The sequence below is a fragment of the Thamnophis elegans genome, chromosome 7 (assembly GCF_009769535.1).
Source record: "Thamnophis elegans isolate rThaEle1 chromosome 7, rThaEle1.pri, whole genome shotgun sequence".
Classification (NCBI taxonomy): Eukaryota; Metazoa; Chordata; class Lepidosauria; order Squamata; family Colubridae; genus Thamnophis; species Thamnophis elegans.
The window spans coordinates 1-111,191 of NC_045547.1; the positions used below are offsets into that span (position 1 = coordinate 1).

General features: G+C 49.5%; 4 protein-coding genes and 2 long non-coding RNA genes across 11 annotated transcripts; 3 read left to right on the forward strand and 3 right to left on the reverse strand.

The window, feature by feature from the left end:
* The first annotated feature begins 30,481 nt into the window (after window positions 1–30,481).
* Window positions 30,482–32,424, forward strand: LOC116511907 (coiled-coil domain-containing protein 166-like). The gene has a single exon (XM_032222189.1). It carries the CDS (start codon window positions 30,860–30,862, stop codon window positions 31,847–31,849), a length of 990 nt encoding a protein of 329 aa, XP_032078080.1. The 5' UTR covers window positions 30,482–30,859; the 3' UTR covers window positions 31,850–32,424.
* On the reverse strand, window positions 31,325–47,441 carry LOC116511906 (acidic repeat-containing protein-like). Of its 5 annotated transcripts, none has more exons than XR_004255783.1 (11): window positions 46,750–47,441; window positions 46,367–46,404; window positions 45,235–45,298; window positions 42,881–42,936; window positions 41,089–41,442; window positions 40,217–40,391; window positions 38,574–38,715; window positions 37,847–37,985; window positions 35,170–35,374; window positions 32,641–33,979; window positions 31,325–31,402 (listed from the first exon to the last, which is right to left on the reverse strand). XR_004255783.1 is itself a non-coding variant. In XM_032222186.1 (10 exons), exons 1-10 carry the CDS (start codon window positions 46,764–46,766, stop codon window positions 33,745–33,747), a joined length of 1,425 nt encoding a protein of 474 aa, XP_032078077.1. In that variant the 5' UTR covers window positions 46,767–47,441; the 3' UTR covers window positions 32,549–33,744. The 5 variants fall into 5 exon arrangements, 3 of the variants coding, with proteins under 3 accessions (XP_032078077.1, XP_032078078.1, XP_032078079.1); XR_004255784.1 differs by lacking the exon at window positions 31,325–31,402 and having other exon boundaries at window positions 32,557–32,917; window positions 33,626–33,979; XM_032222186.1 differs by lacking the exon at window positions 31,325–31,402 and having other exon boundaries at window positions 32,549–33,979.
* Window positions 47,442–49,584: 2,143 nt separating this feature from the next.
* ADM2 (adrenomedullin 2) lies at window positions 49,585–57,399 on the reverse strand. Its single transcript, XM_032222039.1, has 2 exons — window positions 56,623–57,399; window positions 49,585–50,881 (listed from the first exon to the last, which is right to left on the reverse strand). Exons 1-2 carry the CDS (start codon window positions 57,390–57,392, stop codon window positions 50,527–50,529), a joined length of 1,125 nt encoding a protein of 374 aa, XP_032077930.1. The 5' UTR covers window positions 57,393–57,399; the 3' UTR covers window positions 49,585–50,526.
* Window positions 57,400–57,597: 198 nt separating this feature from the next.
* Window positions 57,598–59,669, forward strand: LOC116511818. The gene is made up of 3 exons (XR_004255776.1): window positions 57,598–57,688; window positions 57,880–58,001; window positions 58,290–59,669. It is a non-coding gene; the product is annotated as an uncharacterized LOC116511818 (long non-coding RNA).
* On the reverse strand, window positions 58,340–62,217 carry LOC116511817. Its single transcript, XR_004255775.1, has 3 exons — window positions 61,476–62,217; window positions 60,880–60,985; window positions 58,340–58,928 (listed from the first exon to the last, which is right to left on the reverse strand). It is a non-coding gene; the product is annotated as an uncharacterized LOC116511817 (long non-coding RNA).
* Window positions 62,218–62,379: 162 nt separating this feature from the next.
* On the forward strand, window positions 62,380–110,786 carry SBF1 (SET binding factor 1). Of its 2 annotated transcripts, none has more exons than XM_032222022.1 (42): window positions 62,380–62,572; window positions 76,732–76,817; window positions 79,032–79,169; window positions 79,309–79,437; window positions 81,940–82,050; window positions 83,207–83,312; window positions 83,537–83,669; window positions 83,795–83,903; window positions 85,068–85,181; window positions 87,958–88,035; window positions 88,219–88,332; window positions 88,678–88,806; window positions 88,928–89,026; window positions 89,480–89,684; window positions 90,551–90,663; window positions 91,080–91,229; window positions 91,318–91,386; window positions 91,492–91,650; window positions 91,742–91,986; window positions 92,083–92,255; window positions 92,345–92,418; window positions 92,540–92,735; window positions 94,762–94,898; window positions 95,020–95,195; window positions 95,532–95,674; window positions 95,780–95,987; window positions 101,171–101,367; window positions 101,453–101,593; window positions 102,111–102,203; window positions 102,503–102,580; window positions 102,819–102,988; window positions 103,108–103,284; window positions 106,278–106,379; window positions 106,458–106,643; window positions 106,748–106,874; window positions 106,951–107,081; window positions 107,179–107,412; window positions 108,310–108,420; window positions 108,510–108,727; window positions 108,820–108,907; window positions 109,079–109,210; window positions 109,335–110,786. In XM_032222022.1, exons 1-42 carry the CDS (start codon window positions 62,518–62,520, stop codon window positions 109,431–109,433), a joined length of 5,733 nt encoding a protein of 1,910 aa, XP_032077913.1. In that variant the 5' UTR covers window positions 62,380–62,517; the 3' UTR covers window positions 109,434–110,786. The 2 variants fall into 2 exon arrangements, with proteins under 2 accessions (XP_032077913.1, XP_032077912.1); XM_032222021.1 differs by having other exon boundaries at window positions 62,381–62,572; window positions 79,306–79,437.
* Window positions 110,787–111,191: the final 405 nt, after the last annotated feature.

Sequence of the window (111,191 nt, forward strand, 5' to 3'; positions counted from 1 at the left end):
CCTAACCCTAACCCTAACCCTAACCCTAACCCTAACCCTAACCCTAACCCTAACCCTAACCCTAACCCTAACCCTAACCCTAACCCTAACCCTAACCCTAACCCTAACCCTAACCCTAACCCTAACCCTAACCCTAACCCTAACCCTAACCCTAACCCTAACCCTAACCCTAACCCTAACCCTAACCCTAACCCTAACCCTAACCCTAACCCTAACCCTAACCCTAACCCTAACCCTAACCCTAACCCTAACCCTAACCCTAACCCTAACCCTAACCCTAACCCTAACCCTAACCCTAACCCTAACCCTAACCCTAACCCTAACCCTAACCCTAACCCTAACCCTAACCCTAACCCTAACCCTAACCCTAACCCTAACCCTAACCCTAACCCTAACCCTAACCCTAACCCTAACCCTAACCCTAACCCTAACCCTAACCCTAACCCTAACCCTAACCCTAACCCTAACCCTAACCCTAACCCTAACCCTAACCCTAACCCTAACCCTAACCCTAACCCTAACCCTAACCCTAACCCTAACCCTAACCCTAACCCTAACCCTAACCCTAACCCTAACCCTAACCCTAACCCTAACCCTAACCCTAACCCTAACCCTAACCCTAACCCTAACCCTAACCCTAACCCTAACCCTAACCCTAACCCTAACCCTAACCCTAACCCTAACCCTAACCCTAACCCTAACCCTAACCCTAACCCTAACCCTAACCCTAACCCTAACCCTAACCCTAACCCTAACCCTAACCCTAACCCTAACCCTAACCCTAACCCTAACCCTAACCCTAACCCTAACCCTAACCCTAACCCTAACCCTAACCCTAACCCTAACCCTAACCCTAACCCTAACCCTAACCCTAACCCTAACCCTAACCCTAACCCTAACCCTAACCCTAACCCTAACCCTAACCCTAACCCTAACCCTAACCCTAACCCTAACCCTAACCCTAACCCTAACCCTAACCCTAACCCTAACCCTAACCCTAACCCTAACCCTAACCCTAACCCTAACCCTAACCCTAACCCTAACCCTAACCCTAACCCTAACCCTAACCCTAACCCTAACCCTAACCCTAACCCTAACCCTAACCCTAACCCTAACCCTAACCCTAACCCTAACCCTAACCCTAACCCTAACCCTAACCCTAACCCTAACCCTAACCCTAACCCTAACCCTAACCCTAACCCTAACCCTAACCCTAACCCTAACCCTAACCCTAACCCTAACCCTAACCCTAACCCTAACCCTAACCCTAACCCTAACCCTAACCCTAACCCTAACCCTAACCCTAACCCTAACCCTAACCCTAACCCTAACCCTAACCCTAACCCTAACCCTAACCCTAACCCTAACCCTAACCCTAACCCTAACCCTAACCCTAACCCTAACCCTAACCCTAACCCTAACCCTAACCCTAACCCTAACCCTAACCCTAACCCTAACCCTAACCCTAACCCTAACCCTAACCCTAACCCTAACCCTAACCCTAACCCTAACCCTAACCCTAACCCTAACCCTAACCCTAACCCTAACCCTAACACGCACCTAAACACGCACCCTAACCGCACCCTAAACCCTAACACGCACCCTAACCCTAACCCTAACCCTAACCTAACACGCACCTAACTAACCCTAACCCTAAACACGCACCTAACACGCACCCTAACACGCACCCTAACCCTAACCCTAACCCTAAACACGCACCTAACACGCACCTAACACGCACCTAACCCTAAACACGCACCCTAACCTAAACCTAACAGCCACCCTAACCCTAACCCTAACCCTAACACGCACCCTAACCCTAACCCTAACCCTAACACGCCCCACCCTAACCCTAACCCTAACACGCACCCTAACCTAACACCACCCTAACACGCACCCTAACCCTAACACGCACCCTAACCCTAAACCCTAACACGCACCCTAACACGCACCCTAACCCTAACCCTAACACGCACCCTAACACGCACCCTAACCCTAACACGCACCCTAACCCTAACACGCACCCTAACCCTAACACGCACCCTAACCCTAACACGCACCCTAACACGCACCCTAACACGCACCCTAACCCTAACACGCACCCTAACACGCACCCTAACACGCACCCTAACACGCACCCTAACCCTAACACGCACCCTAACACGCACCCTAACCCTAACCCTAACACGCACCCTAACACGCACCCTAACACGCACCCTAACCCTAACACGCACCCTAACACGCACCCTAACCCTAACCCTAACACGCACCCTAACACGCACCCTAACCCTAACCCTAACACGCACCCTAACCCTAACCCTAACCCTAACCCTAACCCTAACCCTAACCCTAACCCTAACACGCACCCTAACCCTAACCCTAACCCTAACCCTAACCCTAACCCTAACACACACCCTAACACGCACCCTAACACGCACCCTAACACGCACCCTAACCCTAACACGCACCCTAACACACACCCTAACACGCACCCTAACACGCACCCTAACACGCACCCTAACCCTAACACGCACCCTAACCCTAACCCTAACCCTAACCCTAACACGCACCCTAACCCTAACCCTAACCCTAACACGCACCCTAACCCTAACCCTAACACGCACCCTAACCCTAACACGCACCCTAACCCTAACACGCATCCTAACCCTAACACGCACCCTAACACGCACCCTAACACGCACCCTACACCCTACGCACCCTACACCCTACGCACCCTACGCACCCTACGCACCCTACACCCCCTAAACCCTAAACCCCCTAAACCCCCTACACCCCCTAAACCCTACGCCCCCTAAACCCCCTAAACCCCCTAAACCCTAAACCCCCTAAACCCTAAACCCTGTGGTTTGAGGAAATGATACACAAACACATAGATTTTAAACCAGAGGTCTTTTTATTGGGAATTATACCAGACATCTATAACAAAGACTTAAAATATTTTATTGTAAAGGTTCTACCAGCAGCTAGAATTGTATTTGCAAAAAACTAGAAAAATGAAACAATACCAAAATAAGAAGTTATTCAAAAAATAATGGAGTGTGCTGAAATGAGTAAATTGACATTTGAAATTGGAGATCAAGAAGACGAGCCATTTTATAAGATATGGGATTTGTTTTATCAGTGGCTCGGGGGGAAAAACCTGGAAATGAAAAATGTTTTACTTATGTTTTAATTGAAGGAGCTAAGTGATAATAAAATTATGCTCTGAAATAATTAACAATGATACACATATGAATTCAATACTTTAGAACTTTTTGTTTTTGTTTTAAAATGGATAAGGATAACAATGAATTTATGTATACTTGATAGAGGATTGGTGATATAATGTATAACCCTAAGAATATATTATAAAGATATGTTGTTGATGAATAATTTTAATAAGGAAGTAATTAAAAATATGCAGTGACTACTTAGAATACCTTGTTGAAAAACGAAGGAATTACATCTTTGTTTGAAGGTTTGATGTACGACGATAATGAACATAAACATACTCGATAGTTGATTGGTGGGATTATACGTAATTGAAAAGAGTGATATACAAATATAAAGGGTTGGTAAATCTCTTTCATATCGGGATCTGTGATTATATAAAGGTATATTATTATTAAACAGACAATCAAGAATGTAAGGGAATTAGGTTTATTGAAAAAAAATATTAATTGTAATTGAATATAGGTTGTACAATGAAAGTGAGGCGTTTAGTTAGATGAAAAATCTGTGATTGTAAATGTAATTGAGAATATGGATGCAAAAACACTTGTAACCAAACGACATGCTGTATGTAATGGATGAGATCATCCTTTTTATATTGTTTTTTGTTTAAAAATAAAAAACAGATTGCAAAAAAAATGTATGTTTTAGATACATTTATCCAATTCGTGCCTGTTTTTATACATATATGGTTTTTGCCATAATAAACCTCATGTTGCCAATAGTATCTATCAGGCTTCTTGGCTAAATGTAACGCTGGATAATTAATAAAACCAATGACTTACCTTTGATGTCTTCAGTTTTGACTGATTTTACTCAGTGAGTGCCTCTGAAATAAATAAAAAATCAACGTCACCAAATGTCCACCTGGTGCTCAAAGACTAGAAAACTAATTCGACAATTTGACAAAGGAGCTTTTATGTGCTTTATCGGATCAGTGAAAAAGGCAAGATACAATGAATTGGAACGTTGTGCCCTTGAGAATACCTCAGACCACGTTTTTCTACTGTTCTCAAAGACATGGCCTCCAGCCCCTGGAGTTTCTCTTACTCTCCAAGAACAGGAACTTAACGTTGCCTCGGGCCCTGGGAGTTTACCTTCCAGCAAGAAACTTAGGTCAGTTCCTGGACCTGAAGCAATTTTAGTTAATAACCTCAGGCTCCGCCAATATTTTATTTTACTCCCTAAATACTTGGCTAAAAAACAATTCAGCGCCCAGAAGTTTGCCTCGTTTCCCTGAGGGAAAAACACTTTTCCTGGGACTGAGTGAGTTAACTCGCCATAGGTGAGCTGTGGTAATTTGGAGTCCTTTAAATAAGATGCAGAGATATTGCCTCAGCCATTTCTGGCGTTTTGCTCCTAAGCGTAGTTTACTCCTAAGAGTATTTTTACTCCTAAAAACTAACTTTTAAGAACTAAAATTACCACAGGTGCTATCCTTACTACCCGAGAATAGGCTATTCCTTAGCGCCCCATCCAACACCACCTCTAAGCCTCTGCTAGAATTACCTCAGGGCGCAGATGGGAGAGGGGTTTGGGTTTGAGTTTTTTCCCCCTCTTCCGCGCCCCTGCAGCGGCCTCTCTTTCGAAGGGGCGAGAGACGCAGGGTCTCCGGAAAGTGAACCTGGAGTGTGGGGTTGTTGTCTTTTTTGTTCTTCCTCTCAAGAAGAAGAAAAGTGGACTTTCTGCTTTTTAAAAATCAAGCTTTTGAGGACTTTGGAGGCGGATGTTTTTTGGACACCAAATTGGAAAATCCACGAGGGGACACGACTGGGGGAGAGGGGGAAGGGATTTCATCCTGGTATTTCTTGCTTAAAAATCAAGCTTTTTGCACCCAGAGGAAAGGAGGAAAAATCCTGACCCTGCGGTCAGAAACGTGGGTGCTTTGGAGCAAAAACATTTTTGGAACCCAAAAATGATTGCCTACGTAGGATGGAACCCTCGACCTTCCGAATAAAAAATGATTATTTTGCCCACTAGACCGCCCTGCTGCTACTTAGAAATGGTAGCGATGAAGGTGCCTTAAAGCGACAACCGGAATCCATGATGCTAATTTATGTAAAGAAATCCCTGTGCGGTAATAAAAAATATGAGCGAGAAAGAGGGGGGCCCAAGGGGCATTTCCAAAAGGTAACGTACCATTAAAAAGATTTCGACGCAACAGCGCCTGCCGTATCCGCTTTCGCCGTGTGAAACGCTTCCCTGCTCTTCTTGAAAGATAAAAAATTTAAGGGCTGCTGTTCCTTCTTTCACCACCAGACGGCGATGTTGTCTGTAAATTCACCCGCCGTAGGCAAACTGCTCTGAAATTCTCCAAACCGATAAAGCTCTTCCCTTAAGTTGTGGCTTTGGAAATTTCTTGTTCTGTTAGCATAAATCGTGAGGATGTGTTGTGTATTGTATTTCTTGCTCTTTTTAAAAATAACGCTTTGGGGGGCTTTGGAGTGTTGAAAGAAATGTCCTTCTGGGTTCAGCTCCAAGTGGGGAAGAAGACACTGGAGACAGGGAGGCTGCTTGGAAAGATGGTTTATTGTTGGACAGGGCCACATGGCTTGAGTCCTGAACAGAAAAGGTGATCGCATGCTTTCATGTAGGTGAAGAAGAATAGAAGGACTGAGGAAGGGCCTTGCTAGGCTTTTTATACCCTGTTTAGTCCCACCTCTCTGTTTCCTGTTCCTGTGTAAGAAATGTATTCTGATTGGTTGTCAGACTCCCATGGTGCCATGCAGGGGACTACTCTCTAGGCTGTGATGAGTTCTCAGATGCCTTGTGGTCAGTTGAGTATATTATCATGCCTTTCTGTAGCTGCTGGTGAAGTCTTTATTATGTAAAGTGGGCTAGCCTGGCTAGTCTTAATGGCCCATTAATTGGGGATGGGCAGAAAGCTAGAGGCAACTATTCTGTCTTTTAAAACATGTTTCTTTTCACATCCACAGAAATATTCTGCCTTTTCAATATTTCCTAGGATATTTCATTTTTCTGGGAGAGGGCTGGATGATAACTTCCCACAGGAGGCCAAAGTCTTTTGGAGGCCAAATTGAAAAAACCCATCAGGGGACTTCATTGGTCCCCTGGGGAGGGGCAAAATTTATACTTATACCCCTCAGAAAGGGCCCGCAACTTGGGAGTCCTCCTGGATTCACAGCTAACTTTTGACCACCATCTCTCAGCTGTGACCAGGGGGGCATTTGCCCAGGTTCGCCTGGTGCGCCAGTTGCGGCCCTACCTGAATCGGGAGGCCTTCACAACAGTCACTCGAGCCCTTGTGATCTCTAGGCTGGAATACTGTAATGTGTAATGTGCTCTACATGGGGCTGCCCTTGAAGAGCATCCGAAGACTTCAGCTAGTCCAGAATGCGGCCGCGCGAGTGATCGTGGGCGCACCACGGTTCGCCCACATAACACCGATCCTCCGTGAGCTGCACTGGCTACCTGTTGGTCTCCGGGTGCACTTCAAGGTCTTACTCACCACCTATAAAGCGCTCCATGGTAGTGGATCTGGCTATTTGAGAGACCGCCTTCTGCCAATTACCTCCCTGCGTCCCATCAGATCGCATAGAGTTGGCCTCCTCCGTATCCCATCCGCCAGTCAGTGCCGACTGGCGACTACTCGGAGGAGAGCCTTCTCTGTTGCGGCTCCGACACTATGGAACAATCTCCCCGTGGAGATTCGTACCCTCACCACCGTCCAGGCCTTCCGCACAGCCCTCAAGAACTGGCTAGCCCGTCAGGCCTGGGGATAATCTTATTTTCGCCCCTCCCGAATGCTGAGTGAATGTTGAGTTTTACTGTCTAATTTACTTTGTGCACATCTCTTTTTGGTATTGTCCTACACTCCCCTTCCCTTTTTTGATTGTAAGCCGCCCTGAGTCCCCTCAGGGAAAAGGGTGGCCTATAAATAAACAAATCAAATCAAATCAAATCAAATTGGTGGGGGGGAGAGATTTCATGGTTAAACGTTACATTTCTTGCTGTTTTTTGTTTTTTTTTAATCAAGCTTTCATCACCCACGGGAAGAAAACTCCTCACCCCGCGGTCACAAAAAGGGGTGCTTTGGAGGCCGGATTTTTTTTGCAGCCCAAATTGAAAAACCCATAAGGGGAATCAATTGGGGGGGGGGATTTCATCCTGGTATTTCTTGCTGTTTTTAAAAAGCAAGCTTTTCGCACAGTGCACCTACAGTGACAACCGGAATCCTATAATGCTAATTTATGAAAATCCTCCGTACAGCTAACGATGAAGTCATAAAACATATTAAAAAGATTTAAACAAAACATGCCTGTGATATCCGTTTTCGCCCTATGAAACGCTTCCCTGCTCTTGTTGAAAGATAAAAATTTTAAGGGCTGCTGTTCCTTCTTTCGCACGAGACGTTGTCTGTAAACTCACCTGCTATAGGCAAACTGCTCTGGAATTCTCCAAACCGATAAAGTTCTTCCTTTGCGTTGTTCTTCCTTTTGCATTTTCTTGTTCTACACTAGCAGAAATCTTGTGGATGCGTTGAGTATTGTACTGTATTTCTTGCTCTTTTTTAAAATCAAGCTTTTTTGCACCCAGAGGAGGAAAACTCATGACCCCGCTGCTTTGGAGGCCAAAGTTTTTTGGAGCCCAAATTGAAAAACCCATCAGGGGACTTGAATCAGGGAAGGGGGGATTTCATGCTTAAAAATGGTATTTCTTCCTTTTTTAAAAAAAAAATCAAGCTTTTTGCACCCAGAGAATAAAATTCCTGACCCCGCGCTCAGAAAAAGGGGTGCCTTGGAGGCCAAATTTTTTTGAGCCCAAATTGAAAAACCCATGAGGAGACTTGATTCGGGGTGGAATTGTATGCTTAAAAGTGTTGTTTCTTGCTGTTTTTAAAAATGTGGAATTTTCCGGAACAGGATTTCCCCATGTATTTTGACCAGAAATGCACATAAAGCTGGCCCGAATGGCGTGCCCCCTCCTAACCGTATTGACGGGCTCTGAATCCAATGGCGATGTCAGTTTTGCTCTTCTAATTAATGGAGAGCGTGTAAAAATTTTAAAATTCGGTTTACGGTTTTTGAACTGGGATTATTTCTTCTGTGCCTCCCTTGCGCTATTAATATTATTACTAAGGCGTTTAATAATAAAGATACACAATAATAATCTTTAAATGCCATTAAACGCGCCCCCCCTTTGTGCCTGCTATACCACCTTGGACCACAGGAGGGCAATGTTTTCTGTTCCTTAGGTTTGAAGCTATGCTGCGTACTTTTAACTCGGTTTCACTCTTTTGAAGCGGGATTCAAAAGTTGAGGTTGGATGCCAGAGAAGGGCACAAAGGAAGTCGGCCGTACTGGGAAGATCGTTCAAAACCCTACAGGCACGGCAGTCGGCAGCCGTGCGAAGGAGAGCGAGGGAAATGGATGGTCTCCTTAAGAGGAGCGTACGATAGCGATGGTTTTCCTGCCGCTCTGCACTACGGGGCTTTTTTTGGCTGTTGTACCAGCTTGGACCACAGGAGGGCACTGTTTTCTGTCCCTTAGCGATAGCGCTGAAGCATTCGTAGGGCTTTTTAAAAATAGGTTTAACTCTTTTGAAGAAGGATTCCTTCTTCTGTGCCTCTGTTGCAGTCCCTGGGCCTCCTGTTGCCCTATAAATGTTAATAATAAGGCGTTTAATAATAAAGATGCAGAATAATAAACTTAGAATCCGTTGAAAGGGGTTCTTTTTGTGTCTGCTATTCATTTTGCTCTGGGGCAGAAAACTTGTGCCGTTCTGTGAGCAAAGCAAGAATTGCGACCGCAAAAAGAAACCGACCTTTTAAATAGGATTTAAAGGTTATTATCCAGTACGTTATTAAAACCTTATTCGTATTAATAGGTTGACGGGAGGAATGTTTGCTGCAATGCAGGAACACAAAAAGAAATCCTGTTTCAAAAACCCTAAACCAAGTTAAGGCCTATGGTGGCCTGTTATAAATGTTTCAATAATAAAGGATAATAACCTTAAAACACCATTAAAAACTTTTTCTTCGGGCTATACTTGCAAGGACAGCACTGTTTTCTGTCCTTTAGCATTAGCGTTGAGGCCTAAACTAGGTTTAAGACTTTTGAAGCCGGATTCTTTCTTCTGTGCCTGTGTTGCCGTTCCTGGTCCTCCAGTTGCACTATTAATATCGCTTTTAATAATAAAGGTACACGGGGACGTGCAGTCAGGGGAGGCAGGGGAGGTAGAGCATCACCACTGTCATCGTGAAAAGGAAAAAAATGTAAAAGGAAAAAGGCTGAGCTAGTTGCTGCCAGAGTCACCGTGGATGACTCTGCTTAGTGCTTAACTGTTTAAAAAAGCCTCTAAAAAAGTGCCCTCTACAGGAGGAGGCGGGAGAACGACGTGCCACATCTAGTCTGGCGTTTTATGATCACTCGAGCAGAGTTAAGCAAGGGCTAAAAGCCGAAAAATTCCTGACATAGATCACGTCATTCTCCTGCCTCCTCCTGTAGAGGGTGCTTTTTAGAGGCTTTTTTAAACAGTTAAGCAGAATCATCCACGGTCACTGGCAGCAACTAGCTCAGCCTGACCTCAGCTCTTACCTTTTCCTTTTACATTTTTTTCTTTTCATGATGGCAGGCAAGAGCAGAGTTAAAATCCTCTCTGAAACAGCTTGAAAGGTACGTGTGGGTCGGAGGGAGGGGGAGGAATTCAAACTTCATCCTCAAGTGTAGATCCCTCCCCAAGTGTAGTTTGAGTGCAGGCAGAGCCACGTTGCCTTTTCAAACAAACAAACACACACACACACACACACACACACAGCTGGATAAAACTATATAAGCCCAGCTTCACTGATTACAAGTTTGAAAAGGAAACGTGGCTCCGCCTGCAATCAAAGGCTCGGATCGGCTCCAATCCAACTTCTGTGTTTGTGTTTGTTTGAGAGAGAGTGAGTGAGAGAGGGAAGGAGATAGTCCAATCCAACTTCTCTGTATGCGTGTATCTGTTTGAGAGAGGGGGGAGGGAGAGAAGGAGGAAGGAGGGGGAGGGAGAAGAAAAAGAATGAAGGAAACTTTTTTGCAAAGGAGAAAAACAAATGCTGTTGCTTTAAATTGGAACTGAGCATGCCTGGCTGTGGAATTCTGGGAGTTGAAGTCCACAAGTTTAAAAAAATTTCACCAAAGCAGTCGGTGTGAGCTTAAATGGACTCCACGGGATGGTAGAGGACAGGAAGGCCTGGAGGAATGTTGTCCATGGGGACACGACTTTGCAACCAACAACTAAGTAAGAATTGTTTTCAAACGGCGTCCATTCACGCGTGTGTAGCCAAAACACAAGATGCCGGTGTTACAATACAAAGTTGTATACTTTTCTATACAAAGCACAATTTCTGTTTCCACATCGCCTTCGCCCTCTGGACATTTTCTGACCAACCTGCGGGGGGGGGGGCTGTCTGCTTGAAATGAGGTTTCCTGACTTTATTAAACCAGTTCTGTGCATAATAAAACTGACAAAGAAAAAAAATAACAGCTATGAAAGAACCCTTTATCTCAGTATTACTAGATAACAGCAGGCAGCTGCTACTGAGGTAACCGGGACAAAGCATCGGCCATGAAATTCTTTCCACCCGGGATATACTTCAGAGTGAAATTGAAACAGTTAAAATATTGGCCCCAACGCATCTGCTTTGGGGAGAGACGGCGAGGCGTGCGCAACGCCTCCAAATTTTTGTGGTCAGTCCACACCTCAAAAGGGTGTTTAGAGCCTTCAAGGAAGTGGCGCCAAGTAGCGAGGGCCCAACGAACTGCAAACGCCTCTTTCTCCCAGACCGCCCAGCGTCGTTCCGTGTCAGTGAGTTTACGTGAGGTGTACGCGCAAGGCTGTAAGGTACCCTGGTCATTGGCTTGTAGCAGAACAGCCCCAACTGCGACATCACTGGCATCAGCTTGGACAACGAAGGGTTGGTTGAGGTCAGGATGTTTAAGAACTGGTTCAGCGGCAAAAAGGCGTTTAAGCTTTTCAAACGCCGCCTGGCATTCCATGGTCCAGTCCAAAGGCTTACTGGGTTTAGGTTTTGGGTCGCCTTTAGTTTTGAGCAAATTAGTAATAGGGAGAGCAATGTCGGCAAAAGAGGGAATAAATTGACGGTAGAAATTAGCGAAACCCAAAAATTGTTGCAGTTGTTTACGAGTTTTGGGAGCGTCCCATTCAGTGACGGCCTTTACCTTCTCAGGGTCCATTTCAACTCCATGAGGGGAGATACGGTAGCCCAGATAGTCAATAGTAGTTTGGTGAAACTCACACTTAGACAATTTGGCATACAAGTTGGCTGCACGGAGTTTTTTCAAAACAGTGCGCACCAGATTGACGTGGTGGTCGTGAGAGCGGGTATAAATGAGGATATCGTCCAGATATACGATAACGCCCTTATAGAGATGATCGTGCAGGATCTCATTAATAAACTGCATGAATACAGCAGGAGCCCCCTGTAGGCCAAAAGGCATGACCCGGAACTGGAAACAACCAAGAGGGCAGTTAAAGGCGGTCTTCCATTCGTCCCCCTCCTTAATGCGAACCCTATAGTACGCTTCACGCAGGTCCAATTTTGTGAAGATGCGGCCCTTCCCCAGTTGCGCCAATAAGTCCTTCATCAATGGGAGTGGGTAGAGGTTTTGAGAACATATGGCGTTAAGGTTCCTAAAGTCACAACATAAACGAAGAGACCCATCTTTCTTCTCACGAAACAGCACAGGGGCCGCCACCTTGGGTCGGGCCGGTTCAATGAAACCACGTTTCAAATTTTTGTCAATGAAAGAACGCATCTCCTCCATTTCCCTGGGTGACATGGAGTAAATGCGGGGTTTTGGGAGTTTGACCCCGGGCAAAATGTCAATGGAGCAGTCAGTAGGCCTGTGGGGGGGCAGAATGTCCGAAGATTGCTCGCTGAAGACTTCCTTAAGATCCAAATATTCTTTCGGAATTTTCTCCTCTCCTGCAATCCTCTCCTGCCCCCTAGCGGCTACTTCAGGAACGTTAGTGACGTCAGGTTGGTTTGGAGAGCCCTCCCCCACTGGAGGCACTTTGGAGCGAATACGCAAGCGGCCTGTCCGCCAATTTATGTGAGGGTTCCACTTCCGGAGCCACGGGATGCCCAAAATAAGTGGTCTGTCCATGCCAGGTGCGACCACAAAAGAGATTAATTCAGTGTGGGTACCCATTTTCATTTCCAAAGGCTCAGTAAAAAAATGGGCGGGCCCCCCCCCGCAACCGATCCGTCTATCTGGCAAAAAACAATAGGGGTTTTCAAAGTGCGCAATTTGAGGCCTAATTTCTCAACCATGGCTGGGTTGATCATGGACCGGGAACAGCCGGAATCCAGTAATGCCAGGAGGGTGGCAGGTGTCCCCTCAGGAGGAACTTTTAATTCAATAGGGAGTAGAAGGGGCCCCTTGTTTGAACTCACCCAGTGAGGTGAAGTGTCGTCATCTGAGTCATCAGAAGAAGAGGAGTTAGCATCCGCGTCATCCGTCAAAGGTTGGGGAAGAGGAGGGGGGTTGGTTTCCCCAGCGAAAGCCGTTTCCTTCTTTTTCTTTTCAGAGCCTCTGGCAGGTTTCTCTTCACGTCTGGGAGGGGGTTGGGCAGAGAGGGGTGATTTCGCCCGACAGAGGGGGGCGGTATGCCCAAGCTTCCCACAGCGAAAACATGTTAAAGGTCTGGAGGAGCCAGAAGGGGGCTCCCTCGCGTCGCCTCGCCGTTTGGAAAGCGCTTGAGTAGTAGGAGGGGGGAGGGACTTGGCAGCTCTTTCTTTCCGCTTCCTTCTTTCTTCAGTGGCATAACGCAGACGAATTAAGTCAAGCTCAGCGTCAGCAGCATGTTCAAACCAAGTGATTAAACGCCTCGGCAGGTTACGATTGACACATTGTTGATAAATGTCAGCGTCTAAGCCTTCAGCAAATCTGTCCAGAAGTGCGTCCTCCCCCCAGCCTCTCATGTACTGAGACAGACATTGAAATTCCTGGATGTATTGGGCGACTGGTCTATCGTCTTGGTCAAAGGTTAAAAACTTTAATTTGTTCCGCTTCTCAGTTAACGGGTCATCAAAACGCTGGCGGAAAGCCGCCATAAAACGGTTGAAATTCCCCAAGAGGGGAGAACCAGACATATGCAAAGCCATTGACCACGTAGCCGCTTCACCATCCAAAGATAAAAGGACCATTCTGACCCTTAAAGTGTCAGATTCAAAGTCCCGCCCATATATTTCCATGTAGTTAAAGACTTGCATAAGAAAGGAGGGAAGGGTGGCTGAAGCACCATTAAAACGCACAGGCAAGGGAGGAATTTTAGCCATCCGATGTCGTCGAGGGGGGGCCTGGGGGGGAGGTCCCCTTTGATCAGCAAAACCTCTAGCCGCAGGGGGTGATACAGGCCGAGGGGGGGGGTGGGGGAGAATCCTGGCGTGGGTGAAGTTGCCAACTTCTCCAGTCTCTTTCCTCCTCCCCCCTCCTGTCCTCCAAAAATGTTTGACCCCAATAATCAGGTAACTCACTCCGCTGTGGTTTTCTCACGGGGCCCTGGTGTTGATAATTTCTCCATTCAGCTTCATCGCCTCTTTGGCTCCAATAGTCAGGGAAATCACCCGCCTGAGGTTTCCTCACGGCCCCTGGCTCCAGCGAAGTTTGTTGAGGTGGTCTCTGGGTGAGTCCAGCATTCCAGCTTGTCTCTATTTCTCTTTGCCCCACTGAAGTTGACCAACGGGGTAGGGGGGAAGGCTCAGGCTGATTGGAAATTTGTAGTTGAAATAAATCTTCGTGCAGAGGTCGGTCAGACGGGCTGGGCTGGTGTAAAGAAAGGTCGGGAGGTCCCAGTTCACTGGAATCCGTCCCTCCCACGGCGCCTTCCTCTTCTCTGGTCGGAGAAGACATTATGTCCCTTCTCGGTAGACGTAAATCTCCTGGAAAGGGATATTATTCAGATCTTGCTTCTTGTCACGCCCCACTCCATTCCATAATTAGGAAAGAAGACCAAGAGACTCCATGGGTTGGAAATCCAAAGTACTTTTACTAATTATAAATGGTAAGCGAGCAGTAGTGAAGCAAGATCTGAATAATATGGCGCGAAAGCAATTGATATATGGCAAAGCCCGTTCCCCCCCTTAGGATCAAAGCTCCAGTCCAATCATAAGTCCTTCAAATGTCAGGTGTGAGATAACTTCAAAAAGACAGGCCAAGATGGAATGTGAAGGCCGTTGATGCAGGCGGGAAACACGTACGCATGCGTAAACCCCAACGACTGGAACATCCTAGAACATTCCTGCAGCAGACCTCCAGCACATCAATTAAAACCCTCCCACATACACGCCCCCCCCCTCCCGTTTCATGGCAGCTGAAGCAGCAGCAAAGCAGAAGCTGACACGCGAGCCAAAAAAGGTTCACCTTTGCTGCCCTAAACCATAAACAAAACCCTGACTCCTTGACCCTCTGACCCTTGACTCTGACCTCTGATCATTGATCCTGACCCTGCCCATGACTCCTGACCTTGACCCCTGACCCCTGACTCCTGACCCCTGACCCAGCACAGAAGAATCCTGTTTCGAAAGCCTTCAATCAAGTTAAAAAGGACTATGATAACTTCAAAAAAAGCATGAATCAATTGCGGCTGTATGTTAAGTCTGCAAACTCACCTGCAATAGGCAAACTGCTTTGGGATTCTCCAAACCGCTAAAGCTCTTCCGTTGCATTATGGCTTTTGAAATTTCTTGTTCTATTAGCAGAAATTGTGTGGATGTGTTACGTATTGTATTTCTTGCTCTTTTTAAAAATAAAGCTTTTGGGTGCTTTGGAGGCAAAACATTTTTAGAGCCCCAAAAAATGATTCCCTACGTAGGATTGAACCCTCAACCTTCTGAATAAGAAGTGAGTGTCTTCTCTGTTAGACCACCCTGCCTCTCGTTAGGAATTGTTTCAATCATGGCCCCTGAAGCAACAAATAATGCTAATTTATGCAAATGAATCCTCCATACAGCTAACAATTAAGTGATAAAAAATATTTAAAAGATTTATACGAAACAGTGCCTGTGATATCCACTTTCGCCGTACGAAACGCTTCTCCTGCTCTTCGTGAAAGATAAAAAATTTAAGGGCTGCTGTTCCTTCTTTCGCCACGAGATGGCACTGTTGTCTGTAAACTCACCTGGAATGGGCAAACTGCTCTGGAATTCTCCAAACCGATAGAGTTCTTGTTGTGTTATGCCTTTCGCATTTTCTTGTTCTACACTAGCACAAATCGTGTGGATGTGTTGCGTATTGTACACTGCTCAAAGAAATAAAGGAAACACTTAAACAACACAATGTAACACCAAGTCAATCACACTTCTGTGAAATCAAACTGTCCGCTTGCTGTTTTTAAAATCAAGCTTTTTGCACCCACAGGAGGAAAACCTGACCCTGCGGCCAGAAAAATGGGTGCTTTGGATGCCAATTTCTTTTTTTGAGCCCAAATTCAAAAATGGATGTTGGGACTTGATTCGGGGTGGAATTTCATGCTTAAAAATGGTATTTCTTGCTGCTTTTAAAAATCAAGCTTTTGTGCACCCAGGTGAGGAAAATTGTGCTCTGCAAATTCATGGAGAGCTAACTCTAACCCTAAGTGGAATTTTCCCCAATGGGCTTTTTCCATGTATTTTGGCAGGAAACGTACATAAGGCCGGCTCAAAAGGCGTGCCCACTCCTAACCGTACCAACGGGCTCCAAATCCAATGGCGATGTCCATTTTGCTCTGCAAATTCATGGAGAGCTAACCCCAACCCCTAAAATCTTACCCTCAAACCATAAACCATTCAGATTTTTGAAACAGGATTTCTTTTTTTGTTCCTCTGTTGCAGCAAATAGGACTCCTGTTGCTCTATTAATATTAATAAAGTTTTAATAATAAATCTACCTGATAATAACTTTAAAAAATTATCAAAACACTTTATTTTCTTTTGTGGCTGCTATTCTTTCCTCGACCGCAGGAAGGCGCTGCTTTCCGTTCCACGGGCACTGCAGAACAGGCCAGAAGATACCATCCTTTTTCAAAAAGGCCATCGAAAATGTTTTTTGTGTCGCTGCAACACCTGTTTTCACCACGGCACTGTTTTCTGTCCCTTGGCGATATCATTGAGGTTATCGATAAGTCTTAGGATGCCCTTGATGTTAATCTACTGGTAGTCTGCAAGAAAATTTTGGTGGTCCACAGAAAAATTGTTTGCATATTTTATATTGCACTAAATCAGGGGTTCTCAAAACTACGGCCCCCGGGCTGGATGCGTGCAATGGATGTTTGGTTGCTGCAGAGAGTCTCCCCCTTCGGGATGTTTTTGTGTGGGTCAGAGGGGGACAGAAATTCCAACTGGGTCTGCTTCGGCCTCCTGGATCGGGTCTTTGGGCGAAGGCTGGAGGGAAGCGCCGCTGGTGGCGAAGAGCCGGAGGGCCTCGTTTCAGTGGAACTGCACCATGGCCTGGAACTGGCTGACCCTCTCAGCCCGCTGAACCTCCAGGCGCTGGTACTTGGCCTTGCCCTCTCATAAGTCTTCCCTCTGCTTGGAAAGCGTATGCTCCTAGTCTTCGGTGAGGTGCTTCTGCTGAGTTTCCTTCCTGGTCAGATCCAATTTGAACGGAGCCAGCGGTTTTGCCAACTCTTTCTCATGGTGGCTGCTTAGCTCTGAGGACTGCTTCCTATTGGGGCCCTAAGTGCGGGAGGTGAGGAATGGCTGGGAGGGGAGGAGAAGTAGAGGTCAGAGAGACATCCCTCGACATGAGTGACATCGGGTTGCCCACACCCAACCATTCGCATGACCATTTAGCCACACCTACCTAGGCGGTCATTACAAAGATCATATTAGTGGTCTGCTGGATTTAAAATTCTGAATTTAGTGGTCCCTGAGGTCCGAAAGGTTGGTGACCCCTGCTACAGGACACAAAACTGTGCCCTCCTGTGGTAAAAGAAGGTATTGCAGCTGCAAAAAGAAAGAAACCTTTTTCAATGGGATTCTAAGGTTATTATCCGGTATCTTTATTATTATTTATTATTAGCTCCTTATTAATATTAATAGGGCGATGAGAGGCCCGTTTGCTGTAGGAATAGGAAAAGGAAATCCTGCTTCAAAAGCCTCAGACTGATTTACGAAGGCCTAAGACGACCTATTACTATGATAACCTTAAAATACCATGAATAATGTTTCTCTCTCTTGGTGGCTGCTATAACTGCGTGGGCCACACGATGGCACTGTTTTCTGGCCCTTAGCGTTGAGGTTATCAGAGAAAATTTTTAACTCGGTGTAAGATGTTTGAACCGGAATTCCTTCTTCTCTCCCTGTTGTGCGGCTCCTGGACCTCCAGTTGTGCTATTAATATTAATACTGGCGTTTAATAATAAAGATACACGATAGTAATCTTTAAATGCCATTTAAAAAGCTTTTCCCGCTTTTGCGCGTACTATACCTGCTTGGACTCTCTCTCTCTCTCTCTCTCACACACACACACACACACACACACACACACACACACCTGCATTTAAGTAAATATAAAATACAGAATACCAGAGTTGGACGGGGCCTCATCTAGTCCAACAACCTGCCCAAGCAGGAGACCCTACACCATTTCTGACAGATGGCAGCCCACTCTTTTCTTGAAAACTTCCAGTGATGAAGCTCCCACAACTTCCAAACATTCATTTGCAGTCAGGTGCAAAATATCTGGAGCCTCTTTACAGTCTAAACCCTAAACCAGTGATGGCGAACCTATGGCATGCATGCCACAGATGGCACATGGAGCCATTTGTCAGGGCACACAAAGCGCTGCCCTGTCAGCTGGCCAGCATGCATCCGTGCGCTGGCCAGCTGAGTTCACTCTTTCTTAAAGCCATTTTTCGCCCTCCCCAGGCTCCAAAGGCTTTATAGGAGCCGGGGGAGGGTGAAAAGAGCCTCCCCACCCCTCCCGGAGACCCTCTGGAGGCTTCATGAGCTTCCCTGAAGCCTCGGGAGTGCAAAAAAACGGCCCTACGGGCAAACCGGAAGTTCGGGAATGGACTTTTGAAATTTCTTGTTCTATTAGCAGAAATCGTGTGGATGTGTTACGCATTGTATTTCTTGCTTTTTTAAAAAATCAAGCTTTTGGGGGCTTTGGAGGCAAAACATTTTAGGCCAAAAAAATGATTCCCTACATAGCATTGCGCTCCTTATCAGTTGTTTCGATCGTGGCACCTAAACCAACAACCGGAATCCTATAATGCTAATTTATGCAAATGAATCTACATACATCTAACGAGGAAGTGATAAAAATATTACAACGATTTAAACAAAACAGCGCCTGCGATATACACTTTCGCCGTACGAAACGCTTCCCTGCTCTTGTTGAAAGATACAAATTTTAAGGGCTGCTGTTCCTTCCTTCTCCACGAGACGGCGATGTTGTCTGTACACTCGGCAATTCTCTGCAATTCTCAAAACCAATAAACCTCTTCCGTTCCGTTATGGCTTTTGCATTTTCTTGTTCTATTAGCAGAAACAGTACGGATGTGTTACGTATTGTAATTCTTGCTCTTTTTAAAAATCAACCTTTTGGGGGCTTTGGAGGCAAAACATTTTTGGAGCCCCAAAAAAATGATTCCCTACCTAGGATTGTGCTCCTTATCGGCTCTTTCGACCGTGGCACCTAAACCGAAATCCTATAATGCTAATTTATGCAAATGATCTGCATACATCTAACGCTGAAGTGATCAAAATATTACAACGATTTAAGCCAGAGGTAGTCAACCATTTTATACCTACCACCCACTTTTGTATCTCTGTTAGTAGTAAAATGGTGATTTATAAGTAGGGAAGTAACTTTACTTTATAAAATTTATAAAGCAGAGCTACAGCAAACCCCTAACGCCCACCATGAAAGCTGGAACGCCCACTATTGGCGGAAGGGACCAGGTTGACTACCATTGATTTAAACAAAACAGCGCCTGCGATGTTGAAAGATAAAATTTTTAAGGGCTGCTGTTCCTTCCTCCTCCACGAGATGGCGAAGTTGTCTGTAAACTCACCTGCAATAGGCAAACTGCTCTGCAATTCTCCAAACCGATATACCCATTCCGTTATGGCTTCTGCATTTTCTTGTTCTATTAGCAGAAATAGTACTGATGTGTTACGTACTATTTTTAAAAATCAAGCTTTTGGGGGCCTTGGAGGCAAAACATTTTTGGAGCCAAAAAAATGATTCTCTACCTAGGATTGCGCTCCTTATCAGCTGTTTCGATCGTGGCACCTAAACCGACAACCGGAATTCTATAATGCTAATTTATGCAAATGAATCTACATACATCTAACGATGAACTGATAAAAATATTACAACGATTTAAACAAAACAGCGCCTGCTCTTGTTGAAACATAAGAATTTTAAGGATTGCTGTTCCTTCTTTCGCCACGAGATGGCGATGTTGTCTGTAAACTCACCTGCAATAGGCAAACTGCTCTGCAATTCTCCAACCCAAAAAAGTTCTTCAGTTGCTTTGTGCCTTTTGCCTTTTCTGGTTGTGGTCGGAATGACCCATTCCATCACACAATGTAGGCAACTGTCAGAGGAATTCCAAGAAAGCCTAAACCAAATTGCTGGCACCCTAGCTGAGGTCCAAGACCAAATAGACTCCTTGGCAGCAGTGATTTTACAAAACCGGCATGCCATTGATCTCTTAACTCCTGAAAAAGGTGGACTATGTGTATTCCTGGGAGAGGACTGCTGTTTCTATATGAATAGATCAGGTGCGGTCTCCGGGACCGAGCATCCTTAATTGGTCAAAGACTGCAAGGGACAGATGCATAGTTTTGTTGGCTACCGGGATCAGATTGGATTAAACAAATCCAATGAGGAAGATGAAATCTCAGATACTGGCCCGTATGTTCAGCTTGCACTCTTGGGAGTGGCGAAAGTGCCTCCGGAAGATAAGCCCTAAGATATGTATTACTTGTTACTTTTCCCTTCCGCTGATGTGTATTCTGTATGCTTCTATTGTTAATCAAAAACTCTGTAATAGGGTAGGCTCAATTGTGGCTATTAATAGAGTCTAGAAGTGGGGTGGATAAAGCAGGATAAAATGTGAATTAAAATATAAAAGTCAGACGTGGCAGAAGGGAGAGATAAAAACCTGCTTGTATGACAGGAAAATGTCATCAGCCTTAAACAACAGAAGTCCAGTAAAGGTTCCAGTAAATGTCCTTATGTCAAAAGCCCCAAACCACAAGGTTCAGCTAAAGTTCGTATAGAGACACGCAGTCAGTACCTATGGTCCAAGACAAAAGGAGAAGTAAGAAAATATCTACTTATAAGGCTTCTTTCCTCAAGGTAACCAATAAGAAATGAGTTAAGTGTTTCCGTGTTACGCTGCCTTTGAAGAATGTGTGCTTCAATGGTGAAGATTGTTCAGAACTTGCAATACTAGCCTTTGGCTAGCTTTTTGAACCTGGCTGCCAATAAACTTCTCCTTGCATCCAGAGACGTCTAAGCCCTGTCATTTTCTGAAACACAATTATAGGTATACATTCACATGATTTTTTTTTAACATTCATGGTTCTTATACGTTTGTCATTCCATTTATAGAGTTATATTATTCTATTTGGGTTGCTTTGTTATCATCCCTCGCCTGTTTTGACACCGCCTTCTTCTCCCTTTCTTTTCTCCCTCCCTCCCTTCTCTACTTCCTTCCTTCCTCCTTTGCCTTCCTTCTTCCCTTATCTCTCCCCTACCCCTCTCTTCCTTTCCCCCTTCCTACCCTCTCTTTTTTCTTTCTCTCCTTCTCCGTCCCATCTTCCTCTCCTCTTCTCTTCCTTCCCTCCTCTTCCTCTCATCTCCTCTCCTCGCTTCCTTTCTCTCCCTGCCTCCCTTCTCTCCTTTCTTCTTTCCTCTCCTTTCCCTTCCTTCTACCCTTACCTCTCTCCTACTTCTCTCTACCTCTTCCCCTTCTTACCCTCGCTCCTTCTCTCCCTCTCCCTTCCATCTTCCTCTTCTCACCTCTCTCTTCCTTCCCTCCTTTTCCTCTCATTCCCTCTCCGCCTCTCTATTGCTGCAGGTGTCTCTTCCGGCTCTTAATTTATATTTTCTTGGGGTGGTATTTCCGGAAACCCAAAAATAATTGAATATCATTTCTTGTTCTTTTTCCTTCTCTCTCTCTCTCTCTTTTTAAAGAATATTTTCCTTTTTTGAACAGACATAGACATACAACACATAACACATAGAACCTTCTTCAATTGCGTACAGCCTGTCGTTTGATATATATATATATATATATATATATATATATATATATATATATATATATATATATATATATATATATATATTATTTTCAAAACAAACACAACACATCCTTCTTTACATACTGTAGAAAGTGTATTAGTTGGTTACAAAAACACTTTTGTGCATCTCTTCCACAGTCAACAAACATAATTCATATTAACTCAAGTATTTTAACTCTGGTATTTATATATGTTACCATCATCATATCTCCATTTTCATTTGACTATAATTTTTTTAATGCCCTTCATCATAAAATATACCAAGATTTAATAAATAACCACATACTGGCCTTTCATTTACTATTTCTAAAATCCTCCATTAACACTGAATCCTTATGTCCTATTCTAGCTAAACATCCATAATATATAATAACAAAATTTTCTAATCCTCCTTTCCAAATCACTGTTTACAATTTACATCCAGTTTCCTTATGTTGTACCCACACCTATCCCTCCTTTATTTAACTATATCCTGTATCATAACATTTTCCCCCTAGTAATCAAAACTTTAACTGTATCTAACTTAGTTCTTTTTTATTAACCTTTATATATAATCCAAAGGGATTTCTAATCTTCCTTTCATAGGTACCATTCAATATTCATATCAAATTATTACTCATCATGACACTACACATTGTATACATTAGTAACATCAATTATTTATTTAACTACATCTATTGTCACTAAATTTCACTAAATTTAATTAGTTTTAAATTATACTCTTCCATCTATCAACCTGTATCTTTCCAGTAGCAAAACAGTCTCATATCTTCTGCCCTTTGTGGTGTCAGTCCTCTAATCATCTCCTTGATCAACTTTGTATGGACTCCTCTTAGCAACTCCTTGCTTATAAAATCTCTCATGTAATTTCGATGCCCTTCTTCTGTTTCCTTAATCAGCTTATCTTTGATTGTCAGTAGTGTTATCAATGATATTGCTAATAAAATTTCTCTCTTTAAATCCATAAATTCTTTTGTTGTTTCTTCTTCTGTATCTTACCATCTGGGGTAGATTTTCCCTCCATTTAGTTCCTCTTTCAGTATTCCACTCTTTCCATTTTCAGAGACAAACCAATCACCATAAATATCAGCAAATTTAATTTCTTTATATTCATTTTCCTCTTCGATTTTTAGGATTTTAACCACCACTTTTCCCACTTGATAACATCCTCAACTTCATCATATTTTGCTGTTAGATGCTCTAAATCTTCCAGCTTCTTCTCTATCCTCTCATATGTATTTGATAATTTCTGTATTTCTGAGAATATCTTTTGCAGAGTTAAAGTTTCTTTCTGCTGTTAAAATTGTGCCATTATCTCCAGCTAACAAACACAGCTGCTCTTCCTTGGAAGGTTAATAAGATTAAGCATAGATTCACAATAATGTTTTATTTTCACTTTTCTCTGGTTAAAGATATACTTCAAAGGGACATCTGTATGCTTTTCTTCTTATCACTCTCTATAACCAAGCGGTGAGACCTTGGAGTGCCAAGCCAGAAAAATAAGAGTGTTTCGTTTCCAATACACAAACCTTCCAGCCTCCAAGTAGCAGTGTTATTGTTGCAATTTTCTTTGTTTCTTTTTGTATCTTTTTTGTATTTTAAAAAAGTCCGATTCTTGAATGAATTAGGAGAACACCCACAGTAATGAAAGGGGAGACTTTTAGTCCATAGATTACAGAGAATAAAAGAAAAAAAAAAAGAAGAAAACTTAATCCATTCATTTTAAAAGGCATAAATTCCATCCCTGAAGATAGCATTTAAAAAGTAAGATAACGCACTGTCCAAAACCATTCCAAATTTAATTCCACTGCTTATTTCTTCTGTTCTCCAATTTAAATTAATTTAAAAAATTTTATAGGCAGTCTCTTTTTAAAACGGTAAAAATTCCTCACCAGCTGGAAACACATTCTCTTTCCATATCCTTCCATTTTGGAGCCACCCCGACTTCGTCAGCCTTCGCTGGATTTTTTTGTCACCAGCTTGAAGAACTTCCCTTGCATCGATCAGGGACTTTGCGATGTCCCTGAGATCAGCAAGACGTATTCTTCCTGTTCACTGTCTCTGCGGGACGGTTTAGGTCCGATTGGACCACACAGTGGAAAAAGTATCGGCTGTGGTATCGGAGCATCGAGACTGTATATCTGTATTGTCGCGATGTTGGTTCCTCCTTTAAGTGTACATTTTTAATACCGTTTTCCTCTTTGAAGTCCTTTGGTTTTCTTTTTGCTATTGTTTTATCGTTTTTTGTTTGTGCCTTTGCTAATGGTTCTGATCCTGTCTTGCGTTTTCTTATTCCTCTCCCCTAAAATAATTCCCATAGGGCAGAGATGAGCCCTAGTGTCTTCTGCTGTATTTCCTGTTTTTACATCTTTGCCCTGAGCTAATGAATGTTGTCGCTCTGACCTTTGGCTATTTTAAAGGTAACTTCTTCCTGCCCTTCCTGGGTCTTTTGTATTGTTTCCTACTCTGCAGCTATTTCTAATTGTCCTGATATCCTGGTAATTATTCTCAGGAGGTTTCTTTTAGAATGTATGCTGGCTTTTTTATTCTACTGACTGCTGGTTTGGTTATGGGCTGTACTGGTCTTCCTAATCCAACACTATCTTGGTGAAGGTCCCTTCCTACGCTTAAAAATGTTGTTTCTTGCTGGTTTTAAAAATCAAGCTTTTTGGCACCCCGAGGAGGAAAAATTCTGACCCCACAGTCAGAAAAATGGGTGCTTTGGAGGCCAAATTGTGGAATCAGTGGAATTTTCCTGAATGGGATTTTCCCATGTATTTTTGCCAGGAAATGCTCATAAGTCCGGGTCGAAAGGTGTGCACCCTATTAACGATACTAACGGGGCTCTGAATCCGATGGCAGTTGTCCATTTTGCTCTCTGAATTCGTGGAGAGCTAACCCAATCTGTGATTGCTCAGCTCAGAACAAAAGTAAGGAAAGATGTATAAGAATTTTATAAAATCTTGTGTGTTGTAGAAAATATGGACAATTTGTCAATTTCCCTTCCGTTTTGTTGTCATAGTATTATCCATTGAAACAAAAAGTGAGGAGAATTAACTGGCAGAACATGAACTTATTTATAGAATGTAAAATTAAAATAAGGAGCTCCCCATGGTTGGATGTGGCAACGCTTGCCAAGTTACATCTGTTTCAAAGGAAAGAGAGAACACACTCATGGCATTTCAGATGAGCAGCCTACCCATTTCACCCCATTCCCTAAAAAGCTGTTGGAGATTAAGTGTAGGAGAGGGCAAATGTCTTTCTGTCCAGGTTACAAAAAAGTGATTCGGCTAATGTGGGCTTAGAGCTCTTCCGACGCTCTGATGTTCTAGATGTGTCAAAAGTAGGGAAGATTCCAGATTCTTCCTTATGATGTCAAGCCCTTCCATTTTCATGGATGCACACAACCTTCCGTAGAGGTTAGTTGCTCCCTTACCCTGCTTCCTTACCCTTTTCTCCACATTTGATAGGTTCCTACCTGAAAACAATTATTTAAGAAGTAAGGAAAGCAACCTTATGACACAGGTTGGTGCTTTCACAGGATTCCTGGGGGCATTGTGTGGGGGTCCCCTGGGATCTTTGAACCTGTCTTCCAGAATCGCAAGGGAGGTTTCCACAGACAGATAAACTTTATGATCTGCTGATACCCATTCCTTTCCAATGGGTGTGTGTAGCCTGAGGTTAGTTGTTCCGTACATGAATATCTCCATTCAATTCCCACTTACCCGGTACTGAATTTCTGATGAAAGTGGCTCAACAATAAAACAGCTTCATGCAAAATATAAACCCAATATAACAATATAAAGCTAACTTACATTAAACCGGTACCTTAACAAAAAAAATCTTACAAACACATCAAAATATATGGTTGTGATATATTGTGTGGGAATTCAGGGGAGACGTTGCAGAACTATAATGGAATTTCATTCCTTCAGATAATATTTTTCTAGCATTGAGGTTGGCTGGTTGAGGGAATGTGGAAATACTGCAATTGCTTTTACTACTTCTGGAGTCATGCCTGGGATACCATTACACAGGGCAGCTATTTTGAGTTTCCTTGGTGGAGGAACAACTGACCTTCAATTGTGCCGGGGCATTTAAAAAAAGGATGGTGTTATTGCTTTCTGGGAGGTAAGAGACTCTGGCAGCAGAGACTACCTTAACCCCATCCAAGGAGAGAAGGTGAATTTAATACCGCCCTCCTTATTCTACACACACCTGAGAATTTAAGGAGAGTGTAATTGGCAAGTATTTCCAAGTTACAGGCTTGCTCGCTTAGGATGAATGCAATCCCCATCCAAAGCAGGTCACCCCTCTGGTGGAACAGAATACAACAATCAGCAAGTGTGATTGAATTCAGCTTTAATTTGCATTTGCTTCCTTCTTATTATTCTAGTATAATTATATTGTAATTCAATCTGATTGTAGAGGTGAGAGGTTTTCTCTGCAAAGCCGGTTCAAAACTCCAGCACACTTCATCACCTTTGACAATCCTCACAGGTTGAATAAGACCCCATGTTACCTGGGACACCTCCCTGGGTGACTTCCTCAGAAGTTATGGCAGTGAGAGAGTTTGGGAGATTTGAATCTGCACGACAAAGTTTAGGTCACTTCAACAGCAAAGGTGGATGATACCTCAGATACCGACTGGATATTTGGCGATGAGGTCAAGTGAACGTGGGGGACATGTGCACTTGTTAAAAAGATACCAGGGGCCCCAGCTAGCCTGAGTCCACCATAAGCCTTCTAGGAATTGTTAGAAAGAAATCAGCTTTGTTTCTGAGCCAGGAATAACTTTAAGATGCTTGAATCAGAAGTGAAGTTTATTCCAAAATTATATCACATACAATGATCTGCTCGGAGGTGACTACCCTGAGCCCTTTAGAAATCACCGCAGGTGGGGAAAGCCAGCCTTTGTCCCTAGTCTAAAGCAAGTGAAAGGGCGCCCATTCCTTTCTAGGGGTTCTGGGGAAGTAATCAGCCAGGTTTTTTTTTTTTAAAAAAAAAGCATGCCGCAGTCAAGTGCCCTGCTGCATTCACAGTTTCTGCTTATTTCACACTGCAGATAATTGGGGAAGGAATCTTTTGTTATGTAATTAGGAGGATTTCTCATATTTCTGGGAAGATATTCCCCTAAATAGGCTGAAACCATGCTAAGATTTGACATAGATACATTATATACAGTACCTACAACCACGATGATTCATTTACGAGGTGGAGGCTGTTGCCCTCCCCTTTCTGAATCCATATCCCCCCCCCCCCCTGTCATTCCTTATGGACTGCTGGCCTCTTTAACGACCCCTGTTGGAAGAGCGCCTCCATCAGGTCACTTGACGGTTTGACTATACCTAAACAGGCTGAACATGCAATCCTGGACAGGGAAGCGACTTGGAAGTCTTTTAGCCTGACCTCCTGCCCAGGGCCAGAATCTCAGACCGTTCCAGGGCTTCTGGCAAGGGATGGGCTGCACCTCATAAGGACCGGGAAGGAGGCATTTAGAAAATGACTGTGCGGCTTATCCGAAGGGCTTCAAATTGAAGGGGGAAGGTGACCGATCTTTACGATCTAATCCCAAGTATAAATCCAAGACAGCCAATCGAATAATGAAGTAGGGAGTGGTGGGAAGGAAGGGGAACTCAGATTTAAAACAGGAAATGTAGGAACCAAATGCAAACTCAGCCGTAAAGGACTCATAGACCGATGCTCCGAGTATGAAAAACGAACAGGGTGAACTTGAAGTACTGATACACGGGAGCAGGCATGATATAGTTGCCATTGCCAAAACTCAGTGGGAGGAAACTGAAAACTACTGCTGCAAGGACATAAATTGTTTAAAGCAAACAGAGCTAACAAAAGAGGAGATGGAATTGCATTATACATAAGAAATCATGACATCTTAACAAAAATGCATAAAACCAACAATAAAAGCATCCTTGAATGCATATGGTTTAATATAAAAGGAAAAAAAGAATGGCATTGGGATACTACAAGCCACCTAACCAAGCAGAGGAAATAGGCGAAGGTTTTGCTAACCAGTTAGCTAAACTGTGCAGGAAACAATAGTACAATAGTAATGGGGGACTTTAATTACCCTGACAATTACCCTGGGAGACAAACATTGCACCAAGTGGGAGATGAAACAGATTTCTGGCGAGCCAGCCGTGTGCTGCAGCTGCCAAAAGAGACAATGCAATTCTAGTTGCATGAATAGAAGGCTAGACACAAGATCACGTGAACTGTTAAAATCACTTTGTAATGCCTTGGGAAGACCACACCTGGAATATTGCATCCAGTTTTGGTCGCCACAATGTAAAAAAGTTGTTGAGACTCTAGAAAGAGTGCAACAAGAAGAGCAACAAAGATGATTAGGGGACTGGAGGCTAAAACATATAAAGAACAGTTGCTGGAATTGGGTATCTCTCATTTAATGAAAAGAAGGACTAGGGGAGACATGATAGCAGCCTTCCAATAGTTGAAGGGCTGCCACATAGAGTAGGAGGTCTACCTATTCTCCAAAGCCCCCGAGGGCAGGACAAGAAGCAATGGGTGGAAACTAATCAAGGAGAGGAGCAACCTGGAACTAAGGAGAAACTTCCTAACAGTGAGAACAATTCACCAGTGGAACAAAAGTTGCCTCCAGAAGTTGTAAATGCTCCAACGCTGGAAGTTTTTATGAAGAGATTGGATAACCATTTGTCTGAAATGGTATAGGATTTCATGCCATCATGAAAAATACACTCTTCTTTTAGTTTGTTTCCATTTATTAGTTCAGAATGGTGCCAAGGGATTGTCATAACAGACATTCTTCATCTCTTATCTTTTCTTTCTTTTACTCTTTGGGCCAGCTGTTCTCAACAAATATAATAGAAGGAGATGTATACAAATAAATGGCAACGGATAAGGCTATTATAACAAAATGTAGTGCACTTCCTCTGAAGGTATAAGTCTGTGCTCTGGGTTCCCTCTGGACTCACAGATCCTGCTGAAGCACCATGGGAGATTGTGGCAGGACAGCCTTTCCCTGGTTATGGTTGGTGTGGCAGTTATGACTTTTGGGGGAGTGAGATGTCTTAGCAATTACACGTGCCTTTGCCATCTCATGACTGGATTACTGCAATGGGCCCTATTGGGGGCTGCCTTCGTAGATTACTCAAAAATGTTGGTTGTTGCAGCTGGCTGTGTGCTGGCAGTACTACAGCCCTTGTATTGGCTGCTACCGTTTCCTAACGTACTTGTGCCACTGAGAAAACCCTTTGTGGCCTGAGTTGTGGTTATCTGTGGGGACGCCCTCTCCGGGCCTTCTAGTCTTAATGAGCAACCCAAGAAAAGTATGTTCCAAACTGTAGGTATAAAGGTGGAGGAAGCACATAGGCCCAAGAGATTAATCGGCTGAGCGGACAGGGTGGAGGAAAAGGCTTCACCCTTTGGAGGCCAGGCGCCAGCAAGGACAGCTGGATAAAGAAACTGGATAAAGAAACAGCGGGTCAAACCATCTGTTTAAGACTCCTCTCCTCCTGAGAGGAGACCAACCTCATAGGTAACGAAGCCTGTGGAATCTTCCAGGTTCATATCCTCCTTTCTCGGTGGGCTGTCGTGGGTGGCCAGGGCCAGGCAACGCAGCGTGTCCTTCCCGGTGCCCCATTCACGGATGACTGTCATGATCTTCTGCTTAATCCCCGGGGTTAAAGGTATTTTCATGTTTCCTGCTCGGAAATGGGTGCACCTGTCAATCACTCCTTCTGGAGCACCCTGTGGGAAAGAGAAAGCGGAACCAATTCAGCCTGCAGGCTCTTTTTATCTTTTCGTCACAGAATCACCCCGGAGCTGTTTCACGAAGGAGGTGAAGGTGTCGCTTAAACCCAGAGTCGTGTTTTGGTGTACTGGTAGTCCTCAACGTACAATCAAAACGGAGCCCAGAATATCCACCGCTAAGCAAGACAGTTCCTAAGTGAATGCCCCCCCCACCCCATTTGAACAACAGTTGTTAAAAAAAAAAAACCTTGCTGCATTATAGCAATAGCAATAGCAGTTAGACTTATATACCACTTCATAGGGCTTTCAGCACTCTCTAAGCGGTTTACAGACTCAGCATATCGCCCCCACAGTCCGGGTCCTCATTTCACCCACCTCGGAAGGATGGAAGGCTGAGTCAACCTTGAGCCGGTGAGATTAGAACCACTGAACTGCAGATAACAGTCAGGTGAAGTGGCCTGCAGTACTGCACCCTAACCACTGCGCCACCTCGGCTCCTTAGATTAGGTTAGTGAAGAAAATAGTTAAGACACGCTCCATTTAAAATTGTGTTTAGAACTTTATATGTCTCATTTAAGCTAATACCAGTGTGAATAGAGAAAAACGGGATGTGGAGAAACTTCCTAACAGGGAGGACAATTAAGTTAACAAGACGGGGGGGCGCCCTTAAGCCACCAGCCACATGCTGAGTTGCATGCCACTGTTGTGTCCCCACAGTAGTTGACAGACAGGTCTTAACACTCTTCCAAAAAGCCAGACGATTTATGCCAACCTCACCTCAAGGGTGAGATGTTCCATGGGGCAGAAGCTACCAGTTTTAAACTTTTCAGCCGATGGGCTCTACTGCATGCCCTTGGGACGGGTTGATGTAATTGGAATGAGATAGTTCTTCAGGTAGCTATGAAGTGCTTTAAAAGTGATAAACAACCTCTTTAATTGGACCCAAAGCAAACCGGCATCCAACTCCCCAGCAATTGTGTTACAACGGTCCAAAAACTGCCCCTGTCGCGCACACACACACACACACGCGCGAGAGAGATGATCATCATCACAAAATCAAGAGTCACAGAATAATACAACGGTTGAATATATTTATTTTACCAAGAAAGCAACTGCAAGTTTTTAAACAAACCAAGTGCTTATTTATCCACAGATCAGAATAATAGAAATCTTAATTTGCATTTCAGCAGTGAGAAATATAAGGCAGGATGAAACTGACTGCCTCTGAGCACAGATCCAAATTGGGATCACACTGTCCCAAGGGAGGGTGGCTGTAAGGGTTAAAAGAAAAGCGAGTCCCCCCCCGCTGGCCACTTTGCTCGGAGCTCCTTAGCAATGCCACCACAAGGACACAAAGTGTAAGTGTTACGGGCCCCGGGACCAATTTCCCCAGAGCAGCAACTGGTTGCCAAACTGTAGGCAGTGCCACTCAATGCACAACCAATTGTCTGTCCCATTATTTATTTCGCCAGCTCTCCTTTATCCTCCCAGTGCAGCATAATTTCTTCCAAACCTCTCGTAGCATCTCTGATCACACTCTCCCACCTGCTGTCTCCATACAGGCTACACAACTACTGTGTTTCACCCTGTGCCCTTTCATTTGTCAGCATGGCACAACAGAAAACCAAGCTGAGAGGTAGGAAAAGTACAGCCAAGCAGCCAAGCCCCTCTGGAGAACTTATCACCGAGAGAGAGCAGCACCTGAAGAAGGAACATGCCACCCTGACAGAGCATATCAAGACCTATTCAGATCGAGTGGATCACTTTCAAGATGAAAATGAATTCCTGGACAAGGAAGCCCAGGAAATCCAAGAAAACAGCAAAGCTTACCTCACCTACTTGGCCAAACGCACTCTCCTGTGCCACAACGCCATCATTTCCTTACATGACCAGAACGAATCGGATCTGGCCTGTGTCCTGGAGCAGAAGGAGGAGCTGATCTCTCAGTTCAAAGAAAGGAAGAAGGAGGTCAAGAGCCAGTTGATTGAGATGGAGACCAAGTATTCCCTCATGAACAAGGAGGTTGACGAACTGAGGCCCTTCAAGGAGCTTCAGTCGGACCAGCTTGCCCGTATCCGGGAGCTGGAGAAAGACCTGCTAGCCATGAAAATCCACCATTCTGAGCAAATGCATACCGTGAAGAGCCAATTCCTGCAAAAGAAGGCGGAATATGAAACGGAGTCCCAGCAGAAGGTCCAAGCTTTGGCCAAAAGGGCCGAGAAGGAAGCTGTGCGCAGCCTCATCCAACACACCAAGCAGATCAAAGCTGAGAACGGGAGATTGCGCAATGAACTGCTGAACCTCATCAAGAGAGCCCAGGGCCTAAAGGCCATTCTGCGTCAGCTGCAGGAGCAGAAAGGGCAGCTTCTTCAGGAGCTCCAATACAGGGAAGATTTGGGCCATGTACACTGCTGGCTAACTCAGCAGAGCAGAGCCAGGGGCAGGGCCAGCCTGCCTGCCAGGACTCAGGGAGGGGTTCCTCTCCAGCTACCGTCTCTCCCAAGTCTCCAAAGGCCAGCAAAGACTCCGTCAACCACTCAGACGCAGGAGACCAGCGTGGGAGAACCATTAGGCCCTCTGGCACAAAGGCGCCCGTAGCAGGAAGGGCTTTAATGGCAGCAGCAGGAAGACTGGCAGAGCCCCGGCACGGACCCTGGAAGCGGCTTACGCGTGCTGCCTCCTTGATTGAGGGAGAAGACAAGGGGGTAGCCTTTATCTGCCTTGGCAAAGTGGGATAACAAGGGTGTTCTGCTTTTCACCTTTACAGCTAAGGCTAAAATAAAAGTAAGAATTCCAAAAGCCACGGTATGTCATCAGTGGCGGAATTAATTCATATATTTGGGCACCTGCAGAGGGATAAAAAGGGGCAAGAAGATCTAAGTGCAATACAATTTTTGTGTGTGTTGGGGAAGAATAGTTTGTGCAGTTCAGGATGTGGGAGCTTTACAGAAATCCGGTCTCTTAAATGTCATTTAAAATAATGAATTTCCACAGATCTAGGACTGGGTTGATAGCAGTGTTGATTTGTGGTATCGTAATATGGATTTGCCTTCCTTGGGCTCAAATTGAGATAATTTTTTTTAAAATTATAGATCGTCCTTAACTTCTGATTCCTTGTTTTATAACCATTCAAAATTATGGTCACAGAATCGATACTTTATGACTCACAAATACCCCAGACATTAAATGGTCCCAACCCCTCCCCCCTTGTCACATTTTTATTTTTTTGCTGGTTTCCAGCTTTCTTTCTTTTTTGCTGCTTCTGGCCAAAAGCTCCTATTCAACAAGTCTTTTAACAAAACAGGCCAGAAACCTTCTTCTAGTCCCATGGCTGCCTCAATGGACAGCCCTCTTCCCAATCCCAATTACGATCTTAAGCAGAGGGTTACCTTTATCCGAGCACTGACTTTTGAAACACCCTTTTATTAATTAGGAGGGCTGTTAATGACTAATCAGATCTATGGCAGTAGAACTGAGACTCTTTTGATGACGCATCCTAGTCGTCCAGTCCAGTGACTCCCAAAAGAGAGGAGCTGCAGACAGACAAGGCTCGCCTAGAGAACAGATGGCAAAGACGTGCTTCTGTAGGGCCTTGGAAAGCAAGGCTGCATTGCCAGTTTGGTGGAGGGATTCAAGGTGCTGGACTAGAATCCAGATCATATATTCCTGCAATAGACAGAAAACCAGCTGCATTATATTGAGCTGGCCATCATGAGCCCTAGGAAGAACACAATGGCAAGCCATATCTGAGCATTGTGGATAGAAAAGCTGCAGGGAGTTGATTATGTAGCCACCAGCTGTGAAGATTGACTTGTACCAAAATAAATGATCAAAACCTCACATAATTTATCAAGAGTTAATTGTGCTACACTGATTTTATCTCATTTTTTGGTCCAGTGACTTTCTTAATAGATTATTAAATATATATGGGATTCAGCAAATCTTTTCCTAAGTTATACCATTACATGCTGGTCAGCAAGCTTAGTTAAGCTTTGGCTGGAGGGTTTGACCTCTTGAGTAGCTGCCTCAGAGGCAGCAATCGAATGCTTACAAGCAGCTCTTATCGAATGGGAGAAACGCATCCAGTCTGGAGCCCAAGTCCAAATCCTCTAGTTTTTCATACCATTACAGGTCGTGATGGGAAAAATACCTAATTTGCAGATTGTGTGCATTTCTAGAAATAGGCTAGAGCTAATGGAATTTAACATATTGGGGGGGGGGGGGCACCACTATGGAGAAACACAGCAATATTTACACCTGCATCATTGTAATTAGAAATAAAATACAAGCAGAACAATTTATTAGTACTTAATAACATATGCTTGATTCGACGCTCTAGGAGAGAATGAACACATACAAATACATGTAACATACAAATAGCATTTAAAAGGCCGAATTAAGACAATGGTTTTCCATCGGCCTCGGTCTCCTCCTCTGCATCAGAGAACCTCATTCTGCCACCATTGGTCTGGAGCTGCCTGCCAGGCGTTCCATCAAGTACGGGAGGCGAAGTCCGCACTGAGCTTCCTCATTATGGCTCCGTGGCTCAGGCCCTGCTGAGAGTGTTTCACGGAACTGTAGTTTTCCTTCACGTATTTTGCAAATGGAGCGAGTGGGGCTTTGGCCGGGGTGCCATCTTTGAGCTTGGGCTGGCAAAGCTCCAGCTGCCCCTTGCAAAAAGCACAGACAAAGCGCTGTGTGTCCAGGGATTTGGAGTGGCGCCCAATTCTGAAAGGCAAACACAAGGTGTCTTTGAAGACAGAAATCTGCAAAGGAGAGGCGACGGCGGCATGCATTGACAGCTGAAATTATAGAAGCAAAACGTTCAGAAAATAGGTTTATTATCTGACTGATTCCCAGGTGATTGAGCACAAACTATTAACATCTCCAGCATAAACAATAGCCCTCAAAAACTCTATGCATAATTCTATCTTGAAAATACTGTAAGCTGTAAGCAAGAACCAATCACCTATCCTTAATACTATCTTTACAGTCAACCTGTAAAATTCTACTTCAGCCTACAGGTTTTCCTCAGGTTACAAAGCAGTTGGGACCAAACAACTGCATCACTTAGCGATGACAATTCCAGCAGCCCCAGCTGCCAGTATAACCCGAGGACCACCCAGGTCGTTAAGCGACTGTAGTGTGCGAAGAGGCGGGAGCCACAAACAAAGCAGGCCAGTGGGCCAGACCTACAGGTGAGCAGGCAGGTGGCCACAGTGGGCACTGTGGAGGGCTGGAGAGTATGCAGAGCATGGATAGATGGGTATCACAAGCGGTAACCAGGTGGGCGAAAAAGTAGCAGGGGAAACGAGTGAGTATTCAAGCCACCTGGTGGGATTCTCTGGTCTTCAGCCTCAAAACTGCTGCAGACGACAACACTTTGTGGCTCTCTGGTTCTCCCGTGCCAGCAGTTTGCTGACTTCAGGGGAGAAAGCCAGTCTTCGCTTTGAAACCTTCCAATGCCCTCTTTTCCATGCGAGATCGTATCTCAGCTGTGCCGAGTATTAAAAGAAGAAAACATATCCAACGCGGAGCCTCTTGTAGATAAGGCCCATAATCACCTGGATCAATTCACAGGTTGAACTCCTGAGCTGCCTCCCCTTCCAAGGGAAGGACCCCCGGGGCCCAGCGCCTGGGGACACTCCAACCTCAACCCTCTTTAGCTCCTACCACAATTCTAACCATTTCAACAGGCAGCCAAGAAAAGGATCAAGATATCCCAGTTTCAGAAAAGCACAAGGCACACATTCCCCATACATTTAACATTTCAAAATGATACAATTGAAATGGACTCCGTCTAAATAAAGCAGGTGAGTGGAGCTATTGGGAGAATGATTTACCAAATAGCAGACGATGCAGCACCTGTCAGTTAAAAAGAAAAAGTACTGCTAGGCGAAAGGAAATTCTCCACTCACGTGTTTTTGCACTGTAAGCACTCATAAGTAAACTTGTATTTTATCTCATAGTTGTGGCACCGTGAGACCACTGGGAGCTCCGGATGAATCGTAGCAGACTTCTTGGCATATAAATTCCAGAATCGCCCGTGCCCGTCTCGAACACCGTGGATCAACCACGTCGCCGCATGACACAGTTCATGGATGAGGGTGTCTCGAAGTCGATCTAACCGTGGCATGAAATAAGAGGACAATGGAACTTCTCTGTAGGTCTGTATGCCATCATGCGCTTTGCTCTGAGTCCAAGCATAAAACCTTAACTCTGCCAGGCAAGTATGGAAGTCCCAACTAAACTGATCTATCCTTATTCGTGCCTCAGCACGAATCTACTCAACTAACGCTTAGTGATATTTTAACACTGGGTGACGGTCAACAGAATCCAAGAGGTGTCGGACTTAGTTTGTAGCTACATAGCGACTCTAGGCTGATTCCTCTTTTGACTCCGTCCCCAGGTTCCCCCACTCCCTCTCCTACAATCATGTTCCCGTTAATGCTTTATACTGGAGCTGAACATTTAGCCAAGAAATGCCATTAAAAACCACCATCTAAACTATATGGGATACGTGATATCCTTATAAGGTTTAAGGTTTCTCCTGTTTGACTAGAGTTGTGTTTGACTCTAAGGAGGCAGTGTTCATTTCCGTCTCACAGCCAAAGAGCCAGCGTTGTCTGAAGACATTTCCATGGTCATGTGGCCAGCATGGCTGTATGCCAGAGGCACAGAGAACGGTTACCTTCCCACCTAAGTGGTACCTGTTTATCTACTCGCTTTGGCCTGTTTTCCGACTGCTAGGTGGGCAGAAGAACTAGTAATATAGTATCTTTATTCATACAAGCAATACAGGGATGTTGCTAGTTTAAATCCATGAAACGATAAGCGGCCAATTTCCCCCAGTTGGCCTGATTTCTTGCCACTATTTATTAAGAACAAAAATTGATCAAGGTAGGTGAGGCTCCCAGTACTGCAGAAGAGCTAAAGGTTGCTTCAATTTAGAAGGACAACTACTACTTGGATGCTGCTGAACAACCCTCAGGAAGTCCAATTCGCATAAATATTGGAGTGGGCAGGGGGGAAAAGGGGAACAGGTAATGTAAAAAAGCCAAATGGCTTGGACAATTGTCCAAGTTGTATTAAAAGAAGAAATCTGCAACTCTTCCTCCCTGCCTCCCCCTACCATTCCTGGACCATAAGAAATCAGAGGAATGGTTTTCAATTTCACGCCAAAAACACGGCTGAAACTTCAGAGGGGAAGTCTCTTTCTAAGACCAGCCTGATGCTACAATCGGTCTGGTGCTGGAGACAGCTATTATCCCACATTATCCATAGGATTTCTAGGCGAAAAACAGTAAACTGAAGTACAGCTGATGACTGGCAGAACGAAGAGCTGGCAAGCAGACCGGCTCCTGCGATCCCTCTCGGAACATGAAGAGGACTTGTGATCACCCGCAAGTGCTCTGGGCAGTCGCTCCTCACAAGGAAACCGCAAGATCGGTGTCTCCAGGGGTGAGAGTGTAAGAGCTCTGGGGGAATGCCATCTCTGCTCAAACAGTGGTCAGTGCTTTTTATAGACATAGGGATCACGTACTACCTTTTCTAATAGGTTTTGGAAATTTCTTTTTAATTGCTTGTTATTAGGAATCTTTGCAACAAGGTTTTAGTGTACCAGGTGAGTTACCTTTAATTCTTAATAAAAGAAGTTTTAAATACAAATTTAAGGACTTTTTAAAACATTTTTCTGAATAAATAGCAAAAGCACGATTATAATATTGACTTTGAAAAATTATACTAGGGGTCCAGATAGATTTGAAATAAGATTTAGAATTTAATTATAAGGATTCTTTCCACAAGAAAATGCTGTTGTTTTGGATTCTTTTTTTTAAAAAAATGATAGGATGAGACTTTGAAGAATGCCCATTAAAAGGAACCAGGGAGATCTAAAGATTACAATTAAAAGAGAACACTTAAATTTGACTTACTAATACAGAATGGAACAAAATATTTTAACATGGGACATACTGAAGAATATATGTGAACAATGGATCCAGAGGTTAATTTTAGGAACTAAAATTATGGGAGATGAACAAGATTTACCAAACAAGACTGAGACTGACCTAAAAGTTGATTTAAAAATGAAAGGCCACAATAATGATATGGAAAAAGTTGTTATGCTGGACATACAAATGAAACCGACTGATGTCTTAATAATAAAAAAAGGATGTACAAATAAGAAACCAAGACTGACTTGGATAATTTTCTTACACTGGATTTACAAAAGAGAATATTTCCCTTTTCTTTGTCCATTACCACTGAGTATCCTGTTGAAATCTCTCATATCTGATCATAGCAAGTGGTATTCCCCTCCTCACCTCCAACTCAGAGGGCTAAAGGAGAGTTTGAGAGGTCCTTGGTGCTCTCTGAGCTTGGCTGTTTTCTTGCAGACGTTTCATGACTCAAACTAGGGAACAGCATCAGGGCAGTTTGGGGAATGAAGAAAACTGCAAGAAAACAACCAAGCTCAGAAAGCACCAAGGACTCCCCCCCCCCCCATTTCAACCTTCTCTGTAGAAGGAAATCTGCCTTTGCGTCAATGCAATCTGGGACCACACCTGTCCTAGTCAGAGAAGCACGAGGGCCCACCTGCAGAATCACAGACTTTTTCTGACAGCATTATCCTGGCATAACGCTGCGTCTCTGGTTCCTTCAGCTGGCCTGTTACACAGCACCCTGCTGTCTTCTGCATCTTCTTATTCCAGGTAATCTCCATTCTCTCAGGCAGCTAAGAGAAATAACAGGCAAGAAGAGAGACTTCCAAAGCTATAACTGTTGGGCTGAGCTCTTAGCAGATGCTCCTTTTGCTGCAGGTTTCACATTCCTTGTTGCAGAAACCTGGGTGGGAGGCAAGCGGCAGACATCGGCACGGGGCCAAGGCCGAGATGTGACTCCAAATGCCGGGTCAAGGTGGGATTCTCCACTGCCGCTTGGCATAGAAGCACTCCCCTCGAGCCACCCACTTGGATCCAGCAAGCCGTTCTGCCCACACTACTGCCAAATGGCCAGCTTGGATGAGAGAGGCCAATTTTCCCCACCTGTCTCCCCTGGAGGAGAAAGAGGGGAAAAATTTTCTCCAAGTCTGGCTGGTCTTGGGCAGTGGGCAGGTAGCATGTGGCAGGCATTTCTTCATCTGTCTCCTGCCACAGCCCGGCACTAGAACAAGCGCTGCTTCCGCTTCAAATGTTTGGCTGAGGAGAGCGGGCTTCGGAGAGGAAACCACGATGAAAGGGAAACAAAGCTTTTGGGAAGCTGAGCCAGGCAACGTGGATCCCCAGCTAACAGTACCTGCATCCATAATCCCCAAATTCCCTACCTTTCCCTCAAAGATAGAACGGTTGTAAAAAGAATACAGCCTTTGAGCCAGCCCTTCCTTCTCGCTCCGGAAATGTTTTGCTAGTTGGGATTCTGGGTCTGACAACTCCTGCAGGAAGCAGCCCTGGACGTGGCAGGGTCCCCTGGGAAGAGAAAAGCCGAGAGACAGCTGGAAGAGCAGCCCACCCTCCTCTCCTCCTTGGGGAGGCAGGACACGGCCACCCTTGCCTTCAAGGCCTGCCTCGGATAACACAGCTTTGAGCTTTCCACCCCAATCAACGTTTAATCCTGAGAAGCAGGTTGAAAACATGAATAATGTCTCCTGAAGAACTGGGCAGGACTGGGCAACTTTCAACTTCCCATCCATGATTGCCTGAGCAGAGAAGCCCCAGATCTCCTGAAATGAACATTAGCCTGTTTCTAACCACAGAACGCGCAGGGACATGTTCTATTTCCTTCATCCCGGTCGTTCTCCCCATATTCCAAATATTATATATTACAACAGAAACACCAGGCCAAAACTGGGATATTAAAGGCACTTGTACACAACGTATTATTATTCCTTTGCTTGTGTGTGCTGTGGGGAAAATCGGTTTTCAGATAACTAGGTTTAAGACAAAGAGAACCTGGCTTTGCAATGTCTAACTCACCGTGGCCAGTTTTAAGGTTTTATTAGAACAGTCCCACCACAACTCCTGAATCTCAAGAGGCAAACAGTCCTTTTGACTAAGATGCAAATGTTTTCTTTAACTGAAACCAGAGTTATCTCTGTGGATAGCAGATGGACAGGAAGTAGCCCGAGATCTATAACGTCATTAGGAATATGTATGCGTGCATCATTTCCCCCTCCCTTCTGAAATAAATAAATAAGTATGAGCTCACCTCTTTCTCTGCAGAGGTGGCCCCCCCACTACTCTGGAGGTTGCAAGGCTCTGGATGGATGCAACGGGGCTTGGAGTCAACCCAGCAAGACGGAGTGGCTCTGGGTACTTGGGGCTTTTGGTGACAAGGTTCTTCCACTAGTCCTGAATTGGGTGGCACTGCCCCAGGCAGACCTAGTGAGAAATCTGGGGGTCCTCGGTTAGGGTACCCTTTAGTGGTCAAAATGAAATATTGGAAGAACCAAGCATCCTAGAAGATCAGAAGCCAGACGGCGGCTTTCCCACCGTGATTCGCCTGTCTCTTTAGAAATGACGCCGGCCTCCCCAGGGAAGGATTCCCTGACGATGGTGAAGGCTGAGGAGGGTCTTTGGGGAGAAACTGGGCACCATCTTGAGCTCTATTTGCAATTCAGAAAGTAGTATTGCACTGTATTTTTTGCAGCTTATTTGGATCTGTGGAAAACCCAGCGGTTCTATTTTGGCCAGCATGAATCAATTACAATCCATTACTATTCAGCAGCATATAAGTTTGATAAACAAACGGAGAAAGAAATATACCTAGAAGGATCCAGGTCCAAACAGTGCTAAATTATAAAAACACCCATCAGCAGATGTCAGCCCCTTAAAAAGTTTTCAGCGGTCTCAAAGCCACTTTGCAAGTTTTCTTCACTCTCTGTGAAAATGTTTCCCCCAACGGATGTGTGAAAAATTGGCCAGCCATTTGGAGCCTGAAAGTAATAGTACAGAAGCGGCAGAGACTCACCTCTTTGGCGTCTGAGTAACTGACTGAGTGATATCCACGAGGGCCGTGCTCTTGGAAGTCCCAGGGGAACGCGGTGCGCGAGCAGGAGCAGGGATCCCGGCTGCTGAGGGAAGGCTGCCCTCTCTCTTGGCAGCCGCGGCTAGGCTTTCAAGGAAAGACCCCAGGCCTCTCTCCTCTGCAAGTGGCAAAGAGGACGCTCAGCACGGAGCTGCCAATCAACCTGACCGGGCCTGGCCCAGCAGATGGGAATGGCGGCAAGGCAAAGGACTGCCCGCGTTGGCTTCCTGATTAGGTCACCCCGGGCAGCTCTTCCATTCCCAAGGCCCAAGCTCCTCGACCAAGGGCGGAGGACACAGCAGGACAAAGAGACCAGCTGTAACAGCCTGCACAAACCCACAGGCACTGTAACGAAGATGGGCCTTTATCATCCTTTGCGGAATGGCCCAAGTGGCTGAAACAACGGGGAGGACTCGAAAAGGGCTGGATTTACATTTCCCTCCCTCCTTCCCTCAACTCGAAATTCTACAGAGAGAGCTTTCCTTTGGCCTATTACTGGAGGCAGGAAGACCCAACGCCACACAACAATATTCCCACCACCGAGAGCTTTATTCCAAGGTACGGGTTACGGCCCCCCACCCACCCACCCCCGTGCTCATCCTCCCTCCCAGCTCAAACGTGGGTTTCCTTGGGGTCCGTGCTCCCATAGGGGTCCAGGAAGAGGAACGGCTGCCACAATAGCACACACCCGACAGGCTTATTGCTTCCGATCCTGAACAACCTACACCTGCCACAACTCCTCTAAAAGCCCTCCTGTATGCACGGCCCAGCCAAGCCCTACACCGGAGTCAGCCCGGGAAAGGGCCGCCTCTTACCACGGGGGCTTTGCGGGCTCCCGGCCCTCTTGGCTTCGGGGAAGAACATCCTTTGCTTCATGCGAACCACAAGGCTCTCCATCTCCTCATCGGAGCTCTCCAGCTCCCTTGAGCTCCGCCGCTGGCTCTGGGGGAGGAAAGCGTCTGGCCTCCGCCAGGAAGCGGCAGAGCCCCTCCGGGGAGAGGTAAGGAACAGGCGATGGGAGGGATTCCCCGGGAGGCCTCCGACAAAGACGGGATTGTCCTCACGGTCGGGGTCACTGAACGGGAGTGGAGAGAAAACAGACCCAGCAGAGCAGGCAGGCGCCCTTCCAGCACCATTGGAGGCTTTTGCTGCATGGAGAGGTCGTGATTCTGCAACAGAACAGATCAACAGAATTGGAAGGGACCTCAGAGGTCTTCTAGTCCAACCCGCTGCTCTGGCAGGAAATTTCTCCTTAGTTTTAGATTGCTTCTCTCCTTGATTAGTTTCCCTCCAATGCAATTAAACATTCTCAACATTTTATTTATTTATTAAACTTTCATGCCACCCACATCCTCAAAATCCTGTCTTCTAAGCCTGTCTTCAAATGGAGCATTTTCATAAGTAGAACAGAATTCCTCTTGACAGAAATTGCTGGGCGCTCACTTCCTTCCCAGTCTACCCTACAATGCTGCATTTCCTGGTGGCGCCTCGTCCACACATAATCCCTGACAGTTTTATGACATCAGTCAAAGTTAGCTTGGCATCATGAACTAGTTGGGCATAAATTTTACATAAAATTAGTTAGCCCATGATCATGGGGTCTCATTTATTTCAAATTCATGGCAGCAACCAACAACAAAGGAGACTCTTAAGATCAGGCCAAATGTCAGCCTGCATCTTTACTTTCTTTCACGCCAGCTGCCATGGAAATGGGGTACCACCACCCCCGAAAGCGATGGGTATTTGGGAGGGGTTGCGTGCAGGAGGTGAAAGTGGAATTTCTGAGAAGCGATGAGGAGGCCTGGATTCAGGCCAGCTCGGGTTGTTTAACATCTTCAAGGCCAACCATCCTGGAGGAGCGATGCACCTGGACCAGAGACATTCCCAAAACATCTTCCTGGCCAATTTGTCTCTTCAGGCACATTTTGCTTCAGACCTTGCCTGACTTTTGCTGCAATCAGTTCTTTCCTAGTCAAAGTACCTTTTCTCTGAATCTATGGAGTCAAAGGTTTCCTTTCCTCGGGATTGATCAGAGGCAGTCCTGACACCAACAATCAAGAGGTAAACTATACCCCAATCAAGGAACTGCCAGACAAGCTGACAGTAAATAGTCCAGCCCAAGAATCTCTAAGACCACCCACATCCCCACTGATAGGACAATCCATTAGAATGTAAACTGAGGGCAAACCCCACTCCCTACTAACACTGATGATGCTACCTAGCTTGGGTAACAAAATATTTGCAAGAAAATAGAGAGCATCAAATGAGAGTCTGCCGGCACCTTTTCTGCAGATGCAGCCTGCTGACCCTTCCACTAGGTAAGGGAGAGGGAGGGCATGGCACGAGGGTGTTTAGCCTTATTCCCAGGGAATTTAACTGAAAGACTCTGGCCCTTTAGCGTGGCTGCAAGAGTGCCGTCCAACAGCAATCATAACTTTACAATCTCCTTCAGTCGGCATTTCCAACTGCTGTGCAAAAGGGGCTGCCTTGTACCAAATCGGATGCTGAACCAGCACTCTCCCTCTTTAAGAATTTGGGAAAGAAAAAAGCAGATAAACTTTGCCAAGCCCTGCTCCCAAAAGGTTGGGGGGAGGTTGACTCACTTGCCTTTTGCTGCAGGTCCATGCTTATCTTCAGGAGAGCTAAAAAAATTCTCCTTTGAACTTTGCAGATGCAGAAATGGGAAAAAAATAGAGTTAAGAATTAGACTCTGGAAGCAAATAAGGATTTGTAAAACTAACCCCTTCCCACTCCTTCCACCCGAGGAGGTTAGCAGGCCCTGCAGCCCAAGACTTGTGAAAGGCCCACCTTTACATCCCTGAACCCTAAACCCAGGCAGGCACTTCTTGGACCTCAAAGAGGCCCTCCCAAAGGCCCCCCCCAAACCAAATGTCAGGCGCAAAAGGGCAGATCCATGTGTAACTGATTTACAGGAATCTTCTCAACTGATGGCCGGCACTTCGTTAGTTAGATAAGAGCCAAGGTGGCGCAGTGGTTAAATGCAGCACTGCAGGCTACTGCTAGATCAGCAGTTCAGCAGTTCAGCGGTTCAAATCTCACCGGCTCAGGGTTGACTCAGCCTTCCATCCTTCCGAGGTGGGTAAAATGAGGACCCAGATTGTTGGGGGCAATATGCTGACTCTCTGTAAACCGCTTAGAGAGGGCTGAAAGCCCTATGAAGCGGTATATAAGTCTACTGCTATTGCTATATAAGGGTCCGTCAGGAGGGCGGGCGTGTGTGTGTGTGTGGGGAGTTTGGACTTTGCTTGTGGCTCTCTAGTGATGCTAGGATAACCCCAATGGTCCTTTTCCGTCAAGAGGCAAATGGACTTTCTGGTTTTTCTCTGAAGACTTTGAAGTTTTGCTTCTCACCCAAGAGGTTTCTTCATTTCTGACTGGATGGTGGGGAATGAAAGGATTTATATTCCTTGCAGATAGCTGGTCATTTGCATTCTTTTAAAGAGTCGTTGAGGTCACTTCTAGGTTTATTTGTATCCTCAGGGTCACCTGAGTGGTGCAAATAGGTCAGTTCTGGTATTCAATTTTTTTTTACTACCGGTTCCGTGGGCTTATTTTGTGGGTGTGGCTTGATCGCCATGTGACATGGGCGGGCTTCGTGGTCATGTGACTAGGGAGGCGTAGCTCCAAAATCTTTTCCAAAGAGACTTGGGGATCAGCATGTAGGGTAGATGTGACATGTGCTGTAACTACCCCTTCAAAATCAACGCGCCAAGAGTGCGCCATTGCTCGCTTACCCGGCTGCCATGTCCACAGTGTAAATAACTAAATACGCCATTACTAAGGCACCGGGACCTTTCTGCCACCGGCCTGTTGAGGCTGTGGGCTCCTGCTCCCAGAACTGCTCTCTGGCCAGCGGCTGCTACCAATGCAGCTCCCGGAGGTTGCCATGCGCCTCTCCAACTGCTTGACTGTGCCGGGAGAGTGTGAGGCCAGGCACGGAGTGAGATAGCCGTCCAGGAGGACCTTGCCTTCCGTGGTGTCAGACTGCTCTCCCAGCGAGGTAGAAGAGAGAGAGAAGCTGCCTGGCTGTGAAGGGACAGGGAAGCAGTTGACTTCAGGGCAAATGGGAACGGCTTCCAGCCAGAGAGAGGCTCCGGGAACAGGAGCCCGCAGCCTCGCCAGGCCCTGGTGCCTTAGCGATGGCCTATCTAGTCAACGTGGTCATGATAGCCAAATAAGCGAATGCCAGCACACTCTTGGCGGTGGGTGAGCTCCAAGCGGCGGTGGGGATGAGCTCTCAGCACTTTTCCCAACAGATGCAAGCAGTTTATAGCAGACGAGCGGCAGGAAAATCTCAGGGGAGCCTCACTGACCTTTTGCCCGCTGCCTCGAGCTCACCACCACCACCCCGCCCCACCACTTGGAACTCCAGATGGCGAGCGGGGCGGTGGAGGCAAGCTTTCAGCACTTTTTCCCAACAGACCCGGGCGGTTTATAGCAGATGAGCAGCAGGAAAAACCTGGGGGATCCTCACTCACCCTTTGCCCGCTCCCTGGACCTCCAAGCGTGGGGAGGGGGGGGCGGCAGCGGCAAGCTCCAAGTGGCAGGGGGGAGGGCGGCAGCAGCAGCAGCAGTGGGTGAAAGGTGAGCTTTCCCTCCAAGCTGGGGGGTCCCCTGCAACACCAGCGGCTTCAGTAGACACTAGCCTGGCCGGGGGGGGGGGGGGGGGGTCAGCCCGACAAGCTTCAAGCCATGCGAAGGCTTGGGAAGGGCTTCGGTGTACATACTGTACATTGGTCAAATTATTTATTTAATTTACAGGATTTACAGGATTATTAAGGTAACTGCAAAAACTATGGAGAAATGAACACGGCTCTTTTAAAATTTTGTTTATTAAACATAAATCACACACCCTTTGCCCAATCAGACCTTAAAATGTTTAAAACTGAATACGTTTCAGAAAGTCCAAATCAACGTAAAGTACTAAATTTCGGACATACCTGCTCTTTCTTGTCCTTGGTGTGCAACATGAAGCAGATCTGGGGATTCTCACCCTAGAGAAAACTAAATCAAGCCACAGAAGGAAGCAAAACGATCAAAGTCTCCAAAAGACAACTTAAAAGCAAATTAAATTAAGAATTCGCTTCTCTTTCAGGCTCTTTCGGGCCTAATGGGAAGGCCACGAGGCTTAGCAAATATCTCACTTAGCAACAGTAATTTCGGGCTCAATTGTGGTCGTAAGTCAAGGACTACCTTAGCAATTGACTCATATGCAAGGTGGGAAGGCAAGAGGGGAACGTAAGTAAATGCCGCATCTGCTTCAAGGTCACCTGGCATATCAAGCTGCATACCGTCCTGTACTTGGGACTGACCATTTTGAAAACACCCTGCCTGAACCCGACTGGCTACACGGAGAGGGCAATGGGGGGTAACCGAGGGAGGGAAAAGTTGAATTTAGAGACAGAGTGGCCAATGCCCGGAATGCTCCGCCTGACTCTGTGGCTTCTTCCCCAAACCCCCACAAAGTTAACCTTAGACTGTCTACTGTCGACCTCCTCACCCCCATCCCTAAGAGGTCTGTGAGGGGCCTGCATAAGCGCACCAAAGTGCCTACCGTCCCTGTCCCAATGTCCCCATTTGTTCATTTACTGTGTTCATAATCATGTTTATATTGTCATCTTATACATGCTTGACAAATAATAATAAATAAAAATAAATAAATTTTAGCGTGTGATTTTCAGTTCTGGCTTTGAAGTGCTGCAATATGCTTCACTATATCTTTCTCAACAAAAAGAGCCCAGGGTCAGTTTCCATTTAGAGGCTTAACTTGCAGGTCTGACGTTTTGCGACCTTCTGAAAAGCAAAGGTCAGCGAGGAAGCCTCGTGTTCCTAACTTAACAACGGCAGTGATTCACTCAACAACTGTGACAAGGAAGGTCGTAAAATGGAGCAAAATTCACTTAACGAATGTTCCCTTTAGCAACAGAAGCTTTGGGCTCAACTGTGGTCGTAAGCCGAGGACTGCCTGTAGTAGAAAGCAAGCAGAGAGGCAAGCAGAACTGAAAGTCATACTGCCCCCCCCCCCCACAAGGTGCTTCCTGGACTTCTGCAGGTTAACTTTTACATACTTACGGTTCTCAAATTCCTCGTCGCTGCCTGAAGACGATGAGCTGTAAAACAGATGTGAGAGGAGGACGATTGGGGGCTAAACGGCCGAGAACCAAACTCTCCGGCTGTAGGGGAAAAAGGCGCTTCCAGGGGCACAGAGGCCCTTGGAAAGGCAGGCAACGCTCCCCAATCAAAAGCCCTGAAGGAAACCAAAGGTCCAGGACTTGGACTGGACACCCCCCCCCCCACTGTCGAAGCTCTCCGCCCTCCACACCCAACACCCTCCTCGGGGCGACGGGGAGCAGCTCAGCCCGCCCGCCCCGCTTGGCGTTCCCAGAGGTCGCCCTCGAAACCGGGCATCAACCCCCTCACGAAGAGTCCCCCGCCAGAGCCGGAACTGCGCTCACCCTCCGCGCCGGGCCATCGCGCCAAGGCCGGGACCTCCGGCGGGCCGGGAAACAGAGGGCCGCTCCTCGAATTTCCCGCCTCGGCGCGCGATGATGACGCGCCCGCGGCTCCGACCATAGAGAGGGAGGCCGCCCCCCACAGGCGGTGGGCGGAGACCGGAAGGGGCGGGGCCTCTCCCGGCGCGGTGATGGCGGCTGCCGCCTTCGGGTCACCCACGACCGGACTCCGCGGCTTGCGCGCGGAGAACCGGAGAAGGAGGAGCCTTTCGGGAGAGCCAACCGGCGACAGGCTCGCAAGACCACCAGGAGGCCTGCGTGGCTGAGGCGCAGCTGCGGCGAGAAGGCCGAGGGCGAAATCAGAGAGACGGTTTCGCTTCCTCCAGAAAGCGCCGGTCCTGGTGGAGGCGCGCCCCGGAAGGAGCCCCAGAGGGGGGGGGGTGCTCCTTCCACCGGATCGGGCAGCCCGAGGCTCCTGGGTACGTGGGGCAGCCGAGCCCCTCTCGGAAGAGAACCCCGAGGGCTTCCGCAGGCCCCGAAGAAGGCGCGCCTGGCGCTCCCCCCGCCCCGCAGCCTCTCCCTTAGGGCCGCCCTGGGAGGCTGGAGAGGGAGCCTCGGCGGCCACTCCACCCACCCGCCCGGTCGCCCTCCAGTCCCCGGGAGGCTCCTGGCGCTGGGCGGGGGCTGGCCCAGGGGAGGCTGCAAGAGAATGCCGGCTCCTCCCTGCCAGCCGCTCCTCCTTGTGCCGGCCACACGTCCAGGCGCTCGGCTTTGGCACCCATGGCTTTTGGGGCTCCAGGCGTTCCCGACAAGGGCAGCTGGCGATCCTCCTGGCGGCAGTACAGCTTCCCGTTGGAAGGACCGGGGAGGGCAACTGGTGGGCATCAAAGGAAAGGACGGCAGGCAGAAGGGCAGACGATAGCTGTCAATCAAGGGCAGCGAAGTCTGCGACCAGGAGAGAGGGGGGCGATCCTCCTTCATTAGGGCAGAGTTCTCTTCCAGACGAATGCAGAATGTTTGGGGGGGGGGGCGTCTTTGAGTTTGAGTTTTTGAGTTTGAGTTTTATTGGGATTTATATGCCGCCCTTTTCCCTGAGGGGACTCAGGGCGGCTTACAACCACAAGGGAGGGGGGTGCAGTGTCAAAAACAGAACAGTATGTGAACAAAGAAAAAATAGTAAAAACACAACTTTCGTTCAGCAATCAAACACTCGGGCGGGTAAATTGGGAACCTATCCCCAGGCCTGCTGGGAGAGCCAGATCTTGAGGGCTGCGCGGAAGGTCTGGATAGTGGTGAGGGTACGGATCTCAACGGGGAGGTCGTTCCACAGGGTCGGAGCTGCAACAGAAAAGGCTCTCCTCCGTGTGGTTGCCAGTCGGCATTGACTGGCAGATGGAATTCGGAGGAGGCCCAGTCTGTGCGATCTAATTGGTCGATTTAGGGAGGTAATCGGCAGAAGGCGGTCTCTCAAGTACCTCTAATGTCTTTGGGACATTAGAGGAGCTGCATAGCTGGGTGGGGGAGGAGAAGGCAGCTGGGGTTGGAAAGGTAGTGGGAGGGGGGGGGAGATCCCCCTCGGCAAGAGGGCTCCTGGTCATGGGACTTTGAGAGAAGCCTCCAGGTGAGTCAGCTTAGGTGGGACGCTCCTCCTGAGCCCCCTGCTAGGCAAGCTTGCCAGGAACATCTTGTTGATGCAGGAAACCGCTGAGTCAGTTCCCAGCCCCTCCGCTTGACTGTTCTCAGAAAGCCCTTATCCAGCAAAGCTGTCTGGCCCTTGGACCCAGGGACAAGCTCTGCTGTCAGAGAACTTTCACCTAGCACTCCAAGGAAGCCAACCCACCTCCATCTGACCCTTCCCTTGGTCAGCAAGGCAGATTTTCCAGATGGTCAGATTTGTCTATGGCTCCAGGGAATTTATACAGGCGTGACCTGTCTCAGAGGAAATTTGGCCATGTGCAGTGCCCGCTTCATCCCACTTCTTAAAAGGCAGCTTTCCAGATCTTTGCATGCTGGGATGAGTGTGTGCAAAAGCCCATTCAGGCCTAGCTGTCTCCAAGGAGGGCCCCGCCAAACCGCCTTCCTTGCCTGCTTGGGGTGGATGTTCAGAAATGCCACTCCTGCAGAACCCGGCTGTTATAACCGAGGGGGCTGTTACGTTCAGCGTTCATTACTTTGGAAGCAGAGTCTGGATGCTGAAATTGCCTCTTGTAGTTGAGGGATTTAGGAAGAACAAACCTGGGTTCTGGGTAATAAGGATCTTTCTGGAGACTTCTAGAAACCCCCCTGGAGGGAAAGCAAGGCTGTGACTTCTGCCCCTTCAAAACAAAACAGCAAGCTCAACCCTCTGTTGCCTTGACCCTTTAACTTCTGGCTGGTCCTTGGTGGGTTAGGGCTTCCTCTTTCAAAAGTCCTGGATTGTTTACTTCCACTCCAAAAAAAAAAAGCAGATTTCTGCCATTTTGTTCTTTTTTACTAAAGCTTCAAAACGTTTTATTTTACTGCATGCGCTATTGAAGCGCCTGGGGGCCAAAAGACATGCTCAGCCTTTGAATGCCAGTGCCTGCCCCAATCAAGGTCACTTCACCCAGACTCAACCCAACACTTGTGTTTCTATCACATGCTTTGCCCAAACACAAATCTATGATGGCGTGACATGTTTTGTGATTTAACAAGATACAGCTTACCATGTAGATAACTTCCTTTTCCATATACCCTGAATCACAAGATACAAAGCCCACTTTACCCTGGTCTAACATGTCTTGTGAACTAGACCAACAAGCATGAGCTGCTATTGAGCAATACAACATGGGTGCCAATAGTTTTCTTTGCATCTTTTATTAACATTCAACACTCCACTTTTCCCAGGGTTTTGTTATGGAAACCTGCCGGCAGCTGCTTTTTGGTGCCTAGAAGACACAATCATCTGCACTGGACTCCAGTCATTAATCAGATCACTATCTGAGGTTATTTTGCTGGAGCAGTTCCACAAAATTCTACCTTCACATGGCAGTTGGGAGAAAAAGCTGCATACTGAGTGACCCAAAGAACAGATCTGGGTTTGAAACGCACCCTGCATTAAGCCTCATCCATATCACTGGGGAGGGGGTGTGGAGCCTGGTGAATTCAAGTGAGGCACCAAAGCCAGGGAATGGGGGCTGAGGAGGTGTACACCCTCCCTTGCAAGCCAACCAGTCTCCCTTTCTCATAGCACACTTGCACAGCTGCACACTTACGTGTGTTACCTAAGCAATAGCAGCAGCACCCCCGCATGAGCCATTCCGAGCGGGAGAGATGCCTCATGTTTGACATTACAGCCCCAAACTTTGAGGTGGTGCACGCAGAGATAAAATCCATGCTTAGATTGTTTTATTAGTTTTAAGAATGTGTGCAAGGAAGAGATTCACTGAAAGCCAAAGCTGGTTCTCCTTTTATGATGCTACCAGTGTTAATATGGAGTTTTGCCATCTATTGCTAAACCTTCATCTCCCTCTTGCCAGTATGAAGGATGAAGTGAGGCTATTATACAGCTGCACCCAGTGCTCCTCCTGAGGTGACAACTGGGACTTCTGCTGCTCAGGCCCCTCCAGCAGCACCCCCTGCCCCACGTTGGCTTTATTTCAAAGCCCACATCCCACCCCACCCACCAGGAGAACGTCCTACATGTAGGTCCAGCAGGAAGACCAGTGGGTGGCATGGCAGGTCGAGGAGGAGGAGAGGGCTGCTGGAAATGTTCAGGGCAAGGAGCGGGTGCCTTTCCGGTCCTGGCATCACTCTCTGCCTTCAGCCATAGCTATGGGGACTATGGAGACTGATGGGAGAAGAATCCTGGCGTCCCAACTGGCCCTTCAGTTGCCAAAGGCGGTGGCTGAGGTTTTGCACTTGGCAAGTGCCCAAAGCACAACCCACGCGCATTAGTTGGGCAGCACGGCGCTTTCGTCGAAGGGCTGGCATCAGTGCGGGCTGGGGCAGAGGGCCATAGCCAAGCTGCAGTGGGTCCAGTCTGGGCCTGAGGAGCTCTCGGAGGAGGAGCAGGCTATCTGCCATCCCAGTCTGCTTCTGAGCCAGCCAAGACAGACTGTTCTTCGATAGCCTCTTGGGAAGCCAGGTAGAATGGTGGTTTGAGTCCCAAGGTTTCCTGTAAAAAAGGAAGAGGAGACGCTTAGAGGGACCCTGAATGGGCAAGAAGGAAAGAAGAGCTGGAGGCGGAGAGATGCTGGGCTCAGGTGCTTCTGGGTGAGAAAGGGGGAATGTTCTTTCCCCCTTCTAGAACTTGATAGACTGAGTTTGAAAGATTGGAGAATCCATGGGTATAGATCCATAATATGGTTAGTCTGGGGGATACAACACGATACATATGTGCTGAGCACAAGGTGTTTTGTGAGTTGTGTGAATTCTGCCTATAGGAATTGTTTTTCATGGCAGTTTATATTCTCCCCCCAAATCAATCTCAGTTGCCACAGGCAGGCAGGCATTAGCTGAAGTCAAGTAGCATTGTATATGTATATGTATATATATATAAAAGGCTCATTTGTTATACCTCCCCTGAAGTATGAGGTGGTGGATCTAACAATGCACTTCAGGTTTCCTGAGGCTGGTGTGTGTTGGAGAAAAGCTGCCAAAACCTTTGATTGGGCCCCTCTGACTTGCTGTTAGTTGCTGCCCCTCCACCCAGGTGCCCCAATTAACGTATCGGCTCCTTTCGTCTTTATTTCGGCCTCTCGGTTTTTCATGAGATTTCTAAAGATGAAGCTGAAATGAGAACATCTGCCCTTTCCATTAGCAAAGGCTGATCAGGAAGTTCTTGCAAATATAAAAGCTGAAAGAAGAAAATAAAGCATCTTGGATAGAGCTGTACTCTGATGCTTCTGCTGCTGTCCCCTGTAGGGAGGAATGGGGAAATCATCTGGCAGGTCCTTTGGGATCAGTGCCCAGAAAGCCTGCCTTCTTTTGGGAACAGCTGGGCAAATCACTGTCATCCTTGCCCTCCAGGGGAAAGAGAAGGACCCTGCAATGAACTGCATGGCTCCCCAGGAGGTGAGGCCAACATGGCTTCCTTCTGGTGGGCCTGCAGGAGCAGCCCAGCAACCAGTCTCTGCCACAGCCTCTACAGGGACCAAGAAGCTAAGATTGGTGTTTCTAGGCTGCATTTTCAGGTGGATAATAGCTGTGGCTCTGCCTCTCAAAAGCCCCCGGTTGCTGAGAACCTGGAGAAATCGCTTTTCCACACAGATAGAGAACAGTATACTTTTCCATGCATGGAATCTGAATCCCAATCTAGAAAAAAATAAACAGCAGAATTGAAATGGAAAACAGCCATTTGAAACCAATTTAAAGTTTAAACACTGGCTTTTCACCTGCTCTTTTTTCCCTTTCTTTCAAGGGGGTGGGGGCAGAGTCCCTTCTTCCCCATCCTCAGGGGCCAGAGCGGTGCTAACAGGGAGGCGAACACTGTCCTTAATCCACATCCAGGAGAAGCCAGGAGGAGGGAGCTCTCCAGGAAAACCAGTTGCTCCCTTCAAGCCCCACATGAAGGCCGGCACTGGGTTTGCCACTCGATCCCTTCCAGGCCTCCAGGCAGCCGGCTGAAGTGCCTTCCTTCCAGGGCAGTAAGGGCAGAGGGAGGAGTGGAAAGGAGGTGGAAGATGGAAAGGGGAGGCCAAGGGGAGGAAAAAAGTGAGGTCAGCGACAGAATCCCTGGCAGGGAGCCTGGGAGATGGCCAGAGGGCAAAGTGAGGAGGGAGGAGCACGTGCAGAGAGGAAAGAAGCTACCTGTCACAGGACACGTACACTGGTAGCCACCCAAGAAGAGTGTGCACAAACACCAGCTGCATCACAGGCACGAGCCTGCACACCCAAGCCGGCTTACACAGAAGCTTTTCATAGTCAGCACCATTTCGGATAGCTCACCAAAACCTAGGGTGGGGCTGGCAGAGTGGAAGCGGGGTTGTGACTTGTGTGACTCTGTTAAAGCAGAGAATGCCTGGTTTCCAAGACCGTGCTGAGGGCGAGGAAGGAAGATGGGGTGTGCCCTCTTGTGCATCTCATGCTGCATCCACTCACAGAAAGCTCCTTCCTTGTGCCTTTCCTTGCATCGCTCTCCCCCCCCCCCCCGTCCCAGCCAAGCCCTTCTGCTAGGAGCTGAAGAGGACATAGAAACGATTCACAAGCGTCTCCTCTTTCCCATTCAGATGCATCTTTCAGGGAACCACAGGATGGCTGGAAAAAAAACTTCCTGAAAAATGACACCCCTCCAATTCAATGCCTGATGGTATCGAACAATGTGCCCAGCAGTTCCTTGGCTTTGACCCGACCATAGCCTGTGACTATGGCCGCTGGCATTTCCTCTTCTGTCCTGTGTTAGCAACCCCATCCCTTCCTGCCAGAGCCCCCCCCCCCCCCTGCAGTGGATGGAGTGACCCGCAGGCTTTAGGGAAGCCAGGGAAACTCCTGGGAACCTTTCCAGCTGTCTTGGTGAAAATCCCCACTGAGGTGGGTGGAGAGCACAGTGTGCTCCGTGGTGGGATACCACATTCAGGTTTGATTTAGACAGTGCAGGGCCAGGTTTCAGTCCTGGGAGCCGGAAGCCTCTCCCACAGCCTAGCCGATGCCACAGAGCTGGTGGGGAGAAGGTGGGGTGGAGGGAAGGCCTCTCAAAAGAATTTGTGGAATACATTGTCATGATGCTTAGTTCTTAATGTGTAAATAACAAGATCTTTGCAGAACCATTATCGCTAACCAAAACTTAGTCTTTTGTTTGCATCCTTTTCCATTTGCTGCTAAGGAGGAACTGTAGATTTGTCTTAAGGAGGAGAGCCATGGCAAAAATCAGAACGCGTCTGGAGCACTGCTCTATGTTGACTAGGTCTTTAGGCAGAAAAGATCTCGCCAGGGCTCTCCTGATTCTTTGGCCAGAGGTGGCCAAAGTCTTGCTCGTAGTGTCATTGCTGGATTCCTGTGATGGTTGGATTACAGAGCATTAAGTTGGATTCTAACCAGGGAAGATATCAGAGGCAAAGTCCTTGCTGTGCTTCTCCATGCGCTCCAACTCAACTCAAGAAAGTTGGTTGCCCTGACTCATGAGAAGCAGAAGCCGGCTCCAGCAAGCCTGGTCTTGCACGCACCGCTTCCTCTGTGGACCTGCAAAGTGCAATGTGAGAAAGAACAGATACACTACAGTTCGCCTCCTCTTCAATCATAGATGGCTGCAGTGAGGGCTTTAGGAATCCTACAACCTGTAGCAAAAGAAGATGTGGCCTTTCTTACTAGTCCAGCTTCCTGTGCTACCCAACAGAAGAAGCAATGCTTCCATCAGCCCTGTCTGTCCTCAGGGTTGGCTGAATTGAGGAGGCAATGGCTGACCCCCTGCTGGCCATGTTCCACTACTGGTGCCTCTTGAGTGCTTGGCTGAAAAACATTTGTTCAGGTTCACTTCCCTGCAGCAATCTAAGTGTCAGCGGAGTGCAACCAGACATGCACTCCTCATCCAATCTCTGTAAGCTACAAAGATGCCTCCAAATTGCCCAAGGACTCCTGGGATGGCACCCAATGTTTGCATGGAGCCCCTTGAAAGGAAAGAGGGTTCTGCGCCCTTGATGCCACTCGTTGATGGCAGTCTTTGATCTTGATCCTGCAATCAGTATGGCAGCGTGGAACGCAGAACAGATAAATTGTGCAGATCGAGGAGGTCTCCCACAGATTTCCTGGTTCCATCCTTGCTGCTAAAACTCTGATTTCTTCTTGTCTTCCTTCTTCTCCAAGGGAAGACCCTCTTGTCCTGCCAAGGCCGAGGAACCAGGGGCCCTGGGGCTTGGCAACCACACCTTGTTTGATATCACTTGCACATGTTGAGTTATCCGCAGCCCAACAAGACATAGAGTCTATTTACAAGACTGCCCTGTATCATCCTTCTCCCTCTAGAAGCATTCTCAGGGTACAGAAAGGACAGCTCTTTATCCATATGAGAAAATCAAATGGTTGGTTAACTTAAATAGGGCAACAACTTTTATGGGAGGGGGAGGACTAAAATAAAAAAGGAAACAATTTCTTTGCTAGGAAAGATATAAAATGCAGCCACAAGATACCTTCAAGAATTGTTTGGGTAGAGGCCAAACAAGGAGGGGTGAATGGAGAAGCCCACTTTCTCCCCCCTTGCACCGCCCCCACGTTCTGTCCCAACATGGACAGGGGGAAAAACCTCTTCTGCCGAGGGTCTCAGCTGTGCCTTCCCTCTCAGGCTGGGCTGGAAGGTCCCTCATCAGCCAGCTGTGCCCACTTGAGAACATGAATGGTTGGGGGAGGGGGGCTGGCCGGCCGGCTGGACGACACACTGGGGCTCTTCCCAATAGACCTGTGTTGCCTTTCTGGCTTTCAAATGGCAAAGAACAGATTTCTTAGGAGACTTCCAGTTTCAACAGCTGATTCATTTTGTAATGATATTGCATCATTGGTGGCAGAAATGCTATGTGGTTCTAATGGTTTCAGGGTGATTCTTAGGTTTGAAGATTTTATTCGACTTGTATGCCGCCCTATTCCCGAGGGACTCAGGGCGGCTAACAAAACCAAGGGGGGGTGGGGAGGACAATACAAAAAGGAAAACCACCAAAAACAAACAACAGTACAAAACAGTCTAAAAGGTCTCAACACACATACCCATTCGAGTAGGGGATGGGACTCAGCAGCCCCAGGCCTGCCGGAACAGCCAGGTTTTAAGGGCTTTACGGAAAGCCTGAAGGGTGGTGAGGGTCCGAATCTCCATGGGGAGATCGTTCCAGAGGGCCGGAGCAGCCACAGAGAAGGCCCTCCTCTGGGTAGTTGCCAGCCGACATTGGCCGGCCGATGGAATTCGGAGGAGGCCTAATCTGTGGGATCTAATGGGCCTTTGGGAGGTAATCGGCAGGAGGCGGTCTTTCAAGTACCCAGGTCCAATACCATGGAGGGCTTGTTTCTATGCCAATTTTTTTCCTAGATGCTCTTAGTGAGCTGACCTCCACTGCAGATGAACAGCTTAAGGGACAAACGTCCAAATGTGAACGAACATGGAATTCATTAGATTTAGGTCATGCTTTGAGGGTCAAAAGATGGACAGCAGCCCTACTATGCACATTTTCCCTAAAGCCAATCAATTGGGTTTACTCCAATTAAAAGTGGATTCCAGCTTTCTTAATTTACTGAGTTATGTAAGCTTGAACCCGTTGATTTCGAAGGGCTCCAGGACACTTAACAAGGTCCTGGGTCATGGCCAGAATACACAAGGCAGCTCTGGAATTCAGTAAGTCCAACTGGCAAGCGTCCATTATTCAACCCCTCCCATCCACACCTGGGACTGTTCACTGCCCCCTCAGCAGGCACCCAGCAGCTGCACAGGGCAAGGGAGGGGGGGGGCAGAGACGGAAAAGGAAGCGGAACCACCACTGAGGTTCCTCGAGGAAGTCTTGAAGCAACAGACCCTTTGTGAGGAAAGCAGCTCAGCTGAATTCCAGGGCTCCGGTGCTAACCCATAAAAAGCTCAAAAAAAGCTTGTAACTCCTCACGGCCGCCAGGCCTGCAAGGAGCCGTCCTCGGGATTTGCTTCTCTAGGGGAAAATTCTGTTCACGGCAGCCGTGGAACCAGCGGCCAAGAGGAAGCGCTGGCCAAGCATCCGCGTCTGGCAGCAGTGGGAAAGGGAGAAGAGAGCAGGCGTATGTGTGCCTGGGAGGATGTCTTTCTTCCCGGTACCGCTGAGTCCCGTCCGGGACTGCCCCGTCCCCTTCCACGCTACCCGGGAAAGGGCCGCCGGAGTGTGAAGGACAGAGCCTGCCCTGCCGGGAGCGGAGCCTTTCTAGGGAGGGCCCCCGAAGGCTCCCGGGGCCGCGTGGAGATGCAGCCAGCGAGCTTACCTGGGCAACGAGAGCCGAGCACCGCGCCTGGACTGGACAGGCTGCCCGCGGAGTTCGGCGGCGGCCAGATGGAGGAAGAGCAGGAGCAGCAGGGGCAGCAGGAGGCGGTGGCGGCTGATGCAACTCTGCCCAGCCGGCAACTGGCGCTTCATGGCGGCAGAAGACGGGACGGACTCCGGAGAGATGCTCGGGAACGGCGACGGAGCCTGCGCTGCCCACTCCCCGTGACGGCTTCCAGACTCGAGGTGGGATTGAGCCGTCGCTCTTCGAGCCTCTCGCGGGGTTAGTTGCCCGTCTTTGCCGTCCGACCCGGCCGGCCCCGGGTTAAATACCGCTCCCTCCCGGTTCCTTCCCCGACGGGGCGGGGAGCCCGGCCCCCACTGAAGCCGTGGCTCTGCTCGGTCCGCCCTGACTCCGGCAGCCGCCTCCTTCGGGGATGGCTGGACAGGAGGTGCGGAGCCAGCACGGGCGGCCCCTCGGAGGGAAGGCGCTCCCTCCAGCCGGCGCGGCTTTTGCCCAGCGGCGGGCGCTTCCCGGGCACGGAGAAGAGAAAGCCAGGCGGGCGCGGCTCCCGGCCCGTGGCTCCCCCGCCGCCCGGGTCGCACCTGCCGTCGGCCTCGTCTCCCATCCCGCAACAAGTCCAGGCTTGTGGTTGCGCCGCCCGGCAGGAGGAGCTCTACTCCGGGACGGGCCACTGCGCGCCGCCTCGCCTCTGCTCCAAGCCCTCCGCTCTTCCGGGCCCCGGTGCGGCGCGGCTGCGGGGGGAGCATCCGGAGCGTCGCGGGTAGCCCCCAGCGGGATGTTGAAGGGCTGGCCGGAGACGACCAGCTACCGCGTCGGCATGACAGCTCGTCCGTGGCTTAAAGCGGCTGGAGCTTCGGGGCAGCGCCGAGGGCTCCGAGCGCTTTCCCACGCCGGTGGCTCTGGCGCAACTACAGGGCAGTCGTGGGAGACGGAACTCCCGTCGTCGGACAACCCGAACTCCACGGTATTAGGCGGAATTTCCCACGTCCTATTTGAAGAGGGGAAGACTTTGCTAGCCTGAAGGGCTGCCTTTGATCTCAAGGTAAATGTCAAAGGGCATTTCAGGTGGCAAAGAAAACCAGCAGCCAAAATAACTGCTACCTGTCTAGTTGTTCAAAAAACCCTCTTCAGAGCCTGTGAAGCAGAGCATCATCCCCAAATGGAGGCAAAAGTGCTCACAGCTCCTAACTCCAGGCAAGTAACTTTCACAGCCAGGTTGCCCATTTGTTTCAGGCTCTTCAGGCGAAAAGCAGAGCTGCACTGCCATCCCACCAGAGGCCTTCCGGTCAGCCTCAGCCACAGTCTTTGACCAGGAGGGCCACTTCCAGCCTTGAATTGAGAGGGGAAAAAACCAGGTATTTGCTGCTCCCTTTGCCCCTCCCCCCTCCCAGTCATTACACTCCCGAGGGCCCTCAAGGGCCAAGCCATGCTGCAACCTCTGTTCTGCCCTGGCAAAGCATCCCAAGAGGGGAGCGCATGGATGCAGTGAGGACATTGCAGGGAAAAAAGGAGGGAAACATGGGAGAGCCTGGATAGCCCTGGTGTGGCTGGACTTCCATCCCAGCCTCCTCTGGCCATCAGAGACAGGTTCACTGCTGATATGCAATTAGTTCAAGAGCCTTCATTTTTTTTTCTCATTCCAGGTTTCTCCAGGCTACAAAACCATGAAATCCATTTACTTGCCTCTTCAGTGTTGATTTAAGAATTACAGGTTCCTCTTTATTTAACATGTTCTCAGAGCAGTTAACAAGATCATAATTTAGCAGTAAACAGTACAATAAAGTGAGTCCATTGGCAAGGAAACAGGACATTTCGGGCACACAAGTCAGAGCAACACTCATTCGCCTCTGATCCAAAGGCTATGCTGAATGGGGGGGGGGGGGGACGTTTGGCCAGTCTAGCAGGTGGCACAAATCACCTGAAGTGCACAACTGCACAACAATGGCATCACCTCCTGGGATGCAGTCGTGTAAAACTCAGCCATCGGTGCCTTAGTGAACAAATTACATTTAAGAAAAAGCATAGCACCGCAAACAGATTCACATGAAGGGTCGCTTGACCCAATGTTCAAAGGGGGCATTACTCCCAAGACTGACAAAGTTAAACACAAAGGGGAATGTTCTGACTTAATTAGTTAACGAGAAGGATGTTCAGTTTAAACTCTCCCACAAGCTGTGGAATTTCTGCAACAGCTCACTATTGTGGCTGGGTGTGAAGCACAGATCTATCATCCATCCATCCATCCACTTACAGGCTGCCCAGCTGCATCAGAATCTGGACGCCTGTAACATTAAAAGCAGGAAAAAATAACACAATGAGAACACAGATTAAACATATCCAAAAAAAGAAGGATACAGGTTGTTTTTGTGAACTAGGGGACTTTTATGACCAGGCCTTACAGATCTACATCCCTGCAGTCACGTGGTCACAATTCAGGCACTTAAAGGTAAAGGTTCCTCTCACACATATGTGCTAGTCGTCCCCAACTCTTGGTAAGTGGCAATCACAGACTTTACTGCAATTATGAGAGTTGCAGATATCTTTCATATCCAAATCAAATAACTCCTCTTCTACCATATGACCCTTCCATATGGATTGGATCAAAATGCTCAATTATTCATTAAATTTATATGCCACTTACTATCCAAATTCCCTAGATTGCAAGGGAAAGGTTAATGGCTTCCAAAAAAGAAATGAACGCCTAGATTCAACCAGTTTTTGCTTCTACTGAATGGAAGCTTCAGTGCTTCGTTTGAAGCATAAGCCTCATTATTATCTTGGGGGTTACAAAAAGGGAAGTATAAACCAAAAGAGGAAAATAATACAGAATCAAACAGAAAAAATACAACAGATGGCTACTTCATTTGGAAAATGTTAACTTCTGATTAGTGCCATGGAGGACACTAACCACAGAAAGGCTTTAACAATTGTTTGGGAAGCAAAGAAAATGGTTGCTAAGAAAAAGGTGCATGTTTTGCTGATAGTTGTGGGAGATAAAGAGATTTTATTGAAAAGCTTAAAGCCCCACAAAAAAAATCATGTGATTCAACTTTACAAAGCTATAATCAGGAACATTTGGAGTCCTTCAGGATTGGGCAGCCTATAAATGTATTAAACATCAACACATCAAAATCATTACTCCATGCAAAGCAATTCCAATTTCATAAGCAGAAACAGAAAGGAATACAACACAATAGCAGAGTTTTTGGCAGCTGCTGCACACTGCTGGCTCATATTGAAATGATTCCAAGATCCCTCTCAGTTACTACTATTGAGCAAGGTACCACCTATACTGTACCTGTACATTTCATTTTTCTGGCCTGAATGTAGAACCTTACTCTTCTCACAATTTCATTTTATTAGATAGTGCCCAATGTTCAAGTCTGTCAAGATCCTTCTGTATCTTAAGCCTATCTTCTGGAGTGTTGGCTATTCCTGCCAGCTTGGTGTCATCTGCAAATTTGATGAATTCCCCATTTATTCCCTCATCCAAAACATTGATGAAGATGTTGAAGAGTACTGGGCCTAAAACAGAGCCTTGGGGTACTCCACTACATACTTCAGATGCAGTTCCATTGAGGACTACACGTTGAGTATGGTTGGTCAGCCAGTTACGAATCCATCTGGTGGTGATGCTGTTTAACCTACATTCTTCTACTTTATCTAGTAGTAGGTTATGGTCTACCTTATCAAATGCCTTACTGAAGTCCAAGTAAACTATATCGCACTTTGTCAAAGAATGAAATAAGATTAGTCTGGCATGATCTGTTTTTGACAAATCCATGTTGGCTTTTAACTATTTGTTTAGTTATAGGTATTTGCTAATTCGTTGCTTGATTATCTTTTCCAGAATCTTTCCTGGTATTGAGGTCAGGCTGATACTACAGACCGTAGTTTCCTGGATCTATTTTTCCCCTTTTTTGAAGATGGGAACCACATCAGCTCTTTTCCAATCCTCTGGCAGTTCCCCTCTGTTCCAGGATCTCTGAAAGATATAGTTCAGTGGTTCTGAGAGTTAAAGGGCCACTACCCTATTCCTTTTTGTCTTTCTGACTCCCCCTTTGTAGCCAGCAGCTCCAATCACCAGCCTCAGGGAAGTTCAAATGAAATGGAGTTAAAGGACCACTACCTTAGTCCTCTTTGTCTCTCTGACTCCCCCCTTGTAGCCAGCAGTTCCAATCACCAGCTGCTAAGGGAGGAATTTGATAACGAAAATGGAAGTGGATGGCAAACCTGAAACTCTTATACAGCAGCCTAAAGAAGTGAAGAGATTGGCAACCGTGGTTCTTTTCAGCAGCATCTGCAAGATCTTGTTGCGTTCATCAGAAGGAAACTCCACCTGTGGTTATATATGTGAATGAGACATAAAAACACAAGCAGTGCCCTGCTGGATCAGGCTCCCAGCCCGTCCAGTCCATCCCTCCGCTCTCTCAGCGGCCGGTCTATTGCCCACAGCCTCCCAGCAGGTGGTCTCCGGAGGTAACCCACCAGGATCCAGAGGAGGCCCCAACAAAAAGGACCCGCTACGTGATGCCACGAGGCTGCTTTTGTTAACCTGACCCTCCCCTTCCCCTGTGGACTCCACGGGCTATCAGCTATTTTTCACCATGAATTTCAGCAGCATCTCTGAGCTAGCTACTCAACAAACGCCGTTGATAATACAGTTTAAAAGACTAGAGAGAAGGGATGCTGTAAAATGTAATAACCAGGAAGGCTACAATTCCTCAAACCCGAGAAGTGGCACTACTGGACAAAACAGTATTAGGAGCTTTCACAGAAGCCATGAAAACGGTGCTGGATTTGGTGCCCACGTTGAAACCTCCCCTTACCAGAAAAGTCAGCTTGTGACGCTGCACAAATAGGTATCGGCACGGTTGTGGCTCCTATTATGAAAGAGCAGCCGGTGCCCAGGGCGTTTGCACCCCATTCCCGCAGGGCTGCAACAGGATCCAATTCTCCAATTCAGGATAGAGCTGGAAGGGACCCTGGAGGTCTTCTAGCCCAACCCTCCCCCCCTCGCTCCAGCAGGAGACCCCAGGACCACTTCGGGCAGGCGGCCGTCCAGCCCCTCCAGGGGTGGAGCCCCCACAGCTTCTGGAGGCTCATGGTCCTCACTCCCGGGAAGCTTCCCACTCCGGGACCCATGTTCCACAGCCGCTCTTCGCTCTCTTCCTCCAAGGGATCCTGCTCCAGCTCCGGGGCTCCTTCCCGGGCGGAGGGCCGGTGGCAAAAGGGCGCCGAAGAGAAGGCGGGCGGCTTCGGGCTCCTCCTGGGCCAGGCACCGGAGGCCTCCGGGGAGCAGCCTCGCCCGACCCCACCAGGCAGCGCAGGAAAGCAGCCCGGCAATCGAGGGCCCCGCTCCTCTCCTTGGGGAGGACGGAGCGGGGCCGCGCAAATCGCCCCTCCCGCCCCGCCCCCGCAACACCGGCAGGCAGCTCCGGAGGTGGGGGGGGGAGGGAGGGGGCGGCGCCTGGGCCGGAAACGCCCCTGGGGAGGAGGGCCCGTGCCGCGGAGGGCGGGCGGAAGCGCCTCGGCGAAGGGCCCCCGCCACCTCCGCGCGGACACGGGAAGGGGCAGCCCCTTGCAGCCGGCCGCCAATCCGGCCGCGCTTTCTTCGCGGACCTGCTCTCCATTGGCTGGATCCTGGAGCTGCGCCTGCGCCCTGCGCTCGTTCTGGGCAGGCTGGCCTCCCGCCGCTCGGGCAAGATGGCGGCGGCGGCGGCGGCGTTGGAGGCGGCCGGGGGTGGAGGGGCGGCGGCGGGAGCGACAGTGGCGGCGCCTGGACGGCGATGATCCGCAAGGCGGCCGCCGCCTCCTTCTCCTCCTCCTCCTCCTCCGGCGGTGGCGGCGGCTCCGCGGAGCTTCTCCGGCATGGCGCGCCTCGCCGACTACTTCGTGGTGGTCGCCTTCGGCCCGGGCAAGCGCGGTGAGCGACCGGGCGGGCGGGCGGGCGGGCGAGCTGGGCGGGCACCTCACGCTCCGGACTGGGCCCGCGGAGGCGTCTCTCCGAGTAACGGGCAGCTGGGGCTTCGGGGAAGAGGAGCCGGCGCCGAGCCTCTTGCGCTTCCCGGGTGCCGGAGGCTCCGCTCGCTCTGCGGCGCTGCCCGGAAGGCCTCCGGGGCTGGGCTTTCGCACCGGGACGCTCGGCGGCCGCTGCTACGAAGAGGCGCCGGTCGCCGCCCGATCGCCGCGAGAGCTCCCGGGGAGGGCCGCGAGCATCCAGGCCGCGGAGCATCTCTCGCCGCCGAGCGGGGGCTGGGCCGCGGTTCCCCGGCAGCCGGAAGGCGTCGGTGCGCCGGCGTCGGCCCGGGGGAAGAAGCTTCGGTCTCCGGTGGCGGAGGGGCTCCGGGCCCTCGCGGGACGCCGTGGGCTGGAAGGGCCCGGTGGGGAGGGGAGGGTGACGGGCGGAAGGTCTGAGCTCTGAGCTCTCCGCCGCCGGTTCTCCCGCTTGGCGCGCGGCGTTCTCCCCGGGGCTCCCCGGGCGGCCTTTCCGGGCGGAGCCTTCAGGGCGGAGCAGGTTTCGGTCCTTTCGCGATGAGCAGAACAGAAAAAAAACGGTGGCGGAAGTGGGCCGCTCAGATCAGCAGGAAAGCCGTGCCTGCCCTCGCCCTGCCTCGGCCCACCCAGCAAGGGGGCCAAGCGCGGAGCCCGGTTTTCAGGCGTTTCGTCTTTGCAGGGGCGCTTCCGGTGATCCCGACAGGGCTGCTACTTAATCCCCATCTAGCCGCTGCCCAACCGTCCTTGGGCCGGTTTAACTGGGCGAAACCCCCAGCTGCTCCCCTGCCGCCCTCAATTCCCCCGAAGAAGCCCCAGCAGCTCTGGGCCGGCCGGAGCAGCAGCAGCAGCAGCAGCAGCGTCGTCTGACAGGCTGGGCTTGTGGACGGGAAGCCACTGAGCGCTGCGGGCAAAGATGTTCTGTTAACCACAAAAGAGGGAGGAAATGAGGCAACCCGAGAAAATTCAGTTTATTAGCAATCCGATTTAATATAGCAGAAGGTTGGAAAACTGCAGCAGAACTTTCCTTGGATAGATAGCATTTAAAAGTGTGGGGAATAGCATTGACTGAAATACAGCAACAAAAGCCTTTAATCATACAGAGTCTTTGTATTTCAGCCCTACCAAGAAAGCTGTCCCCACAAGTTCTGTTTCTGCAATTGTCTTTATAGAAAAAAAATTGGATGCTTCTTAAAATTAAAAACTGAGTTGTGTTTTCCCAAATTATCCATGTTGTACTTTTAAGTACTTTCTGTTGCTACTTAAATAAGAAGCATTTGGGGTTTGATTTTGTTCATTTTTTCTATGTATTTAAAAAAATAATTAAAAACACAGACTAGTGAGAAAGACATTAGAATTAGGTAAAACATTCTCTTTGTCAAACCCAAGTGGTGTGTTAAGGCCCTGAGATCTGTGCTTTCAGTTCACTCCTGCTGCTGGCTAACAGACCAGTCGGGTAAACCCTCCTCTATCACTGGAGGGAGAAACAGGCGTGGGAAACCAAGGAGAATCTTCCAAAGACCTAAAAAGGGGCTCCCACCCTCCAATCCGTGTGCTAAAGGGCACCAGGGGGCAGATAGCAACAGTGCTAAAGGTGATCAGGTGAGGATGGAAGCAGCTGGGCCAGCTCTAGAAATTTCAGTAAATTTCTGGGAAAAATCATATTCTTGAGCCTGCTGGCATATAAATTTAATAAATTATTTAATCAGTGGAGATTTATAAGGAAAGGAATCTTATGTATTGTTTGAATTCTTTTAAGTACTTTGAAATAATTCATTGAAAATTTGATTGAGTATTTTAGATTGTAAATTTCAGGTTAATATTGACATTAATAAATAGTTAAGTGTGGCAGAGAATCTATGGGGAATAATAAATATTGTTAAAATGGGTGTTACTTCAAGACTGTTACTTACCATTGGAAGAATTATTGTGTTGCTACTTGTTAGGTATTTAACATATTTTGATACGATGTTGAGAAAGGTTCAATAGGATGGGCAAACTTGAAGGTCATTCTTATCGAAATGACCACTTAAGAAAATTGGGGCAGTGGGGTGGGGGGAGGACGACTTTCCCAATTTCCATTTCCATCACTGTACTTACATTTTGAACTTTTTACTGTGGAATCTTAAGTGATTCTCCTTAACATCATGTGACCGCAATCCTGGCCCTTCCAGCTGCCCTTAACCAAGAATTGTGGAGCCTCCGGTGAGGAAGAGTGGGGGTGCCCCAAGGGGTGCCACACACAAGTTGGGGGGTGCTGCAGTGCAGCGCAAAGCTGCAACCTTCCTCAGGAGCCTCACCTGCCCCAGCCCAGTAAAACTGCTTCCTGCCTTCACCGGTGGTTGACATTCATCTCTGCACCATGCTGCTGAGTCATAATAATGAATTCATTGGACAAAAAGTAGGGCTTGCCATGAAGCAAGGTATTCAGAACCACCTTCTCTAACCAGAACTGACCTATCATCCATTGTCTGCATCCCAGGAGAAACTCCTTATAATCCCACGGTTTTTGTGAGCTAAGGGAGGGAGGGAGGGGTGAAGTAAGGAGGCTGTCTCCTTCCATCACCACCCCAATATTCTAGAACAGCCTCCCTTGAGGTGTTAGACTGGGCCACAGAAGGATGATTTTAATTAAAGACTGGATTATTCTGGAGGGACTTTAACAGCTGAATGTTGTCTGGTTACTATTCTGTCTTTGCAGAATGAGGGTTAGGGCTGGGGCTGAAAGAAGCCCTGCTTTGGGGCAGGAGAGATCGCCATTGGCTGGGCCATCTGGACCTTCAAAGGTTTGGCCTTTGACCGAGAAGAAGCCATTTTTTCACAGCCCTTTGGCTTGACGTTGTAGCGTATATCAGGGAGATGAGGTGAAGCTGTGAAGCAGAAGTTGGCCTGGGAGTCAGCATGAGAGCAGTCACTGGCAGGAAGGGAGGCTGGTTGTGGTGGGGAAAAAACTGGCTTTCCTTTCCACCGAGAACGTGCAGAGAATGCCCGCAGCAGTGATTCTTAAAGGTTTTGCTTTTAAAACATGTGTTACCTAGGTCTGGCTGAGGTGGGAGAGGCCTCTCCCACCCCTCTTGGCTTGGACGGGGCAGTTTGTGATGTAGTGGGAGGTGGGAAGGAAAGAGGGAGGGAACAAAGGAAGGTGGGAAGGAAGGAAAGGAAGACTGCCGTCGGGAGGGACAGCATCTCCTATTCATTTGGAGAGTTTGCCATTTCAGTACAGAAATGCCTTCCCTCTCTGCACAACAGGTTTCCTTTCTGAGCAGGCCAACGTGAACTGTGGTGTGGCAGTGGATTTCGTTACATTTCTTGTCTTTGGGGAGTTTAATGTTTGTGCTGACATGACTCAATTAAAAGGGGCGGATGACCTCATCTTGTCCCAACTGTCCAGCTCTCGGGGCATGACTGGGCGCCCAGGTGCACGGCACTTTATACTGTGCTTGGTCGTGCAGAGAAAGCGTTGGGGATTTCTGTAACTTCGTTCTGATGGGCAGATCTTCCCACCCATTTAAGATAACCTGAAATCACAGCAGCCCCCAGATGAGCTTCAGAAAAACCCTAAAAATTGGGCTTTTTAGGAGAATCCCAAAAGTGGACAGAAGTGGGTTTGTACATCTCCATCCTAGGTAGCAGTTAAGGTGTTCCTAGATCAGGAAGCGTTATTGATGGTTAATCATGCGTCTTGTTTGGATTGGCGCAATTCGCTCTTCGTGGGGCTGCCCTTGAAGACCATCTGGAAATTCTGGCTGCTCGTCAACATGGCAGTGCAATTAGTAACAGGCTCAGCTAGGTTTGGCGTGTGACATCACCGCTTCAGGAACGGCACCAGCTTTCAGTCGGTTTCTGAGTGCTTATTGTTCTGCTTGAAATCTTCAAAGCTCTTCATGAATTAAGATCTGGATATCTTGGAGTGAAATCTGTTCATTCAGTGAGATCCAGTAAAGAAGACCTGCTCGGGGTTCCAAGCTCTGGGGAACGTTGCCACTAGAGGCAGGCTTTTTCTGTGGCAGGCCCCATCCTTTGAAGCAGCAGGCCCCTGAAGGAAATGGTCTTCCAGAAGCCAAGGGAGGCCTGGCTCTTTCGGTGCACCTGTGGAGGTTTTCCTGAAGAGACGGTGCTATCCGTCATTATATTGAGGGAGAGGTGTATCATCCAACGTCACACCCACCTGGGTCAACTTAGGGGGTTGGGAGAGGAGGAGTTGCATCATGGCGGTTAGGCTTTCTGCAAGGTTGCGCCCGGTCAGAGTTGCGGTCGGGGCGATCCAGCACAAGGCCTCTGCTTCCTGAGCTGCCTCTGGGCTCTGCCCAGTTGTGCTTAACATCTATATAAAAGCCACCGGGTGAGGTCGTCTCTTGACATGTTTGCCAGTGATACTCAGTCGTACATCTCTACCCAGGGGGAGCCACGTGATGCCATTGAGCTCCTTCCTCAGTGCCTGGTGGCCGTGAAGGTCAGGAAGGGGTGGGGTGGGGAAAGATCTTAGTTAAATCCTGTCGAGGATTGAGTGGATTTTAAGGTCCTCTGCATCAGGCACGAAAGACCAAGACCACAGGAATCTTCCCAAGCAGAGGTTAGCACCTGCTTGGAATTAGTTACGGGCCGATGGCTTTCAAAAGGGATTGGACCGAATTTGCTTATGGCTACGTAGGGACTCCAGGCCGATCCCCTCTTTTTACTCTGCTCCCAGACTCTGCCTTCCTGCACCCTGGCTCTGGTGGTTTTCCCTCGTTAACTCTTCCTGGAGGTGCACTTCTGCAAGTCAGAGCGGAGGCGCAATTTGGGGCCCTCCTGGATTCACCTCTCCTGCCCAAAGAGCAGGTGGCTGTTGTGGTAACGGGGCATTTGCACAGGTTGCTGCCTCAGGCATGATCATTCCTGGACCAGGAAGCCTTGCTGATGAAGACTTATGCCTTAGTCTCAGAGTCTGTCTCTGTCTGTCTGTCTGTCTCCCTCCCCGCCCCTCTCACACACGCAACACACAAACACAAAACCACACACAAACCAATGTGGATTGCTGTAGCATTGTGTACTTGGGGCTGCCCTTGAAGAAGCTGTGGGTGATCCAGAATGCAGTGGTGTGGGCAGTTTGGGGAGTTTCTGGATTCCAGGATGGTTCCAGGTGTGATTCATGGTGCTGATCATCACCTAAAAAGCCCCCAGAAGGGTTTTGACTGGGACAAATGCAGAGTCTTATATTTGGGTAGGAAAAATTAGACCTGAGGATTGGTTGGAGGAGCACTGTGAGCAGAAGTACGTGTGGGAGTGGATCTGGATGTCTTGACGGACTTCAGATGAAACACAAAGAGCATTTGCAGGAAACGCAAAGTCCCTGAGTCCCTGGCTGCTTCCAAAGAAAGGCAGTCTTAAAATAATGGGAGCCCTTGTCCCTTTCCATTGGGAGAGGAGGACTAGCAGGTGAAGACCTTCTGAGGGTTTGATAAAGTCTATCCTGGAGAAGGTGTGAGAGACTCCAGAGCTTTCTTCACATCTCGGAAGGCGTGTCATTCACGCAGCAGGCAGGCGGGCTGGCAGGCGGGCGTGTGCATAGTAGTACCGACAGTCGCAGGGGATGTGGAGAGGCCGAATCCCCTGTCCTGGTGGAGGTTGGGCCAGGGCTTAGGCAGCGCTCCTTCCTCCGGCCCTTCTCCCCTGCGAGTGCGGACGAGGCAGCCGAGGCAGCCCTTGACGTGGCTTTGATGTGTTTAGCCTGTCAAACCTTTCAGTGTCCTGCTTGAGCAAAGTCGAGGGCCCCGAGCACCAAAGGCCTCAAAAAGGTTGTTTTGGAGCTGGGGAAAAAGACGGGCAAAGGGCCCCTCTGCAAAATAACACCGGAATGGGAAAGCCTGGGACCTTCTCTTCTTAAAGGGGAGGCTGGGGATTTTATGATGGGAAATGCTTCTTCTCACGGTCCATAATGCAGAGGAGGCAGAATTTTCTGCCATTATAAACTATGTATTTATAATTTATCTTCTGAGGCAGGTAGTCCTCCACTTACGACCATTTGTTTAGTGACCATTTGAAGTTACAATAGCACTAAAAAAGTGGTACGATTTTTTTCCCTCACACTTGCAGCATGCCTGTGGTCACGTGATCAAAATTTGCATGCTTGGCTACTGGCTCATACTTACGACGGTTGCAGTGTCCCAGGGCCACGTTTGACCCTTTTGCAACCCCCTGAAGAGTAAAGTCAACGTGGAAGCCAGATCCACTTTACAAGCAACTGATTAGCTTAACAAGTACAGTGATTCACTTAGAACTCTGGCAAGGAAGGTCCCGGAATGGAGCAAAATCCACTTGACAACTGTCTCACAGCGACATAAACTTTGCATTCAGTTGTGGCCATAAGTCGAGAGCTCCCTGAGTAACAGAATAGCAGAGTTCGAAGGGACCTTGGAGGTCTTCTAGTCCAAGCCCTTCTGTGCCATTCCGGACAAATGGCCGTCCGTTCTCTCCTTAAAAGCCTCCAGTGACGGAGCAAACACGACCTCTGGAGGGAAGCTCTTGCGCTGACTCCCCTTGTCCTCACTGTCAGGAAGCTTCTCCTCCGTTCCAGGCTGCTTCCTCTCCTTGGTGGGTTTCCATCCTTCTTGTCCTGCCCTCGGGGGGGGGGGGCTTTGGAGAATAGGTGGGAACCCCCCACCCACCCCCGCTCTTCCTTTGGGCAGCCCCTCCAAAGAACACAATGCCTGTATTGGGAGGTACCTGCAAACCTAAGATAAAGTGGTTGCCTTAAAGCGCACGAAGTGAGTGGCCTGATCTTGAAGAGCAGCTTTCTCAGGATGTCACTGTAGATGCTGCTCCTTTGACTTGACTGGACCTGGAATTACGGTGGTGCGTTATTAAGCAGGTCACCATCTCACTCTGCCCGGTTTTATTACTTTTGTTTTTGCTCCTTAAATAAATGTCATGATCGCAACGTGAACCCTGTTTAGACATTCTTTCTTGTAAACCATAAGTAAACACCGGTTTCTGGCCAAAAAAGGTAATTAATTGTGGACGCACAGAGCCGTAAATGCCGGCCAGTTCCCAGGTGCGCAAAATGATACCATGTGATTTGGGGGGGGGGAGAGGGGTTGACTGTCGGAACTAAACGGGTCATAAGAAATTTTTGGGAGGATCTGTTGTAACTTCAAATGGTTGCTAAGCAACCGGTTGTAAGTCGAGGACTCCCTGTAAAATGATCTCCCATTAGTTTGTTCAAGTCATTTCTGCTTCCTGGGAACTGGCTGTTCTAGTGCCTGAGGGGGGGTGCGACCTGCCCGAAGCCTTCTGGCTCCCTTCGTCTCCAAGGCAGGACGCAGCTTCCCCGTTTCACGGCATCAAACTGGCTCTCAAAAATAGCCGTAAAATAGACGATGCGCTACAAGAACCCAAACCTGCAAATCTGTAGAGCTGCTTAGGAAGCTCGGTCCCAGCATGCACAATGGGGGGGAGCCGGCCGGATGCTTGGGCTTTGTGGGGACAGGCGAGACGGTGATTGTGCCAGCCGAGCCAGACCCACATCTCCCAAGCAGGCCCACAAGCAGCCGAGGTTTTGCAGCCCTGAAGGTTGAATGGATGCCTCTGTTAGTTTGAGCCCACCTTCGTTTTGTACTCTCACACGGTGGGCTCCCTGGTGCATTTGGGAAAGTTTGGATGCAAAAAGATTTTATGTTGTCCTTCAGGAGATTTGTGTTAGATCCAGATCCACCTAACCAGATCCCTTTAAAAACATTTTGTCCCCGCATCTGTTCACTTTATTGCTCGCTGCTTCTCTTCCATTAAATAGAGCCATAAAAATGAGAGTCTTTCACTTCCTGCATTCTGACATCAGAGTGCAATGAAACACGTTGCCTATCGCTTGGAAAAGAACACTTGTGACCTCGTGGAACGTTTAACAATAAAACAGTTAACCTGAAAAGTTCTGGGCCTCAGGGTCCCGCTTGGGAGGCTGGCATTTCCCACCTGACTCTTGCCAAGGGCCTTATCTCCCCGTGAAGCCCTGGACGCTGAGGACTGGGAGAATGTCTCTGGGTCTTCCATTTTACCAGCTGCAAAGACAAGTCCCCTCCTCCTGCTTAGCGTGTGATGCGTTCCCTTGGTCTGCGCCAGGAGAAAGCTAGGATCACGATCCCCTGGCCTGGCCTGAGGAGCCTAGTGGAAACATGGCTGGTGGCTTTTCTATTGCCTGCCTCTCTTGAGGGTTATGGCATCCTGTCACGTTAAGGAAGATTCATGGAACAAGCTTCTTTTCAGCTTTGTTTCTCCTATAAGCTGTGCTGAGCGTCTGTTGTTTCCAGATTTTCTAAACAAGAAAAATATGTTTTTTGCATTGTTTGAGGCCGCAAGCAACGTTTCAGCAAGGAATTCCCCTTCCTGAGGAATAGGTGCTCAGGTTTGATGCAACTGCCATTCGGAAGGTTCTGCGGAAAGTCAACACTCGGAAAGCTGCGGGTCCTAATAATATCCCTGGGCGGGTACTTAAGGAGCGTGCTGGCCAGCTGGCCACTGTTGTCTCAGGCATCCTCAATCTCATGGCTCCTTCATGTTTCAAGGCTGCAATCATTGGACTGGTGTCCCAAAAAACTATCATCGCATGCCTTAATGATTACCATCTGGTTGCCATTCCCTTCCACTGTGATGACGTGTTTTGAGAGATTGGTAAAAGGACTACAGGATCTCATGCTTTCCCCCTACATTTGACCCCATCGGAAGAACCGCTCTATAGATGGTGCACTTTCCTGGGTGCCCCTGGAGGAGGAGAAGGAGGAGGAGGCTCATGTGCAAAGGCTGTTTGTTGATTTTAGTTTGGCCTTCACCACAATCCTTCCTCAGCCTTTGGTGAACAAACTGGGCCTATTAGGTTTCTATATGTACCTGGATACTTGATTTCCTTAGTGATGGGCCTCAGTTTCTGCGAGTTGGAAGAAAAGTTTCTGATTGCTTGAGGGCATTTCCCAGGTCAGAGGTCTCACAGAGTGATGGCCAACCTATTGGACTGCATTGTGGCGAAGGGAAGGCCTCCTGTTTTCTACCCTCGGACATTTGCTCTCAGGATCACACTTGACAAAGGCCTTTGTCTTTTGCTGTGTGTCTGTGTGCATGTCATTTCAACAAAAAGGGTAATTGTGTAGGCTATTTGTGGAATTTTGTTAGTAATAGAGGTAGTGTTTTCCCAGTTTTTAATTTTAAAGAAAACAAAACTTAAAACTTACTGATAAAGCAAAATACAAAACCTATAGAGCACTGAAATGGATGTGTGAACACTGGACATCAAGGTGTGTGTTCTCGCTCTCCCTCCCTCCCTCCCTCCCTCCCCCTCTCTCTTGAGTTTTTCACTCATTTATTTATTCATTCTTTTGTTCACGCTTTTGTTTCATTTGTATAGCTCACCTAATTAAAACCGCCATGCTGACAAAAATAACCCCCACCCCAAACAAGGTACAGATATCAGTTAAAATAAAAACCACTTGCTCGTTTTCTTGCAGACGTGTCATTAGCCAGACTAGGTAACATCATCAGTGCACTGCAAGAAAACAAGCAAGCCCAGGGAGCACCAAGGAGCCCTCATGGGGTCAGCCCTGAGCTACGGACCTTCTCCTTTAGTAGTAAAAGGGTGAGAGCAACCGTCACCAGATGCTACCAGATGTTTCACCATCCTTGGTCAACCTTTGGCTGTTTGCAGGCACTTAAGAAATAGACTAATAGGCAGTAATTTTTACTTGCTCCTTTTGTGGTTTACTTAGCCCAATTTCCTGTATTAGAGGTTGCAAACCAAGTTGGTTGTCGCCACTACAAGTGAGAACCGTTATGTGTAGTAACTTGTAACTCTGTCTCTTCATTTAATTGAGCATATTGTCTCAATATTTATGCAATATTTATTATATATTTTATTTGTTAATAAACATTTATGTCAAGTTTAGATTACCTTTGAAACTTGCTATTGGGCCTTTTGGCAGTAATAAAAATGAACCGATGTCTTGGTAGATCATAAGCGGAATATAAACCTTACTGAGACGCTAGTGCAAAAACACAAATCGTGTCCTTAGCTGCTTTGTCAGAAATACAAGGTCAGGTTTGGGTGAGATCCTCATTTCTCCCCACTATTCTGCTCCAGTTATGCCACACCTGGAACACCGCGTCAGTTTTCGGCATCTAGTTGGGGAAGCAGGCAATGTGGGCAAGGCAAGGGGCTGCCTTCCCTTTGACCCTCCCCAGCCCCTGCGTCTCTGCCCCTGCGTCTCTGCCCTTTGGGCTGCCTCTGCTGGCCCTGCTGCCCTTCATGGCCGCCCTCCCTCTGCCCATGAGGGGTGCCTTGCCAGGCCCTGTGCGAGGCGCCTGCCAGTTGCACCAGGCCCTCTTCCCGAGGCTTCCTTCCCCAAGGATTGTGGGAACAGCAACTGCGATTTGGAGAGCAGCAGGTGTATCTTCCTCCCTGGGCTTACGAGGTCTCAGCCATCTTCTGGGAGGAGGGGGGCCAGAGGGCCCTCGGGAAGGAAGCCTCCTACAGCCGGCAGTGCCCCGCAGAGGCGGCTGGGTGGCAAGGGGCCAGCAGGCACAGGGCAGCAAGGGTGGAGGGACCTGCGGAGCAGAGGGCGGCAGCCGGATCGCTGCAGCTTGGCGCTGTGGGGCCTGGATGTGGGGTGGCACTGAGCCTGAAGCAGAGGCCTGGGGGTGGGTGGGTGGGGGGCAAGCTGTCTGAGACTGCCGAAAGCCCCAGATGCCGGCCTCAGTCCCAGGGCCGCCTCTGCCACCGAGAAGTGTGCCACCGTGCAGGAGACCAAATGGGGGGGGTGGTAGATGGGTGGGGAACTGAAGTGCTGCAACGGTCATAATGTTGGGGGCTGGGCACAAGTACTGGGTGTTCAGCGCCACCATAACTTGTTGAGCAAGTGGTCATAAAATGGACGTGTTTTGTCCTTTTTGTCCGGAGAGGTATGTGGTGGGGAGACATGAAAGGTGTCTGAAATTGTGTAGCTGGTGGATGTGTTTCCTTGCAGATACTTGTTTAAATATGGGTGGATGCGTCTGGGCTGTCATTTGTCAGGGATACTGAGATAATATTTGTGGGAGGCAAGAGTAGATCTTGCCGCGCCTCCCTGTGCCTGGCTAAAAATCCCGAGAGCCCGCCCGGTGACCAGGAGAACAGTCCCATCCTGCCGTGCCTTGAGAAAGGAATGAATGGCAGGATTGGGGCCATCCAAATTTCCGGAGTATTGTTCTGAAGGAGGCTCCGCAACAGAAAAGCTGAGGTCCCCCCAGAGCCTTCTGGGATGCTACTGTTGACTGGAGGGGGCTGGGGGGGAGAGGGAAGACCCAGGCATCAAGTGGAGAGAGGCGGCCCTGCGAATGGCCCATGGGTCCCATACCCTGAAGGGCTCTACAGGGCCTCCTGGAAGACGGGGGGGGGGGGGGTGTCTCCCAGCCACAGTCGCTCCAGCCCCACCTCCAGTCAAAAAGGCCACCTTTTAATAAACTGAGAGTAGTGATAAGGAGGATTTCATGACAGAAGGAAGATGAAAAAGGAGGATGATGGTATAGGGTTTCCTGCCTGAGCAGTTGGCGGTTGGACTAGAAGATCTCCAAGGTCCTTTCCAGCTCCGTTACGCTGCTAGTTGTGTTTTACGTACAGGGAGGATGAAAATGCATGGTGAACTTGCCACTTAGTAAAGACGGACTCCACCCCATTCCTGCGAAAGGGCCAGGAGGAGAGCTGTTCCCAAGGTGGGAAGGGAAGAGGAGGAAGTGCTCAGAATGAAACAAGAACCCAGATTGTTGGGGGCAATTCATGCTGACTCGGTAAACCGCTTTGAGGGGGCTGTCAAGCACTGTGGAGCGGTATATAAACCTTAGGTGCCCTTCTTACCAGATTCCAGCTTTCTGGTTGGGAAGAATTATCCCCCCCCCCCCCCGCAGAGTCTGAACATTAATCCTGCTTCCTCAGCAGTGATAAATCATATTTTCATTTTGCGTTTGCTAAAATGGATCCGTGGAGGTCTGCTTGTGGCCCTCCGTCTGCAGGGGCCATTCCCCCCCCCCCCGCTTGGGAACCACTGACCCTCTGGCTCCCAGGCCTGAAGGAGGCTTTCTCTTCTGCTTGCAGGAGACGCCCCTCAGGATGGACAGGCTCCTCCATCCTTGCCAAGGGCGGTTTCCTTCGAGGGAAGGAAAACCTTTTCTCCCGCAGTAAATTGCTCTCCTTTTGCTCCAGCGGGACACACACACACGCGCACGCACACACACACACACACACACACACAATATATATATATATATATATATATATATATATATATATATATATATATATATATATATATATATATATATATATATATATATATATATATGTTCAGTCAGCCTAATCGGTAGGTAGGGCTTGCCATGGGGATGTGAGTTGGCTGTGCTTGGGAACGGCCAGGCGGGAAGGCCCTGCCAGGGTGCCTGCAGAGGGCTTGGTTCCTGTGTGGCTTTCCCTTTTCCCATCTGCGGCTGTGCCTTAAATAGAGCTGCTGGGCTGGTGGGTGAAGTCTGGCTGCCTAAAATAATCCCGTGGAGCAGGAGAGGTGCTTCCTGTGTAGCCAGTCCCCAGCTGAGCCGGTCACCTGCGGCTGACCTTCTCCTGGGCTTTGGCCCAAGGCAGGGGAAGAAGCTCAAGCGGCGGTTTAACCGCTCTTCCCTGCGGAGAGGGGCTGTGTGGCCCCAGCCCTGGAGGAGGCGGCCTAGTGGTGAGAGTTGCCGCTGGACACATCCTGGTCCAGATTTCAATAAACGGGGCAAATGGAAGTCAAAGCTGCCTCAGCAGAGCTAAATTAACGGGGGGCCCTTTTTGTTCCTATTTCATAATCAAATTTTGTTACTGTACTTTGAGTACAGCACAACCTGAAGAAAAACCACTACTATTAAAATAATCAGAGCTCTGCCCACATCGCAGTGTTTTCTAGGTGTATCTTGCAATGTGGAACTTCTTCCCAGAAATGATTCCTGTAAGGCAGGGGTCCCCACCTCCCCGGCTGCCATCGTTTTATTTCAGATGGGGGCCCAGTTTGAGAAGGCAAAGCACCTAATTAAAAGGGAGTGGAGTCGGCCTACGAGGTGGTTCCTGCTGAATACAGGGCCTATATTAGGAGAGCCTTAAAAGGTCCCTTGGGGTATTGAAGAATCCGTGCATTGTAAAAAAAAAAAAAGAATGGTGCCACCTTATATCTTCATGCTGGATGTGCAATAATCAAAGGGAAATGGGAAGGAATGGGTTTTTTCTGCCTATGAAGCGAGTGGAGGGAAGAGAGGAAAGAAGGCCAAGGGGAGATCTGCCTGAACCACTTTGCCCCGTGTTCCTTCTTGGCTTCCCATGTCCTCGGCAGTCACCGCTATGATGACCTCCTGACTCCGTCCTTGTCTCTCTGCGGATGCTCAACATCTCAAGCTGTAGCCAACTCCTTGGCCATTCGTTGGGTTGAGCTCCCTCCCCCCCATTACATCTGCGGAAAGGAGGGGGCATGCCTGGATGCCACCTGCCAAGGACCATCCTGCATTTGAGGGTGCCAGAAGCTGGTGGGCTTCTGGGCCTGTGTGTTGCCTGCCTTATAAAGTACTCTCCCTCCTGACATTGGGCCACCTTGATTATGGTTGACGTTTCGGAAGCTCTTCAAGGCCTGGTTAAGTTACCAGGCCATAGCTGGGGCCCCGTGTATTCATTTACGTTGTCCAGTAAAGCATAGTGTTCTTATTATCTTTCCAATAAAATGCCGTCTTAGGCAATCCTTTTCTATGTAAATGTAGTGGGTCCAATAAATACTTGTTTAAGTTACAGTTTGACGTCCATTGATGCTCTTCCTATAGAAGTTGATCATGTGAGTGGGGGGGGGGAGGAAGCAGCGGTTGTGTGAAAAATGATCCTAAGTCGCTTTAGGTCACTCGATTGACTGTTGTAAGTCAAGGACTAAATCTGTAGTGACTAAATCTGGGACTCTTATAATGTGAGGTTTTATCCTCTTGTCAGATCAGGTGATCGTTTCTTCTCTTTCAGTTAGGCGGGAGGAGTTGCTAGAGGGGCCTCCGTCCGGTGCAAGTCCAGGAAGGAGCTAAAACCGCTGCTTTCCTTTGCAGGCAGCAGAGACGGCCAGGGCCAAATACTCCAGCGGTTTCCAGAAAAGGACTGGGAGGACAACCCTTTCCCCCAGGGGATCGAACTGGTGAGTAGGCTGCTGCCCGGGATCAAGGAAGAGCAAAGGACCATGGGAGGTAGAGTGTATTTGGGGTTGCTTTTGTTTAGATCTGGATCGCTATTCCTTCCACTCCAGTCGGTCATACAGTATCAACAGAAGCCGATAGGAACCCCGACCAGCTTCACAGCAGTGCTAAGTGTATATAGTTCAAGTCAGAAAGCAACCACCAACCACCACCACCAGCCCCCGGCAGCATAAGTAAAGCTAGATAAAGGGACATCAACCCAGCTGGGCTTCATGAACTTGGCTGAGTTTCCAGCACTCTCCGGAAGGCCAGCCTCTCCAGGCCCATCTTCTCTCTCACCCCCTCTCTGCCCAGGTGTTTTAGAGCAGTGGTCCCCAACCCCCGGTCCACGGACCGGTGCCGGGCCGTGGAGTACGTGGCACCGGGCCGCGCAGCGGCCGGGGGCCATGATCGCTGCAGCGGCCGGGGGCCATGATCGCTGCAGCGCAAAGGCTCCTGGGCCGTGCGCAAAGGCTCCAGGGAAGAGAGCCCCGCGCAGGTACGCACGTGTGGCCCAAAGCTGACATGTACCTGCGACCCTGCAGATGCCCCCCCATCCCTGCACGCGCTCAGCGGGCCACGGTAAAATTATCAAAGGCTGACTGGTCCGCGGCGATAAAAAGGTTGGGGACCACTGTTCTAGAGGATGGTGTTGCAGCAGGAAAGGCATGTTTCCTGGGTCCCGCAGTCGATAGGTACCATAGCATAGCCCTTCTTCCAGGTCCAATAGGGCAGGTGGAGACTCCTGGAGTAAGGATCCATTCCTTCTTCCTTTCAGGTTGGATCTCTCTTTAATGGACTGTCACCCCCTCCTTCTCGTCCGGCCTCAGGTGCTCTGAGGAATAAGCCAGTCCCCTCTTCTCCGTGGCAGCCCCTCAAGGCTCCAGGAGATCCCCCTGACAGCATACCCTTTCTGTCTGGGGAAGGGCAACTCTCCAGCCCAAGCTTAAGACGGAGCATCTTTAGAACGGCCGGGGGAAACGTGACTGTAACCCCCCCCCCAAATATTCTTTCCTGTTCTAGTTAAGGTGAACCCTGGTTCTCCCCACCCAGACGGCTGCAGACATCAGCCCAAGGCAGAGAGAGGTGACAAGGGGAACCTATTGGGCCTGAGGGAGTGGATTGCGGGTCGGCTGCCTGCCCCTCCTGGCTAACTAGAGCTGCCGTGTGTGTGTGTGTGTGTGTGTGTGTGTGTTGTCCCTTCGTCTCTTAAGGAGCTCTTGGTCCCCACGGCCCCAAACATCGCTGGACCCACCATATTGGGAAATTTCCCTTCAGTGCTTGACTGCCCTGCCTCTCCCCCCTTTTGTGAACAGGGGGGGCCTTTTTAGGATGCAGGCCTGGGCACAGGATGGAAGCGACATTGGATGGTTTCCAGCAAGAGTGGGATGAAGGACGTAGCAATCGCAATGGTGCTTAGACTTACCGTGTTTTCCTGAAATTAAGACAGGGCCTTATTTTCTTTTGATCCCTGAAATAAGCACTTGCCCTTATTTTCAGGGAGGTCTTATTATTTTTGAGGTGCAGGAGGCGGCGAATGTGATCACCTCATGGCTGCTGCTGCTGCTGTGTTGCAATATTTTTGGGGAGGGCTTATTTTACTGCATGCACTCAAAAGCCTCATTGGGCTTATTATTTGGGGAGGTCTTATTTTCGGGAAAACAGGGTATATACTGCTGTACAGTAGTGCTTTATCCCATTCTCTGGGCGGTTTTCAGTATCTGCATTATTTGTCCTCATTTTACCGACCTCGGAAGGATGGAAGGCTGAGTCAACCTTGAGCCCAGTCAGGGTCAAACTGCAGGCTGTGGGCAGAGTTTTCCTGCAATCCTCTATTCTAGCCACTGCACCATCGTGGCTCCATTCTTGGCCTGCTTGACCTGCTGTCAGAGGCATGGTCTGGATGGGCCCCGTGGATTGGGCTGCAATGCACTGTGCTGGCTCCCCTCTTTTCTTTGGGGCTAATGCCGTTCAGTGGTGATGGGAGGGGAGAGGTCCCTTGCTCGAGGCTTTGGGGCCACCCTTTCCTTGCCAAAGGAAGGATTCCTTCTCTGCAGTCAGGTGGGGGGCCCCCAGGTGGAGGAAGAGGGATCCTGGTTTTCCTTTGCTGTGGCGGGAGAGCCAGCTTTCAGAGACAGAACTGGGGGCTGCCCTAACGATGATGTCTCCTTCTGCAGTTTTGCCAGCCAAGCGGATGGCAGCTTTTCAAGGAGAGAAACCCTCCCACGTTCTTCATTGCCGTCCTGACTGACATCAACTCGGAGCGCCATTACTGTGCCTGCTTCACCTTTTGGGAGGCCATTGAAAGCGTCCAGGTAAAGAGAGGCCTTTCCTCTTGAACCCCGTTTGAGGCAAGGATCTCCACTGAATATGGAATAGCTCTCCACCTGCACCGGTCCCCGGTGGGCAGCTCAGCCAGCAGGCTTAGGTAACCACTCCTTTCCCCTCCAGCAGCTGCAGAACCGCTGGAGGAAGGAGGAAGTGGAGGAGCTGGAGGTGAGCGCGCTCGTCCATCCCTTGCAGCTCTTTGCCCCAAAGAGTTTGGTGCTCGTGTCTCGGCTGGACCACACCGAGGTTTTCCGGGTAAGACTTGCTGGGCAGTTTGGCAAACTGACCTCTGCCTAGGGTGGGCCATGGTTTACCGTCTGTTATCTCTCAGCCACCCGGGCTCTCCCTTCTTATCTTTTGAATTGTACTGTTAAGCCTATAGAAAGTTCAGCTTGTCCAGAACTAGGAGAGGCAAACAGAGCATTTACAAGGCTATAAAGCCTTCTGAAATGCCAGCCGTCTGAGTGATGGAGGCTCCACGAAGTCAGGCTGCAGAACCCTTTTTTCAGGATCCGAGTGGGAAGAAGCCGGGGTGGGGGTTGGTCCCTGAATTCAGCCCCAGCTTCGATGCCAGAATCCACCTGACAGCAGAGCCATCCATGACTCTCCAGCCTCTGCCTGAATTGCTGAGCCAAATGTAGTTTCCTCCGACTTCGGGGAACTAAATATTTTTATTCAGTGCATCTCTCTCCTTCAATGGGTGTGGATAATAACGGAGCTTTTCCTAGTGAAGATGCTGGTTTCTATGACAGCCTTGGGGGAGCCACATGCACAGCTGATTCTGCAGGTGGGCAGCAGAATCCTGCACTGAGCAAGGAATGGGAGGACCTGTGTGGTTCTGCCCAATTCTGTGATCAGATGATGGTGCGCTGCCTCTCACCGTGGGGTTTCAGCCTGAAGACCCAAGGATCTGGGTCTAAGGATGGTACCTTCTGAGAAGGAAAGGCCCTTTTCCAGGGCTTTCCTTGGATCTGTAACTCCAAGATCTTATCCTTAAGATCCCCACAACCGATACTGAGACAGAAGTAGAAAATTATCTATTTTGGTTTAAGATAAACTAAAACATCGAATTTGGTTCTCCTTGGATCCTCCAGGGCGAGAGCCTAACCAGCCGCCACCACGTCTTAATTTTGCCACCTCCCTAACACCCCTGCTGGAGGCTCGTGAGAGCTTGTGTTTGCATGAAAGGCCTTGTTATGCCCGAGATGATGTGCGCACGCTAAAATACCCCAGCCTGGCGGGAGGTGGTTAGCTGTAAGCCAAAGTAGCCCCAGTCTTCAGTTAAACAGGCCTTCCCGGGAAATCAGGCTGAGACTAAAAAACTGTCAACGCTGGGGGGGGGGGGAGCCCCAAAGCACGGCCCTGTTTGTCCCCCTGCAAAGAGCGATTTAAAAGGACATGCCAGATCTCAGGGCCGAATGCCCCAGATGCTGTTTTTCTCTTGCCCAGACTGTGAGACCCCCACTGCCATCTGGGCAGCTTGGGAAAGGCCAGTTATCCAGCAGGGAGACCAGGCAGCCCTGGGGGAACGGGGTCAGGAGAGACGCCAGCTGAATGAGGTTGGCAAACTAGTCCCACGTCGGGTTAAACATCTTTTGTTTATTGTGTGTGGTTTTTATTTATTCTCCTATGAAAAAATAAGTATAACCCATGTAAACCCTAACATGTGGGAAGAAATCAGTTTTTTATTTTCATTTGAATGGTATATAGAAGTGATGTAATTGGGAAAAAAACCTATGAAAAATTGACTATGCAATTGTTTATTTAAGAAAATTAACAGGCGTGGGTAGTCCTCATTTAGTGACCACAACTGGGACCAGAAATTCTTCTGCTAAGTACCATGGTTGTTAAGTGAGACGTCACGTGACTGTGAAGTTGCAATATCACTGCTGGTTTCTCCACTGACTCTATTTGTTGAAAGATGCCTGTGAAGCACACCAGAACGACTTTGAATGGCAACTAAACAGGGTGGCCAATAATGTCATTTTCTTCTGTGAAAAGAGTACGCTCCTTGGCTCTTATCCCCCCTGGCTTCAGCCCCCCCCCGGCAGATACGACCTCAGGGAGGCCTTCCTTATGACCGTCTCCACGTCCCTGAGGTTGACGGAGGCCCCGCTTCAGCTGGGGGGGGAGGCTTTGAGGCCTTTCTCATATGCAGAGCCCCTTCCACATCACAATCTCTCTCTCTCTCTCTTTCTCTCTCTCTCTCTCTCTCTCTCTCTCTCTCTCTCTCTCTCTCTCTCTCTCACACACACACACACACACACACACACACACACACACACACCAGCTGCTCCAGGGCCTTCTGTTTCGACAACAGTTAACCGAGATCAAAATTCCTTCGCTGTCAGTTGTGGTTGCAAAGCATGCGACCACATTGGTTTTGCAATGGGAATCCTGGCCCTCCTTGTTGTGTTGTTAAGTGTGGACCAAGTAGCCTCTTCTGCCTGGGGAGGTACAGCCCGGTCCAGAATGGGGGAGGAGCCGCTCATCTTGCTAGAGGTGAGCGTGACCCTCCCCATCCAGACCGGAGAAGGGCCGCCCTGGGCTGGGCAGAGGCAGGGCTGGCAACAGGCTCCTGTTAACCGCTGGTGCAGAGCGAGCGGAGGCTCTTTCCCACTTTGCAAACGGAACGCTGTCCTGGGAGAGCACCCTGTTGCTGCTGCTGAGCCCAGTATCTCCCGTCAGGGCGCCCCTTGCTTCTGATGGGTGCCTTCGGCTGAGCCCCCCACCCCCCGTCTCCCTTGCCCCCCACAGAACTGCCTGGGGCTGATCTACACCATCTATGTGGACGGACTGAGCACCTCTCTAGAGACCGTGGTTGGGAATCTCCTGACGTGCACCATCCCCATTACGGGGGGCTCCCAGGTGAGTTCCGCACCTGCCCCACATGGCTGACCCTCCAGTGACCCATGCCCAGGGCAGAGCGAGTTTTTTGGGCAGAGGGAGGGCTATGCATGCCCAGGCACACCTCACTTCTCTTCTGTTGGCCAGCCTTGCTGTGGTTTTGAAAGGCCGACGCCTGGCAGCACGGAGGGTTTCTCCAGATCAGGCCCTGAGGGGGGCTGGGGCTGGGGGGGTGCTGTGATGGCTTCCCCCCTGCAGGGGAGTTTGGCTTTGGGGGCATTTCCAGGGACCAACCGTCTTTTTGCAGCTGGCTCTTCATTTTTCATTAGAGGGGCTTCTAAAATGTGGCTATTGCTTATTAACTCACCGGTTTTATTCCTTTTATTTGTTATTCGCCAAAAATAACGCAGCTCCCTGGGGCCACAAGCTGCTCTGGCCTCTCTCTGCCTTCTGCGTAGCTTGCAGCAGCCTTGCCAGCCCTCCAGGACACTCCTGATAGGCAGGCCCTTCTGGGGGCTGCCCCAGTTAGTGCTGCCCCCCTCCTCCTCCCCCTCCACCGCTTTGTGCTGCTGCCCTGTGGCCCTTGGCTGCGTGTATGCGTGCGTGTGCTTGCTGCCTCTTTGTCGCTTGGCCTTCGGTCTGTCCTGTGCTGTGTTTCTAACTGATTGTGCTGTGTTTCTGTCTGTCTCTATCTCAGCCTGACCTGGATGACGAAGCAGCGGTATGCACGACTTTTCTCTCCTCGGGGCTGCCTCCCCCCCCCCCCAAGAGGAGGCCTGGGGTGGCCAGGAGCAGCTCCCTGGCCCTTTTGGCGTGTGCTAGGGAGAGAGAGAGAGAAAGAGGATGTGTGAGGCCGGGGGAAGGCAGGCAGGGTGCTAGAAACTGAGCTGGATTGGACCTTTTGCTGCAGGGCCCAGAAGGGGCCTGGGATTCTCCAGAGGCCGATTGTGCAGGCCCTTTCCCAGCCATGGCGGCTTTGCACCTGACGGGGCGAGACATGTTTTTCAGCAGACCTGAGAACCTCTCTGGAGTCCTGCCAGGTTGTCTTCTACAGCCTCTCCTGTGACAGGAGGAAGGGCCAAGAGCCGATTTCCCAGAACCAGCTTCGGTTCTTTGGCCTCTGCAGCCTCTGACCCCGGGGCCTTGTCTTTCTCCCCCCCCCCCCTCCTTGTTGCAGAGGACAATTTCCCTGGGTGCAGGCGACAGGCAGGTGATCCAGACGCCCATCAGCGACTCTCTCCCCGTCAGCAACTGCAGCGTGGCTCTCCTCTTCCGGCAGCTAGGTGGGGCCGCTCAGGCTGCTCTTGGCCCTCCATGCTGTTGCCGCCCTTGGGAGAGCTGACCCCAGGGCTCGGAAACCTCCAGGCCCTTGGTCCTGGGAGGCCGCAGCGTCTCCAGATAAGAAAGAGGCTCTGCCGGAGGGAGGCGGGAGGGTCTTCTGTGGGCGGCTGCGTCCCAGCGCAGGAGGGTCCCCTGGCGAACCTCAGAGACCATCCTCTTCCTCCAGGAATCACCAATGTGCTGATTCTCTTCTGCGCGGCCCTGACTGAGCATAAGATCCTCTTCCTCTCCAGCAGCTACCAGAGGCTGACCGATGCCTGTCGCGCCCTGCTCGCCCTCCTCTTCCCCCTGAAGTACAGGTCAGTAAAGAGAGGCTCAGCGGCTGGCGCTGCCTCCAGCTGCCACTCTTGGACTAACTGGGCCCCAAGCTGGGCCGTAGAGCCTTTCCTTGAGAGGGTCCGCTTTGTGGGTCTCTCTGCTGCAGCTTCACGTACGTGCCCATCCTGCCCGCCCAGCTGCTGGAGGTCCTCAGCACACCCACCCCCTTCATCATCGGGGTCAGCTCTGTCTTCCAGTCAGAGACCCAAGAGCTGGTGAGTGGAGCGTCCGCCTGGACATCGGGAAGCATAGCAGGCCTGGGATCGGGAGGCCAGGCTTTGGGACGGGCTGGGTTTCCTAGTGGGCAGCTCCTTTCCCTGTTCCTGTCTCCTGGAAGGGCATTCCTCCTGAGCTGCCCTCCAGGCAGGGCTTCTTCTGCAGCTAGCATGGGGGCCCCTCCAGTCGTGGGATTGCAACTCTGGCACTCGGCAGATCCGCCTCCGGCCACCTGTAGCTTCCTGCTGGCTTCTCCACTGACTTCGCTTGTTGGGAGCCAGAAGGAAGCTGCGGTCACGTGAGGTCCCTGCTGAAAGGCAGCAGCAGCAGAAGAAGAAGGTCGCAAGAGTGCAGGACTCTTTAGCTTAGACTGAAGATGGAGGGGATAAGAACATGGAAATAGCCCCCTTAGATGAAGCCCATCTTGATGCAGCCCTCGGTTTCTCCCACTGGCCGACCACATAGCTCTGTGGTGCCAGTGAGAAGGAGGTGGGCTGCCCCTTTCCCGTCACCCTTCCCCTGCAGTGGGTCTCTGGCAGGAGGCTGCCCCAAGATGGAGGAATGCCTGGAAACCTCCCTGAATTCCTCCCGTTCCCCAGTTACTTCATCTCCACCCTGCCTTGAGGAAATGAGCGCAGGGTGAGGAGGTTCCCCCCCTCGTCTGCTTCGAGCCTCTTCCTGGTCAGCTTCACAGAGGCCCTTGTGCTGGGGGTGTAACAGAGAGGAGACGTTCTCCACACCTGGAGGGTGGGGGTGGATTGACATCTGGGGCTCAGTCATCCAGGAAAACCAGGTGGGGGCAGCAGGCGGGGGGGCAGCGAGCGAAGGGGTAGAAAATTCATAGCAGATGAAAGGTAACATTTCCTTACAGAATTTGGCCTCACAAAATGGTGTTGGTCACCGACGGGCAGTGAAAGGAAGAAAGAGTTGTTGGCACGACTACTATTTTGCCTTGAGTGCCATGGCTGCCAGGGCTTTGGGCTGAATCCCATAAGAGCCCGTTTGGCCGCCTGGGAGCACCCAAGGGATGGCGTCCTGGGCTCTCGCGTTCTCTCCCTGCCCCTCTCCGGGAAGACGTCCTGGGTCTCGCTTGTGGGGAAGCTTTGAGTTAGTTGGGCCCGGCAGAGGCCCTGGACATGAGAGCCCTTTGTCGCTTTTCCCAGCTGGACGTGATCATCGCAGATCTCGATGGAGGGACGGTCACCATCCCGGAGTGCATCCACATCTCTCTGCTGCCTGAGCCTCTCCTCCATCAGACGTGCGAAGCCCTCTCGATGGTGAGTGTTTCTCCCAGGGGGCCTGGAGAACCCTCTCCGAGTGGCAGCAGAAGCAGGCAAGGGCACAGCGTAGATGGAGGGACACCAAAGGCGCCGCCATGCCTGGTGCTTTGTTTCTGAGCACAGGGAGCTTTGATCCTATCCTCCGAAGCCACTTCTGCAGAAGGCAGTTGGTGCTCAGGGAGGGAACCTCCCTTGTTCCCTGCGTAATGCCGGACCGAGGAGGCTTTCAGAAACTATTTGGAGTGGTACAATTGGTGGCAGGCTCAGGTGTTTTTCTACTCTTAGAGAGCTGTAGGGTGGTGTTTAACTCTGCTTATTTCCTTGTTCGGGGAACATTTGTACAGTTTCAAGGTATTTTTGCTCAGCTGTCTTACATAAATTGCTGGACATGTAAGGTGGTTCATAAATTCTTTTGTAAAACTGTCACCAATTTGATTAAAACCAAATTAAAGTAAAGCATTAAAGCAAAGTAATGGAATCTCTGTTTAAGGTATTTTTCCCCATCCCTTTCCGAAAGAGTTGAGAAAACTCTGGGCTTCAGATTAATAGGTTGTTTCAAACAAAGGAAAGGCGAAGTAAATGTTTTAGTCTGGAAAAGCCGGGATTCGGTTGTGCCTACGGACGTAACATTTATGCCCACCATACTGTCCACTTGTGGGGTAATAACAGAAAAGGCCTGAAAACAATGAAAGCGCGTGAGAAAGGAGGAAAGGAGGTGCAGGTAACGTCTCTTTATTCTGTTTCTTCCTTGCCAACCATCTTTGTTGCAATTACACCACTCATAAATGTCTTCATTACCTTTTGGGTTGTAATTTCTCCCCTCTTTTTCAGGGTCAATTTCATCCAACCACAACTTTTGAGATTCTCTTTTTCTTCCTGCATTTGTTTTGCAATTTAATCCTCATTTTCTTTTTCCTCTTGATGTTAGCAAACCACCCCTAGCATCCTGTCCATTCCCTTCAACATCCAGTCCACATTTATTCATCCCTTTTTCATTCTTGGCATCCCTTCTGTGTCAAGAAATAGCATTTACCTGTGAACTGGTGGGGAGAGGACCACCCTCCCCCCCCACCAGCTTGCAAGCAAGTCCCTCGATTCAAGATTCCCCCTTTCTCTCTCTGCAATTTTTCTGTAATCCAAACTGTCAATTTTGTCATCTCAGTCAGCTCCATCAACTTCACCATTCGTTCATTCTTTCGTTGCAAGTAACGTCAAATCTTCCCACCACTAGGCATCCTATTGAAATCGTGCTGCTGTTATTTTAGTTATATATATATATAAAATAGGCAGGGCCCAAGGCGCTGACTATATAGAGAGGCCTCAGAGTCGATCCAGCAAACAGTGGCAGGGTGTAATTTGCAGGCAGGAAGAGCATATCCTGGATGCCACAGCCAGATAGCTGGCATTGTGTGCAGGAATATCTGCCCAGAATGGGCATGGAATAAGGGCCCCTGGAACATCTGCAGCCTTCTGGCCTTCCAGGACGGCCCTTTAGATCCGGGCTCTCTGGCTTCCCTTCAGGGGGGGGGGGGGCACCCTGTGCTGGAGGGGGAACGTTGAGTGAGAGACACTGTTCGTCTTCTTGTTTTTTAGTATTTATTTAATCGTTGTTAATTTTAATATTTTAATATATATGCTTTTTAATCATTGTTAGCTACTTTGGATAGTGAGATGAGCAAGTGATAAATTTAATAAAAGAATGAATAAATACACAGGTCAGAAAATCCTTTGTTAAAATTTCAACTTTAGAAATCTTAGGATCCACATTTTCTGAGATCCAAATCATACCTATTCTTGAAAGTGATCTATGTCTTTCTGAAAAATAACTACAATCTCTAGATTTACCACTTTTTATGTCTCACTAATGCTGAATTATCTATCAAAACCCCAGAAAACCCTGATGTTCTGTATAATAGCGGAGAAATCATTCCATTATAATCTACAATTTTCACAGGGAAAACAGGGTTATAGTTTTATATATAGAATAGTTTTAGAAGTTCTTTACACACGCACACACACACGCACACCTTCGTAATAAGATCCTCGTGTAAGGTAATTATGCCTTGTTTTAATTTTTTTTTAAGAGTGAAACTTTTTTTTCTCTTCTGAAGAACACCATTTGCTCCACTTATATTCCACATTTTCAGAAGAAGGAAAAATGTCTTTGTATATATAATAACATACTTCTGCCCGCCCTGTGGCCTGGAAGTGAGAATATCAGGAGAGAGAAAGAAGACTGAATAGAGTGAAATATTTCCCTTAAGGCTCGGGGTGCCTGAAGGAGGTGGTGGAGGAGCCCCAGCCAGGAAAGATTAAGTGCGTCACTTTTAGCCCCTTTTTATTAACTGCACAAAAAGTGGAGGAGGAGGATACCTTTGAAGCCACAGGAGAGGGGCCGTTGAAAGGTCACCTGGCCTTGTGTCCAGTGCAGTTGGGTTGGGGCCCGTCAACAACCGGACGGGCGGAGTGACGGAACCGAGAAGACCTTTCTCCAAGGCTGCTGTAGAGAGTAAGGAAGGTGATCTCGGTGGAAACAGGCAAAAACCGATACCTTGGCAAAAAGGGTTTTTTTTCAAGGTCCAGGTGACATTTGGGCGTGGGTCAGGCAGGCCCCTCCCTGGTTTCACTGGAGTGTAAGAATGGGGAAGAGGTACAGCAGCACAAGCAGAGGAGTAAGTTGCGTTTGCTTTACAAGTTGTGACCCTGGAGAGAGGGCGATTGGGGGACACCCCCCCCCCTCATTTGAACACATTCCCTGGCTTTGTCTGAGCAGGTCTTGGATCCAGAGTTGGAGATGGCAGATCTGGCCTTCCCACCCTCCACCATCTCTGCTTCCTCCCTCAAGATGCAGGTAAATGAGAGCCTCTGAGCTGGCTGGGCTTTGGGCTTCTCCGCCCCAAGGAGTCTTCCTTGGGCTGCAGGGATGCTCAATGCACAGCTCTGCAAAGGGGCTGCGGGATGCAGGGGTCTTTCAGGACCGCAGCCGATGCTTCCCGTTCCCCTCTGACCTTCTCCCTCACCTGTCCGGCTGCAGGATAAGGAGGTCCGGGCAGTCTTCCTCCGCCTGTTTGCCCAGTTGCTGCAGGGCTACCGCTGGTGCCTGCACATCATCCGTATTCACCCGGAGCCCGTCATTCGCTTCCACAAGGTAGGCTGTGGAGGAGAGTGGTCAGAGCAAGCAGCCACGGGGTTGAATTCTCTCTGGTCCACGCGGTATAGAAAGCTTGCTCCGGGGGGCTTTTAGTAGTGACATGTCCCAGGCGTCCAACACTTAGCAGCGGGTGATGGAGCTGAGGTTCCAGGATTTGATGCCCAGCAGGGTGGAAGCTGGTGGCGCTGGGAATGTTTCTTTCCCTCATCCAGAGCTGGGTCGGGTCCATTTCTCAGCCGGGGCGATGGATTCCGCGGTCTCAGGAGAGGGCTGTTCTGTGGGCCTCTGGCCTTCCCCCTCAGCACCGGTCCCCTTCCCAGGCTCCTCTTTCCCTTGCTGCAGGCCGCCTTCCTCGGGCAGAGGGGGCTGGTGGAAGACGAGTTCCTCCCCAAGGTGCTGGAGGGCATGGCCTTCGCAGGCTTTGTGACCGAGAGGGGGCCCCCCTACCGAGAGACGGACTTGTTTGATGAGGTGAGAGGCTTGTGGGGAAGGGCTCTGGGGCACCCCCCCAACCCCCGATGCTCCAGCTGTTTGGTGAGTGTGGGTGCACGCACGTTAGAGGGCTTAAAGAAAACTTTCCTTCCTTTCCTAGCTTGTGGCCAGTGAAGCCAAACGGATGCAGGCCGATGAAGGAAACAAGGCAAAGGTTCTGCGTCACATCAAGGAGCTGGCAGAGCAGCTCTACAAAAATGTATGCTGACTTAGCCCTGGGTGTAAGGAAGTGTATCAGCCCTGCGGGCAGATGCCCTGCGTGGCATCCTTACTCCCCCCCCCCTCCCCCCGGGAGAGCACCAGCCTCTCCTGTTTTGTTCCCGCTTTGAGGATTGGCCAGGGGGTGCTGGCCCTGCGCTGCACAGGCGCTTGACTGGGATCCCCCCTTCCCCCCGGTGTCCCTCGCATACACAGGCTCCGAATCAGCGGGTGGCTTTTTGGCATCCAGCTGCACATCCCTGTTCTTGCTAAAGTCTTGTCAAGCAGATTGTCCCGTAATGGCGAATCAGCCTGCCCGATTCTGTCGTGGGCAGGAGAGATGCTGACCCTGGCTGGACATTTGGAGGGCTCAGCTTGCTTGGGTGGTGATGACCTTGATCCTGGCACAGGCAGCGGCCGCCCTTAACCTTTGCTGCCGCCTCTGTCGATCCAGGAGAACCCTTACCCTGCCGTGACCATGCATAAGGTGCAGAAGCCCACGGAGGGCTGCCACCTGCGCCTGCACCAGAGGCCGTTCCCCCATTTGGACGAAGGGACCATCCAGTGGATTGTTGACCAGGCCACGGCCAAACAGCAGACAGCGCCTCCTTTGGTGAAGGCGGAGAAGAAAGCCATGGTGCCATCCGGGCCACCCCTGGGTACGTGGGTGTCAGCCACTGGCGCCGGTTGCAGCCCTGGGTGGTCCCCTGGGGAATTCAGAGGCTCCCTTGTTGGAGCAAGTGCCCCAGGCTGGGTCTATGGGCAGTTGGGAGGCGTTTAGAGAAAGGAATAAGGACAGAGGGGGCCCTGGGGAGATCTCAGCCCAGCCTGTCTCTCCGGGGCCATGCAGAGAAGCAGGATATCAGTCTAAAGCATGAATGGATAACTAAAAGGATCCCATTTGAGTCAGAGTTCTGAAAGGGATGGTCGGCCTTACCTTCGGCATGCAGGGTGGGTCTCAGAGGCCCCGATCTCCCCTTCAGACAACTGCCGGCTTTAATAAGGCAGGAGCCCCAAGGCAGGATCCGGCAAGGACCGTCTCACCTTCTGGGTCATACCAGCGCCACTGCAGCTCCTCGGCAGGTGCCCCTGTCTCAGGAGATGCGGTGTCACCATCCGGATTAGCCTCCTTTCTCGCCGGTCTAGATCTGGTGACAGCAAATTCATTGAATGGCCTTTGGTTCCGCTCTCACGGACGGCTTTGTAATGACCTGGTCTTACCTTCCCCGCCTTCATGCTGAACCCTCCGTATTCCCCAGCCGTTCCTATGGAAGGGGCTGCTCTCCTCCTCCTCGCCTGACCCTTCTGGTGGCCTCTGCAGTCTGCCTCTTTGCCAGCTCCGCAGTCTCCTCTCTCAGCTTCAGGAGCTTTGAAAAGCTGCAGGGAAGAGAAGGATTGCAAAGCATGGAGGCGCCTGAAGGCCCCCCGCTGGCCTGGGTGGGGGCTGCTGCTGGCGGTTCTCCTGCCCAGTTTTGGGGCGCTTTCCCGGAACCTCCAGGCAGAGGCTGGCTTTTCTCTCTTCCAGGGACCCTCACGGAGCGGAACGGGATGCTCCTGGCCAACAGTGCCCGGCGGCTGGAGGTGGTCAGGAACTGCATCTCCTTCGTCTTTGAGAGCAAGATGCTAGAAGCCAAAAAAGTGAGAGCCAGGGGAGGGGAGGGGGGTCCCTCCCTGGGATAGGCAGCCATCCTTCCCTCCACAAAGGTCTCTGCCGAGGTTGAGATCTGGCAACAGAGGTGTGTAATGTTAGAGGGCACTTTCTATTGCAGAAGCTTTTCAAAAGGAGGGGCCCTTCATCTCTTAAAGAGAGGCTTTAAACAGGAGCCAGAGCAGTTGCTGGATGCTTTCCCTCTGACCTGGGGGTGTAAAGCAGGACAGAAGCCCCAGAATACAGGTTGCCGGGTGGGGGGGTTGGGAGTAGGGGAGGAGAATTGGCTGGCAACTGGGGCCCCCTCCCAAGAGCGGAGCCCCCACTGGCCTCAGGCTTCCCCAGAGCAGGACGGGGGGGGGGCGATGCGGGGCTCCTGCTGAGCGCTGCCCGCTTTGCCTTGCAGCTCCTGCCGGCTGTGCTGCGGGCTATGAAGAGCCGGGCCGCTCGCCACTGCCTCACCCAGGAGCTGAACCTCCACGTGCAGCAGAACAGGGCCATGCTGGACCACCAGCAGTTTGATTTCATTGTGCGGATGATGAACTGCTGCCTGCAGGTGTGGCTGGAGGTCTGGGGACCCCTCCCCACCCCAGCACCCGGCTTCCTTGCGGCTGAACTGCAGCACTGCTCTTATCTCATCACAGGACTGCAACGCTGCAGACGAGCACGGGGTCGCTGCTGCGCTTCTGCCTTTGGTCACTGCCTTTTGCCGCGTAAGTAGCCGGGCTGGCATTGGTGGTGGCCGAGGAGGGACGGGAGATGGGCATCCCCCCCTGCTCAAGGCACCCCTCCCTTCCTTTCCCTTTGCCGTCCTCCAGAAACTCAGCCCGGGAATCACCCAGTTTGCCTACAGCTGTGTGCAGGAACACCTGGTGTGGACCAACCTTCAATTTTGGGAAGCCATGTTCTACAGTGATGTGCAGAACCACATCCGGGCTCTCTACCTGGAGAGTAACGAGGAGGACTCTGCGGAGCAGGTAGAGCTGAGCTCAGGAGGAGCAGAGGGTGGGGGGCTTTTGAGGCAGCCTCCTCCCGGCTCATCCTCTGGATCGTTTCCCTGAATCCCAGGTGGCCGAGGAGGAGTCAGCTCTGGATATCGCTGCCGTGCAGTGCCGTCTTTGGCCCACCATGAGCCGGGAGAAGCAGCAGGAGCTCATTCAGAAGGAAGAGAGCACCGTCTTCAGCCAAGCCATCCACTATGCCAACCGCATGAGCTACCTCCTGCTGCCTCTGGACACCAGTAAGAACAGGCTCCTGCGGGGCGCTGGACTTGGAGACGCCGAGAGCGTCAGCAACAGCTTAATCACCAGCAGGTAGCGTCCCACTGAGCCAGGCGAGGGCAGGGCGGAGGCACAGGTTGGGGAGAAGGAGGAGGGTGGTTGTGCTCAGGGGCCTCTCTGCCTCCTCAGCATCGCTGGCAGCGTGGCGGACAGCTACGACACCGAGAGCGGCTTTGAGGATGCCGAAAGCTCCGACGTGGCCAACTACGTGGTACGGTTCATCAACCGCTTTGTGGACAAGGTCTGCACAGAGAGCGGCGTCACCAACGAGCACCTCAAGGGGCTGCATGTCATGATCCCAGGCAGGTGCCCCCTGAGTCGAGAGTGGTCGGGAGGGGACGGTGGTGGCGCGGAGAGGGGCTCTCATCGCCTTCTCTCCTGCCACCCCCAGACATCGTCCAGATGCACATCGAAACCCTGGATGCCGTGCACCGAGAGAGCAAAAGGCTTCCTCCAATACAGAAGGTGAGCGCTCCAGTCTGGGCCCCTGGGGAAGGAGCTGCCCGCAGGGGTGGGGTGGGTAACCTTAGTTCCTGCAGGCTCATCGGCCTTCTGGCTAGAGGTGAGCAGGCTCTCCTTCTCGCAGCCCAAGCTCCTCCAGCCGAGCCTGCTGATTGGAGAGGAGAGCGTGATGGGTGGCCTGCGCGTGTACCTGGTGCCCGACGGCAGGGAAGAAGGCGCTGGAGGCAGCCTCGGGGGGCCTCCTCTGCTTCCGGCCGAAGGAGCGGTCTTCCTGACCACCTACCGCATCATCTTCAAGGGCACACCCACCGACCCGCTTGGTAAGGGGGCACCAGAGCGGTGCAGGCTTCTAGGAGGGAGTGCTAAGAGCCAGACCCCAAGGGGGTCCTTGGAAGGGGCCATGGAGGAGCCCAAGCCCAACCGTCGGCTTAGTGCAAATTAAGGCAGGTTGGCTGAGAGAGAGAAAATCACTCTTGACCACCCTCCTGGGTGGCCTCCTTTGGGAATCGCTCTTGTGCGCGTGCGCGCACACACACACACACACACACAGCACTATCCTTTCACAAAGCTAAATGCTCCCAACTCTCAATCCTTCTCCTAGAATTTAGTTTATAATCCCTCAGTCAACCATATATCAGTGCTGAATCCTTGAAATTGGGGGCCCAGAACTGGACCCTTGAGGTGGGATCTCCTTAGTGCAGAATAGATGGGGGAGGGGACCTCCTCTGTCTCGGATGGTCTCCATCGACTCCGAAGGAGCCTAGAATCAATTCTGCTTGGTTTGCAGCAAAGGAGCTTTTGCCTCTCTTGCATTTTTATTTTGTTATTTATACTTTCAGCCTACTTTTTTAATCATATCAATATTGTTTTAAGTTTTATTTCAGTCTTTACAACATTATAGCAATAGCCTTTAGGCTTATATACTGCTTCACGGTGCTTCACGGCCCTCTCTAAGCAGTTTACAAAGTCAGCCTCTCGCCCCCAACATTTTACCCGCCTCGGAAGGATGAAAGGCTGAGTCAACCTGGAGCCGGTCAAGATCAAACTCCTGGCAGTGGGCAGAGTCAGCCTGCAATACTGCACTCTAACCTCTGTGCCACCACAGTTACCCATCCCATTTGAGTTCTGCAAATCTGATCAGCATTCTCCCATGCTCTTAATCCAAGTCATTAATGAAATCGGGTCTGGGTAGACTTGAATGTTGGAACATTCATTCATTCAGTTTCTACAGCTGCCCATCTTAATATCTCTGGGCAGCTTACAATTCAGAAAATGTAATCAAAGTACTGAAGGCATTATAAAACAAGAAAACCAGTAAAAACATCCAAAATAAGCATACGTAGCAGCCAAGATAATTGTCCAGTTAGCAGTGCAGCCAGGAAATGAATGTGCCCTTAATACATTCAGCACCCAGCTCTCAGGAACATGGGGAAAATAAGAACAGGGCTGGGCCCATTCCAGTCTCCGAAAGGGGGATGTTCCGTAAGAGCAGGGGCCACTGTAGAAGAAGCCCCCTTCTATTCCCCCTTCAGCTGGAGGATGGCATCTGCGGCACCTCCGTCCTCGCTGGGCTGGGCTGGAGCATTCGCCTCTATTGCGAAAGGCAATCCCTCAGCTACCCCGCTCCCAGGCCAGGCTTCAGAGGAAGCCAGAATTGCCATCACAGGAAGGGGTGGCTCGGCCCGTCCCCTCAGAGGGCATCAGTTGTTTTAATTTAATCCTTGCATGTTGCTCAAAACAAGCAGAACTATTGGGGGTGGGTGGGTGGGGAGAGGCCCAGCTCATTGCAGTAGAGCTCCCATAAAGCCTCAGCGCCTGCCATGATTATTTCTTCCTTCTGTGAGATACTGGGGCAGCCTGGGTGACTTCTCACGCCATGGCCAACAGAGAACTCTAGATTGCAGAGGCTGGACTGGCATGGCTATATTGGGGGGGGGGGGGGGGGTTCAAGAAGGGACAAGCCTGGCACAGCTTCTGCTTCTGCGTGGAAGTGTAGACCTCTGGATGGGTTCCCTCACCGCAGCCCTTGCCCCAGCTGGTGACCCCAACCACGTAGAAGGGGGAGGTGGGGGAGGCTTTGCACATTAAGGGTCCCCCGCTGTCCCCCTGGAGAGAGAGGGAGAGAGAAAGAGAGAGGGGGGGTATCTCTCTCACACACACACACACACATACACACACACACACCCCTGGGGAAGAGTCAGGTAAAGCCAGGAGGGTCCTGGTCACATGAGCCCATTGGCAGAGCTGCCTGCCCATCCCAGTGCCACCTGGGCTGTAAGGGAAGGCTCCTACATGGCTCTCACTGGCCTGCCCTCTTTCTCTCCCTCCCCTCCCCCCCCACCCCAGTGGGAGAGCAGGTGGTCGTCCGCTCCTTCCCCATTGCCTCTCTGACCAAAGAGGAGAAGATTTCAGCCCCGACTCCCTTGGATCAGTTCATCCAGGAGGGCTGCGCTCAGCTCCAGCTGCGCTCCTGTACATTCCAGGTGAGGGTGCATGTCCCTTGGGGATCCTTGACCCTCCCTTCCCCCCCTTCCAATCCCTTCAAGCCAGTGCTGAGGGAAGCCAGGGGAGCGAAAGCTGAGCCTGCCTCCGTCTGCCCTCCAGGTGCTGCGCATTGTCTTTGATGAGGAGGTGGCCTCCGAGAGCGCAGAGACCTTCCGGAAGCATCTCAGCAAGTTGCGCTACCCCCAGCACGTCTCTGATACCTTTGCCTTCACGGTGGGACAGACCGGCAAGGCCGCTCTGCCTGCCAAAACCAAGGACAAAAACCCATCACTCAGGTGGGGGAGGGTCTCCCTGGCAGTTGGCGGGGCGGGGGAGCGAGCAGCCCCTGATTTCCCTCTCACCTTCGTGGTCAATTAATGTGGCTCTGAGCAAGCCTGAAGTCAGCCAAGGCTCATGGGAGAAGCTTGCCAGCCCTAGTGCCCCCACGTGAGGGCGTCAGAAAGGGGTGGGGGGGATGCTTGGGGTCCCAGCTCCTCAGCTGATTGGCATCTCTTCAAGCAGATGCTTCCAAGTCCAGCAGAAGGAGGGGGAGTGTCTCTTCCTGATGGGCCTTTGGAGGAGGAGCTGCCAGGGGTTCGCAGGGGAGTCACGTCTTCCCCCCACTCTTTTAGGACCATCTCCAAGAACCTAGTAAAAAATGCCAAGAAAACCATCGGACGCCAGTACGTCACTCGCAAGAAGTACAGCCCGCCTCCCTGGGAGCAGCGGGGCAGCCAGCACCTATTCCCCGAGGACAACGAGGACGAGATCTCAGGTACGGCAGCTTCCCCCCCCCCCCTCCTATCACTCCCCGGGCTGGGCAGGTGACGGGCAGAGCTGCTTTCTGGCCTCTCTCTGATGCGCCTTTTGATTCCTGCAGTGTCTGAAGAAATGGAGCGGAGCACCTTAACCCCTTCGGCCGCCATCAGGCCCTCTGACAAAATGACCATGAGCCACCTGGTGGAGCGAGCCTGTTGCCGAGACTATCAACGCCTGGGCCTGGGCACCCTGAGCAACAGCCTGACCCGCTCCAAGAACGAGCCTTTCCGCATTTCCACTGTCAACCGGATGTATGCCATCTGCAGGAGGTGGGCCGGTGGTGGTGGTGGTGGGCGTGTTTTCTCTTCCAAGCTGCCTTGAAAGTCTAGATGCCTGGTTGGCTTCTCCCCCCTTCTCGACCAGAACAGAGGAGGGAGAAAAGCAAGCCAGGACGAGTGCTCTCCCCATGCTCAGCGGTTGCCCCTGGAGCTTTTATGGGGGCTTCGATAGTGCTTAAAAAGAAAGAAAAGCAAGGAAAACCCCAACTGGGGTCATCAAGGTCTGTGGCGTTATAGCAGCTCTAGGAAGCCACGCTGGTGTGCCAGAGATGCCTCGGTAGGAATGAGCCAGTCTGGGGCTCTAGGAACACCTAGATCCAGGATGGCACGTGGAGCCATTTGTCAGGGCACGTGAGGTGTTGCCTTGTCAGCGGAGTTCAACCTTTTTTTAAAGGCATTTTTCACTCTCCCCAGGCTCCAGCAGCTTTAAAGGAGCCTGAAGGGGAGGGTGAAAAGAGCCCTCCCCCCCCCCCCCCGAGGCCCCTCCGGAGGCTTCAGGAGCATCTAGTGATGTTTTAACTGTTTTAGATAGTTTAGGTATTTCCGCCTTTTCTAAATATTGATTTATTTTATCTTCTGATATTAACCCTTGCTCATATAGCTTCTTATAATAATTCTGAATCACTTTCTTTTTCTCTTCATTTTGGTAGCAAATTTCCCCTCCATTGTCTATTAATTTGTCTATCAGCTTCTTTTCTCTCTCTCTTTTTAACTTATACGCCTGCCATCTTCCTGGTTTGTTAGCATTTTCAAAGACGTTTTGTTTAACATTTTTAATTTTGTTTGCTAATTCTTTCTCCATTAAACTCATGTTTCATTAAATCCATTTGGTTCTATATTTCCTTTTGTGGATCTTTTTGTAATTCTGTCTATAAAGCCTTGTATTCTTCTTCTAGTATTCTTCGTTTTTGTTTCTTCTTTCTGTTCTGCTTCCCTCTGTATGTTATAACTAATCCTCTTATATATGCTTTGGCTGTGTTCCATACATTTTGTAATGATGTTTCTAATTTTTTACTCTCTTTGAAGAAAAAAATCTAGTTCTTTTTCCATAAATTGAACATTCCTTTTAATATTTCTTGATTCAGTGCCCATCTCAGTGATCTTTTTTGTTCTTTCCACGTGGTTTTTATTGGATTATGATCCGCCTAGTTGCTTGTTTCAATACTTATTTCTTTTACAGCGGCTTTCAGTTCTGCTATCATCCATATCATATCTATCCTTGACCAAGACATTTGTCTGTTCCAATAAAATGAATATGGGTTTTCTTTAGGGTGCATTTCACGCAAAACATCTTGAACATCTTGAGTTCTTCCACAATTCTTGAAAAAACTTTGGGCAGTGTTTTTTTTGCCTTTTTATTTACTTTTCTAGTTTTATAGTCCATTTCTGTATCCACATTAAAGTCTCCCAGGATACAAATATTTTCATATTCCAATTCTGTTATTTTTTCAGGGGTTTTTTGGTTTTTTTTTTTAAACAAACAAACATAAAACAAAAAAACCATCCACCAGTTACATACAGTGTGTCGATTGGTTACAAAACTTCTATGCCTCCTCACCACAGTCCTCAGTTACAATTTATATAAAATCTCATATTATCAATCCAATATATATGCATACAATTATTATCATTAAACATTTATTTGACTACAATCATTATTACTTCCTTTTACCTGAAATATTGTAAGTTTAGAATAAATTTACATTATGGCATGCCATAATGTAAATTTATTCTAATATTACATCTTTAGATTGTATTCTGTATAAAATTGTTTATCTTTGGTTACAAAACTTTTGTGCATCCTCTCCATAATCCTCACTTAAGTTTCGGCGAGGTCTTACTCGCCATCCCCAGGCTGGTGTTTTTGGCTTATCATTGTTATTGACTATAACTATTATTACTTCATTTTATGCGTAACATTCTAAGTTTAACTAAATTTAAATTAATTTATATTATAGCATTGCATTACATCATCCTGTATCCATCCCATAGTAGTGCAATCTTATATCTCTTGCCATTTGTAGTATTTGTGTTCATCAACTTCCCTCTGGTTATCACCGATGCTTCTGCCAGAATTTCTATCATTACTTCTGCCAAATATTTTCCCTTTTTCTTCTATATTCTGGAATCTGAGATAAAATTCTGATCTGTTGTTCTCCCATTCCAATATTCCACTCTTGTCTTTTTCAACCACGGTCAATCTGCTGTCAATATCTCCAATTTTCTGATCTGTTTGTTCATCTTTTTCTTCAATTTTTTGAAATCTGTCCTCGTATTTCATCATCGTTTGGTGAATATTCTCAGTTTTTTTCATCTATTTTTCCTGTTCTTTGTTCAATACTCTCCATTCTTTTTTTAATGATCTCTGTTCTTATTTGTATTTTTTGAATTTCTTGCATAATCATCTGTAATGTCACTTCCTTTTCTTTTTCGTGCTGCGACATCATCTGTATTGATCTTTTCCTCCAGATAGTAAACATTGCCACTATATAAAATCCAAGGCTTTTTTATTACGTTCCAAACAAGTTCGCTGCAATCTTCTCTCTTTCAAGTCAAGCTTTCTTTTCACTCCAGTCCAGCTACTGATAGTACCCCAGAGGAGCACCTGTATAAACAATCCGTGCTCATCCCGTTATTATTTTCAATAAACAAGCTCAGAGACCTTGAAATGTAGATCAAATGCTCAAAAGAAGAAAAGAAAAACAATGTTTCCAAGCCTCTAAGTGGCAGTGTTACTTCTTTTCCTCTACTTTTACTTCCCTCTTTATATTCCAAACTTGGGGGGGGGGATTCTTAAAAAGAAAATGCAATAGAGCATTGAACAAAGAAAAAAAGCCTTAATCATTAAGTATTATTTAAAAAAAGAGAAATAGAAGAAGAAAAAAACAGTCCAGTTTAAAAAATAAGAAACGTTTGTAAAAATTCCATCATTAAAAAGATTAAAGAAAAATAACACACTAAGTTTGACTCAGGCTTAATCTTGCCGCTTAATCTCTTCTGTCTTCAATTTTAACTTTTGATCTTTTTGAGTGTTCTCTAATAATAAAATTTATTTCACTAATTCAACACACTTTCTCTCCCACTTTACTTCCGTTTTGGAGCTGTCCCAACTTTCAGCAGCTTTAATGGCTGCTTCTCTGTCGCCAGAAAAAAGGGCTTCTCCTGGATCTACCAGGGACTTTGCAATGTCCCTGTGATCAGCAGGATGTGCCCTTCTCTATCACCATCTCTACGGAATGGTTTAGGTTCAAAAGGACCGTCCAGTGGCAGAGATATCGATGGCAATATTGGAGCTTCAAGATCGCACGTCGTATCGTCGTGACGTCAGCCCCACCTTCATCAATTCTGTTGTTTTTTCATGGCGTTTTTTTATAAAAAAAATCTTGCTTACTATTTAGTGCATATATTGCTAGCAAAAGTATCAGTTGTTTATTCCTCATTATTTCGACCATCAAAATTCTCCCTCCCTCATGTGTAAAAATTTGTTTGGCATTTATTGTGTCTTTTATATACAAGGCCATTCCCCTTTTCTTTTGTAGTGATAAAGCAGTATATAATTTCCCAATTTTCGGATATGCCTATACAATACAATACAATAGTAGAGTTGGAAGGACCTTGGAGGTCTTTTAGTCCAACCCTCTGCCTAGGCAGGAAACCCTATACCGTTTCAGACAGATGGCTATCCAAAATCTTCTTAAAGACTTGCAGTATTGAGGCATTCACAACTTCCACTGATTAATTGTTCTCACTGTCAGGAAATTTCTCCTCAGTTCTAAGTTGCTTCTCTCCTTGATTAGTTTCCACCCATTGCTTCTTGTTCTACCCTCAGGTGCTTTGGAGAATAGCTTGACTCCCTCTTCTTTGTGGCAACCCCTGAGATATTGGAACACTGCTATCATGTCTCCCCTAGTCCTAAACAACCCCAGTTCCTGCAACCGTTCTTCATATGTTTTAGTCTCCAGTCCCCTAATCATCTTTCTTGCTCTTCTCTGCACTCTTTCCATATGTTCCATACTTTCCATACTTTCATATGTTGTTTTTTTTATATGTACTTCTTGCAAACAAGTTATGTCTAATTTTAATTTTTCTAATCTATGGAAAATTTTTTTCCTTTTTATCACTGAATTCAGTCATTTATATTGATTGACATTAATTTAAGTTGTTCTTCCATGATTATTTATAGATAGGTTTTGTCGCTCTAGTCGTTCTTATCTCTCTTGGTTCTTTTGATGTTGCCCCTTCTCTTAAGTCTGTTTCCTCCTGGTCTTTTTCATCTTCTTTTTCTTTTTGCATGTCCTTCTCGTCCATCCCTTCTTCTCATCGTCTTGGCTCTTTTTTATCTCTAATTCTAATTTCCTCTTGTGGTCCAAAATATTGTTCATAAAATTGTTCTGCTTTCTCTTTGGAGTCCAATCTGTGTCTTTGCTCCATTCAAGTCACCAATATTCCCTCCGGAATCAGCCATCTGAAATTTATTTTGTGTTTGATTAGTTGTCTTGTCAAAACCTGGTAATCCCGTCAATATTTTTCCCAAAAAATTCTTTGTCCATCTCTAAGGCTCCTGTCAGTAATTCTGCCATTTTTTCTGCTACATTTTCTCCTTTTTCTTTCTCTATATTCTGAAATTGTAGATAAAAGTCGGCCCTGTCAATTTCCAGTAAAATTATTGTTCTTTCTTTATTTCTATCCGCTAGTGTCAGATGATCATCAACTTCATTCACTTTTTTCTCTGTGCATTAAACTTTTTTTCTACTTTCTGTATACATTGTTCATTATTTGCCATCATTTGTTGGACTTTCTAATTTATCTTCCATTTTCTCTAATTTATCATCCACTTTCTCTATTTTTTGTTTGACTTCTTTAAAAACATCATGTAGCTCTTGATTCATTTCCTTCAGTTCTGACTGCATTGTGTTCACTTTCTCTTGTTGACTTAGGATGGCCAAGGTTTTCTGTCCCCCAGAGGGACTCGAAGTTGCTGTTGAGTTTGTTGATGCTGCTGCTGACGCTGTTTTATTCCCTTGGTTTGGGGGGGGGGGGAATGCTTGATGTGGCCAAAGCTGGTAGATCTGAGAAGGCCGGGAAAAGGTGCTTCCTCTCCAGGCGGTTTGCATCTGGTGTCCCTGCAGCTAGGCACTCGCGCTGGGGCTACAGGCTCTGCTTTGCCTCCGCAGCTACCCAGGACTGCTGATCATCCCGCAGAGCATCCAGGACAACACGGTTCAGCGGATCTCGCGCTGCTACCGGCAGAACCGCTTCCCAGTGGTCTGTTGGCGGAACTCGCGCACCAAGACGGTGCTGCTGCGTTCGGGCGGCTTGCATGGGAAGGGCGTGGTGGGTCTCTTCAAGTCCCAGAACACTCCTGCCACAGGTACCTCCAGGGCAGGGTCCCCTTGTGATGCCCTCCTCCTGCCCTCCCCTACCCTGAGGTCCTCTCCTCCTGCCTCTCTTTTCAGGCCCCTCCCAGGCAGACTCAACCAGTCTGGAGCAAGAGAAGTACCTGCAAGCCATCATCCACTCCATGCCCCATTATGCGGATGCCGGTGGGCGCAACACGCTCAGTGGTGGCTTCAGCTCTGCCCACATGAGCCACTCAGGTGAGTGGGTGGGTGGGCTTTTGTTGAAGGCATCGAAGAGAGGCCAGTTGCTCTTCTTCAACCTTAGTGGCCACTTCAAGGAGCTGCTCGGGTGTGGCAGCTGACGTGGCCCTGTGAGGCCGGGGGAAGGAAGCCGCAGCCACGTGAGTCGCATGTAGCGGGGGCCTCTCCATCTCATTCGTTAGTAGGTGCCCCTCCCCATCCGCCATTTCATTGCTCCACACAATACACCCTTATTTCTTGTTTGTCTGACTGGCGTTGGCACCACCTGGAATGGCTGGCCTGTGGCAACTGGGACCTTGCCCTCACCCACCACACTGCCTGTCCAGGAAAGGGACTCAGCAGTGACAGGGGGAGACTTAGCCAAGTGGGGTGGGTTTTCTGCCCTTTTGCGGGATTTAGGGCAGGAGGTGGAGGAGGGTGTGTTTCCCAGGGCATTCTGCCGGGGGGGGGGGAGGAGGGAAAGGCTGCCCTCCCGAGCCCTGGTGGAAATGTCCACCTTCTCTTGGTGCTACAGATTCATCTGAGAAGCGGCAGCCCAAGCTGGGGTCCCTTATGAAGCAGGTGATGGGCGGGAGAGACGAAGGGTCCGGCACGGGGAGCCGTGGAGGTGAGATGTTGGCAGCAGCCTCTGCCGCCATCCCTGGCTCGCTCGTTCGCTGGCTGGTGAAGGAGTGGCTTTGGGCGATGGAGACATGTCCTGTTTCCTTGCAAAAGCAGGATGATGAGGTGGGGGGATCCCAGATTGGCCTACAGCTCTCCCAGGCATTTGTCATTCATTTTGTCTGCTCCTCCATCAAGTCATTTGTTCCCCCGCCCCTTGCCCCCCCCCCAGAGAGTGAGCAGTCCCCGTTCCCCCCCGCCCCGTCTCCCCTTGCTGAGATGCCTCTCCATCGTGTCCCCTCTCAGCCGTAGGTCACAGAACTAGGGTAATCACCTTCTCCAGCCCCAAGAGTGCCTCATCAAGGAAACCCGACTCCCCTCGAGGTACTGTATGGCCACTGAGCTCGCTTATGTGGCCCCCACACGTGGCTAACTCATCCCCAGTCCTAGCCGGGCAGGCCCTCCTCCGTCCACCTCTGTGTCTGCACTAACTGTTCCACACCCTCCCTGCATGCTCTGTGCGTCTCCCCGTGTTTTGGGGTCCACTCTTAGGAAAGTCCCCCTGCCGCGGATCCAAAGGGGCTGCATTTCCTTCTGGTGATGGGCACCATTTTCTTCCCAGGCAAGTGGGGCAGCATTCGAGCCGGGGGCCGCTTAAGCAGCTACGCCCTCAACATGGAGATTGGGTCCCGACTGGCTGGGAAAGAATTTGGACCACAGCCCAACGGGTCTCCCTCGGAAGCCGGTTTCCTCCGCCAGCTGTACATAATCGGAGACAAGTCCCAGTTGCGGGTACAGTTTAGCTGGGCTGGGGGTGGGGAGATTGTCACTCCCCGCCCCCCCCAAACGAGGCTGGGGAACCAGGAGAGGGTGGTAAGAGGGTGGAAATAAATTCTCTCTGTGCTTCCCAGGGAATAAAGCCGGACCCTTTGCAGCACTGGGAAATGGTGCCCATCGAGGTGTTTGACACGCGGCAGGTCAAGAGCAGCTTCAAGAAACTGATGAAGGCCTGCGTCCCCGGTAGCCCCTCCCCCGAGGCTGGCCCAACCTACCTGCGCTCCCTGGAGGAGTCGGAGTGGCTGGTGCAGGTTAGTGGCAGAGAGCCTGGGTCCAGCCTCCTCCTCCTCGCCGCTTTGCCTGGTGGCTTTGGCGGCTGCCCTCTGGCCTTGATTGCTGGGCCGTTGGCTGCCCTGGCCTGTCTTTCTGGCCAGAAAGGCAGCCTGCACTAAAAACACACATGCACACACACACACGCGCACACAGACACACACATACACACAGTGTGTGGTGTTGTAAAGGTCGTGCAATCTCAGTCTCCCCCAGGAGAGCAAGGTAGCCCTCGTCATTGAAGGCTGGGGGTGCGGTTGGGTGGACTGGACTAGAGAGGTTTGGGCCGAGGTTCTGGGCAGGCAGGCAGACCCCAGGATGTGCTTGATCCCTGTTTTTAGGATATTATTAAAACTTTCAGTGTTATCAGTGCATAGATAACACAGATGTTTGTGCAGGTAAGATTATCAATCTTGCTTTCAAGCAAAACCAAGCCTTTAATAGTGAGTGCCATGCCATGTGCACTAATCAAACAGGTGGCAGGAAAGTAGGGGGCAGTCAGGCACAACACAGGTTATGGAGACAGAGAACACAGGGTCAATCAGAATGGAGTCAACTGTCTGTACACCAATGCACAGAGGATGAGGAATAAACAGGGTGAATTAGAAATTCAATTAAATGAGGGCAAATATGATATTGTTGCCATCACGGAAACTTGGTGGAATGAAAACCACAAATGGAACAGGCAACTAGAGGGGTTTAAATTATTTAAAAGAAATAGACCAAATAAAAGAATAGGTGGAGTCACACTATATGTAAGAAATAACTACATCTCTACCGAAATAGAGCACAACAATGATGAAAACTATCTTGAATGCATTTGGGTCAATATTAAAGGGGGGGGGGGTGACATTGCCATAGGTCTGTACCCGTGATGGCGAACCTATGGACAGGTGGCACGTGGAGCCATTTCTTAGGGCATGCGAGGCATTGCCCTGTCACCTCCAGTGCGCATGTGCACTGGCCAGCTTACTTTGGCCTTCATTTTTGGCCTTCATTTTTCGTCCTCTGGAGGCTTCAAGCCTCCAGAGGGCAAAAAACAACCCAACGCACAAACTGGACGTTCGGGAACGGACTTCCAGTTTGCAACAACCAGCGGGATTGGGGGGAGTTTGCTCAGGAACGAAGCCAGCAGGGTCGGAGGGAGCCGTAGGCCGAGCTCTGGGACAGGTGGGCAAGTGTGGGAAGGCGAAGGGGAGATAGAAGAGAGAGAGCTGGGCAAGAGCCACAGGAGGGGTGAGGAGATCCCGGCTTGCACGCAGGAGCCAGGGTGCCTTTAGGCTTGTGGCTTCCTCAGTGCCGTTGCAAACCGTGCAGGGACGGCAGTCTCAACGCCCAGCACCTTCCACCCACAGCACCTTGTGCCCCGCTGCCTTTGGAGGCAACAGAGGCAACTGCTTTTCTTGGTGGGATGGCTTGTGACCCCTCCCTCTTCCGGGCCAAGCGCAGCTGACCTGCGCAGGTGCCATTTCTCGCCATCATTTGCGGAGCAAAAAGATGCATGAAACACTCTCTCCCACCCCGGCTTGCCTGTCCCTTTAATTTGTGCCTCTTTGTCTCCCCCTGAAATGACATCATCCTCAGTAGAAAGCCATTGGGAAAGCTGTGTGTGTGTGTGTGTGTGTGTGTGTGTGTGTGTGTGTGTTTGGGGATGGGGGAAATAAGGTAAGGAGGAAGAACAGAGGCTTCTCGGCTGGCTCTCGCCTCCCGGATAGCAGAAGTTCCTGTGTTGGGATGCCCCACCTTTTCCTCCCTTTCCCATGTTGGGGGGAGGGAGGAACCCCTGAAAAACAGGACCATCGTGCACCAAAAAAGGGAGGGCGGGGAGTCGCGTGTGCATGCGCAGTGGCAATGGTTGCATGCGCATGCACATGGGGGGGTCGCACACATTGGATTATGGGCGTGGCACACGCCCACGACCCCCCTGCCCTACCGCCAGCTTTTGGCACAGGATGCCAAAAAGATTCTCTACCACTGGTCTATACTATAGGCCACCCAGAGGAAATAGATGAACTTTTTGCTAGTCAGCTAACTGAGGTATGTAGGAAGCACATCACAATGGGGGATTTTAACTACCCTGACATCATCAACTGGGAAACAAACTCTGCACCAAGTGGAAGATCCAACAGGTTCCTAACAAACCTAGCAGACAACCTTCTTTCCCAAAACAAGGGAAACAAGCACCTGTCTTCACACAAAGGGAAAAAACAGTCCAACCTATCAAAAACAGCACCACAAACAACACATTATGAGCGCAAATTAAAATAGGGAAGAAAATGGTAGGTGAACACCTGTCTACCCTAGACGAATTCAAATCACTAGAACAGGATGGATTACAAGGTTCTGAAGGGACTGGCAGATGAGATCTCAGAACCACTGAACTGTATCTTCCAAAGATCCTGGAGCACCGGGGAAACTGCCAGAGGGCTGGAAAAGAGCAGATAGAGTTCCCATCTTCAAAAAGGGGGTGGGGGGTGGGGAATAGATCCAGGAAACTACAGACCTATCAGCCTGACCTCAATACCAGGGAAGATTCTGGAAAAGATAATCAAGCAACGAATCAATGAACACCTAGAAGCCAACAAAGTAATAAGCAAAAGCCAACGTGGGTTTGTCAAAAACAGATCATGCCAGACTAATCTTATTGAATTCTTTGACAAAGGGACAAAATCAGTGGACCAGAGGAATGCCGTCGATATAGTTTACTTGGACTTCCTGCATTTGATAAAGTAGACCATAACCTACTACTAGATAAAGTAGAAGAATGTGGGCTAGACAGTATAACCGCCAGATGGATTTATAACTGGCTGACCAGGGGGTTGAGGGGAGGGTTGGGGAGAGAAATCCTGGATGACAGGGAGGACGATTATCACCTGTTCACGTACTGCAGGAAGCCCTGGGGGGGGGGGAGGGGGACTAAGGTTGCCTGGGAGAAAGGAAGGGCTGGAAGGAGACCCTTCTTTCTTTATGGCAGATCCATAAGATCCTGCAGATCTCGGTGCTTGTGGTTGAACTGCTGGACACGGGCTCCTCGGTCTTGGTCAGCCTGGAGGATGGCTGGGACATCACCACTCAGGTCAGCAGGCCCCCTCCCAGAAGCCGGCCAATCTTGGCCCCGAGGCTCCCACTGACCCGCCTCTTTTCCCGCCCCCAGGTAGTCTCTCTCGTGCAGCTGCTCTCTGACCCCTATTACCGCACCATGGAGGGCTTCCGCCTCCTGGTGGAGAAGGAGTGGCTGTCCTTTGGGCACCGCTTTGCCCATCGTGGAGCACAGACCCTGGCCAGCCAGAGCAACGGCTTCACGCCCGTCTTCCTGCAATTTCTGGACTGTGTCCATCAGGTGAGAGAGAGAGAGAGAGAGAGAGGGGGGGGGCTTCCCCCTCTCAGCCTCCCCTTCCTCCTCCTCCTCCTCCCCCCCCTCCTCACTTTCTGGGTCTCTTGCAGATTCACAGACAGTTCCCCATGGAGTTTGAGTTCAGCCAGTACTACCTGAAGTTTCTCAGCTACCACTATGTGTCCAACCGCTTCCGCACCTTCCTCCTGGATTCTGATTACGAGCGCCTGGAGCTGGGTAAAGTGGGTGGGAGCTGAGAGGGCGGCGGGAGTCCACCAGGACCGGCCAGCGCTGAACTGGCTTCTGCTTGCAGGTCTTCTCTATGAAGAGAAAGGGGATCGGAAGGGCCCCCAGGCCTACCGGTCCGTTTGGGACTATGTGGACCGGCTGAACAAGAGGATCCCCGTCTTCTTCAATTACATGTACGCCCCTGAGGATGGGGAGGTGAGTGCCACTCGGTCAGCCAGTGGCGGCCCTGGGCAGGGCGTGGGCAGGGGGCCGGGCTGGACGGCGCGTCAACTGCTGCCTGTCTTGCGTTCAGGTACTGCGTCCATATAGCAACATTTCCAGTCTGAAGGTGTGGGACTACTACACCCACGAGGCTCTCGCGGAGGGGCCGTCCTATGACTGGGAGCTGGTGCAGGACCAGGGGGAGCTCGTTGAGGAGGCTGCCCAGCACGACTCCAGCACTCCCCAAAGCCATCGCAAGATTGTTTGGCCCTGTTACGACAGCTGCCGCCGGGTGGAGCCAGATGCCATCTCTCGGCTGCTGGAGGTGAGCAGCGGTGCTGGGTTTGTTTTGTGGGTGGGAGACGCTCGCGGAGTTATGGCCGGTCGTCATCCGGGCAGCAGCCAGAGTTGGACAGAGCTCAAGCAGGACCGGGAAGCACCACATCACCCTGGTCGATTGGAGGAAAGCGCTTGAAGGTGTGCAGCTGGACTCCCAAGGGCTAGCGGGGCTCTGGGGCTCTCTCCCTCCACGGTCCCCTCCGCAGCCTCAGGGCGAGAGTGGCTGCTGCTCCTGTCACCACGCAGGGCTTTCCTGGGGAGGGGGGGGGGAATCCCACGTTCAAAAGGAGAGGGGAGTTAATAACAACTCAAAATGTTCTTAAGTGGCCTCTGAGGCAAATGGCAAACTGGAGCATCAAACAGCCACCCCGAGCAAATGTATCTTCCACCTTTAAATTGGGGGCCTGACAGAATTCCCCTCCCGGGCAATCCTAGGAGCTGCTCAGAGGGAGGAAGACGGTTAAGAAGGCCGCAACTAAGCAGGCAAAGTGGGTTGCCTTTCATGTCTGCCACGAGATTTAGCAGCTGGTGGTTTTCATGCAGCTTTTCAAAGGAAAACACCCGACTACAAAAAGACTTTTTGTTTTGATCAGAAAAGGAAAAATGGAATTTGCTCAATTGAAGCAAATGTTCTACTGTGACTGACCACATTATTGAGATCCGTTTTGATAGTTTATTTAAAATTCAGCGTAAACCTACACTTCAACTTTGGAAATCCTTAATTCGTTGCCCATAACAAGAAAAAAGAAAATTACTTTTACTTTCTCCAATTAGTTGTAAGCAGAAATAGGTCAAGGATTTGGGTTTTGGGACCTCTGGTTCTAGGAGAGGTGACTTAGCAGGCAGCCTTGACCAGTTCTGTCCACCCCCATCCTGGTTCCAGGAGGTGCAGAGTCTGGAGATGGAGCTGGGCCAGGTGCCAGGACGCTGGAAGGAGACCTGGGACAAAGTGAAGACTTTCCAACAGTCGGAGGGCTCCACGCTGGACAGTAAAGTGAGCTGTGCCCACGGGGTGGGTCTGCATTTGCAAGCGGCTTTTAGCAGAATGTCCTCCTCCCGCTGACCACCTGTCTCCCGTCTCAGGCAGCACCCAGTTCTCTCCTGATGGCATCCAGCCTGTCGCATCAGCGGCGCTCGCTCGGTGTCTACCTGCAGGAGGCGGGCAGCGGCAGCTCCACTTTAAACCTCAGTCTGGACAGTGAAACCAGCAGCTCGTCCACCCCCTCGAGTGGGAAGCAAAGTGGCCGTAAGAGCACCGGCACGCTTTACAGCCAGTTCCAGACAGCAGAGAGCGAGAACCGGTGCGGATGGGTGGCTTTTGAGAGTCCGGGTGGGCACAAGGCGGGACGGAGCCCAGCGACATCCTCCTCATTGAGATGCTTTTCCTCCACAGTTCTTACGAGGGCTCCCTCTACAAGAAAGGGGCCTTCATGAAGCCCTGGAAGCTGCGCTGGTTTGTCCTGGATAAAACCAAGCATCAGGTAGGGGAAGGTTGGTGGCACTTTGGTGGGCAGGGGGCCCCTTCTGCCAGGCTGGTTAATTGGCACAGGTCTGACCTCTGGTCCTTCCTTCTTTCCTCTCCCCCTCCCTCCCTCCTTTCCTTCCTTTCCTTCACCCACCCTCCTTCCCCTCCCTCCCTCCCTCCCTTCCAGCTGCGATACTATGACAGCCACCTGGACACGGAGTGCAAAGGGGTGATAGACCTGGCTGAGGTGGAGGCCATCACGCCAGGCACCCCCACCATGGGAGCCCCCAAGATGGTGGATGAAAAAGCTTTCTTTGATGTAAGTGGCCCTTGCACCTGACAGAGGGTGGCCCGTTTGGGCTCAAGGTGAAATGTGGCCGGGGAAGGGTACCCCCATGCCCGCTACCCCTCATTCTCAGGACTGGACTTTTCCTTCTTGGCAGGTCAAGACAATAAAGCGGGTTTACAATTTCTGCGCCCAGGATGTGCAGCTGGCCCAGCAGTGGATCGATCGTATCCAGAGCTGCTTGTCTGATGCCTGAGGTGCCACGTCTGGCCTGGCACAGCACAGAAGGAGGTGGGGGGGGTGCTACCCAGGAGGGAGACCCCAACCTGGCTTGGCCATGTGCAGTTTGCAGGGAAGGGCGCGGCCAGCCTCTTCCACCTTGTGAAGAGGAGTCTGTCACGCGTCCGGCCTGGCGGATCCTTGGGAGGGATTGGTCCATCTTCTGTTCTTCTCCTGAGGTTGGCAGAGCCATCGGACTTCCATGCCCCGGCTGCCTCCAGAGCAAGTGTGGCTGGCCAAGAATGGGCTCTGTTCTGTCGGGGAAGCTGGCTGAGGCTCTGGCTGCGAGGCAGAGGTGGCAAGAGATTGCTGCAAAGAATGATACCAATCCCTCCCCCCCCCAAGGAGCTGGAAGTCCTGATGTCTGGAGGTTGGAAGGCAGAAGGAAAGGGTGCGTTTGTCTGCACTCTGTCCCTTAATGCTGCTGCCGGTTCCTGGTCAAAGGCTCAGTCAGGTGGTGGGGAGACATTTGTTTGTGACACCGACACACACACACGCATCGGTTCTTACTTCCCAGCCCTTGCTTTTCCCCCAGCATCCTCAGGGCTAGCCCTGGAGTGCAGGTCAGCTAATGGCCTCCGTTCCCCCCCCCCCAAGAGCAAATCATGTGACTTGGTCTCTCTGCTCCTGCACCCCCACCCACCCCAATCCCAGGCTGCAGCCCTCTTCATTCTGTTCTCCTTTCGAACAGGAGACGGGAGAAGCCCTCGACCCCTCCTCAGTATGGAGCCCCCTCCCCCTCCTACTTTTCTATTGGTACCATAAAGGCTGTGGCTGGTGTGAATTTGGGGGTTTTGTAACTTCTTGAGCAGTTGTAGATTATTGAAGTTTCTGTACATTGTGTCAGACCTAAAGAGTTCTTGTATTGTATTGTGCTTAGAGGAAAAATATATATGAAGAGAAAAAAACTAATGGAATTTAATAAAAAAAAACCACACATCACGGGTTTGGCTAGATGTGACTTTCTGCCTCTCTGTGGGGTTTCTGTGGCCTTCCTGCCACAGATCAGTTTGGTCTGGAGGCTCTTTTAAGGTCCATTTCAGAGACCTCCCAAAGCAATGTACTCTGAGCTGGGGGGGGGGGGGCGTCCTTTGGAGGTGGGTGTCCAGATCCGGGCAGCGGAAGAGTTTTAAATAATTGCAAGATGGCTGCTTCCTCCAGGCTATGTCCTGCACACCAAAGGATGATTTTGTTCAAAATGCACAAAGGTTGATGGGATTTATTATATTAAAAGAATGAAGCTAAAAAATGAAATATTTTAAAAGATATATTAATTTGATAATGTATTTCAGTTTTCTTTTTCTGATGCATTAAAATACCTGTTCATACATTTCCTGGATTTGCAATTTACAATGAATGGCAATCTTCATCATCCGGGTGGACGATTTGCAGAAAGGAAGGCTTGTGCGACAGCAGTTGTGGCTCCTGATGGTCCAGTTCGGGACTGCTAAGCCAGCCCAGAGCATCTTCCTTCATGCACACCTCCCTGGCTGTGTGTCCGCCAGCAGGAAAGTGGTGCAGAATGAATTTGCTGGTATCTCTCAATGCCTGCCGCACCCAGTCATGCTGTCCGTCTGCTCTCTCAGGACATGGAGGCTGTTAAGAGGCCAGCACCAGAGGCTCCTCAGCCCAGCCCTAACAAGATTGGGTGGCTTTGGGTTCAGTAGAGCTGTGCCCAGAAATCAGCCACCTTTAATTCTCGATGGGGTTTTGCTTCCCCAGAGAGAATCGGTGC

What these genes read in the sequence shown, in the direction of transcription:
- ADM2 (XM_032222039.1), bottom strand. Translation starts at nt 57,392, where the DNA reads ATGCTCCCCCCGCAGCCGCGCCGCACCGGGGCCCGGAAGAGCGGAGGG. An exon ending in GCTCGGCTCTCGTTGCCCAG is followed by an intron (nt 50,882 to 56,622) that starts GTAAGCTCGCTG and finishes CCTTTTTTACAG; the next exon opens with GAAACCTTGGGACTCAAACC.
- SBF1 (XM_032222021.1), top strand. Translation starts at nt 62,518, where the DNA reads ATGGCGCGCCTCGCCGACTACTTCGTGGTGGTCGCCTTCGGCCCGGGC. An exon ending in CTTCGGCCCGGGCAAGCGCG is followed by an intron (nt 62,573 to 76,731) that starts GTGAGCGACCGG and finishes TTTCCTTTGCAG; the next exon opens with GCAGCAGAGACGGCCAGGGC. An exon ending in AGTCGGAGTGGCTGGTGCAG is followed by an intron (nt 103,285 to 106,277) that starts GTTAGTGGCAGA and finishes TCTTTATGGCAG; the next exon opens with ATCCATAAGATCCTGCAGAT.
- LOC116511907 (XM_032222189.1), top strand. Translation starts at nt 30,860, where the DNA reads ATGGCACAACAGAAAACCAAGCTGAGAGGTAGGAAAAGTACAGCCAAG.
- LOC116511906 (XM_032222186.1), bottom strand. An exon ending in GTTCTATCTTTGAGGGAAAG is followed by an intron (nt 37,986 to 38,573) that starts GTAGGGAATTTG and finishes TATTTCTCTTAG; the next exon opens with CTGCCTGAGAGAATGGAGAT. An exon ending in TGCTTACAGTGCAAAAACAC is followed by an intron (nt 33,980 to 35,169) that starts GTGAGTGGAGAA and finishes TTTGCCTTTCAG; the next exon opens with AATTGGGCGCCACTCCAAAT.